Below are 144,179 nucleotides of genomic sequence, written 5' to 3'. Positions count from 1 at the left end.
AGTAATATCCTATTACCATTTCTTCTTTATCAATCTATCAGTCGATGGACATTTGGTTTATTTCCATAATTTGGATATTGTTGATAATGTTGCTATAAACATTGGGGTGTGTGTATCCCTTTGGATCAGTATTTTTGTATCCTTTGGGTAAATAGTAGTGCAATTATTGGTTTATAGTGTAGTTCTATTTTTAACTTTTTGAGGAACCTCTATACTGTTTTCCAGAGTGGCTGCACCAGTTTTCATTCCCACCAAGTTGATAAGAGGGTTCCCCTTTCTCTGCAACCTTGCCAACATTTATTGTTTTCTATGTTGTCAATTTAAGCCATTCTGACAGGTATGAGGTGATATCTCATTGTAGTTTTGATTTGTATTTCCTGGATGATGAGTAATGTTGAGCATCTTTTCATGTCTCAGTTAGCCATCTGTATGTCATCTTTGGAAAAATGTCTGTGCATGTCTTTTCATTTTTTAACTGGATTATTTGGTTTTTGGGTTTTGAGTTTGGTAAATTCTATATAGATTTTGAATACTAACCTTTTATCAGATATTTCATTTGCAAATATCTTCTCCTATTTGGAAGATTGCCTTTTAGTTTTATTGGTTGTTTCCTTTCCTGTTTAGAAGCTGTTTATCTTGATGAAGTCCTAGTCATTCATTTTTGCTTTTGTTTCCCTTGCCTCCAGAGAAGTGTCTAGTAAGAAGTTGCTACAGCAGATGTCAAAGAGTTTGTTGTCTGTGTTCTCCTCTAGGGTTTTCATAGTTTCCTGTCTCACATTTAGGTCTTTCATCCATTTTGAATTTATTTTTGTATATGGTGTAAGAGAATAGTCCAATTTCATTCTTCTCCCTGTTGATGTTCTGCTTTCCCAGCATTATTTGTTGAAGAGATGGTCTTTTTTTTTTTTTTTTCATTGAATATTCTTTCCTGCTTTGTTGAAGCTTAGTTGGCTGTATAGCTGTGGGTCCAGTTCTGGGTTTTCTATATTCTGTCCCATTGATCTATGCATGTATTTTTGTACCAGTACCATACTGTTGTGATTGCTACAGGTTTGTATTATAACTTGAAGTCCAGAATTATGATGCCTCTAACTTTTCTTTTCTTTTTCTTTTTTTTTAAGATTTTATTTTTTTATTCATGGGAGACACCGAGAGAAAGGCAGAGATATATGCAGAGGGAGAAGCAGGCTCCCTGCAGGCAGCACTATGCAGGACTCAATCCCAGGACTCTGGGATCAAGCCCTGAGCTGAAGGCAGGCACTGAACCACTGAACCACCCAGGTGTCCCTGCTTTTCTTTTCCAAGATTGTTTTAGTAGTCAGTATCTTTTGTGGTTATATACAAATTTTTAGATTATTTGTTCTAGCTCTGTGAAAAATGCTGATGGTAATTTGATAGAGATTGCATTAAATATGTAGATTACTTTGAGTAGTATAAACATTTTAACAATATTTGTTCTTCAAATCCATGAGCATGGGATGTACTCCATTTATTCATATCATCTTCAATTTCTTTGATAAGTGTTCTATAGTTTTTACAGTATAGATCTTTTACCTCTTTGTTTAGGTTTATTCCTAGGTATCTTATGGTTTTTGGTGCAGTTGTAAATGGGACTGATTCCTTGTTTTTTTTTTTTTTTCTCTCTGATGCTTTATTATTAGTGTACAAAATTCCACAGATTTTTGTACATTGATTTTATATCCTATGGCTTTGTTGAATTCATGAATCAGGTTTAGCAATTTTTTGATGGAGTCTTTCAGGTGTTCTACATAGAGTATCATGTCATCTGCAAATAGTGGAAGTTTGATTTCTTTAGTACCTATTTGTATTCTTTTTATTTTTTTGTTGTCTGATTGTTGAGGCTAGTACTTACAGTACTATAGTAAATAACAGTGGTGAGAGTGGTCATTCTTGTCTTGTTCCTGACTGTAAAGGAAAAGTTCTCAGTTCCCCATTGAGGGTGGTTTCAGCTGTGGATGTTTGTATATGGCCTTTATGATGTTGAGGTATATACCCCTCTATCCCAATTTTTTGACGGTTTTCATCAATAATGAATGCTATGCTTTGTCAGATGGTTTTTGCATTGATTGAGAGGATCACATGGTTCGTATGTTATTTTATTAATGTAGTATATCAGATTGACTTCCAAATATTGAACAACACTTGCAGCCCAGGAATAAATCCCATTTGACTGTGTTGAATGATTCTTTTAATGTACTGTTCAACTCAATATGCTAATATTTTGTTAAGAATTTTTGCCCTCTAATGTCATACTGTTGCATTCAAATTCTGATTCTTAGGATCTATTATTCTTAACCTCACTCTTCCTCAGTTTCCTCAGCTATATGAAAAAATAATGATATATATACCAAATTCAGGGACATTAATAGGCTACTATGTGCAAATATATGAAAAATTATACTCAAAATAGTATCTTACATATAGTAATCTCAGTAAACTTTAGGTTTTATCCTTCTTTAATTCACCTAATACTGATATTTTACTTTGTGGTTTTCAAATAATTTCCCTATGATATGATAAAATATTACTCTGTGAAAGACGTATATTTCTTTTTCACAGAGTAGGAGGTATCAGAATCATAGGATATGAAGATAGAGATTGAAGAATGGTGCACAGGAAAGGTATTTACATTTCATATTGATGAAAAAACAGATTGCCAACACTGTATAAAGAAAGCATATATTCTTCTAAAAAGTAATAATACAATAAAGAAAATCTCCTGAAAATCCACATCTAGCAAGTTGAACAGAAACCTGTACATCAAATATGTAGAGTTGCAAGTAATAAAATAGCATATTGGAGGGGAAAGTGTGAAGGGGCTGAGAAGCTACTTCACTTGTGTATATACTGGTTATACTGGCTCCTTTTTGGGCAAGTTGCTTGTTTGTGTGTGTGTATACTTTACATAGTGAAAACTATGTAGTGAATATATATATATATATATATATATATATATATATAGTGAATAGTTTTTTTGTTTTGTTTTTTTTTTTAAAGATTTTATTTATGAGACACACATACACATGGGGGTGGGGGGTGGCAGAGACACAGGCAGAGGGAGAAGCAGGCTCCATGCAGGGAGCCCGATGTGGGACTCGATCCCGGGACTCCAGGATGACACCCCGGGCTGAAGGCGGCGCTAAACGCTGAGCTACCCAGGGATCCCCTCTTCTGCTTTTTTTGTAAGTGGTTCAGAGAAGAGAATATTGAAAAAAAGATCTTATCTCACGTTTTTTGTTTTAGTACTAAAACATATATTCCAATCCACGTGCAGAAAAACTATATCCATACTACAGATATATATATATGTGTGTGTGTGTGTGTGTGTGTGTGTGTGGTTTATATATATTATTTCTATAGTCTCCTCTCCTGCACAGCAATATATATATATATATGTATGTATAGATTATATATATATGTATATATATTATTTCTATAGTCTCCTCCCCTGCACAAATATATATATATATTTGTAAAATATATATGTAAAAATAGCGAGCTATTTCAACTACGGTGAAATAATGAGACTTCCATGACAGTTGACACTTGTAAAGTATCTGGAGTAATGGCTAGCATATCATAAATGTTATTTATATTTTTGTTAAATAAAATGAATAGGAAACTGGTAAAAAAAATTGGGGATTAGTTTTCAATTTATTTTACAATCTGAGCCAAGGAATTTGTACCTCTAGATGAAAAGTTTTTGAACAAATTTTTTTCAATAATTTGTGTAAACCCAAATTATGAATAGTATTAAATAATACAGGTGCCCACACTCTCCTCCACAGATGTTGTAATTCAAAGGATGGTCATTTGATTCAGGGATCTGCATATTAGCAAACACTAAATAGTTCTGGTCTGGGATAAATCTGCTGTGGGATAATGTGAACCAAGTTATATAGACTTCAGTCACTGTTATTATTTCTATAGTCTCCTCTCCTGTACAGCAACTAGGATTTATTTTTCTAACAGTGAAATGTTAGTGAAAACTGGAACATTCTGTTTGCTACAGAAAACATCTTCTCTTCGTTCTCTCTCAACATGATGAAGTGGTTTTCAGCTCTGTGGATTTTTGCCAGCTGTTTTTAGCAGAGGGGTTATCTGACCATGAATGAAATGAGAAATACTTAGGAGGGTGGAATCTCTCTTCCACCCAAACTGAGAAACATAAATGTGACCTCTTCCAAGTTATGATTGAAGTGGAAAGTGGCTTTATGGATTCACAACTGATAAAGAGCAAAAGGTAGTACAACTGGACATGCTCCTGCAGACACTGCAGCCCCTAATCATGAGGAGTACAGGCTACCCTAAGCTAGGCTAAGCCACAAACAGTGGGCATTTTTCCAAAAAAGAATTGATTCTGAGTAGTGAAAACCTACCTCTATGTCTCTAATACCTCCATCTAAGCACATTTTGTAAAATCTCATAGAAATATATTTGCTTTTTGAATAGCATTTCTGGAATTATTTGAAACAGAGGACAAACTTTTGTCACAAAAATATTTTAATGTCCCCAAAATATATTCACCTTCTCCATATGCTGAACCTGAAATTGCTTTTCATGATTGAATTCTCATAGATTTGTTGTTCCGAGACCCCTACTAAATATAACCATTTGTCTCTTCTCCAGGAAAGGTATCATTTTCCACAATGGCCAGTGTCCTAGGGACTTGCTTTGCAATCTAATGAGTTCATAATCAACACAGTTTATCAAAAGCAAGTTATCAAGTCCCTGTGTATTTGCATATAAACCATGATTCTTCTTAAATTCTTCCCCATTCCAAAGAAAGGAATTGAGAGGAATTTAATCCATTTTTTCCTCAAGATATATCTCTGCTCTTTCTCCTTTGCTTCAAAGGCTTTGATTGATTTCAACACACATTAAGGACGCCATTGCTGTGCCATATGTCAAAGTAGATAACAGAACTTAGATTTACAAGTTTACTTTCAAGGATCACTTGCTTCCCAGGTTAATTAGATCATCCTTTGCTGTCTTAGCTTCTTGGGTATCTAGCCCTTCCCCATGTCAATTCCCTGTCCTAGGTATTACAGTGTCAAAAACAAAACTGATTTCTGTTTATTTCTGCCAGTCAAAACCCTAACCATCCTTTAATACCATGCCAGTTACCATATATTTATTCTTGAATACTTGGATCATTGAGCCAATTCTGTTCTTTTCCACAAAATGTGGCAACTATTGCCATTTATCATCATTTGCTGGAAATATATAATCATCTGTATGTTTTATCTGTGTTTTTCCTTTGTATAATTATTATTACCTCCTTTTCATCCCCAGTTTTGTCCATGTGTGCACATAAAGAGTAAGTATTCACTTATTAAATAAAATATGTATAAAAACTTAGTTTTATTTATATATATATGTATCTTGTTATTATTTTATTCATAGTAACTTCAGTTGTGTTCTCTAAAATCCAAAGGTATTTGTGTACTTGAACATAAACCATGAATGCATATAGAAGTTTAAGATATGTAATTAATCATATGGAAAGGTAAATGAGAACAAATATTCATTATTAAAAATACATATCCAGTCATCCTAGACCTTGATTAACAAATTTTGTTTCACTTATGTGATAAACAAAAAAGATTGTTCAGTTAACAGTAATATGGGTTTGTAATTTCACATTACATATTTTCTACTCGGATGTGTGAATCAACAGTGATCTGTGAATTATGAAAGAAAAAGATTCCCAATGTGTTTATCATACTAGTAGTGATACTTGTTCATGAATCTTTGTGTTACCACATACATGATGTGCAATCTTGGGGAAGTTATTTAACCCCGTAGTGCCTAAACATTCTTCTTGGTATAAAGAGGATAGCAGAGTATCTAGTTCATAAGAGTATTTTGAGTCTTAAGTACTTTGATTCATGTAAAACACTTAAAACACCACATGATATAGTTACAACCTAGTAAGTGTTAGCTAAGTACTAAAGACTAGCTATATACCAGTCATTGGCCAGGATGCAAACATGAATGTCCCAACAGTCCTAAAAGAGAGGTACTGCTTATTTGATAAAATGGGTTTTTTTTTCCTCATTTATTCAACAAATATTTCTTGAGTAGCTACCATGTGCCTAGTGGTGTCATAGGTATAAAGTTGATAGGTTAATTCCCTGCCATTGTGCAACTCATATTCTGCGGGTAGGGAGATAAGTAAATAACTACCAATAAACTAATGACATAACATTGGGTATAGAAAGACTGTGAACCCAGTCAAAGGAATAAAAAGTGACCATAGATATCCTATATATTGGGTGTCACTCACCCTGATTAGAAGTAATGAGGAGGAGATAGTCATGAGGATATTTAGGATTTTTTTTTTTTTAGAAGGAGGAAACAATAACAGATGCAGAGACCACACACACACAAAAAAAAGGGGGAAATAAAAACCTTAGTATATGTGAGTGTCAGAAGGAGGCCCACAGGCTGAAGGTTGGTTGTGGGGACCAGGGGTCAGAAGTAAAAGGTGAGATGACAGAAGCAGGCAATGGCCCTGTCTGTATTGCCATCTAACTCCAGGAAGAAGTTTGGATTTTATTTCAAGGCAATAGAATAACGCTCGAGGGTTTTTACGAAAGAAAATAACATAATCTGATTTGTGTAGTAAAATTTCACGCTGACTACTGTGTGGAGAATGGATTATGGGAGTGGAAATGAGAAGGCACAGACAAGCATTAAGAAGCAGTTCCAGTTATCCACATGTAAGGGAGTGGTAGCTTGGCTAGGAAGTCAGAGAATATATTTAGGAACATTGATTTATGTAGAAACATCACTCCAGAACAAAATCTCACCTCTCGTAATTTAATAAGTGCATAATGCTAATTAATTAATTAAAATGTGGTCCCCTGCACAAATGAGGGGTTGGAAGGATAAACAGAGTTAAAGATAGAATTTGACAGCTGATATCAATAGATCAGACTATGGCTGTATGACACCATATGAAATACCTAAGATTTGAATGGCATAATGTACAATAATATATATTTTTCTCATCCACCACAGCCTCTTCAGAATGATTTTTCTTCACTGTTTAAACATATGAATGGCATCTGCAACCAGTTTGAAAGTTTCAACATTCCTGGGAGGAATGGGGAAGCAGAAATTTTAGAAAACAATGTTTTGAGTACTGTCACAAAGGTAGAAAAGGTTGTAAGGGAAAAAAATAGGCATTTCCTATAGGAACACTGGTTTGGTTACTGCTGTTTAAATTATAAGTCTCTAAGTGATGTGCATTAAAATCCTGTTGGTTATATTAATTTGAACATGACATGAGTGACAACTGATATTATTGTAAGTGAAAAAATATTCACTTACCTATACGTTACCTAGGAAAAATCAGAATTCATAGCTCTGTTTACACATTCATTTATTGAGCACTTATTAAATACCAGCTCTAGACTGTGCTCTCAAGAGATTTTCAGTGATTTGAGAAGACCCAGACATACAACCTGATCTTTTGAATAGAAAATGGAGAGTAGAACAAAAAAGAGGAAGACACAGATGACCACCTACAGCACAACAGTTAGGCAGTTTGCTCCATCCTCCACCCTCAGGGTGGACTTGGTAGAAGAGATAGAGCCTGAGGTGATTCTTGAAGAAATTAGAGTATAGTAGGTGAATAAAAGTGGTCAAGGGATTTCCTGGAAAGGGGATAGCATGAGTAAAAGAGAGATGACCTGGAAAGTATGGTAAGTGAAACAAAATGACAAATACTTGCATATTGTAAGAACATAGTGGGGAGCTGTGAGATTTGATGCTATAGTTGTATCTAAGGAAAATTTCATTGTGTTTGTTGACTTTATTGACTTTATCTGTGGTAGGAATTGGCTGAAGAGTTTTAAACCAATGAGATCTCAAGGAAAATTTAAAATCTACCCATAAAAAAAAGCAATAAATATATCAAACTATCATTCAGTACTTTTACATTAATATAAATTATACTTAACTCTACACAAAACTTGAAATATGTGCATTTAATAGTAATGACTGAAATATATATATGTGTGTGTATAAATAAACTTATATACATATATGTTCATATATAAACATGTAGATACATATATGCATACACACATATGACTAACGTTTATTGAAATTATAAATAGATGCTAAACTCTGCCCTAAATACTTTATCTTATCTAATTTGTGTTTCCATATAACATTGTAGTCGATGGTCTTTTTATACTGTTTTTAGCTGCCAGTACTGTTTCTTAGGTATGTATAAACCATAGCTAAGAGTAATTTTAACTGTAAAATTCTAGAGATTGGACTCTGTTCTTTCTAAGTCCATTCTTTCTAAATCTAGTATTTGAAGCTCTTTGCCTTATTAATTTACCAGACATTCAATAGATACTAGCTATCATAGTAGTTTACTATGGTTGCTGTAACAAAGTACCACAAATTGAGTGGCTTTGTCAGTGAAAAATAGAATTGGACAGAGTTAAACAGCCAAATGAGACTTTATTCAAGACTAATGCAATAAGGGTGGGAGAGTGAGGTCAACTTTGTTCAAACAGAAGGCAGGAGAGTTTTTCAGTACTGGGGTGAGCTAGTGGAAAAGTACAAGACAGTGGAGAGGTGGATTGGTCAATGTCTTTAGGTCATCCAGGTTTCCCAGACACTGCTTAAAGAAGTCTGGCTCCCACTCCACCACAGAGTCTGAGGATACTGGAACCCAATTTTTTTGATGTCTGCATTTCAAAGGAATGTCTCCCAGGTCTTTGAGAAAGATTTTCCTGGTTTATAAAACTGGCAAGAGGAGGGGAGAAGATTTACATGTCCAAGGGATAGAGAAAAAAAATAATTGCAATTTTTCTAATGTAAATGATTAAGATAAGGAAGTTTAGGGACAAAACCTCAGGAAGAGACCTGCCTAAAGTTTAGTCAAGCAGAGGGGAATGTTAAGGCCTTTCTAGTCAGCTTAAACAGAAATTGTCTTATAGTTGTGGTGGCTAGAATTCTGAGCTCAAGGTGTCAGTAAGATTGGTTCCTTCCGAAGGCTGTAAAGGAGCATCTGTGTCAGCCTCTCTTAGATTCTTGTGGTTTGCTGGCAATCTTTGGCATTCTCTTGGCTTATGCTGCATCACCTTGATCTCTGCCTTCATCTTTGTATAGTGTTCTTCCTGTGTGCCTGACAGTGTTCAAATATCCCCTTTTAATAAGGACACGGGTCTTATTGGATTAAGAGCCTATCCTGCTCCAGTATGACCTCATCCTAACTAATGACATCTTCAACAATCCTATTTTCAAATAATGTCACATTCTGAGATCATGGGGTTTAGGACTTTCAGTATATGAAACCCAACCCAACCCATAATGTGTAGTATTTATGAGTTAAAAGGCACATTCAATAACTCAAATGGCTCCTGCACATTGGGAATTCACACTTAAATGGATTCCAACAGCATCATAAGACTCTGAGTCATTTGGTTTCATTTATAATGAAATATAGCATATATTATAATTAATGTTTTTAACATATGTATTTACTCTCTGATTAATAACCCTTTAGTTTATTTTAGAGAGACTGACTACAAATATTTAATATTAACTGCGATAGTAAAATTTTCTAGTAATATCTAAGAATGAAGAGCTCTTAATTTCCCCTGACATATATTTAATATCTGTGTTAATAATATATATATGTCATATTTATTATACAGATATTAAATATGTGTTATTAGGTGCTCCAAAATTGGAATGTAGAACTCCATGACTGGATTTTTGGGATTTTTACAGGATTTTGACTTATGCAGTAAAATTTCAATGAATGCATGTGATGTACATTTCTAATTAAAAATGTAAAGTCAAAAAAAAAGTAAAGTCAAGAAATAAAAACATTATGTCTAACTTTCTTAAACATATACGTTCCCTAGTTTAATCAAAATAGTATTGATTAGAAACATACCTGTTATTTCAGTGTAAATAATTGTATATCTGTGAAATATATTTGTGTTGTCCTTATTGTTTGAGTTCACACTGATTTTTATAAAAGGTATGAGTTGTTCTATCATATTTAACCACAATGAAAAGTTGATGCCTAAACCTATTTCATTTTTTTCTCTGTCTCTAAGGGATACTCAGGTTCAAAAGGAGATGTCAGAAGAACAAGATGATGGAGCAGTGGCAGGCATGACCAGAGGCTGTGATTATGTCAACAACAAAAGCAAACTTGAAGAAGAAGAACAAAGCTTAGCAGTTAAAGATGTCTCAGTACACGGTAGGTGAAAATGGTGTTATAGAGGGTCAAACTTAGTGGGAAGAAAGCAAGTTTATATATATATATATATATATATATATATGACAAAGAAGATCGTTTTCTCAAGTTTCTTAGAAACAAGAAAGAAAAGTGAAATATCCTTTGGAAGGATTTCATGATATAATGGTAATTGCAAACTCTAAAATAGAAAGCAGCAGTGATGTGGTAACCATTTCTTTGCTTAGGATCATGTGGCTATACCTAAATAATGTTTCCTATAAATAATTTAATTTAAAATGACTGAAATGAGATTTATAATTTTGGCTGAAAAACAGTTGGTATTGAAAGGAAAGGGTGTTTAATCTTGGATCACTGCAAGTGGTGAGTAGAAAGTGAATGGAAGACTCTTCTAGAAGGAGGAAATGTTGAGGCCAAAATGAAGGCCAGGGGATTTTTTTCACTCTTGTATTGAAGTTTCAAGTTTTTCAAGGTTTGTAACTAAAGTCCTTTGCTGAGAAGAAATTAAAATGTAGAGGAAATAAAATTCAAAAAGGTGATTACCAGTAATGCCTAACACTAACTTTCCTTAGACTGTGTCTTCTTTTTTAGCAATGTGGTCTTATGGTTTTCTTAAATTGTGGTGTATTGGTAATCCTTATACTTCACTACTTCTTATATTTAAAGAACTACATGGATTATTTTATACCACATTAGATTCTTTGCTTTTGGTGTCAAGTATCTCGATATTTTTGAATTTTGTAAAATTAATTTAGTGTCTTGATATTTCTGAATTTTGTAAAATTAATTTAGAAAAAAATGTCATATCATTTATAATGGGTTTTGTGGATTAATGTTTTGCATCACTATGGGATTTTCTGCTCTGGATATATATGTGGAAATTGCTTAGCCAAGCAAGTATTTGTGGTTAAAATTCAAGTAAGTGTTAATTAGTGAATGATGTGATATGTCTGAGACTTTGAATAATTGTGATTGGAGCAGCATATGGAACTACTTAGGATTTACTGTGACTAATAAGTTACGTCATCCTTAGTAAATTGAAGATCTACAGAAGCTGTTTCCTATTTATTTGTGATAATGTGAACTCTGAATAAAGGAGGAATTAGATGGCAATTGTTAGGTGTTGACATGCGTCATTTTCTCATCTAGGCTAAGATGCTATATGTTAAATGTGTGACATTTGTGGAAATCCATATGTATTCTCAGTAGCACATTTTAAATAATGTTTGGTAGTTTGGATTCAAAATCCAGATTATGTAAGTATCAGGAAACAGTTGAAAAAGTATGGAATGGAACAGTGTATCGTAAATATATATGTGATAAATTCATGTTGCAGGGGTCAATATCTTACTGATTTCTAGTTAATAATGATTTATTTTTTTAAATTTTTATTTATTTATTTATTTTTTAATAATGATTTCTTCTCATCCCTGAAGCACATTTTGGACCACATTTGAGAAAGAAAAGGGAAAGGAATTTCAAGTCTTACATTATGGGAGATAACAGGAAATGTATATTTTAGAGACTGATTAAACTCTATAAAGTCAGATACAAACTTTCCAAAGGTAGAATAAATCTATATACATGAGCCATATTTTACAGAGTAAGACATTAGGATTCTTCATAAGAATAAAGTATTCAAGGGCCTATAAAATTTTGATAACAAAGATTTCTGTTTTAATATATGTCATATGAAGCCCCCTTTTCATCTCTCCAATGCTCTTATTTTTATGTCACTTCCCTTTAGTTGTATTCTTTGCAGAATGAATATATAACTTTATGTCTGCTCACCTTTTGAGCATTATGCATAATTCCAAATATTATTTAAAATGAGCATTTAAAAATTTCAGAGATCATGGTAATTTTATTTGTATGTTGAAAAATCTTAATACTTAAGGTCATCAAACGTCCTGATTTCAAGCTATATTATAAAATTATGGCAGTTGAAATAGTATGTTACTAACATAAAAATAGATGTAGAACAATGGAACAGAGGAGGAGCCCAGAAATAAACCTATGCATATGTAGTCAACTAGTATTTGACTTGGAGCTGATAATATTCAATGGAGAAAAGACAATCTCTTCAATAAATTGTGATGAGAATAGTGTATATTGATAGGCAGAAGAATGAAACTATACTCTTATCTTACACCACTCATAAAAAATAGCTAGAAAAAAGGGGCACCTGAGTGGCTCGGTCATTTAAGCATCCATCTCTCTATTTCAGCTTAGGTTATGATTTCAGGGTTATGTTGGGCTGTGCACTGGGTATAGAGCATGCTCAGTATTCTAGTTCTCTCTCCCTCTCTCTAAAAAAACAAACAAACAAACAAAAAAAAACAAAGACCAAACAAACAGAACTAGAAATAAATTAAAGACTTAAATGTAACACCAGAAACCATAAAACTCCTAGAAGAAAACATAGGAAAAACTGCCTGACATAGGTCTTGGCAATGATTTTTCAGATGAAACACCTAAAACACAAGCAGTAAAATAAACAATATTGTGAGGTAGCAGCAACAAACTAAAGATTTCTGCACAGCCAAAGAAATGATCACCAAAAGGAAAAGACAAGCTACGGAATTGTAAAGAATTCTTGTAAACCACGTATCTAATAACGGGTTAATACCCAAAATATAAAAAGAACTCATACATCTAAATAGCAGCACACATACACACACACACACACACACACACACACACACACAACCAAGTAATGCAACTTAAAAATGGACAAAGGACCTGGATACACATTTTTTCCAAAGAAGATATAAAGATGGTCCACAAATATATGGGAAGATACTTAATATTATTAACCATCAGGGAGATGCAAATCAAAACCACAGTGAGGTGTCACCTCATGCCTATTAGAATGGCTAGTGTCAAAAAGACAAGAAATAACAAATGCTGGTGAGGATATAGAGAGAAAGAAACCCTTTTGTACTGTTGGTGGGATTATACATTGGAGTAGCCACCATGGAAACCAGAATGGAAGCTCATCAGAAATTAGGAATAGAACAACCATATGAGTCAAAAACTCACTTACAGAAAATTTACCTGAAGAAAAGAAAATAACTATGTTGAAGAATAAATATCTGTGTCCCTATGTTCTTAGTGGCATTATTTAGAAAAGCTAAGACAGGGGGTGTCTGGGTGGCTCAGCGGTTGAGCTCCTGCCTTCCACCCAGAGTGTAATCCTGGAGTCCTGGGATTGAGTTCCACATCGGGCTCCCAGCAGGGAGCCTGCTTCTTCCTATGCCTATGTCTCTGCCTCTCTCTCTGTGTCTCTCGTGAATAAATACATAAAATCTTAAAAAAAAAAAAAAAGAAAAGAAAAAGAAAAGGAAAGGAAAGAAAGAAAAACCAAGACAGGGAAATGATCTAAGTGCCCACTGGCAGGTGAATAGATTAAGATATGGTATAGTATGTGTGTGCAATGAGCTGTTATCTGGGTATAAACAAAGAAATCCTGTCATTTGAGACAATATGGGTAGATCTTGAAAGTATAATGCTAAGTCAGACAGGGAAAGAGAAATAATGTATGATCTTACTTATATGTGGAATCTCAAAAAGCAAGCAAACAAAAACAACCCTCAGAAAAAGATATCAGATTCCTGAGGCAGGGGTGGGAATAGAGGGAATTGGAGGAAGGTAATCAAAGGTACAAACTTCCAGTTATAATTATTAGGGTATAATATCTAACAAAATGTTTATAGTTAACCATGCTGTATCATACATATTTATATATGCTAAATATGTATATATAATATATTTGCTATATATATACACATACACACACATATATGTCATTTATGTATGACAGTTTAGAGAGTAAATTCTAGGACTTCACATAACAAGGTAATTTGTTTTGTAAACATATTTTTTAAAGATTTTTTTTATTTTTTAAAGATTTTATTTATTTATTCATGAGAGACAGAGAGAGACAGAGAGAGAGAGGCAGAGACACAGGCAGAGGGAGAAGCAGGCTCCATGCAGGGAGCCCAATGTGGGACTCGATCCTGGATCTCCAGGATCACACCCTGGGCGGAAGGCAGGCGCTAAACCACTGAGCCACCCAGGGATCCCCTATAATTTGTTTTGTATCTGTGTGAGGTGATGGATGACAATATATGCAATTCAGATCATTATGTTGTACATCTTAAACTTATACACTGCTGTATATCATTATATCTTAATAAAACTGGAAAAATGAGTCATAAATGGGCAGATATGAAATTTAAAAAATGAAATATTTCCTTGATGAAATATGATGTAATAACTTTCTATCCTCTCAAATGTTTGAAGTCCTATCTCTATTAAAATCATTCTGTACTGTGTAAACTTTATTTTTAAAATAAATGTAAACAGAATAAAAGAACTTGAAAAACAGAGTAATCTTATTTTGATGTGAAAGATGATGAAGGTATAATTGCTTTGCACTGTGCTTTATTTTACCTTTAATTAACTTCAATTGTGTTTTTAAAAAATGTTGACCTCATATTCACCTTCAGCCTATGACATTATTTTGCATTCAAAAAGAGATACCTGATAGTACTATTTTGGAATCAGACATTAAGGAGAAAATGAATGCAAATTTGACAGACGACATAACATTTCCAGCTAGAAATGTTTGATATTACAATTATTACTAAAAACATTAAAAATGACTTTATTCTGCTTCTGAAATTGTCACAGCACAGTAATGAAAACTTTTCTCAGAGAAAGTGCACTTTCAAATTATTAAAAGCTTATTTAATAGAATGTTCTTCATAGGGTTTCTAGTCTAACTTCACATCTCCATTTGTACCCTTCTTTTCATCCAAATACCTATTTCATGTGCAATCTTTTGACCACTACTCAGCCACATAAGAACGGGCCTTGGGCCTGGAACACTTCCTTACCAAGAGATAAAGAGCCCAGACAGCCTGTGCTGGGATTATCACCTTGATGGGGGATATCTTTCTTTCTTGTTTCATGTTCAATGAGTACTCTTTTGTCTTTTTCTTAAAGTATATATGTTATATGATACCTGGCCAACTGCACTGTTACATCTGTCTTCCCTAAGGAGAGGAAAGTGTTTCTTCCACTGTGGGATGAAAGGGGTGTGCATTCCTAAGGAAATTCACTAAGAGAAATCTCCTGGCCTTGGGCAGTGGACACTCACATCCAGCCCCACATTGGGCTCCCTGCTGAGTAGGGAGCCTGCTTCTCCCTCTCCTCTGGCCCTCCCCTCAACTTGTGCTTTCTCTCTCTCTCTAATAAATAAAATCTTAGAAAAAAGGAACGATATGATCATTTTCATGGAGTATTTGCTTTCACAGATATTTTGGGGTTAGACCTTAATCATGTCTCTTGCCATCTATGCATTTTTTACAATAGGATGTAATTCAATCAGATAAGAATCTCTTGAGATGCCTTGTTGAAGGCAAGAAATCTCTGTTGTGTGTATTTTTATAATTGATCTGGTCGTAGGCTTTGCTGCCATGTAAATGCTCTTAGGTTTACATCTGGGGACACAGCTTCTAATCATCCTGTTATGATGGTCAAATCACCTTTTGGGTTCTTGCTTCTCTTCCTTTGCTCCAGTTATTCCTTCTACTTTGATAGAACTATTTTCCCTCTCTACCATACTCCATTAGATAGACCGATTAAAATTCTCTAAGGAGTGTATCATTTGTTAAATGAACAAATGTAAAAAAAAAAATTCCTTCTTTCTTGCTCTAATACAAATGAATATGACTTTGATACTGTGAGTGATAGAATTATATATATTTAATTTAAAACTGCCATAATAGAATGGGAGAGAAATATTCTTCACTTTTAACTACATTCATTGTTACTCTCCACTTTAGTACACATGCAAACAGGTACCCTCTGTGAATTCAATTTGTGTGTGTGAGAGAGAGCAGAAGTATTACATCAAATACTCTGCTACAGAGCTGAAGTCACACAAATTTGCTGCAGCTTTCCAATAATTTTAATGAAAGGAATAGCTTGCATCAGTAACAACTAAACTAACATTTTGTTCCTTACAAAGATACTCATATATATGTGTGTGTATATAATATACATATCTACATAATTAAAATGATGTAATTGAATGATCATTCCCTTAATTTGTGAAATATTTTACAACTAAAAGCAAAAACAAAGAACCATTTCATATCTGTACTACAGGTATCAGAGATGTCCTATTACAACTGTATCTTTTCTAGTTATTTACAACAAAATAAACAACTGAAAATGAAATCATTTTGAATATAAACTATTAGTACAGGTTTCATTTTAAGGAGTTATCATGACTAATCCTATCTTCAGTGATATGGTGTACCATGATTCCTGTAACATTGCTATATTGTATTGATATATTACATCGTTTGTGCCTTAGGCATTGCTTTTATTTTCATGACAGTTTATTACTTACGCCATTTTGTTTTTGAAAAACAGATTTACCTCTGTATTTTACAATACAGTGTAATTTCTTTCACTTTGTACAAGTTTATATTTTCTAGGAAATTAAATCAGTTTACTATTCATATTATAATGTTATTAAAATATTATTAAAGATGAATATATTAACTTTTTCAATTACACAAATGGGTTATTTTAGAGTGGATATAATGGAGTGCATTTCCCAGAAGTCTTGAAATAGAAACTTAATTTTTTTAAACCAAGTTTCAACTTGATATCATGTTGGCAATTGTAAATTATATTAGACTCAAGTAAACTGGTTGTTCAGTTTTTTATAGAGCTAAGTTTAGATTATTTCTTCCATGTTTCTGACTACAAATAGAAGGACTTTTCAGATTTTTTTATTATGAGAATATGTAAATATGTCTAAGCCATTCATTCTCAACTAAGTACAGTATTTTTGCCAGAGCTTGGCATTTATCATATGTACTTTATCCATAGTTAATATTTAGTCATCTAATTTGGTTAATATACTAATCAGTAGGGACTGCCATAGTTAACTTTGTAACTTCAAAATTAGCTCAATTTTTATCATGTAAAAGATTCTCAATACATGCAGGCTGTGTGGAACTAAATTTGCTGAATGAGCTCAGCATCAAATAAACCTAATATAGCTGTATCAAAATGTATATAGCATGGGTGAAGCACTACAAAAAAGACAAAGTATCAAGATATATTGCAAATAATTTGAGACTGGTCTAAAAGAAGCAAAGTAAGAATGTTTGAAAGTATAATATCGATGACAGAAAGGAAGTTGTTAAATCACCTAGGTTCCAGAAGTATATATAAATAATCAATAAGTATTTCTGGAACCAAAGGAATGAGTTGTTAAACAAAAAATAGCAAATATTAGAATTTAAATGTAACACGTCTTAATAAAATATTTACATACATTATTAACTTCCTTGGTATTTTCAAGATATTAAAATTTAAAGAATAATCACATTTCATAATACTGTCACTCAACTAAGGGTAGTAGATGTCCTAAACCCTCTGAAAAAGCTGGAGAAAATGACAGCAAGAAGAATATCAAGAGTGTACAATGAAGGTTTTCTTTTTATCATAAATAATTTTACACTTATAAATTTAATGTATCACTGAAAGTTTATCATTTCAAAATGCTTTGTGCACTAACATTTTAGGTGATATTTTAGATATTAATAAGATATAGTCCAAACACAAAAAGTAACTTACCTTGGAATAGAAAAATCACTCTATTCTGTATATATTATTCTGTTTACATAAACCTTCATGATTTATGTATTTGTCCACCAGTGACTATGAAACTATATTTTTAGTGTGCTCCCAGGATTTCAGGGTTCCAACCAAGATTTAAAACCTTGTTATTCCTAAGTTAATCTTGTTCTTTATGGAAACTCCCTGTAGTGTGTAATTCATAGTACTTTGAAAGATAACTTTACAATTCTGGGTGAAATAATGGCCAAAGGAGAACTTTTTATATCAGCGCCCTAATATGTGTAGTTAATTCATGATTATCCATAAGTGGATGATACAGATTGAAGATTTTCTTAGACTTTACATGGTTTCATTTTCTGTGGTTGTTATCATTAACAATGTCACAAGTAAGTCATAGCTGACAATGTCTAATAATTTTTCTGAACCTCAAAATAAGTTTACATAGAAGAGAAGTAAATATGTTATAAAACAAACTACAATGTGTTCAGTGTGTTTCAAATTCATATCAAATAATTAAACCCATTGCAAGTCATTTGTTTTATATAATATATAACATAAAACAATAACAAATATAAAATGCTTTTAAAACCCATGATTTTTTTTGTAGTCTTATAAATTAATGGGGAAAAAGGCAAATCTATAGAACCCTGAACAGAAACGTCAGATAACATATAACAAGAGGATAAATTAAATATATAATGGAAATGAGAAGAAATGATAAATAGGAAGAGGTGAGAAAGATAAAATTACTAAATGCTATATACAGTGAAGATTATCTGTGTCATACAAATTAAAACAAGGTAATGCCTTAAAGCTATCAATTTGTGAAACTTTGTATATTGGATAATACACCCATATGTGATGATGTTGGGAGATTGATCCTGATGTCCATCTCTGGTAAGCATTTGTCCTGGTACATATATCATGGAAAAATAATCTGATATTATTCAAGTAAACACATATGCATATGCTTCAAGGCTGAAATTCCATTACTTTATTTAGAACAAGATTTTTATAATAGTGGTTGTTTGTGGTGGAAGATATTTGTATGCAATCTAAATGATCATTACTAGGAAAATGGATACATAACTAAATGTCTTAAAGAAAGAAAAAAAGAGAAGCATGTGTGTTGAGAAAATGTGAGGAGAAAATAAGTGGTAATTTGAATACCATAATTTATGAAAATTAAAAACAGATACATCAAATTACTGTTTCAGGGCACACAATATTAATGGATGCATTAAAATGTAGGATGAAGTAGGAGATCTGAAGAGAAAGATTAAAATTAAATGAAGAGGGGCACTTGGGTGGCTCAGTTGGTTGAGTGTCTAACTCCTGATTTTAGCTCAGGTCATTATCTCAGGATCATGGGATCAAGCCCATGTCTTGCTCCACACTCCTTGGGAAGTGTGCTTCTCTCCCTCTCCTATCCCTCTGCCCCTTTCTCCACTCAGTCTCTCTCTTTCTCACTAAAATAAATAAATCTTTAAAAAATAAAATGAAAAAGCTATTACAGAAACACAATAACAATGAACTCTGATGTGGGAAACCTGATTTTTCCTTTCCTCTGTAGATCTGAAATAAAATTGGAAAACCAGAGGTATTATTATAAGGATTATAAGTGGAAATATTATAAATCATTATAACACATAACAATGTATGGGATTTAGTCAAAGGAAAACTGAAAATGAGTTGATCTTGAGGAAACTTCATAGAATACAGAGGAACAAGAAAAATTTATATAAATGCAATAAAATAAAGGTTATAAAAAAGACAGTCAATAAAAAATATGGGTAACATATCTTTAGAGAGCAAAGAAGGCACAGGAAAATATTCAATATTGCAAAGAGTGAAGGCTTGACTCTGTAGATTGATAAGTATCACCATGTTTTAGGAAAATTTAATAAAGTCAAAATATATTCTGGCAATATATGAAACCACAGATATAAAGAAAAAAATCTATTTGGAAAGGAAAGAAGATTACATAGAATAAAATTAACAGAATTTTCATAGGTCTTTATAGCCATTTTAAATATCACAAAATCACAACAACAAAAAATCTTTCTGGGAGATATTTCCAAGGGAGTAGTACAAAACACCAAAAGAATATTCAATAATTAAAAAAATTTTTCCACTTCTTAAGTCCTCTGAAAGTCTTGCCTGTCTTTGCCATGAGGATATTTGGAGCTTAGGGTAAGGCAAGTCATATTTATTTGGTTCCGCTATGGATACCACCAATTCTGTTATGGGAAACGCATTTTAGGTAAATATGTTTAATACCGCAAAGTAGGTGGAAGTATTCTGAAAAAGGAATCATACTACCTATTGATTTAATTCCAAAAGTGATGCAAAATCTTTCTTCATCAGTGTGATGTTCCATTTCCTGAGAGATCAAGCATATTTATCAATTTTATTCATTTACTATTTACTTATTTTAATAAAGGTCCTTAATCTGAAACAATTCAGATTCTGCATTTCAGGTCAGAATATTTAAAAAATAATGTATGTCCCTTTCAAATTCCATGTGTTTTTCATTTGTGATTTTAAGTATGATCACCTGGTCAAGGTATTCATTCTCTGGCTTCTCCAGAGAGAAGAACGTATATTCTCTTTGCAAATGAATAGAGACTTTTAAGACAACAGAAACATTCTACTCCTTACACCTTCTGTCCACCCTCCCCATTATTTATCATTCATTGATTATTCACACCTAGAGCAGTCATTCTATGATGCTTACAAAGTTATGATTTTCCAAATTAATTTTTCTGTAAAGTGCTCACTCACCATTTTCCTATAAGAAAGATTCCTACCTTTTCCATCAAGAATTTATGAATACTTGGTTCTCCCATTCGTTCATTCCTTCCTTCCTTCCTATTCTTCATTCAGAATTTATTACTGTTTTTAATTGTGTAGTGTTCAAATTGTCAGAGATTTAGCTTGGAGAAAGCCCTTCAGCTTGGTTCCTGGCCCCTATTAATATGCCCCATTAACATTTTATTTTGTAGGAGAAGGACTTTTTTACTTTCTGAAGTAGATACTGAAGGCTCAGTCAATAATAGCACTTAAGTTAGGCACTTCTTATGAAGTTCAGATTCTTTCATGGGGAATGAAGGTACAACCCACAATTGCATGCAAACTGTCTTTATGCTATCATGGTGAGTTTGCTTCTAGGCTTTTTCATAGAACTATATATATAGAAAATATTCATATTTTGGGGGGCCCGTGGGTGGGTGAGTTGATTAAGCATCGGACTCGATTTCAGCTCAGGTCATGATCCCAGGGTCATAGCATCAGGCCCCATGTGGACTCCATGCTCAGCAGAGAGTCTGCTTGAGATTCTATCTCTCTCCTGCTCATTCATGCACATGCTCTCTCTCTCAAATCTTAAAAAAATGTATTCATATTTGTATTTCTAATTTCATTCTGTGCCACTGGTTTCTTTGCCTTTAGACATTTCCACATTTGTATCTCCCTCACTCCACAGTGGTAACACAGTATCTCAAGGATATCATCACATTTACTTATTTGTTTATTGTTCTTTCCCATTATCCCTACACAGTAGTGGTGATTATTAAAACACCTACTGTAGTTCTTGAAATTATCTTTGCCTGAAAGGAGGCATTAAAGGATCCACAAAGATAAATGTACACAATGGCTGTATTTTTCTCCATGTTTTATTTGTGTATGTGCTATGTTTTATAATAAAGTTCAATAAAATCAGGGGACATTTTAGTTGACATTTCTTATTCTGAAATAATCACTGTGCATACTTTAAGAAATTCTTTTAAAATATTTAACAAATAGGTCATAGTATTTTAGAATTAATCTTAAATTATGGACTTTATGAAATATCTTTATCTTGCAATGTTTTCTTGTTGATTTTGAGAGTGTTTCTTTGTCTTGTCTCTTAATATTTTGATTATAATGTGTTATGATGTGAGTTTCCTTGGATTTATCTGGTTCATATTTCTTGAGCTGCTTGAATTTTTATACCCAATTATTTCCTCAGATTTGGGAAACTTTCTGTCATTATTTCTTCAAATTTCTGTCCTTTTTTAAATCTTTCTTCTTCTTTTGAGATTCCCATTAAGTATATATTAGTCTTCTTGATAATGTCTCATAACTCCCTTAGACTCTCTTCACTTTTATTTTTTTTTACTCTTGCTTCACTTGATGATTTCAGAAGAACTGTGTTCAAATTAGCTGATTCTGTCTTCTACCCAATCAAATCTGCTATTCAACCCATCAAATGAATTTCTGCATTCATTGTATTTTTCACCTTCAGAATTTCTGTTTGGTTCTTTCAGATAGCTTCTCTGTGTTGATAATATAAATTTGTCTATGCATCTGTTTTTTTCTGATTTCATTTGTTATCTTTGTTCTCTTTTAGCTCAATGAGCATGTTTAAGATACTTATTTTTAATCTTTTGTAAGGCAGCTCATAAATTTGCATTTCTCTAGGATTGGTTTCTGGAACATCATTTTATTTCTCTGATTGTGTCATGTTTTCCTGTTTCTTTTTGTGCCTTGTGATTTGTATTAAGACTTCAGCATTTGAAAAACACTATCTCTCCCAGTATTTATGGGTTGTCTTAGTGTAGAGGGGATGACCTTCACTGATCAGCACAACTGATATAGGACATTTCAAACCTCTTCTGTTGATGTATCTTTGAGTGTGTGCGTATACTTTTAGTTCTCTCAAATTACCCAAATAACTTATCAGTGCTTCTTTTCAGAAGCCCACCATCTCTTATTCTACCTGATGTAGAACTGCACCTGTAACATGTTGCAGTGATAGAATCTGTTTTCAAGGGCTTCCAAAAAATGCCACAGATCCTATCAGTGCTTTGAGTCAGGTGAGATGGATTCCAATCACTCAGGATAGCCCCAGACTAGTCAGGACATTAAATTTTTAATGTACTTTTTAGTTTCTGTCTTAGAGGAGGATCCCCAGTGTGACATGTTTCCTCTTAGATTCACCACTTAAGTCAGATGAGGGAAGGGTATGGAAGGGTATACAAAATGTCGCAAATTGTCCTACTGCTTTTTTTCTGAAATAATTTCTTGGGTTTATTTTGGTTTGTGTGCTTCTCATCTAGTCTCTAGAGATCTCACGAATGTATTCTGGTCATTATATTGTTGCCAACTTGATCTGTATGTGACAGAAGGAGGACTTGAAGCTTCCTAGTCCACATTCTTGCTGACATCACTCTCCAAAGTTTAAATTTTACATGACTTGATTTCTTTGTTGCCATGATTTAATATCATTCACATAACATAGACCCTATTCCATTTTCACAGATCACTATCCTAATGGGAATAGTTTAAGTGGTTCTGCCTCACAAACCAGGGATATTATCCTTCTGTTTTAATTTAATCTTTGAGATGTACTTGATATACATACTAGAAAATACTACCAACAACTTACATTCACCTTAAAAATAAATCAAAACCAGACAAAACATATTTGTCAGTCTGACACTGGAAAATCATCCTATACCTTTATTTTAATAATTTGTACTGAAATATATAAAATGCTGTGCTATCTCTCCTTGACAAATAGGAGAAAGGTGAAAATTTAAATAAAAATATTCATGTTAAATGAGTCAGATAGTGATTAAGCCAAAGACAAATAGGCAGAGTTGTTTTCTTTTAAAAAAATATGAACAGATTTGAACAAATGAAGGAGAAAACTCAAACTCTAAAGATCCTTCAACATTTTTCACATTATATATGGGAGAAAATTCAGGTGGGACAATGAATTAAATCATTTTGTTCAGGTTTTCATTTTCTTAGAAAAATGCATATTAACTTATAAGATAAAGGTGGTTAATTTTTACATAGTGCTATGTAAAGATTTTTTAAACTTTACTATTATGGAAAATGCACATGGGATAAAATTAACTAAACATTTAAAATGTACAATTCACTAGCAATTAATACATTCACTATTACTTAGTTCCAGGATTTTTCTTTTCCCTAAGGAAAGCCAATACCCATAAAGTATGACTACTTTTTTTCTCCTCCCAAATTCTGAGAATGACTAATCTACTCTCTGTCTCTGTAAATTGCCTATTGTGGCTATGTCATATAAATGGAGTAAACCCAGACTTTTTGTAATACATACATAAACATAGCGTAATGTTTTCAGTGATTATCTGTGTTATGCATATACTAGTACTTAATTTACTTGTGGGTGAATAATATTCTAGTCTATAGATATACCGTGTTTTGTCCATCAGGTAACAGACATTTGAGCTATTTCTAACATTTGACTATTAATAGAATAATGCTGTTATGAACATTTGTGTGCAAGTTTCTGTTCCAAAATCTGTCTTCAATTATTATGGGCATCTAGAACTGGAATAGCTGGGTTAATGGTAGTTATATATTTACCTTATTGAAGAACTGCTGAAATGTTTTTCATAGCAACTAAGCAATTTCACATTTCCACCATCAATATATAAGGGTACTAATTTCTACATATTCTTGTCAACACTAACTTTAACTTTTAACTTTTTTGACTTGTGCTATCTTCGTTGGTATGAAGTCGTTTCTCATTGTATTTTGACTTACATTTCCATGGGAATGAACAATGTTTAACACTTTTTTATGTGCTTGTAAACTATTTATATTTTACCTTTGGAAAAATGTTCATTGAAGTCCTTTTGCCCCTTAGTAAAGTTTTTGAATCTTTATTGATATATAATTAACATATTATCTGACTCACCTATTTAAGGTATATAGTTCAATGTCTTATAGTATATTTATAGATTTATAACAACCACCACAATTTTAAAACGTTTTTATTACTTCATATCTAAACTACTGTACCTTATTTTTTAATATTTTATTTATTTGAAAGAGTGTGCATGAACAGAGGAGAGGGTGAACAGGGAGCCTGACATGGGGCTCGGTCCCAGGACCCTGAGATCATGACCTGAGTGAGCCTAAGATAAACACTTAACTGACTAAGCCACCCAGGCAGCCTTAGACTATGGTGCCTTTTAACTCTTTTCTCTCCATTCTCATAGCCCCACCACCCCACAGCCCTGGGCAGCCACTACTTTACTTTCAATGAAATTTTGTAATATATGTTCTTTAATGACTGGCTTCTTTCACTTAGCATGATGTTTTCAAAGCTCATTGATATTGTCCTATGCTTTAACACTACCTTTTCTTTTATGGCTGAATAATATTCTATATATAGATATGTCATATTTTGTATGACGTTTGTCTATTGATAAATTTTTTAGTTGTTTTAATCTTTTGGCTATCATGAGTAATACTGCTGTAAATATTCATGTGTGTTTGCATGTGAACATGTTTCCCACTCTTGGATATATACCTAGGAGTAGCAATTGCCCGATACATGGTTACTCTGTGTTTAATCATTTTAGGGATTGTGAGAATATATATGTACCATTTTACAGATCCATCAGCAGTGTATGAGAGTTCCAATTTATCCACATGTCAGCAATACTTGTTATCTGGCTTTTTTATTTTGCTATGCTAGTGGTGTGAAGTAGTATCTCATTGTGGTTTTGTTTTGCATTTCTTAGGTGACTAAGAATGTTGAACATCTTTTCATTTGCTTTTTGGGCATTTGTATGATCTTACCAAGAGAAATGTCTACTCAGTTCCTTGGCCCACATTTTATTTTATTGTTTTTGATTTTTTAAAATTATTTATTTATTCAAGAGAGACAGAGAGCAGCAGAGACATAGCCAGAGGAAGAAGAAGCAGGCTCCATGCAGGGAGCCCAATGTGGGACTCAATCCCGAGACTCGAGGATCACCCCCCTGAACCAAAGGCAGATGCTCAGTCACTGAGCCACTCAAGCGTCCCACTTGGCCCACATTTTAATTGGGTTGTTTATTACAGTGTTTTAAGAGTTCTTGATGTATTCTAGATATGATTCCTTAACATACATCTGAATTTGCAAATATTTTATCCCATCCTAATAAACAGGGAAACTTGACCCAATGAAACAAAATTAAACTCCAGAAATCAATCCTAAAGAAATACAAATTGGGGGACACCTGAGAGGCTCAGTAGTTGAACATCTGCCTTTGGCTAAGGTCATGATCCTGGGGTCCTCAGATCCAGTCTTGCACTGGGCTCCCTGTAGGGAGCCTACTTCTCCCTCTGCCTATGTCTCTGCCTCTCTCTCTATGTCTCTCATGAATAAATAAATAAAATCTAAGAAAAAAAGAAATGCAAACTGGGGCACCTAGGTGGCTCAGTCAGTTAAAGGTCTGCTTTAGGCTCAGGTCATGATCCCAGGGTCCTGAGATTGATCCACACATCTGGCTCCCTGCTCAGTGGGGAATCTGCTTCTGCCTCTGTCTCTCCCCTTGCTCATGCTCACTCTCTCTCTTTCTCAAATTAATGAATAGAATCTTAAAAAAAAAAAGAAGTGCAAATTTATGAGCTGCCTTAAAAAGGATTTATAGTAGCAATGTCCACAATAGCCAAACTGTGGAAGGAGCCTCGGTGTCCATCGAAAGATGAATGGATAAAGAAGATGTCGTTTATGTATACGATGTATACGATGGAATATTACTCAGCCATTAGAAATGACAAATACCCACCATTTGCTTCAACGTGGATAGAACTGGAAGGTATTATGCTGAGTGAAATGTGTCAATAGGAGAAGGACAAACATTATATGTTCTCATTCATTTGGGGAATATAAATAATAGTGAGAGGGAATAGAAGGGAAGGGAGAAGAAATGGGTAGGAAATATCAGAAAGGGAGACAGAACATAAAGACTACTAACTATGGGAAATGAACTAGGGGTGGTGGAAGGGGAGGGGCGCAGGGGGTGGGGGTAAATGGGTGACGGGCACTGAGGGGGGCACTTGATGGAATGAGCACTGGGTGTTATTTTGTATGTTGGCAAATTGAACACCAATAAAAAATAAATTTATTATTTAAACAATGATTTAAAATATCTTAAGCATGCTTATTGAGTTAAAAGAGATAGCAGCCAAACAAAATTAGAAAAAAAATGATTCATGGACAAAATGGTAATATCAAAAAATAGAAGATGTTAAGAAGGAAACAAACAGTAATTTTGAAGCTGAAAAATACAATAAGTGGATAAATTCACTAGATGGGTTGAATAGCAGTCTTGAATAGTCAAAAGAATCAGTTAATTTGAAAACAGTTCTTTTGAATTCATCAAGTCACAAAATTAAAATGGAGAAAGAAAAAAAAAAGTAAAAAAGCCTAAGGGAGTTATGGGATGTTATCAACTAAATCAATATATGCTTAATAGGAATTGCAGAAGGAAAAGAGAGAGAAAGGGGGACTGGGAGTTTATTTGAAGAAATAGTGGTTGAAAACCTCCCCCAAATGAGGAAGGAATGGGCATATAAATTCAAGAAGCTGAAAGAATTCCAACCAGATAAATGAAAGACTCATGTTCAGACATGTTATAATCAAATTATCCAAAGGCAAAGACCTTGGAAGCAGCAAGAGAAAGGTAGCTTCAGATAGAAGAGAGCTTCCATATGATTATCAGGTTTCTCAGCAAAAATTTGTTAGAGCAGAAAGGAATGGGAAGGTGTATTCAAAGTGCTGAAAGAGGAAAAAAAAAATCAATCAAGAATATTCTATCCAGAGAAATGTCCTTCCAAAATGGACAAATGAAAAGTTTCCAAGATATTCATTACCACTAGACCTGCTCTGAAAGAAATGTAAAAGGCAATCCTTCAAGGTAAAAACAAAGGATAACAGTGATATGAAGTCAATGAGAATACGAAGTTCTCTGGTAAAAGTAAATTCATAGACAAATATAATTACCTGTATTAAGGCAAATTTGGTGCATAAAGTCACTTTTGATTCTTGTAGTTAGTCACTTAATGACTGAATCATAAAAATAACCTATTTAATTAGTATACAATATACAAAGATATAATCTGTGACAGCAGTAACAAAGTAGGGGGAGCAGTTATACAATAGTACAGTTCTTATTGCAATTGAAATTTGTTATCAGTTTAAAATAGAATTTAAATAATTTAGAAAATTTTATTTTTATGCAACTGCAATGGTAATCACAAAGAAAATATTTATATAACATACACAAAAGGAAATGAGAAGGAGCACAGCAAAGGAGCAATAAACAAAACTAAAAGACTATATACTGAATGGGAGAAAATATCTGTAAATGATATATGTGATTAGTGTTCAAGGTATATAAAGAACTTACACAACTCAACACCAAAAACCCACAAATAATCCAATAAAAATGAGAAGAAAACATGAATAGACATTTCTCCAAAGAAGACATACAGATGGCCAACAAATACATGAAAAGATGCTTGCCATCACTCATCATCAGAAAATGCAAATCAAACTAAAAATGCAAATCAAACTACAATGAGATCAAAGCCTGGGTTGCTTAGTGGTTAAGAGCCTTCCTGGAGTCCTGGGATGAAGTCTCACCTCAGGCTCACTGCATGAAGCCTGCTTCTCCCTCTGCCTATGTCTCTGCCTCTCTCTCTCTCATGAATAAATAAATAAAATCTTAAAAAAAAAAAACAGTGAGATATCACCCATACCTGTCATAATGGCTAAATTCAAAAACATAAGAAACAATAAGTGTTAGCAAAGATGTGGAGAAAAAGAAACCCTCATGCACTGTTGGTAAGGATGTAAACTAATGCAGCCACTGTGGAAGACAGTATGGGAGGTTCCTAAAAAATTAAAAATAGAATTAAAATATGATGCTGTAATTGAACTACTGGGTATTTACCCAGAGAATATGAAAATATAATTCAAAAAGATGTATGCACCCCCATGTCATTGTAGCATATTTACAATAGCCAAATTATGGGAGAATTCCAGGTGGCCATCAATAGATAAGTGATTAAAGATTATCGTGTGTCTCTGTGTGTGTGTGTGTGTGTGTGTGTAATGGAAGTAATTACTCAGACATAAAAATAATGAAATTGGGCCATGGATCTAGAGAGTGCAATGATGTTAAGTGAAATGTCAATCAGAGAAAGAGAAATACCATATGATTTTCATTCATATATGGAATTTAAGAATAAATGAACAAAGAAAAAGAGACCAAAAAATGTACTCTTAACTATAAAGAAGAAACCTGTGGTTACTAGAGGAGACATAGGTGAGGGGATGGGTGAAATAGGTAAAGGGGCTTAAGAGTACTCTTATCTTGATAAGCATTGAGTGATGTATACAGTTGTTGAACTACTCAGTATATTTTATACCTGAAACTAATATAACACTGTATAGTAACTACATTGGAATTAAAAATGTTTTAAACTGCAATAAAATCACACTTTTGTTTGTGATTTCTTTTCATATTCCTATGAATATGAAAGCCTGCCACTGGGCCTAAGGAGAGACTGAATGCTTAACCATGAGCCACAAAGTTGTCATGTTACCTGAGCTTCCTATCTTGTTCTGGGTGTTATCTAACCCATTACGACATAAACTTGGTTATGTACAGAAGCACTCCCTCATCAAATGGGAGTGATATGTCCTGAGCAGACCCTGAAGTTTTAAGTTACATGAGGAATAAAGCCAAATGTTCATAGTCAACATTTCTATTACATACACTTCCTTCTCTCCCCCAGTCTGCACCTGGGACCTCATGGAGAATTTTCTATGATCAGTTGACTAAGAAAGAGAAGACTCAGGCCTGGTTCATAGATGGTTCTGCATAACGTGCAGACATCCAAAACTATAGTGCTTATTGCTATAGCCCCTTTCTGGAAGATCCCTGAAGACAATGGTGAAGAGATATCTTCCCAGTGGGCAGAACATTGAGTAGTGCAGTTGGTCGGTTACTTTACATATAAGGAGAAGTGGCCAGAAGCATGATTATATACCTACCTGTTCATGGGCTGTGGCTAATGTTCCATCAACAGATAAATGGAGAAACAAAATATGATATATATATATGACGTGATGTGGTATGTGTGTGTACACATATCACACAATGAAATACTATTCAGCCTTTAAAAAAAAAAGAAATTGTTACCTGCTACAACATAGGTGAAACTTGAGGACTTTATGGTGGGTAAAATAAACTAGTCACAAAAAGACAAAGACTGTATGATTTTTCTTAAATGAGGCATCTAAAGAAATCAAAACATAGATGTGGAAAGGAAAATGGTGGTTACAAGAGGCTGGTAGAAGGGGGAAGATAAGAGTTGTTGCTTAATTGGTTTGGAGATTCATTTCTGCAAGATGAAAAAGTTCTGGGATCTGTTTCACAATGAAAATGAAAAAATATTGAATCTTACACTTAAAAATGGTTCAGAAGGTTCATTTTGTAATATATTTTTACTAAAAATAAAAATAGTACAATTTTAAAAGTCCAGCTTTAGAAGAAATATGTAACTATAGTTCATTTCACTAGAGCAAGAGAAATGCCTGGCAGGTGGGGAACAGAGGGCATGAGGTCCACAGTGGAAATGAGAAAGAAAGGTGAGGATATCACCCTGAGGACCAGGGTATGCTTCTTTCAGCAGGGGAAATGCACTAAGAAGCCAAGGGTCCTAAGGTGGGACGTGTGTGTGTGTGTGTGTGTGTGTGTATTTATATACATGACCTCTTTGAATAGTTTTCTCTTTCTGTTATTCCTATGAAACCATTGAGGTCAAGAAGTGTTTACAAGTTACACAGGAATAGTAGCTGGAGCTGAGAGCTTATATCCATAAAGTAAAGTAATGATTTCTACTCCAGTAAGCCAAGCACTTATATAAAAGCACCTTCAGGAGATATGTGTGTGTGTTTGTGTATGTATGTATATGTATATATATGGATATATATACATGTATATATATATATATATATACACACACACATCCCTATATTAAGCTATATACTGAAGAACCAGCAGGAATTGATACTGTACTATCTGGAACACTAAAAGAATAAAAGACACAGCTATTTGTGAGCACAACTAGAAAGACTCCTAAGCAGATTCTACCTAGAAAAAGTAAGATGGCTAGACAACTAGAAAAATGTGTTGAGATTTGTTTGTCCAGATTACTAGGAGATTGGAGATTTGTTAAAGCAGAAGCACTGGTGGGTCTTCACAGTGAAATGTGCTTTCTGCCAGAACAACAGAGAACTCTTAGGGAACTGTGGGCTCTGGGACCTCAGTAAAGATTTTTTACCCAAGGTTAGGAATGAGTTGTAATAAAAAAGAGGATCTGTGGTAGAGAATGCAGAATCCATTACATGCACCTAATAAGTAAAATTGAAATGTGAGAGAGCTGGGAGTTAGGGAGGGCAGCCTAAGGTCAAAATGTGCACATTGAACAAGAATTAAGGAAAATGAAGCCAGGCTCTGAAATCAGATTAATCAGAAAATAACATGTAAATATTATATGGTAAGAAAGAAATCTATAAAGAGAATATGGATTCAGTAGCCAAGATTAGCCTGCTCAGTCTAATAAAATCTTATTTCACATACCAGAAGGGAACGAAAATTAAACGGATCCTGACACTTACTTTTTCTTGAAGAGAGAACTAAGTTTTGGAAGTCAGAACTTATTTACAAAGGGATTATTAACTATTACATTATTAATACTTACATATCCAGCAAGTTTCCTATGAATTTTGGTTCAAATAGAATTTTCTGTATTACCGTATTAGATGATCTAAATTAAATTAATATCCATAGTCAATCATAGTTTAAAAGAGCCTAGTGTTTGGTTACTTCTGAAATACCAAACAAGTACTATTTTTACTTAATTCCACTTGTTATTGACTGGTTAATTACAAGTATATTTTAATGATCTCTCTTATTACCTGTGATACAAGATGGCATTATTTTATGTGACACTCATTAATAAAAAAGGGGGAAAAAAGCACTACAGATATAATTATAGAAGAAATTTCTGACCACTTTGCATTTTGTTTTGTACTTACAGAAATAACCCATTCAAGTTTATTAACATCTATGGGATGCCTGGGTGGCTCAGTGGTTGGGCAGCTGCCTTTGGCTCAGGTTGTGATCCCAGGATTCGGGATCGAGTCCCACGTCCAGCTCCTGCGAAGAGCCTGCTTCTCCCTCTGCCTATGTCTCTGCCTCTCTCTCTCTCATAAATAACTAAATAAATCTTTTTTAAAAAAGTTTATTTAGATCTAGATATTTATTATGTATCATTCATATGTATACATAGGATAATAAAATATAAATTAAATAAATGAATGAAGGTATATCCAAAATTTATTTTTACTCAGAGTTATCAGTGTTCATATTTCTCATAAAATATGATCTTCTGGGACATCAAGAGAGTTGATATGACACATTTCCTTTTTAAAAATTTTCAACACGTTTCTTAAGATAGCACTTTACTATTGTTTCAGTAATTTTCTTCCCAGCTGCCAACATCTATCTTAAAAGTTTCTTATGCATTCACAATGATGACAATTTCCACCTGCTGCCTGGCCTTCAGTAACTCTACGATAAGCTTGGTTTTTCACATATTTGGCTGAGAAATTGGAGGAAGTATGAATTAGAAATTCTTGGCTCAATTACTTTCTCTTTTTTTCAGCTATCGTCTTGCAGATAACATAGATACATCTTCATTCCACCTTTGAAACTTTTATAGGGTAAGGAACCCCAAAGAAGGACTCCTACAGTGGAATTAACATTTTATGAAGCCCACTTGCGGACAGATAATGCCATCTTCTTTAATAGATCTTTATATGCATGTTTATTTTCTAAGTAAGTTTAAAATCTGTTCAGAGAGAATATTATCCTTTAATATGGATGAGAATAAATGATAATGTACACACTGTTTTATTTTTTTAAGATTTTATTCATTTATTCATGAGAAACACAGAGGGAGACAGAGACACAAGGCAGAAGCAGGCTCCTCCAAGGAGCCCTATGCGAGACTCCATCCCAGACCCCAGGGTCATGCCCTGAGCCAAAGGCAGATGTTCAACCGCTAAGCCACCAAGGCATTCATCACACTGTTTTACAAGGCTATTGCCATGAGGGTGTGTGGCTGTAGTTTTAGCAAGTGGGATCAGCTATCGAGAATGGAGAGATTATGTGTGATGGCTCACATAAAACTCTGAGTTAGATGGTTTTTGAAATTTCTGGTAACAATATAATTTGAATAGAAATCTTTTCAGGTGGTCAACCTTTTAATTTGTAGTCTCTCATCCAATTCTTTAAACATAAGATCTTGAATTGCCTTTTAATGTTAGACATTTTAGAGTGAAAGGCAAAGCAACATAACCTTGAGAACAGTCTCTTTTCAAGGGGCAAACACAAGATTAAGCAATAGACATAAAGTGCAGCACATTCTATTACAGTAGTGATAGATCGCTATGGGACAGTATGCTACTACAGCCATACTGCTGTATCTCCAAATGCACATGTATAAGAAATGTCACTTTATTTTCTATAATTAATATAAGTTTTCCTGCAAGTTTCTCATTGAGTTTCCTTCAGTGCCTCCAGGCTCTTAGTAAATGCTGTTTCATTAATTCTAGAGGTATTATGCTCCGGGTTTATACTCTGGTACAGTCATTTAGTCAAACAATATGACTTAAGTATCTATAATGAGCACCATTATGGTTCTTGCAGCTTCTATAGCCCAGAGACATGCAAGGCATAAACTGTCTCAAGGATTGGTCTTCTTGGCAATGTCCGAGAACAAAGTCCAGGTGCTGAGAACTAGCGATCCAGCACAGATCCTCCAGTGCTTATCCCTTCCTGGTGTCATCTTTTCACATAATTATTGGCAGGGCCCACTCCCTTCCTTTTTCCTCTTTCTAATATACCCCTTGTTGTTAAAATCTCATCCATCCTCAGTGATTTTAAGATTTTGAAGACAAAAGCCCAGAAGTTCTGCCAAATTGTTCTACTTATATTTTCCCCTGGCAGACAACTCCCCTGAGGCAGAAAGGCATGAGAACTGCTATTCCAAGAATTTTGAAGAAAGACAAAGACGAAAATGTGGTTAGGCAGAAAGAAAAAAGCTTCCCAAATTATATCTAGAAATATTACCTAGCCATACCAGTCAAGTTATGGTCAGGAAAGATTATATTTAATCTGATAACTAAAGTAGAATGGCCAGAATTGTTTGAGACAGAGTAAAAAAAATTTTTTTTTGAATTCACGAGCTAGAGAAGACATTTTATGCTATGTAACTGAGAGATTCTCAATAAAACTACATCTTAGAATAAGAGAGGAGGTAAAGGTTAAAGATGGAGAAAAATAAGACAGGAAAGATAAACAAACTAGACTTCTATGTGACCATATAAAGTAATTTTATTTTAAGGGCAATGGGAAGTTTTGAAAATGTTTAAAGCAAGGAAAAGACATGGTTGATTTGCATTTTAGAAGTACTCTGGTTTCAAGCCAGAGGGAAAATCCTCACACCTCTCATTTCTAAATGCTGCTTTTTCTCCCAGAGCTTTTATTGGACTAGTAATCTTTCCACCTGCTATTTATTTTATAATATATATTGCAATTCAACCATAAAAATTAAATATCTTAGCATAATATTTTTGGGATATTAAACTTTTTTCTTTTTTTTTAAAGATCTTATTTATTCATGAGAGACAGAGAGAGAGAGAGAGAGAGAGAGAGAAAGGGAGAGGCAGAGACACAGGCAGAGGGAGAACCAGGCTCTATGCAAGGAGCCTGACGTGGGACCCCAGGATCAGGCCCTGGGCTGAAGGCGGTGCTAAACCACTGAGCCACCCGGGCTGTCCAACTATTTTTTTTTCTAACCTCATTAATTCCTAGTTGATACTTGTTCTGGAGTTTTCATATCAAAGTCTTTGCCTGATAAAATGTGATCAGAGTTTATTCCATACTGGAGAAAAGATATCCTATTCACTATTATTTCATTAGAAGAATTTCAAAGCATGAAAATATATTTTTAAATAAAATTAATTATGAAATCTTAGAATCTTTGAGTTTAATTTAACCAAATTTAAAAAGGTATTATTTTTTTTAATAGACCTAAAGAGCGACATTTAAAATTTTTAAGTCCTTTATTATGATTTAGTCTAACCAGTGCACAGCACATACACACATTTTATTTTGAGTATCAACCATTCATTAACATTATGAAATTAAAAGATCAAATAATTCCTAAAGTAATGAACAGTAAAACAAATGTTTTCATTTTTTAAATTTTTGTTATATTTTATTATTAAACCCTACAAATATGCACTTTTATATACACCCAACAAAGATTTAGCTGCATTTCACAAATTTTTATATGTTGCATTTTGATTTTCCTTCAGCTTAAATATTTTTTTAAATGTCACTTGAGAATCCGTCTTTGATCTAATGGTTGTTTAGGTGTAGGTTGATAACTTTAGATATTTAGATAAATTTCCAGATATGTGTTTGCTATTTATTTCTAGCTTGAATTCTGTTATGTGTCAAACATACTTGGCTTGATTTGTTTTATTTTAAATTCGTTGAGTGTTTTCTTTTTGTTTGTTTGTTTTTGTTTTGGTGTCCTAGAATATGAACTTTCTCTAATGAATATTGTTTTATGTTCACTTTAAAAGAAAGTGTATTATGCTGTTAGAAAAAGGAGTATTTTGTAACAGCCAATTAGTACTTGTTACTTGATGGTCTTTTTTTTTTTTAAGATTTTATTTATTTATTCATGAGAGACACAGAGAGAGGCAGAGACATAGGTAAAGGGAGAAGCAGGCTCCTCACAGGGAGCCCACTTGATGGTCTTGTTCAGATGTTTTTGTTTATTTATCATTTCTGATTTTTTGCCTATTCTGTTGATTACTTAAAAGGATAATGCTGAAGTCTCCAAGTATAATTGTGGATTTATCTATTTCTCCTTTAGTTTTTAACAGCTTTTGCTTCACAAATTGTGATACTCTATTTTCAGATGCATACACATTTAGGATTTACATGTCTTCTTAGAAATGTAGTGCCCTTTATCATTATTTAATATCTCTCTTTAACCCTGACAGTATTTCTTGTTATAAATTCTAATTCTCTGTATATTAATATTGCTATTACAGTTTTTTATATGTGTGTCTTTGCATGGTATATCTTTCCCCATCTTTTAAATATTACATTTAAAGTGAGTTTCTTTTAGTCGACTCTGTTTTGTTAATAAAATCTGAAAATCTTTTACATGAAATATTAGACTCTTTTGTTTTGCATTTAATTTTGTGATAAGACTACTTAACATGAGATCTACTCCTTAATAAAATGTTAAGGATGCATTACTATTGACTGTAAATGCAGTGTTGTAAATCTCCAGAGCTCATTCATCTTGTTTAACTGAAACTTTCTGCCTGATGATTAGCTACTCATTATTTCTTCCTCCCTCCAGAGCATGGCAAACCACCATCTCACTATTTGATTCTATGGATTTGACTATTTTTTAGATATTTACCATTAGGATCTAAATGAGGATCTCAAAGAGATACTGCACACGCATATTCATTTCAGCATTATTCACAATACCAAGAAGTGCAAATAACGTAAATGTTCACCAACCTATGAATGGATAAGGAAAGTGCAATTTATATACACGATCGAATACTCCTCAGCCTTAATGAAGGAGATTCTGCAATATGTATTAACATGGATGGACCTTAAGAACATTCTACTAAGTGAAATGCAAAATGAAATTCAAATCCATTTGAATATAATATGCTTAAGATATTTGTTTGTCCTGCCTTAATGTTCTCTGTCTGCCCAGCACATATCTCTGGATATGTGCTATGCTGTCTGTTAATTCTGGAATGTTCTCTGTGATTATTTTTAAAAGTATTCTTTCTCTAGTCTCTTCTCCTTTTGAGATATCAATCACACTTAAGTTAAAACACTTAATGTTATTCCACAGCTCTTGAATTTTGTTTTTTTTTTCTCTTTGCATTTCAACTAATATAATTTTTATTGACCTTTCTTTAAATTAACTGATTCTTTCCTTGGCTGCATCAAATTTTCGACGAGCCTATCAAAGGCATTCTTCATTTCCATTGCTGTTTTATTATTTCTACCATTCCTGTTTGATTCTTTCATATAGTTTCTATCCCTCTGCTGAAATTCTGTTTTTGATCTTACAGGGTGCTCAACTTTTTACTTAGAAACTTTTTTTTATTGTTTATTAAAAGACAAAGCAATGTTTGTTGTTTTTTGTCTGTTTTGTTTTGTTTTACTTTTTGGTGGGAGCAGGGTAGGGCATGAAAGGGTAGTTAGATGGAGACAGCCCAGAAGAAAAGACAGCTCTATCCATCCCTGCTTCTTTCTTGGGCCAGTCACGTTCAAAACCCTTAATTACATCCTCCTGTGCCACTGTAAATGTGTGTATGACTCCATGCAGAGTTGATTTGACATTCACAGGGAGAGGATGGGAACCTAGAGTAGAAGCTACCAGGGACTACTAAGAACTTGACACTATTCTACAGTACTTGTAAAATAGAGTAGCCAGGCCCAATCTGAAAGGACAGGGTTGGATTCCTGACAAGCCAGGTGAGGCTGATAATGATTGAAGAGGTTACCCTGAACTCAGAAGGGGCAACTGGTCCTGCCTTGGAAGAAGAATTTGGAGGAAGGAAAATCTAAGGCTTGAACTAATCCAGGGTGAAATTTCTTTTCGTTCCCTGGATTGTAACACATCAGGAGGAGTCCAGAATGACTCCTCCACAAGGAGGGGTCAAGAATGCCTTATTTCTGGTTTTTCTATAACATTTCTGCCTCCAATTCTCCCCTCCCACCTGCCATATTAATTAACATTTATTATAGTGATTTAAAATTCCCTGTCAGACATTTCCAACATCTGTGTCATGTCTAAGTCTGGTTCAGATTATTGATTTGCCTATTCTTAGTTTATTCTTGTATTTATATATATATCATATTTCATGTCTATGCTGACATTATGTATAGGGAGGAAAAACTGAGGTGAGTAATATGAATGCCTGGAAATGGGTACACCTCTCAACTAGACCTTTAATGCAAAAATGGAGTCATATATAGATCGTTTAGAGATGGGCTGGATTTGTAGAATGATTGCTGTGGTCATCCCCAGTGTACTATAACCTTCAATTCCTATAGAAATGCTTTATATATAGAATGAGGCTGGTTTTCTAAAGCAGTATGTCTAGTATAGAGTTCTACCCCTTGTGGCATGTCTTGGAGTCTCTGTATGCTCTTTTTCTTCTCTTACCCCTCTTCAAACAATATTCTGCAGTTACTTGTTAATTGAAGCTTCTTCACTTACTAGTGTGGTGTGGTCTTAGAGGTACATTCTCTAATGTTCTAATTAAGCCTCACTGTTAACCCTGAATAATATCCCTTGGTGTGAAGTTATAGTGTCTTTGGTGTTGCTATTCCCTCCCTGACTATAATTGGAGGGCCATGGCATAATCCTTCTGTTTTCAAAAGGGTGTTTGCTTGCTTTTATTGAAGTGTAATTAATAAACAGTATTATATTAGTTTTAAGTGTATAATATAATGATTAAACAATTCTATACATTTCTAAATGCTCATCGAGATAAGTGTACTCTTAGTCCCCTTTATTTCACCCAGCTCACCTCTGGGAACCACCAGTTGTTGGTAGTTTTTTGTTTTTAAGATTTATTTATTTTGGAGAGAGACAGAGCATGAATGGGAAAGATAGAGGAAGAGGGAGAGAGAATCTCAAGCAGACTCTGTACTAAGCACAGAGACCTATGTGGGGTTCAATCTCACAATCCTGAGATCATGACCTGAGCTGAAACCAGGATTTGGGTGGGTACTTGACTGTGTCACCCAGGCGCTCTTGTTTTAAGAGTCTGATTTTTTTTGTTTGTTCTTTTTTTTCTTTTGTTTTTAGCCCTGAATATGATAAATTTTCACCAGTACAGTTTTTAGTTGCCATTCATTCCCAAAGAGTGTGGGTTTTGCTCAGTGGTAGGTAGAGAAGAGGGTCTGAGTGGAGTTTCTTACTTCTCCTACACAGCCACTTTTTCCTAGCCCAGATCTGCACCTTGTGGGTGCTACTTAGGTTTTTTCCATTCTTTTCAGTGAGCACCCAGTGGGGTTCATGGTGAAATTATGTAAGAGGATATAGACTCAGATATCTTTGGCTCCCAGCGGTTTTACAAGGTCATTCCAGCATGCACACAGTTTTTGTCAATTTGTATTTATAACTAAACTCACCTTTGCATGTGCCCCAGGTGAATGAGTCCCTACATTTCTTCACTGTAGGCATTGTCTCTAGAAAACTTCAGACTTGTTGGTTGTTCTGTGACTTCTTACCTTCAATATATTCAAAGCAGTTGTAATTTTGAACTTAATTCATCCAACGTTATTTATTTATGTATTTCCCCTGTAAGATTTGCAGAGGTGCTCCTTCCAGGACTCCACAATCTGGGTTAGAATTGAGTTAGAAGCTACTAGAATGATGGACATTTGAAGGCATATATATCCTTAGAATGACTTCAGAATAAAGTGAAAGTCTAAGCCCATGCTTTCATAATATTCTTATTTCCAATCTTATCAAATCAATTAGTGTGATATCATACCATTTAAAGGAGTATCTTAACATATGAAAACCTTTAACCAATTTCTGCAATTTGAAAAATGGATAGTAGATTAAGTATTAATGAAGCAACGTAGAGAAAGTCACAGCTTATATACATATGGAGAGTGCTGAGAACAAAGAAACTGAGATGCTTTGGGAACCAAAGGGACTCTGGACTTGGAGACAGCAGGTATTTCTGGGGGAACGAGTGAGAGGTGGAGGCAGGAATCAGAAGTACTAACTGAAGACTTGAATGTCATTTATATAACAGTATATTATGCATTCACACTTCCCACCCCTGCCTTTATTTAGAGATTGCAGGGCAGCCAGGAATTTGCCTACCACAAGGAAAAAAGTAGGATTCTTTTCTGATGTATTATATAATCTCTTAGAAGAGTGAACAGTTAGTAAAGATGTAGCTTATTTAAGAATAGCCTTTCTTATTGTGACACTTGAATAGCCCTTAATATATGGGTCAGTTCCTCTTATACTTACTCTAAAGGAAAATCCTGTGTAGCCAGGATTTTCTTATTATTACAAAGAAAATAATAATTTTAAAGGACTTGTTTACCACTTGCCATGTGCCAGTACTTCTCTAAGGTAAGAGCCATGGAAACAAAAAACATTTATGAAGTATTTGAGAAGGCTTAAAATTGAAGATGAAATATCAATATTAAAAATGCAGGAAAGTTGACTTAAAAATAGATATGTGATGAGTAAAAGGCATTTTTTTTAATTTTAGAACTCCAAATATTAGAAAAATTTAAAGATCTTGAATCCATAGTGAAAAGAATTATATGAAAGTGTAGTAACATAAGAAGAGATGTCTTCTTATAAAACATGATTTCCAAAAATAAAATATAAGAATAGACTTTTTGGGAAATAGATTTGGTTAAAATATGCCAAATATTTAAAAATGTTAAAATCATGGGGTTCCTGAGTGGCAAACTGTCCAACTCTTAGTTTAGGCTCAGATCCTGATCTCAGGGTGATGACATCAAGCCCCACATGGGCTTCTGTGCTCAACCTGGAGTCTGCTTGAGATTCTCTCTCCCTCTCCCTCTGCCCCTCCCACTCATGCTTGCACACACTGGCTTGCTCTCTCTCTCTCTCTCTCTCTCACAAATAAATAATCTTTAAGAAATGATAAAATTACTTAAAATATGTATAAAAAGTAAGAGATATAGGGAATCCAGGAGATCTGAAATAAAAATATCGTTCCAATTTTAGTATATGTGCTGCTGAAGTGAGCACTGAAATAAAAGTAAAACATGTAAATAATATTTTAATATTTTCAAGTCACTTGTTTCCTAATCTATAGTTACCATTCAAATGTATTTGTGTTTCATTAGAGGTTCTGGCATACTGCAAACACACATATATGTGTATACACACACGCACGCACTATACACATGCAAATACATAAATATATTTAAAAATGTTAATGTAACTAGCAGCTTTGCAGGAGATAAACCAATGTACCCAGTTGCCCCTAGAGAGTTCTATGTGTGCAAAGGTGTGGACATAACTGTTATACTAATGTATAGTATACCAATACATGCTATGCTATACTAATTTTTGTCTTAATATACTACTTTGACCAATATATTAAAGCAAACAAAAAATTCTAGTATGTTTATTTACATTCTGGTATGAACTCCTTATCTCTTCACTACTCAGTGACATTTTGTGGATCATAATATGATAAACACTGTTTCACTATCATCTTGAGCAGATTTCACAAGCTTCTGATTATATTTGATTATCTTATTTCAGTATGTATCATCTAGTGTCTCGTTCACCATGTCAGTCATATTCAGATTTTTTTAAGATATTTACTTTTTAAAATTTATTTATGAGAGACAGGGGGGTGGGGCAGAGACACAGGCAGAGGGAGAAGCAGGCTTCATGCAGGGAGCCCAAGGTGGGACTCGATCCCGGGTCTTCAGGATCAGGCTCTGGGCTGAAGGCGGCACTAAACCACTGAGCCACCCAGGGATCCCAAGCATAGGTATCTTAAGAAAAAAACTCGGGAGGGATGGGAGAGAAAAGCTAAGATACTTCTTACTAGGTCCATCACACACACATACACACATAATCCTAAACACCTCATTTCCCCTCTATAGGTATTGCTTATATGATTGCTAGATAAAACATATAATTATCCCTAGACTAAATGCCTGCATTTCAAGTATTTATGGTTCTTTTTATAGGATGGGCACCTTGAATTCTCTGCATCTCAACTTGAAATCCTAGTGACTGACAGGACAATTGCACTGATCACATTACTCATATGACATGCCCATTTTGAGAATGTTTCCCTACTGCTAGGGTATGTCTCAGCTATTTACTACAATGAATAATTGTTGAAAAGTTATTTCATCTCCCAGTGCCTTTTTTCTCATCTCTGAAACAAAAATATTAAAGTATTTAATGTTTTGGGTTTTTTTTAAGTTTTACTTATTTAATCTCTACATCCATTGTGGGGCTCAAAATCATGACCCCAAGATCAAAAGTCACATATTCCTCTGCCTGAGCCATCCAGGTGCCCCAATACGTTTTATTAAAGAAATAATATTAAACATGGAGTTAGGAGGACAAAGCCTGACACATAGTGGTTGATAAATACTATGATCAGTGTTATTATAATTCCATTCTTCCCATACTAGGATAGAGGTGAGTTCTTTCCCAGAGCTCCAAAAGAACAAAATAACAGTTTGCTAGAAAAGTCACTTTATAAAAAGTCAGAAAAATTTAGATGAAATTCTACTTGTCTAACAATGTGGCCTGCAGAAAGTAATTTACCAATTTAGGTTTCATTTATTTTATTTGAAACTGATAGGTAGGAGATAGGCTGTGATATCTAGTGTATTTAATGATTTATATAATATTTAATTGTATATCAGTATTTTTTCACTTTATTAATTCTTCACATTAAAGAATACAATTTTCCCTCCAAATGAGTCTAGTAATAGTGAGATTTGACCAGCAAGCTATCTCAGTTAGTTCATTGCATAACCTGACAGCAGTGACAGGTTGTTTCCAAAGAACTGATAATCATTTAACCCAGGAAGGTAAGCCAAGATAGGAGACCTGGAAGCCAAAAGGGAAAATTGCCTTAACTGGCAGTTTCAATAAAAGTATATGCCTCCTAGTGAATAGATTAATTGAACCTAACCTCCTTTCCTCTCTCTCAATGTCTACTAACAGTGAGTAATTCCAAAAGTCAAGTGGTGAAATGTCCTTTATTCTGCACAATAGAGAACTGTGTGTTTGAAGGAAGGGGTGCTTTTTTATCCCCTTATCAGAATGATGTTAAACCCACTTAGCTCTAGCACTGAACATGCTTTTGATTTTCCGTTGAAAATTATGTTACTCTGGTATAAAATGCCCACTGTGATTCCAGGACATTAGTGGTTTATAAACTTTGGACTAAATATGTAAAATTACTCACTTCATCCAATCAGGAAGATACCAGATTTCAGATTTGATAAGATCCTTTGACATGTCTTTGTGGGACCAAGTGACTCTTTAGTAAACATATGGACATAGATGTCTGGGGCCCAGAAAGCAGGTCTGTCCTGCAGATATACTTTTGGTGGTTAGCATATAGAAGTTATTATTAAAATGTGAATCAATGAGATTAGCCAAGATTAGAATGTATACAAAGAGATGGGGGCCTAGGTTGGGGCCTTAAGGACATTTTCCTTGAAGATTTTTAGTAAAGAAAGCAAAGAACTCCAGGAAAATGTGGTGTCATTGAAGATGATGAAAAAATGTTTTGATAACTTAAACATGGTTCCCTAGTGTGAAATTTTACTTCTAGGTAGTCAAGAAAGATAAAGATATAAAAATACCCATTGAATTTCCACCATGGGGATACCAGAGCTAGAGTAGTTTTACTTTAGACAATGAAAACCTGATTGGATTTACTGATTTGTTAGGTATTTCAAGCAATATTAGTCCAGGAACTCCTGTGCACTAACCACTCTTCAAGATTATTAGGATAGAGCTAAAAATTAAGCAAACAAAAAACCAACACAGGAATTCCTGCCTTATTTAACATATAATCTAGCAGTAAAGCTAATAAATGAGTAAGTAAAAATAGTGCCAGATAAGCATAAGGGATATGAAAAACAATAAAGCAGAAAAAACATACAAGGTTTTAAGGGCTGTAATTTTAGATAGCATGACTGTAACAGTTTTCTATTGTTACCCTAACAAACTACCAAAACTTAGTGACTTAAAATTGAATCATGTTGTATACGTGAAACTAATGTAAATCAATTATATCTTTAAACAAATTAGTGACTTAAAAAACAAATTTATTATCTTACAGTTCTTCACATCAGAATTCTGATGTCTCATTGGGATAAAATCAGCGTTAATAGGGCTGCATTACTTGGTGAGTGTTCTAAGACAAAATCCATTTCCTTGCCCATTCCATCTTCCTTTTGCCTTTTCCATCTCAATTAATGGTTTCACCAGTTAGTTGCTGAGGACTGAAAACTCTGAGTCAGCCTTCATGAACAGTCTTCCTCTGCTTATACTCCCTACAGCTTCTTCTCCTCAGAACAATTTTATATACCAATCAGATCATATCACTTACATGCTTAAAATACACCAGTGGATTTCCACTGCAATTAGAATAAAGTGCCAATGTCTTTCTGTGACATATGAGGTCTTATCGCCTCCTCTGCCTTCATATAGCAGTGGTGTCAACTGGTTCCCAATCTGCAACAGCATTACTTTTTTTGTTTGATCCTCAAACACTCCAAACTTATCCTGACCTTTGCACTGGCAATTAATTATGCTCAGAATGTCCTTCCCTAAATCTCCCTATTGCTAGGTTTTCTCAAATGAGCTGAGCTGGCTCTCTGCTGATCTCTCTAGGTAAAACACACCTCTTTCCATATACTCACTAGTCAGTCCATTTCCTTTTTCATATTATGTTTCATCCTCTAAAGTCATTTATTCATTGTCTGTTTGAAACACTACAAGATTTAATATCCAAGATGTAGTAGTTGTTGCATATCTCTGCATAAGATATTTCCATGTTATTTATATGTGAATTATGTGTCTTGGCACACACAATGCTTGTGACTTCCAAAATGGAAATAATAATGTTTCTCTTATACTCCACTGTAATACCAAGGCCTTGGACAGTGCTGGTACATGGTAGGTCAGATGTTCACTAATGTGAATGAATAAAAGGAGAATTTCTAAAGAGACATTGCTCTTTTTGCTTAGATACAGTGTGACAATTAGGATAGACTTACTTGCTCTAGGTTGAAAGTCATAAAGTAATATTCTGATGTAAACTACGTGTTCATTGACTTATCACATTCACCTGTAGACTTAAGTGATTTATTTGCCTTAGGCTTCCCTTTTATCAGTAATACCTCTACTATAAAAATAATTGTGACCATAGTTAAAAAGCTTCCAAAAATTTTACTGCAGAAAAGGATTGACTGCAAAAGTCTGAATAAGCTGAGTGGTTGGTGAAAGACAATCCAGGAATTGTTAATGTACTCCACAAGAAACCAAAAATCAAATTTGTGAACTATGTTTTAGGTTCTATTCCCTAGAGAACAAACATGTACTTCTTGGCTTTGTTTCAGAACCTTAAGACATGCCACATGGAGATCTTGCACAGATTCTTAGACTACCATCATTACTGCCCTATGACCAGAGCCATATGGCAGCTGGAACCTTAGCCCTCTTACTTCCCATCCCATTCCCCATGCTGCACTCTCAGGTCCCTTTTTTGCCTGCCATTATTTATTAACTAGTTTCTGAAACTTCTTGGTTTGTATGCTTTTTCCTCTCCTCTTCCTTTTGTTTTGTTTTATTTTTAATCAGAGCTTGCATTTCATCCCTCAATCTGTGCTGAGACTGACCCTTTTAAGCCTACAGTGGTGGTAAATATTGCACAGAATCAAATGCCTATAAGGAACTTGTTATAGACCAGGTCATTGAATGAAGCCATCCTTAGCTTAAAAAGAGAGCACTGCTTCTCTCGTGCAGCAGGATTCAAGAAAATAGGTTTGCCCACTACTTTTAATCCCATTCACACAAATATCCTGATCAGTCTCAAGGTCCTATTCTTTCTTTTGGTAGTCAAGATATATTAAGTCTGCTTATTTAGTCTCTATTGCATTCACAACCTTATAACCATTCATTGGCCTGATTGTAGGCTCAATCTTCCTTGTAGCTAAAATAAGAATTTCTTCTAATATTGCCAAAGAATTCTTGAGCTTAGGAACAATCTTCCTGGGCCTGTATATGTGTGCATGCATGTGTTTGTGCTTCCATTTTTGTGCATACACTTGCAAGGTCTCCAAACCTGGCAAAAGTAGACACCTCACATAACATTTCTTATAATTATCATTGCCTCTACACTAATCAAATTTAGTCTCTTTCTAACTCCTTATCTTGCATTGGAGCTTCATCTGAATTAAGCACTGCTAAAAGCCTGAGTAAATATGATTCCAGAGAATGCCAGGGATTATTACTCAACCTAATTATCCACATGCACACACAAAAGTATTTCTGTTAACTTCATATCCATGAGAATGAAAGCCTGACATCTCATTATGAGGGTTTATTTATAGGATCACTGTTGCAACCTCTTGTTTTAGCCCAACCACAAGTGTATAGCTTATGTGTTGTTGTTGTTTTTTGGGGGGAGTGTAGTTACTTGGTGGAATGATCACTGCATTACCAGAACAACAAGACTGAGAGAACAAGTATGAGGGATACTCTAAGGAAGGAGAGAAAGAAATATTAAGTTTGTAAATAATTATACTGGCCACATATTTACAAGGTGGTAACTGGCACAGGCACACAGAACATCTCTAGAGAGGATGCATGGAATTACTTTATCTGGAACTGTTCTTTAGAATGGGAGAGGAGGATCAAGCTCTTTGTATGGCCACTACTTCATGTTAGCTTTCTTGCATTGTTCAGAGTTTGCCCCATAAGGTTTATATTCCCACATTTCTGTACTGTGTTTTTGGCTGTCCCTGGCAGCCACTGGGGAAGCCAAAGCCTTCATGGTTCTAACTGAGTTAGACCTAGGTTCTAGAACTGCTGCAGGTGCTGCCTCACTGGGTGCGATGGTGACCTGGATAAAGCTCAGCTCTTGTCCCTGGGAGAGACTGATGAAACAGCCTTTTGAGACTGGGAGATGGAAATTCTGGGCTTGAACAGATAAAAGGATTATCACCTAGATATTGAATCTGTTATATTTTATGACTGCTTCATTTAAAAAGGTATACTTTTATTAGATGCTCTGTGATTGTGGGAATAGACCTATGATATGTGCAACATTTAAAATACATTTTTTTCTTTCCCCTTAACTGTTATTCTCCTCCTCCTCCTCCTTCTTCTTCTTTTTAACTATCATTCCTTAAAAAAAAAAAAAAAAAAAATTCTTTGTAAGTTTAATCTGTGTTAGCCTAACAGACTTGGGATGTTTTTGCACTTTATTTTTTGCATGCAGAATTCTCCCAGAGCTGATTAGACAATTGTACTAATGTGATCACATTGAAAAGAAGTAACTGAAATCCCTGAGACCATGTTTCCAACTGTGTAATTCAGGAGTTGTAGCCCTGCTCAAAAGTCTTATTCAGTTGTTGGGAGGTTATCCATCTAATATGACCTCACAAAAAGTCTTTCTTTATCCTGTGGATCTCTCATGTACAGATGTCCAATGCATAACTTATAGTTCCCTTGAAGCCATTAAGCAAACTCTGCCTCTAAAATTAAGGAAAGATACGTGTCTGTCAAGGTTACAAACTGTGGCTTATATCTAGTAGTCCAAATTGTGATGGAGCCCTCATTTTAACCACTGTGCTGAGTTTCAAACAGAAGTGGAGAAAATATCTCGCCACCTGTCCTTACTTTTCTAGTTAAGATATTTTATTCTTCCTTTGTTTTGGAAATTGCACTATAGAAGGAGTCCTTAAGCTTAGGTCAACAAATGCCTAGCGCTGATTTTAGTCAAGAAATCAGATTCTGAAAACACTCCTGCCATATGAATCATATTGTGCTTCTTTCAGAAGACATTTTCAAATTCCCCCTCTTTTTAAAAGCAAAAACAGCTGTATGGACTGAACCTGTTTTCCCCCAAAGCCATATATGGAAGCTCTAAGCCCCAATGCATGATGTTTAGAAATGGAGCCTTTCAGATTTAATTAAGGTTAGATGAGATCATGAGGGTGGTCCCTCATGATGGGATTAGTAGCTTTGTAAGAAAAGGAAGAAAAAGATCACTCTTTCTGCCTTGTAAGGACACAGAGAAAAGGCTCTCATCTGTGAGCAAGAGAGTTCTTTCACCAGAACCCAGCTCTGTCTCAGATTTCCAGTCTCCAGAGCTATGAGGAAATAAAATTCTGTTGTTTAAGCCACTCAGTATATGGTACTTTATTATGGCAGCCGAACCTGACAAATACAATGCATTTAAATTAACATTTAAAAAAGTATCGCTTATGGGATGAACCTGCACTCCCATCATTCAAGCCCAGATATACTCGATTCCTGTTTAGGCATACATTCATATTTCTGCTTCCTATAGTTCCTTAAACTTGTTTTTGAAACGATTTTTACCTCTTCTCCTGGAAGAGCCTTGTGGCCCAGTTACATCACAATAGATTGGCAACCTTAATGGAAGATCAATTCTGTTGGGCATGTATAAATCCAGGCAATTAGTAACATAAATCCCCAAAATAAAAAATGTCAGAATTAGATTGCCATCTATTTATATGCTTCAAAAGAGCTTTGGTTAAAAAAAAAAAAAAAAAAAGTACTCTAGTGTAATATTTTTATTTTTTTTAACTTTTTATTATGAAAAGTTCAAATGCACTTAACAGTATGTAGAAGGTGTGGAGGCCAAGAAAATTAAGGCCATTCCACTTTAAGTTCAGCGTTAGCACAAGTACAGCCATCCCAGGCCCCTGTGAACAAGAGCTGAACTTTACCTTACTTCAGTTACAGGAAGAAAACAGCTTACAGCTAAACATCCTAGAAAGCCCCATATTAGAATAAAAACAGCCCAAGCCAAGGGCAGGAAGCCCTCTATTAGAATAAGAACAGAGCTCAATGCCCTTGAAGGCCCCATATCAAAATGTAAACAGAACTTGAGGAATTGCTCCACCCCTTCTGGAGGTCCCCTAGACCAGTCCTTAAAACTAAGCTGAAACCCACCTCGGGGTCCAAGTCCCTGCTCTGCTGTGTCGGGTACACTTGGACCCAAGCTCGAGCTTGCTAATAAACCCTTGTGTGTTTGCATCGGGGCTCCTTGGCGGTTTCTCGGATTCGCGATCTTGGGCACAACAGTAGAAGGATTTAATAAAACCTCATATTTGAATTCCCTTCCTTCAAAAAACTATCAGCTAATAGCTAATCTTATTTCAACTATACCCCTTTTTTAGCCACTAAGATATCAACCATACATTTCATTCTTGAAGAGGACATGATTATATCATTCAGAAATGGAATTTAAGAAAATCAGTCTCTCTCAGTCTCTTTCTCTGTTGCACCTCCCAACACATGCCTTCTTTTGCTGAGTTTCTTCTATTGTTGTTGTCTAATGCATTTTTTCTTCTATAGCTGAGGATGAGAATTAACTCTATATGGTGCTTAATAAATACATAGATCTGTATTAAAAGTGACAAGATACCATTTCATCTCTTAGTATTCACTATTTTTGAAAGGGATCTTAGAAATTATTCACAACTTCAATATATAAAAACTTAAATGTTGACAGAGCAAAGTAAATTATTATTAAGGAATAATGTTAACAATTTAAAAATAACTGAAAGGTATAATTTCCCCAACTGTTGTTCTTGAACTTTGGAATCACTGAGTAGAAATTCCACATGGAGATATAATTTATTTACAATATTTTCATCTTTAGAAAATCACATAATAATTCTGCCTATGAAAATAAATGTTATCTGTAGTTACAGGCACATGCATGATGAACAATGGATTTGTTATCAATAAACTGCAGTTGAAATAATGGAAAAGAGATATCTTAGAGATGAAATAAATAACTAAATAATTAAAATTACATAGGTATGAAGTACTCTGAAAAAAAAAAAAAATGATGTCTTCTCATCACTGTCATCTTTCAAAAGCAGTGACTAAGTACAATTAGAAGTTGCCTCAATGAGTAATAAAAAATCTTACATATTGCCCGAGGTGAAACCTGGATTGGAAAAGATGTACTTTTGGGATGCCTGGTTGGCTCAGCAGTGGGGCATCTGCCTTTAGCTCAGGGAGTGATTCCAGAATGCCTGGATCCAGTGCTGCATAGGGCTCCCTGCCTGAAGCCTGCTTCTCCCTCTGCCTATGTCTCTGCCTCTCACTCTCTCTGTGTCTCTCATGAATAAATAAATAAAACCTTAAAAAAAAAATGAAGGAAAAGATGTACTTTTCAAAGTGTCTTTGATCTTTTGAGGCACCTGGATGGCTCAGTCTGACTTTGTTTTTGGCTCAGGTCATAATCTCAGTGTCGTGGGATCCAGCAGCCATGAGCCTCACAGTGGGCTCCATGCTCAGCAAGTCTCCTTGACGTTCTTTTCCCCTTCTTTTCCCTCTGCTCCTCCCCCTGCTCTCTCTCTGAAATTAATTAATTAATTAATTAATTAAAAAATGAATTTTCTTCCATCTCTGAGTAGATGTGGAATTAGGTATATATTCATACATGTATGTATGTATTTAAATATAGTACTAATAAGCACATTAAAATTAACTCTTATCAGAGATAATTGGGTTGCAGACTCATATACCCTTTTGAAAATGGTTGGGATTCCAGAGACATTTTTTTTCTTTGTATCTCCCGTTAGTATTTTTTTTTTATTACTGAGAAATAAAATCCATTTTATTTAACAAATATTTTTTATCATCCTCTTAAAAGAAAAAATATTTACATATACACATATACAATACAGAAAGTTTCCTTATGCATCAGGATTTTATCAGTCTTAGAGTAAATATGAGTATGCTCTTTGGTAACTCATGACAAATGGATTTTATATTTGAGTGTTGTGTTATGTACATTCTTAGATACACCACAGAGAAATACATGTTTATACCACACATATTTATAACCTGTGTTAAGTACTTAGAATCTGAATTGCTGTCTTTAAAGAAAAAAAAAAAAACAACAACTTGGAATCATTCTGCTTTTTGAGAAACTTCGGAAAAACATTTCTGTAAGTGTCAAATTTAATTGCCTATGATTCATTTTTGACAGATCATGTACTTAAACCAATGAGCCTTAGTTTTTTCCTTTTAAATTGTTGGCAGCCAAAAACATTGTATTACTCATCGTATTGTAGATAGAATCTGCACAATATTACTGACAGATTTTTGTATTAATTAAAGATTCTGTGTTGTGCGGACTGCATGATGAAGATGTGCCATTAATCTATATACAAAGGTGAGAAAATGAAGGTGCTGGTAACTCTACTAAAAAGATAACCTTTGGATGGATTTTGAGAAAATATGAAAATGTATTTAAAATGATGAATGATTATCATTCAAAACAATGTCATACATGAAAAAATGGCTCAAAAACTGTTCTTTCATTAGAGAAATAAAGAGTATGATACAAATCAATCATTAGCTAATTTAGTATTTTACAAATATTATACAAGTTTGACCTGAATAAATGCAAAAACATTTTTTTAGGTATCTATTGTGTTCACTAATAAAGAGGACACTTTATGACAGTAAATTTAACTTCCATGTACACATAAAGGAACACAGTTTACTGAAATTGTAAATTTTGAAAGTAACAGGGTGTTAAATCACCTTCCAAACATAATTGATTCATACCCTGTGAGAACTACTTACATTTTTGATATTCAGATATATCATATACATAGTCATCACACTGGAGTACTTGGATGATATATTTTATTTTCTTTCTCAAATATATGTATTTGAGGTGTATATACACACACATGCACGCACATATACATACACACATTGCTATAAAAGGTCATTTATACTCTGTGGATGACTTTCAGATATATTTCAAAGCAAAGAGAAATGTATAGAAGAGCCCATATTTGCTACATTTGACAGTGCTTTCATTTAATAACACAAACACAACAAAATCAAAAGCAGCTGATTATATTTTTATTTCTTATTATCTGCCAGGCAGTATTCTAACATAACATAAACAACAGCACTGATTCAGTCCTTGTAATAGTGAATAGTGTCATGGATTAGGTATATTAGTGTTTCCAGCTTAGGTAAGAAACAACTAAAGCACTCAGATGTTCAGTAGCTCTGGAGATTAGAGAGGATCCATGCTTGGATAGTTTGAATACATAGATGATACTATTAATACTATGCTAGGTTCCCTTCCCGAAATAACATGAGGACATTTTTGTTGAAAGTGAACCTGACGTTCACAAACTACAGAATCATTTTAACTATTTTCAAAAAGAAATACTGTTTACTCCTAAAACCTTAGGGCTACCAAAATTTTGGAGGCAGGGCAAAATGATACAAAGATTTTAAAAGCAAACAAAAACAACTGCAAATATTATTTTTAGGACTAAGTGAAATGTTGAGACATAGCAATTCTTAGGTAATAACCTTAATGAGTATTTTAAGAATGTTGTCTAAGATTATCCATGGATGCAAATTATGCATGAGTCTATAAAAGATGTATTTTAGTTCAAAGTTTTAAGCTTAGGTGTAGAGGCTGACATACTATCAGTGTTAATATTTCATTCAATAAAGGAAATAAGTCTATAAAAATTTTAATTTAAATTAGTTTGTGCATTTATCCCAAGCTTAGAATACAGACGTAAGTCATAACACCCAATTTTGCATCTTTTTGAAGTACCTATAACTTACAGGTAGAAGTTTGTTGACTACAAGTATCAACATATTTACTAATAATTTTGGGAAATCAGCTGCACTGCTATTTCCTGCCACAATTCTAAGATCAAGACAACGTACCAGATAATGTACTGGAACCAGATAACATACTAGAAATTAGTTCACAACTAAAACTCTCCAAAGGATAATTTTGGTTAAAATATACTAAGATGACTTGTCTAACTAAAATAAATTATAATACTTACCTGACAAGGGAGATACCATGATCCTGAAGTTGGTTTTCTTAGGGCAAGGCTCATCCATTGCACTCTGGTTGTGCTGACCCTTGAGATTTCCTTAAACGTGGGAAACTTGACTGAATAATTTGTGGTAGTGAGACTGCGTTTGCAGTCTCCCCAATTTTATAAAAACAGGGAAAAAAATTATATCAGGGCTAGAGCTGAGAAACATATAAGGCAAGTAAGTATGTGTATGTGAAAATTATACTAACACACATGTACTGACAGTGAACTACTGAAGGCAAATATATTATTTTTTAGGTTTATTAACACATCATTTAATTTATTTTTCCTTTGAATCTCAGTGAATTCAGTGGACACAAGTTATTTTTAACACCCTCCATAATATACATAGTCACAATTACTTGTATCTGTTTCCTTGAGAAGAGCAAAACCAGGAATGCAAATAAATAAAAATGTGAATTTAAAATGTTTCATTCTGGGGCAGCCCACGTGGCTCAGTGGTTTAGCGCCGCCTCCAGCCCAGGGTCTGATCCTGGAGACCCGGGATGGAGTCCCACGTCAGGCTCCCTGCATGGAACCGACTTCTCCCTCTGCCTATGTCTCTGCCTTCCTCTCTCTCTCTCTCTCTCTCATATATGAATAAATAAATAAAATCTTTAAAAACATATTTCATTCTAAAGTTAAACAAACAAACGAAAAACTCCATGAGCTTTCAATTATTTTGGTGTTCATTTTTTAAAGTTAGCATGTTAAGTAAACAATACAATAGAAAAAATATATATGTAGTATCTACACTTACATTTTATCACTTATTTTTTAAATTAACTTACAAAATTATTATTAGTGTCACTTTCAAATAGTGATTGAAGCTTATAGCACTTAAGTACTTTCTCAAAGTTGTATTGCTTACAATAATAAATATTTGTGATAATATTAACAGCCAACATAGAATAGTTTTATACAAAGAATTGTTTTAGGACTTTACATTTATCATCACAGCACTTTGAATCAATCACTATTATTATTACCTATTTAATGCAATAATAAGAATATTCATTACTACTATATTCTGATTAATGGAAAAGACTAGAAAAACAATCAGGTGTATATAGACTTAAATTCAAGTATATATGGACTTTAAATATACATCTTGAGAAATAAAAGATGTACTTGATAAATAGTGATAGTACATTTGGTTATTTATCTAGAATATTGTAAGTAAGTATATGGAACTATTACATAGGCAGCTAAAAGAAAAACTTAAATAGTACCAGGCAAAAATCTCTACCAGTCTACTGTGAGAAATGCATAATAGAATATAGGGTAATAGGATCCCGTTAATACAGAAAATACAGTGACAATCCTACAGGTAAGTATGTATGCATGTATGAATATATAACTCATATATTGCTTTAATGACCCAAATTATTTGCTACTTCCCATGTTCACTTTCTTTGCAATGAAGTTTTGCAGCTCCTCCAGTCAAGAGGATGGATTATGACCCTTTTCAGCACATCCACATGACTCATTGTAGCCAGTAATTGCAAAGGACTGAGCTTACACTAGTACATTTCAGCTATTTCTTGCTATTATTCTTTCTTTGCCTTGAAAGTATTCCTGAGCAAGTCTGTTGGAGGAAGAGACACAGACAGACCAGAGTTGTCTCACCCCAGTGTCTCCTCCCAGGCCACAATAGACCAGCTGACAACTGAACCTCAGATATGCCAGAGAACCCAGCCAAGATCACCAGCATTGCCTCATCAACCTGAAATTACTACAGATGCATAAGAGAGCCAAACCAAGCCCACAAGAAAATCTTTGCTTAAACTGTGGACTTGTGCATTCAATAATTACTTGATTTTTTTACATTGAATTTTGGTGTGTTTTGTTATACAGCATCATTGTGGCAACAGATAAGCAATATAGGGTGTTATGAACATATGTGATGGAAAAAATATGAAAGTATAGGTATCATGTTGCTATGTTGCCATTATTGAATACCTGGGGGAAAGGTCATGGCTACCATTGGGTATAATTTTAGAGGATAAGTGAATTTAAAAAAAAAAAAAAAAAGGACAAATGCTGTTCCTAAATTGAATCATTACTTATTTGGCCATTGCAAAATTTGTTGAATAGGACTAACCAGCATTATGTAGAACACTTAAAATCATTCATCTCTGATAATTAAGTGCAAAGAGGGCCTCCTAATATGGTGGCAATAAAAAATGATCTTATATATTCCCAGTACTAATACTGGGAATTAAGTGTTCAATGTCAAAACTGCTCTTATATACTCTTAGTAAATATATGTGTTAAGGTAAATTTAAAAAGCTTCATGTGTAATACATAAGCTATGGAATTTACGACAAAATCATACATGTATTATTTTAATCTTAGGGTGGTAAGTGTTAAGGACTGAATATTTATATTCCTTCCTCCCCGATACCCCCAAATTCATATATTGAAGCTCTAACCTCCAGTGTGGCTATATTTGAAATAGGGAAATAACTATGGTTAAATGAGTTCATAAGGATTGGGTCCTGATCTGATAGGGTTAGTGTCTGTGGAAGAAGAGACACCAGAGAACCCCAGAGTCCAGCCCCACCCTGTGTCCATTCACCTAGGAAAGCCCACTTGAGAGTATAGCAAGAAAGGGATGTCTGCAAGCCAGGAAGATCCTTTATCAAAAATAAACCTGACAGATCAGTCCTTAATCTAGGAATTCTACCTCCAGAACTGTGAGAAAATAAATTCCTGTTGTTTAAGACATCTAGTCTATGATATTTTGTCATGGCAGCCCAGACTGACTAACTCAGTAAGTTTGAGCTGATTTTAATTTATATTTTGTGATATCACTTGTGTATTTTAAAGAATCAATAACCTATAGGAGAATATTTTGAGATCTCTAACAAAGACTTGCTATTATTTTTTTTGAAATAATTCATCTATATATGTTTATCTTTGTGCCCCATACTAATGCCATACTCATACAATAATCAAATGTATTATATCAAAGTATATTTTTTAACATTTAAGTTTTTTCATTACAGTATTTAGTGTTCAGATACCTAAATTTACACATACAGCAGCTAAAAATCATAAATATACATATGGAAGAAATATTATTTCCTGTTTTATAAATGAATCTGAATTCTAATTAGAATCTCCTCTTCCTGGATCTTAGAAAATTAATCTCAATGAATTTAAAATCTTCCTCATCTCATTCTTTTTTTTTTCATCTCATTCTTAAAAGAGTTTAAAAATCTATGGGTTCCTTAAGAAGAATCAAGCTGTAAGTTTTGTTTGATTCTTTCTTTCGTTTTTTTTTTTTTGTGTGTGTGTGTGTGTTTGGGGGTGGGGTGGGGTGGGGGAGGTGCAGATTTTCGTCCTTGTTTGTCATCTAATAATACTGGTAGCAAATCCTTTCTATAGATAGTCTTTATTGCTTTTGCAGATGACTGTACATCTTTTTCACCATATATCCTCCTAAAGGCATTCACTCCCCTCTGAGAGATAGGCTGGAAATACCTACTCTCATAGGAGGACAACTTTACCATTTCAAAGCTATTCCATTCCCAGTCATAATTTATAAATGCATAGCTCTGCTGCTTCCCCAGAATCAACCCAGAGGGGCAGCACTGCTCTATTTAAATATACCTTCCTTAGCCTCAAATTTCTTGTTTGATTCTGACACATACTTTCCCAAACAAGTCTCTGCAAGCTATAAGCATTACTTTTGGAGCAAGTGGAAGAGGAGGAATGAAGAGAGGTTTCTGTTCTCTTGATCAGAAACATACATTAGTTTCCTACCAAGGCATTTCTTTCATTTTCCTCCAGTCTGAGATGTATGGGATGAAAATTATTTACTTTTAGTTCAGTGTTTTGATTTTTATATCAAAGAAACTTGTTTTTTTCCCAAAGTATTCTCTTAGTAAAAAAAAAAAAAAAAAAGAAAAATCAAGAATAAACACTTTTGTATATCATCATGCTATCCATTCAGTGATCTACTAAAGAGAGAAAAAAAAAAGAGAAAAAAAAAAAAAACAAACCACCAGCTAACTGAATAAGGAAGAGGAAATGAAAAGGATACTCAAAAGAAAATCATCAGTTAATATAGCAAATATTATTTTGATGAAAAATCAGCGCTTTATTATCAGCCAATGAGGTAAATCGAAGAAGATAGGGATTAAGTTTGAGCAGTGGAATTGTGGTGACAGTAAAATAAAGAGTGATGCCAAACTAACTGATTATTTTAAACCTTGTCTAGAGGATTAATTTCAAATCCAAAGTGAATCAAACTCATCCTGGAGAGAAAGTGTAACTTCAACAGAAACAATTAATCAGATACAGGTGTTGGCCTATGCTTTGAATTTGCTGACTGAAATTTGGAAATAGAGTGCGATTGAGATTTTTTTTTCTGCCTTTTTACACCCTTGCTCTGGACAGATGTGCCTGGTTTATTGTAAAGAATCTTCTTGGAGACAGGATAGAGGTGTGTAGCACAAAGCTAAAATTAAGAGAAAATGTGTGATAGGACAAAGATTTGATGTTTGTACGAATGTGTGAAATCATAGGAAAAGGAGAATATAGCCATGTGATTTCAAATGATGTTTCTGCTTTACCTCAATTGTGAGAATATTAAGTGCTGATTTTATAGATTTCAATTTTTTTTTTCTTTCAGTAGTTAAAAATGATGGAAGACCTCTTTTGTATTTAATGTTTTTTTTATTTGTTTGTTTTGGGCTATTATATTTGAGTATGTGACTATGGTGGTGACATACAATAGAGTAGAAAGGAAATATAAAAATCTGACTGAAGGTTTGGATATGCACCTGCCACATAATGATTCTTTCTGCTATATGTGCATATATATTTTTATACACTAATATCTGTTTATTTATTCACCAATTTATTTTTTAGTTTTTAAAAACATAACAATGTCCACTGAATAGTTTAAACCTACTTGAGAGTTAAACTTAATAATTTAAAGGCATTAAAATAGAGGGTTTTGTGAGTTTTTTTTTCCTGAATAAAAAACATTTTTTAAAATTTCCCATTTTTTTTAAAGGATTTTATTTGTTCACGGAAAACACAGAGAAAGAGGCAGAGACACAGGCAGAGGGAGAAGCAGGCTCCATGCAAGGAGCCCGATGCGGGCCGCAATCACGGGTCTCAAAGATCACGCCCTGAGCTGAAGTCAGATGCTTAACCGCTGAGCCACCCAGGCATCCCTAAAAAAACATTTTAAAAACTTACTTATATTGAAAAGGCTGAAATGTTTGTTAATATCAAAGTATAATATCACAAGTGAAAAATATAAAAAATAAAACTGAAAATATTCTTTATGTTTTGTCTGTTTCCATATTTAACTATCTCAAATGTTTCCTAATACAAATATTTAAGTGATATACTGCTATAAAAATGTATCAGATTTTAGAAATAATTTACAAGATCTCTTAGTAAGTGAATCTGAGTAAACTATCATCTACTTAAGAATATAACTTCATGTATAGTTCCCTTTCATATATGATTCCTGTATGTGTGATCTGGCTTAGAGCCTTTCTTTCTGCTCACATTATTACTTCTATGACAAAGGTAAGTGAAGGACTTAAAGTGTAATTGGTTCCTTCAATTAACTTTATCTTTTCACAATCTATGGACTTTCTCTTTATAACACTTATAAATTTATAACATGTATAACTCTTAACACACATTTCAGTATTTTGTAAATTAAAGAATAAGTCTGCCAAAGTTTCTTTCCCATAAATGTAAAACATCTAAGATATCAGTCTTTGATGATATCTTGTTCTTGTTGACACATATCTGAATAAAAAACTAAAGTACAACAAAAAATACTGTACCTTTGGAATGCTTCATAACTTTCTTTTGAAATAAGTAGTCTTAATAAAATATCAACTAACTAGGAACAAATTATCAGACGTGCATTTGCTTTTATTCTTATTTTTGCTTGATTTTCCTTTTGTGTGTGTGTGTGGGATGGGGTTAGGAGAGAGATCACTTTTGAATAAGAGTAAATTCAAAAAGTATACAAAGATAAATTAGAAACTTTCCTTGCTTACAAGGAGTTCATATACAGTGTATTTAAAATTGAGTGACATAAACACAGAATTTTAGGCATCTGGGTAAATACAGACAGTTGAACATATTCCCACACATAATATTTCTCTATATACATATTTCTATATCTGCCTGTCTATCTCTGCCTACCTACGTATCTACCTATCACTTTTTCTTCTAGCACGACATTGGGATATTAGTAACAGTTAAAAATTGCAATCTACAAAACTAAAAGAATAAGCAGATAATCACACAGATGAGTTGTCAACAGAACATTGGAGAATGATAAAATCAAGATTATCCTTGGTTTTCCACAAAGCAGAATCTGAGACGAAAGTTTGTGTACATTTAGTTTACATGGGGATGTGATCTGAGGAAGTGGATATAAAGTGCAAGGGAGTAGAACATGGGGGGAGGAAAGCCAAAAGAAGGATGCATTGCAGATTTAGCCACTGCTCACTCAGGTGACTGGTACTTGATCCCACCAGAATAGCGTAAATAGCATTTTGAAATTCATGTCAGAGTTCTTAGCCTAGAAGATTAAGAAAGCAGTATTTACATATCATAAAATCTATGGGTGGTAACACTTGTACATTCTAGAGTTGACCATGCATAGGTGGCATCCTATATTATAATAGAAAATCTCCAGAACAGAAAGTATGAGGTATACAGCAATGATATAAAGTAAAACAGGGCCATTTTCCATGCACATAAAACCAGCGCAATGCTGCATGATATAATGGCTGAGCTAGAAGAAGGGGAGGGACCAAGAGAATTCTAAATTTGTACATAAGAAGAATCAGTACAGTCCATTCACTGGACAACATAAATCAACTCTTGCCCACCATTAAGCTGAATTTTTCATAGAGCCTTTTCTAGTGAATTCTTTTTTTTTTTCTAGTGAATTCTTAATAGCAATTTCTTTAAGGTTCTTAATAGCAATTTCTTTAAGGTCTAATAGCATATACAGCAATTCCTCTTACTTACTGCAACTGTTTCTAGGGCTGTAATTGATATATATCCTCTGCCTCCTTAAGTGAACATTTTGATTTCTTTAAAGAATCTGGCATGTCTAGGTTCTTGGCTGATGGAGTCACTTGCATCTTTCTCTATAAAGTGTCCAATTACTGATGATGCACCATAATCACTGATACCAGTCCTTCACTATTGTCACACATCTGGAAGAACATTGGGACACCCTAATGAATTTCTTGGCTTCCACACCTACCGTTCCTACTACAGTTAGGTACAAGTACCTTAGCCCTTTGTGGTTATAAGGATCTGGGTCTGTATGGAATTTACAATAAAGTAACATTTTCCCCCCGCTAATCTTCTTTAATGAGGGCCCCAAATGACCACGTGTTATTCATAGCTTTAAGTCTATTGTAATCCTTACAATTCTATTTAATAAGGTGTGAATTCACCAACCCTAATTCAAACAAACAAACAAACAATATTTCAAACATGCAGAGCTGTAAGTTATAGGGAATCACAGGGAGTGATTAAGAGAGGGGGCCGATACCACTTCCACTCCTTATTTCCTGGATTCACATATTTTAGCTATTTGGGGCACAATACTGTGTATAAGCTAATGCATTGCATCCTGGAGCAACTCAAAGGTTGTTTTCCTAAGCTGGCAAATTAACTCAGTCTTTATAAGGACATTTTACCATTCTATTAGGTTGGCAAGTTTTGAATGGTAAGATATATATTAAAATCAGTAAGTCCTAAGATAAAGTATCCACGTTCATACATTCTCTTCCAGGGAGCTGAAATCATCTACATCTTTTTCCCGCTGGTGTGTGGTGGTTGTTGCTGGTTTGTTTGAAGTAGGCTTGTAGTTTTTCTCCACTTGGGCTTCTCCATGTTTCTCTCCCTGTAAACTAATCTAGGCTTCCTCAGAGTACATTAGTTGGGTTCCAAGAGTGTGTATTCTGAGATAGATTAAGTCAGGCAAAAGCTGTAGTATTTTGGAGGACCTTGCTTTGGATACTGCTGCCTTTACTCTAGTCTATTCATTAGAAATGGAAACTAAGTCTAGACTCTATAATTGAGGAGAGAGAAATTATATCCAAAATTTGTAGAAGAATTGATAAATGTGTCGTTTTAAAACCATCACTCTCCGACCTCTGGTTACACAATGTTTACATTATTTTTATATGAAAAATGCATTTACCATTTCCTAAGATGCATCTCTCAAGAATCATCTATGTAACAGTAAATACTGTAATGTTGTATGACATATAGTCTCTGTCAAGACTACCCAGCTCTGCCATTATAGATTGAAAACATGCATAGATTATATGTAAATAAGCATATAAGGCTGTGTTCTATTTTATTTATAGAAACAGGTAGATCATATTGCCCTCCTGCCCATAGTTTCCTGACTAATGTACTGCATAATGCTCATGCTTGAGGTCTAGGATCTCAGGTCTTTGTATGTGATTTCTTTTATAAAACGGTGAGTTTAGTTTTCAATCTTGAGACCCAAAAACTAAAAAGACAAGTTCTCTGACATTTATAAATCAAATATAATGCTGAAACAGGAATAAAATAATCACTATAGCCATTCAGAAAGGGAGAAAATGGGAGGCATCTCAGAGGTGCACAGATTGCTAGTGATTCTGAAGCACAGCTGGGCAGAGGTTGCCAGCTAAGAAGTGTTGGGAGCCTGGTGCTGTCATTCAGACATGTGAGGATCCAAAGTTCCCTTTCCATTTTGCACTCTCTCTGTCCCTTTTAATTCAAGTCAAAATAGCTCTTTATAAAAATTTTGTGGATTCTTATGAATCAATTGGTAATCTGCTCAATTAGACAAAAGCCAAATTAAAGATTTTCTTCCAACATAGGAACTTTTCTGCCTTGGGCTTCCAGCAAGGCTGCTGAAGAATGCTTTCTTAAGATTTTTCAGAAACTCTAAAGTTAAATGAAAACTATGAAGCACATCTACAAGATCACTCGTGAGACTTTTCACCTAATTGAACACTTTTCTGAGGCATTTCTTTAAATATTTCCCAGGTCTTTACCAATGATCTTATATTTACATGCTGAGTTTCATTTTTGCTGTGAAACTCTTTCTTTATTTGAAAATCTTGAGTAGGTGGGAATGAGAAATAATTTAAATTTCAAACCCAGAAATCCCTGCTGCCTTTCTATTTTCTTGACTTTTGTTTGAATACTGAAAAATTCTTTATTTTAAACTCCTGTCTTTCCTTTTTAATTTTACTGTGGGCAGTTAGATGAAGCAAGACAGCAACTCCACTGCTCTGCCTGGATACATATGAAACACTATGTTATCAAAATCTTACATTAGTATGGTACATTTGTCATAATTAATGAACCAATATTGATATGTTATTGTTAAAGTTAAACTGATTTGCAACCTAACTCTGTTAGTATGAGTCTCTTTATAACTTTCTGAGATGTTTCTATGTGTTGAGCATAATTTTTTAGATGATGCACACCTGAATACGTCTTTATTTTGCCACATTTGATTTGTGGTTTTTCTGGATATAGAGTTTTAGGTTGATTTAATTTTTCTCAGAAATTTGAATACATTTGCATATTATCTTTTGGACTCTGGATAAATTTTATTCCATTCAGATTCTTAAACCTTGTAAGTGACCTATTCAGATCCCTAATCTTTTGTGAGTGACCAAAATTCCTCTTTATATATTTATATACATATATATTTTTAAAAATATTTTCATGCCCAGTTTTCTAAATTTTTAGAATAATGTGCCTTGATTTAGAACTTCAGAACTATGATGTGTGTGTGTGTATGTGTGTGTGTATATTTTACCTCTAATTATTTATTTCATTTAGCTTTAAGTAAACTTTCTAAGGACAAAGACAGGAGATCATCCCTAGTATCAACATAATTATTACTGATGAAGCAAAAAAAATGTTCTGAAAAAAGAGGAGGTGTTTTTGGAAAGATAGCATTCAGATAACCTTTAGGCCATCAGGTACCATTGAAGTTTTATAAAGCAACACACACACACACACACACACATATATTAAGGTGTTATTAAGGTTTTATAAAGTGACATATATTATATATATATATGTATATTAAGGTATTATTTCTAATATAATCTCTTTTATATAAGTAACATAGAAAACTACAGTATTAGATACCGAGATAGATGCCATTATCACAATTTTTGGATTAAAAAAATTACTTCTCTCAAAAATAGGCATGAAGATCATGCTGTATGTCCCAGAGATCCTTATTGACAATTTTGATCATGCAATTAAATTTTTACTGGTGGCATGCACAAATAGTTCTGATAAATATTCTTGAAGAGAAGGGACCAATATCTCTTTTCTCTTATTCCCTCCCTCTGCCTGAAATGCAGGCATAATGAATAAATCTTCAGCCATTATCCTGTACTGTGTGGTGACCTTGGAACATAAATCAGAGAGGGTAGAGTATCATGATGGAAAGTAATTTATCCATGTCAACATCAAGTGGACTGAAGGCCTGGATTCACTACTTCTATACTTGTTAACCATGAGTAATAGATACTCTTCTATCATCTTTACAACAGTGTTATCCTGAGTATTTCTTTTTTTTTTTTTAGATTTAATAAAATATTAAATATTTATTCATGAGAGACACAGAGAAAGAGGCAGAGACATAGGCAGAGGGAGAAGCAGGCTCCCTGCAGGGAGCTTGTTGTGGGATTTGACCCCAAGACCCTGGATCACTACCTGAGCCAAAGGCAGACGCTCAACCACTGAGCCACTGAGGTGCCCCCCTGAGTATTTCTTTAATTCACATCTAAACATAAGACTTGCTAGTACATAATGTTTTAGAGTGAATACAACCAGAGGAATTTTGTGGGTTCAGTAGGTGAATATAGTACAGTATGATATAGATGTTTTCTTCAGTTCTATGTTTAAGTTCAAAGTGATAATTATATTTCTTAGAGAATTTTTTTCATAAGTGTATGTCTTCCACTACAATCATTATACACTAAATATATACACACATTTGTGTGTCATATATAGATTTTCTGATTTCCCTCTTTGGTGACACTGGAAATAAAAGTCAAACTATTTGAATTTATGATTTGTGAAAAATCTACTTTTTCAACATTGAACTATTGTTTATTATTTCAGGGCTAGCCAAATAAATTATATACTATTTTCTTTACCTTAAAAAAAATAGAGTGAAGTAACAGTGAACTTACCATCAACTATTTAGGGAGTACTTTTTTGCATATTTGGAGTAGAAGCCTTTATACTTCATAATATTCTCTGGGATCCAACACAGAAACACCTTAACTAAAAACTCCTTGTTTGTATAGCTTCTGACTTTGACAGTTGTCAAGATAATTTTTTATGCATCAACTCTTAATATGGCAAATTCACCTCCTGTGTAGACCTAAGGAATGTACAAATAAGGTCATTAGATATGCAGATATGCTCTCCTTCAGCAAGATGGAAAATGATATTAACAGGACACTCTCATTCCCCTTTCCAGGTCCATGAAAATTCACCAACACTTTTTATTGGCTTGCTATTGAATTCATTGTTCATACACCTAAGAGGATTAAAATACAATTCAAAGATATATAGTTCTGTAATCTTATTCTATTATCTTCTCTCTACTGTGGGTCATTGAGAAGAAACTTATGTTCCCTACAGTTCCTATTTAGTTATATGCTAAAAATACCAGAAACTACATTCAGGTTACCAGATAATTCTTATTCCTATTCTCATTCCAAGCATTATGTAGTGGCTTTCTGTTCTTTTTTTTTTTTTTTTTTTTTTTTTTACATATATCCTGATTGTGATGTTTAAGGTGCTTGACATTTTCTGTATTCTGCACTACATCTATTTAATGTTTCATCTAGCTTTATCTCAAAAAATTTTCCATGTTGAAGATCTGTCATTTTCCAATGAATAGGAGTTAAATTCCTCCTTTTATTCTCTCAACCTCTGTTGATAAATTACACTTTTGTGATAAACTTATCTCTTCTCCATTTTAGGCTGTAAGCACTCACTGATTCAAAGAATATCTGTAGCATTTTAAACCAAATAAAATAATTAGTATGTTCCAAAAGGAAGGCAAGATAGGGAAATGATAAATGTCTTAGGCTTTATGGTTTTCCAGTAATGGCTAATGAAGACTGACCCAGAGTAACATAATTAGATCAGAAACGTTTGTTTTTTGATGTGATCTCGCTTTTGGCCTCACCTCCCTACTCCTCTTGAGAGCCTTTGGCCCTCTCACTGTGTTTAACAGTAGCCAGTGCTATTTACCTCCCTGTGCTCATCTGCTCGTAACTGCTTTTAGCTAATGTAACTAGAAAGATGAGATTAAAGAATAAGTTATAGTGGCCAATACCCATTACACACATGCTGTATACCGACCAATCATTTATTTTTTGACAGGAAAAATGACTTAAGTAAGTGAAACTGCAATTATGAAATTTAAGACTGTTATCAGATCCATGCTGAAAAGATTTTTTTTTTTTTTAAACCTGTTTTCTAAAAAATAAAGAAGGGAGCTTTTTTTCCATATTCTTCACCAATGTGTATCTATTTCTCCTGAAGGTGTAGTCCTAGGGAAGAAAGTTCACAATCTCATTCTCCTAAGTAAGCAACCATGATCTACCTCAGAAAACATCAAACACTGTCATTTTTAGTAACATTTATGCAAGCACTCTACCTAGGCTCCTGCTTATCTGTATAAAACGAGAACGATGTCTATGAAACATGGGGAAGAACTGGTCATTACAAAGGAATTTTAAAAACCCAAAAAAGAGTTATCAGTTTGTTCAATAGCAATTGATTTGCGGTTTTATCAGAATAAATTTCACCGTATATTTCCTCCTTTTTATTTTGAAAAGGCATAAAATCTTTTTATTTATTTTTATTTATTTATTCATGAGAGACACAGAGAGAGAGAGAGGGGCAGAGACACAGGCAAAGAGAGAGGGAGAAGCAGGCTCCATGCAGGGAGCCTGATGCAGGACTCGACCCCAGTACTCCAGGATCACGCCTGCAGGCGCTAAACCCCTGAGCCACCCAGGGATCCCGAAAAGGCATAAAATCTATATGCAGTATGTGCTAATGCAAATGATAACATAAGGTGAAATTGATAAGAAAAAATGTTACATAGTTTAGATTCTAAGTATAATTATCTCATTATTCTACAATTTTGTCAGATTCTGAAAATACAGAATTATTTTCATTTCTGAAAATCATTCCAAAGAGCAAACTTTTCTGTTTTTCCTAATGTATTGTGTATAAACTAAAGATGCATTATTTTAATTATCTCTGTAATATAATTAATTAGTATATTACATAGTAGAGAGGCAACTCAGGCAAAATTGTTTGCTTAAAAAACAATTTGATTCTTAATAAGGAAATAGATAACAATGTGGTTTATCAATATTCAACATATAAATAAGATTTTTCAAAAGTGGAATATAACAGAGTACTAGATTAGAGGAACATTTGACACAAATAGAAGTTACAGAGCTGGGTAGCCACAGCCCCCCAAGTCTCAGGCAACTACCTTTTTAATTCTCAGTCCATTGTTACTTTTTCATCACTATTTTTATGATTAAAATTAAAATAGCATTTTATATTATAAATTCAAACTTACTGTTAATTTCCCAATATTCTAATACAACAGTCATTTGTCAAAGAAAATATTAATTTGTAATTGTTAAACTGTAAATCTTAATGTCTTTGAAAATACGATGAAGTTTTGATGAAACCTATCAGGGCTGTCTAGTATAAAGAAAATTAAGAAAATGTAAAAAGGAAACATAAAATGTTTAATATTACATTTTATTTTCACTTGTACTGTTTTGCAATATATACCTGTAATGCTTTTTGATTTTTCCCTTTAGGCATGGGAAAATTCTATTACTATTCCTTGAAAATTGCTTCTATTGCCATTCTTGAATATACTATTGATGTACAAACACACACACATATATATATATATGTATGTATGTGTATGAATGGACATAATATTTTAACCTTGGGTTCTCTGCACTGTTTGCATTATCTCTGTAAATGTACATGAACATGTATAAGTCTGAAAATTTAGTACTGAATTTCATTGCAACTAACTTCACAAACTTATTTTTACACCAAACATATGCTAGTATGTTTTTATGATATAGTTTTACTGAGATATAATTAAAATACCACACAATTCAAGTGTCTAAACTACACAGTTCAATGGGGTTTGGCTTATTTACAGGAATATACAATATCACCACCCCTGATTTCACAACATTTTGACCACCTCAAGAAGAAACGGAGTGCTCTCACTCCACTATTCTCCAAACTATCCAGCCCTCAGTAACTACTCATCTACTTTCTGTTTCTATACGTTTGCCTTCTCTGGACGTTTAATATAAATTGAATCATATCACACATAGTCTTTTGTGACTGGTATCCTTCACTTAGCATAATGTTTTCAACAATCATTTATATTATAGTATGTATCATTACTTAATGTTTGTGTGTGGTCAAATAATATTTCATTGTGTCCATATACATATTTGGTTTATTCATCAGTTGATGGGTATTTGAGTTGTTTTCAAGCCTTTGGCTATTATGAATAATGCTGCTGTTCATATTCACGTACAGATGTTTGTGAGGGTATGTATTTTTATTTCTTTGTGTATACATCTATGAGTGTAATTGCTGAATCATGTGTTAACTCAATGTTTAATATATTTAGCCATATTTTTAGGAACTTCCAGATTATTTTTCCAAAGTGGCTCCACCATTTTTCTTCTTCAACAGGAGTGTATAAAAGGGTCTAATTTCTCCACATCCTCATTAACATTTGTTATTATCTAAGGTTTTATTACAGTAATTTTAGTGTGAATGCTATCTCGTGGTTTTGATTTAAATTTTCCTAATAAATGGAGATACTGATCATCTCTTCATGTGCTAGTTGGCCACTTATATATGTTTAGAGAAATGTTTATTCAGATACTGTGTCATTTTCAATTGAGTCATTTGTCTTTTCATTATTGAGTTGTAGCATATATAATATATTAATATGGAGTTGTAAACATATATTCTAGATATAAATCTCTTTTCAAATATGTAATCTGCAAATATTTTCTCCCATTGTTTGGACTGTCTTTCCATTTTATTGATGCTATACTTGTAAGCACAAAAGTTCTTAATTTTGATGAAGTTCACTCCGTTTTTACTTTTGTTGCTTATGCTTTCGGTATTATATATATAATGATCCATTGTCAAATCCGAAGTGATGAAAACTTACCTCTATGTTTTCTCCTAAGAATGTTAAAGTGTTTTATTCTTACATTTAGGCCTTTGAGTTGATTTTTGTATATGTTGTGAGGTGGGGGTCCAACTTCATTCTTCTTCATATGGCTATCCAGATGCCCTAATTTATTTGTTAAGAGACTGTTTATTCCTTTAATGATCCTGTCTCTTGCCATAGTCAGTAGCCTATAGACATATGTTTATTTCAGCATTCTCAATTCTATTCCAATGATCTTCAGTTTATGTTTATGCCAATACCATAATAGCTTTATGTAGGTTTTCAAGTCAGAAAGTGTGAGTCTTTCACCTTTGTTCATTTTTTTTTTTTTTGAATTTGTATGGCTAGTTGAGGTCCCTTGTAATTCTATGTGAATTTTTGAATCAAACTATGGATTTTATAAAGAAGAAAGTTGAATTCTAATAGGGATATCTTCAGTTTGAAGATAAATTTTGGGAATATGAAATCTTTGCAATGTCAGGTTTGTAAATCTATGAACATGATATCCTCTTTCATTTATTTAGATCTTAATTACTTTCAGTGAGGTTTTATAGTTTACAGTAAGTATACATTTTGTACTTTTTGGTTACACTTATTTTTAAATATTTTGTTCTTAGCATCTGTTAATGATTTTAAAATTAGGGGAACATGTGATCTCTTTCACAAATGATTGTGATATCATGGTCCTTTATTACAATTTGTCACGCTTTGTTTCTTGTTGGTCTGGTTTGAAATCTTGGACACAAATTATTTCTTTGTCAGAGCTGATTGCCACACAACCTTCAAGCACCTGATTGCTTTCCTCTGCCAGAGAAACCTCTTATGGAATCCTGTGAGTTAGGTACCTGCCTATATTCACTGTTTTGTTTTAGAGTATTTGGGAACTTCTAGTTCTTTGGGTGCTATATCGGAACCAAGGAAACTTCAGAAATACTTGTTCAAGCTTTTTCTTGCCTCTAAACACAGCTGACCCAATGCTATTTTTCTTCAATTCCAAAAAATACCTAATATGCATCTTTCCTTTAGTTTTAGGCCTGCACAGGATAATTTAAATATCTCTATTTTCCTCCTTTATCAGCTGTCTACAAACAACTTACCTTGTGATGATAACCCTCATGACTCAGATTAGTTGGTGAAAGGAAACATAAAAGCTTGATTTAAGAGAAAAATAGTATGCAATGGGTTAATATTTTAAAATGATATTTCTATTATAAAGTTAATGATTACAATAGCCTGTTGTTTGGGGAACAGGGGAAACTTCCCCAACCTTTGGGGAAGAAATAGTACAAAGGGAAAACTATGATTCAACACAGTCACAAAATCATGACAGAAATGAAGTAGAAGAGTTAGAATTCAAAAATGTTTTCTTCATTGTATTTGAAAAGATATTTTCAATGTTTAGGACAAAAACAAATAGCTCCTTAAGCAAAGATTCATATGTTTTTTAAATGAATAGCATTCTATTATTTTTCTTTGTGGAACAAAAACATAACATTCTATCTCACAAATATTAGAAAATAATATTAAAAATAGGGCATGGGACTATTAGGGAATTTCTTACAACCCCTAGAGCTAAAAGAGAAAATTCCTCAAACCTTTCCATTTTCTCTAGGGCCTCTCAATGGCCAAACCCAAATGGAAGCAAGCAGTCAGAGATCTGTATTAGTCAGGGTTCTCCAGGGGAACAAAATCAATTGGATACAGATATAGATATAGATAAAAATTATCTATCTATCACCTATCTATTTATCTATCATCTATCTAGATACATATATAGAGGAAAGAGAAAGGGAGGGATGGAGAGAGAGAAGTTCATTATAAGGGAACTAGGCTGTGATTATGGAAGCTGACAAATCCCAAAATACACAGTCAGAAAGCCAGAGACCCAGGAGAGCCAATGGTGTAGGAGTTTAAGTTAAAAAGCTAGAATGTTTGCAGTTCAAGTAGAACTATTTGAGTTCAAGTATGAAAGTGTGAAAGCCAGTGTGCAAAAGGGAGGAATTCCTAGAACTCATTGGGAGGGCCAAACTTCCCCTGCACCCCTGTTCAGGCCTTTGGGTAATATGATGAGGGCTATCACTTTAGGCATTGCAATCTGCTTTATTTAATCTACTGATTGAAAAGTTTTGCACAATATAAGTTTTACATGTTTGTTTATGACTAAACCAGAAAAATCTTGGCCAGTAGTTACTAACATTATGTTATTTATTTACTTTTTTAAAGATTTTATGTATTTATTCATGAGAGACACAGAGAGAGAGAGAGAGGCAGAGACAGGCAGAGGGAGAAGCAGGCTCCATGCAGGGAGCCCGACGCGGGACTTGATCCCCGGTGTCCAGGATCAGGCCCTGGGCTGAAGGCTGCGATAAACCGCTGAGCCACCGGGGCTGCCCCACATTATGTTATTTAATAGTAGTTTTGGAAGACCCCTTAAAAAGCAAAACTAATAAAATAATCCATTTGTATGATGGCTGATTAAAAGGGTAGAAGAGAGGGTAATGGGTTATAGATACAGTTCATTTATGATTAACAATTCCTGCATGGAATATTTTGCTTCTAAAAAATACCGATAGACTTACTCATGTAAACATTATACTTTCTTTTAGTCTATAGCTGAAATGTGCTATCCATTCACAATTTTTTGTATTCTTTTAAAGATTTTATATATTTATTTGAGAGAGAGATAGAGGGAGAGAGTGAGCATACGAGCGGGGCAGGGGGCAGAGGGAGAGGAAGAAGCAGGCTTCCCACTGAGCAGGGAACTCAAAGCAGGGATCCATTCCAGGAACCTAAGATCATGATTGAGCCAAAGGCAGCTGCCTAACTGACGAGCCACCTAGGCACTCCATCTATTCACAATTTTATAACCACAGTTTGGAAGTGCAGGGTACAAGATAATCCACCAGATGTGCCATTAACTTAGATCTTAGATTGAAGTATAATTGTTTCTTCCCTACCTGAAAGTTTGTGAAATGGTCAAGAAAGAGAACATTGAAGTTAGTTAAAATATAAAAACTAACTATAAAACTGCTTTCTGCACGTGGAAATAAAAACACGGGATATTAGAATAAACCTTACAGCTAATGATCTATTTCCTTTTATATTTCTTTATCATTTATATATTTATATCTGCTTTTGCTTTAATTTGAAAAAAATAAACTATTAATGCATAACATTTTAGGTTTCAAATTAATTCATAATATTACCACTTATTATTTGTTTATGTTCAAAAGAATGTAATGAACATATTGTGATTAGCGATCAATCATAAACAACCACAGGGGGAAATGAGAAGGTGAAAAGTGTTATATTGTAATTTTTTTTTTCTTTTTAAAAAAATATTTTTTTTTATTCATTAGAGACAGAGAGGCATAGACATAGACAGAGGGAGAAGTTCCTCCGTGTATGAGGAGCCTGATGCAGGACTCAATCCCAAGATCCTGGGATCATGACCTGAGCCAAAAGCAGATGCTCAACAACTGAGCCACCCAGGTACTCCTGTTTCTTTTAATTTCTATCATAGGTCTTCTCAGTAGCCCTCGTAAAATGTATCTGGCTCATGTAATTTTGGGTTGATGTTTCTAGAAATGATACGCTAGCAGGTTTTAGAAAATGTTCCCGTTAAAGAGGTGTCATATTTCCCATTGAAAAATAAAACATATTTAAATGTAAAAAAATACAGTGGAGTTTATGAAATGAGATTTATAAGAACTAAAATACAGAAGTTATTTGGAACATTAACCAGGCATCCAGTGCCTTAGCTCAACTAGAAGATTAACCGGGATTTTATTACCTTAAATATTTTTTTTTTGTTTAGTGTTATTTTCTCTTCTATTTTAACTAATTAAAAATATTTTGAATAAAAATTTAATTAAAAATATCAATTAAAAATATCAATTAAATGAAAAGAGTATTATCCTATTTTCATAGCACTGCTCTATTCAATTTTTGTTATATTTTATTTCTATTCATAGGCAATATTGTCATTGCTCCCTTAGTATATCTTCACATTTCTTTTGGTTCAGTTCTTTATTATATATGTATACATATGTTTGTGTGTGTATAATGAGAAAGAGAGAGACACAGAGGGTCACAGAAACAGTTTTCACATGAGTATCATTTTGTTGTTTGTCATGTTTCCAGCCTTACATGGCACGAGTTTTTAATTTGATTTATATCACTGTTAAGTAGAATCATGGATATATTTCAATATTTTAATAGTTTGTTTTTCATCTCAAAAATGTATTTTCTTCTACTTAACCAGTAATTTTTTATATTGTGACTGTAGAAAGCAAATTTTGAATTTTCTACAATGCAGGGTTATATTCATTAGAGTTAGAAATTAGTTTTTCTTTGGCTATATATACATTGTTTCTACATGGTAAATAAAGATTTTATATACCACATGAGAAGTTTTGAAAACTGCATTCTAGAATAAATTTAAATTTATTAACATAGCTTTTGGAATCATCATTAAAACCATCAATATCACAAGATCAAAGTCACACTGTACACCTACTACCAGTATAGGCATGTACTTTCTAAATCCAGTAATCAGTCACTTTATTCATATACTATGTATAAAGTGCTAAATTATGTTTCATAGATACTTTACATTATGAATGGACTAGTGGATTAAATAAGACCTACGTATGACATAAGGAGATATTTATTTAATACAAAAATAGCAAATAAAAGTGTTCCAATATAAGAGAGAATTGTCAGGAATAAGTATAAGCAATTTTACATGTTTTGACTCATTTAATTTTCCCTACAATTTTTTTGTGTGTATATGTGTGTGCGCGCACATGTGCACTTGTGTGAAATCTGGTCATCTTTTAACAAATTGAGGATATTGGTAGAGAGAATTAAAATAACTTCCCAACAGTTCACTAGTAAGAAGTATTAATTTAATCTGGCCATGGTAGAAAGCCAAATGTACAAAGAACCATAGGACAATGGATCTAGGGTGGTAGGTTGGCACAACATCATAAAATACTTTAAATGAAAATTTAAGATATTTTGAATCAAATAATAAAAAGAGTAATGAGTAATTGTAGGTAATAATCCTTCAGATATGAATTTATTATCCTGGATGGTAGGTCATAGATTTATATTTACCTTATAAACCTTGATTTTCTAGTTACCAGTGGCTCATTTTTTTCCATAACATTTTTTTGGTAGCACTGACATCTTCTCCCAAACTATATCATTCTTAACTCCAAAAACTTCCTAATAAAAGTCTTACCTGCTTCCTGCCTGCTTTTACAAGTGATTATTCACTACCTATTGAAAAAAATCAATAAATCTTATGGGATAGATAAGGTGGTAGAGGGTGATATGATAAGAAAAAAGATATATCCAGGAAAGATGAGATATAAAAATGATGGAAGTTCAGAATCCCATTGCAGTATGTGATAATGTACTCAACAAAATGTATTATATACAGTGTATGTATATGTATACATATGTTCCAGCACTGTCCTTAACATATAATATTAAGTAGATTTTTACCTTTGAAAAATGTTACTTTGCTTTTGTAATTTGATCTTTTATATTTGAATTAGGTCTTAAAACTCAATTTTAATATCCACAAATGAATTAAGAAAAAAAATACTATTTGTACTCTCTATTCTAGTGTTCTTTATGTATATAAGGAATATCCTAGCAGGATTTCCACTGGAAAAGAGCCCAACACTTCAGGGTGTTCATTACCATGGTGTCCTTTGGGCAGAAATTCTTATCCTAGACCTCTGGATCCATATGAGGCCATAAGAAAACTTCAGATTGTGTTTTAATCCTTTAAAACCTTATGCAAGAATGAAAGATTGGATGCTTTTTCATTGCTTTTCTTAGGAATTCTTCAAACTTATATTAAAAAAAAAAATGTCAAATCAGGATACTCCTAGAAGGGAAATCTGACCTGAAACACATTGATTTATTTTTAATTCACATAGAGACAGAAGGATTTTGCTTTCCAATCACAGGAATACAACTGGCTTATTGAAGCTTTTTTTGCTTCCAAACGAGTTAATGAAGGTGTCGACCACTGCAAACTAGATTTTGAATCAATACAACTTAAATTTTATGCCTCTAGGTCTATCAGTCCTTGACAATTCTCTGACATAGTTAACCTTATTGAGACCTGGTTCCCTAAATGCACTTGTTAGTGATTTGCTTGCTGCCTCTTCCTCAGTACTCAGTGGAATGTTTACAAAGGACTTGTTCTTCATTAAATCTTATTCATCTTTAGAAACACTTATTAAAACAAAATCAGGAACTAAATAAATAGATAACAAAACACATTATTTTTTATTTTGAGTATTAACTGAATGAAAAATGGTAAATGTAGTCACCCCATAGGTTATTGTTCTCTTTGGCACCAAAAATCCAGTGCTTTGACACAACTGAATGTTGTTCTTCATAATACTGCTCAGGAAACTTCCTGCCTAGATATGTTCAACAGCCCAAGAGCATAGAATAATATTGTTTATAATTAGCTGGCTGATTTGCATCTTGTGAACAGTCTATTTGAAAACAACAGGTCCTAATTTTATAAAACTCACTTTTATAATTATCTGATTGAACCTTTTTTTTTTTTTTGGTTAAATATAAAACCTAAAAATTGCCTAGCCCTCCTGAATTGTACTGAAATATAATCCTAAAACTAAATCCGCTTCAGTTCTTATATAATGAAGCTCCACTATAACCAGGATGCTAATCCAACACAGAATGTTATATGCACCTTAACTTCTGGACGATCAAACAAATAGGAATGCACAAAAGGTTTTTCAAAGTTTTCTGAACAGAGATTAGAATATGTGTGTGTATCTCTTGTTAAATTCCCCAAACCCAGCATTTACCATCATTTAATATTAAAAAGCAAAATATCAGAAATGAGAGTCAACTAAGAGTCTAATGGTATGTGTAATTGCACACACTATAAAGGGGACAAAATAGAAAATGATAGCAAGGAGATTTAGCTGTCTCTATCATGACAAAAGATGGAACAAGGGGGTAAAAATCTCCATTGAATTATTGAACTATAGGGTACTTATTCAAATTTAAGGTTTAAATTTATGCTACAAATATGGTGCTCCCCAAAACCTCATAGAGAGAATTTAAGTGTTCTCATGGTGGTCATGCTACTTCACATTTTACAGAAACAAACTCAAATCATGTCTTAAAGATACCAACTTCAGTCCATCCAAGCAAAGGCAATTTTAAAATACATCTCGGTCTCAAAAAGTCAGAGTGTTAGTTAGTTCCATATAGGGCCACATAGGGAGCCACTTTAGGGTTTAGGACAGAATAACACATTCTGAACTATAATTCACTCTAAATTCATTTGGATTAAATCTCAAGAGTGGATTATAGATACAATTATTGAAACACCAAATAGAAGGTCATTTCACAAATGAAGGAGATGGTGATGGTAACTGAGACCAGGGTGTTATCATTATAAGTGGTGAGAAGTGATTAGAATGTGTGTGTTCTTGAGATCTGTCCAGCAGAATTTGCTGATGAGCAGAATGTGGAGTGTAGAAAAAAATAGGAATCAAGGATACCTTCAAATACATTGTGAGCCATGGGAGGAATAGAATGAAGAAGATTGAAGATAGTGTAGGTCTGAAGGGAAAGGACAGGGCTTCTGTTTCAGTTTAGTTTGATCTGTGTAGTAGATACCTAAGCAAATATGTCAGATAGGCAGTTGGAGGTAGGAGGCAGGAATTCTGAAAAGAACTGTTCCAAAGATATGATTTGGCTTTTCTTGGCTTTTATGTAAAACTGTAATATAAGAAGAGACCACTAATGGAGTGAGATTAGACCAAGTAGAGAACCAGAGACTGGAACCGAGACGCTCTGCATAATTTGAAAAAAAAAGATAGAGGAAAAACAAAAATAAGTGTCTTAGAGAAAGAATGACATGTTTTATTGGGTTGAATATAATAATAGTTTAAGCATAAGAATAGGTTAGGTAGAGTGGTAAGTGAAAAACTGTTAGAACAGATGTCTAGAAAGCCTTCTTTGTTAAAACTGCTGCTGAAATGCATATAAGAATAAAATGTGTTCTGGAAATCTGTGACCTAATAACACTGAAAATTTTTTTTTCAATTGTTTCTTTACAATATAGAATTATAGATAACAATTTCTTTCCTATGGGAAATACATAGTTATTGTTGGTTGCTAGAGAAAGAGAGCAAGATTGTTTGTCAGTTACTTGTTTTCAGTAAGTAGCAATTTAGATAGTCTTATAAAAGTGTAAAAAATGCAGTCAAGACAGTGGATGAGGACTGACTATTAAGCAATTTGAAATGTTGAATATTTCCCTCAAGTCCTCTGGCTGCAGATAAACATTATTCTTTCAACTAAGATTAAAACAATAGCATGCTTAAACAAAAGATGTGGCAATTATAAGGCCTAGACAGCAATGAAATTAGGAAAAAATGATAGAAATTTTAAAAAATAATTAAAGGAAAACCGTGGACATGCCCAACCAAATCTCATCTAGGAAAACAGGTGTTCTGCCTTTCCATGAAGAGTTTTCAAGGCTGTATCAGGTACTTCACTATTGGTAAATCTGATAAGAAATTCATATGGCAAAGTACATTTTCCTAATCTGATTCATAGCAATCAAATTCTTGATAATTTTCTCCTCATGTAGATACCCTAAAATGACATAATTTGCTATCAGAACAACATGGGCATGTGGTTCATATATCATTCTCTTAAGAAACACTTTTATTTTACTTTCATATATATAACAAATAGGATAACATAAGGATCTCTCTCTCTCTCTCTCTCTCACTCAGGAAGAAATAAAAAACTAGACTTCCTGCAGAGTAATGGTCTAATAAGTAAGAGTAAAGGTAAGGGTACCTGGGTGGATCAGCTGGTTAAGCATATGACTGTTGATTTCAGCTCAGATCATGACCTCAGGGTCATGATCTCAGGGATCTGAGATGGAGCCCAGCATTAGACTCCATGCTCAGTGGGGTTTCATCCTGAGATTCACTTTCTCTCTCTGCCCTTCCCCCTTAATGTCTGAGGATATTTTTATTATGAAAATAATTATAATATTCCCTCAAGAGATGGAGGTGGGGTACTGGTGTGTAGTACCAGTACTGGTACTGGTGTGTAGGTGGGGTATCTGGTGTGTAGAGGCCATGGATGCTTCAAAACATTCTATAATGCACAAGACAGCTCCCTACAAACACAAACTATCCAATCCAAAATGCCAATAATAAGATTAAGAAACTCTGCTATTCTAGGTAAACCTACACCTAGTTTAGGTTCAACCTGTACCCAATTATCTCAATAAAACCAGAATTGGTAAAATCTCTTCATACTGTATGATATAATATGAGATATGATACATATGATGTGCTGGGTTAATAATGTCCCCCCAAAATCCATATCCACTGGAAACTATTTGTAAATAGTCTTTTCAAATGTAATCAAGTTAAGATTAGGTCATGCTGAATTACTGTGGGTCCTAAAGTCAATGATTGGTATCCTTTTAAAGAGAGAGAATTTTAGAGAGAGACAGAGGAAAGACATACACAGATGGAAGAAGCCATGTGATGACACAGGCAGAAATTGGAGTGATGCAGATGCAAGCTAGAACACCAATATTTACTGGTGACCACCACAGGCTCGGAAGAGAGAAGAAAGAGTTCTTCCCTGGAGACTTCAGAAGAAAGATAACCCTGCTGCCATCTTGATATCAGAATCTAGCATCCGGAACTTTGAGAGAGTAACTTCCCATTTTTTTAAACAGAAACCCAGTTTGTGATACACTTATGGCAGCTCTGGAAAATTAATATATATGGTATGATATATAATATGATATATGACATAATTGCATTGCATATATCGTGGTTAGAATTTCTTGATGCTGAGTTTAGGGGAAACAAGGCTCCATGATTCTTTCTCATCACCACTGTAGCCGAACATTCCGATTGAAATATGTATTTTGTTAGACCCACAACACATATAAATCATTATAAAACTTCTTAAAATGTGGCTGGCATTACTATTTTGCATTAAGAAGGAGCAATACTTAAAGAAGAAAGTATCCTCAGTAAATAGACTATTACAGAAACCAATTAGAATTTATTGTCTTTTAGAAATCAACATGTAGAATGGCTTAGACCTTTGTAAGATTTCTACAGATATTTTTTAATGTTTTTTTTTAACGATTTTATTTATTTATTCATGAGAGACACACAGAGAGAGAGAGAGGCAGAGACACAGGCAGAGGGAGAAGCAGGCTCCATGCAGGAAGCCCGATGTGGGACTCGATCTCGGGTCTCCAGGATCATGCCTTGGGCTGCAGGCGGCGCTAAATCGCTGTGCCACCAGGGCTGCCCTCTACAGATATTTTAACAGAAGAAGAGATTATCTATGCTATCTGCTTTTTAAAGGTATACTTTCTGTCTAAATTAATATAATTTTATGCAAATTATTTTAAATTATGATTTTTTTGCATTTTTTTGTTTTTGTTTGTTTTTAATAAATTTATTTTTATTGGTGTTCAATTTGTCAACTTACAGAAAAACACCCAGTGCTCATCCCATCAATTATGATTTGAAAGATCAATTTTTCCCGTCAATTTTTTGAATGTGAAAAGAAGAACTGATATTTTCTTTAGTTCTAAACTTTATTTAAATGTACAACAGAGCCACTTGAATGGTACAGTTGGTTGAGTGTCTGACTCGTGGTTTCGGCTTAGGTCATGATCTCATGGTTGTGGGATCGAGCCTGACATCTGGCTTCATGCTCAGCATGGAGTCTACTTGAGATTCTCTCTCCCTCTCCCCCACCCTCTTGTGCTCTCTCTCTGAAATAAATAAATCATAAATAATAATAATAATTGACAAAAAGCCAGTAAATTATAGTTACCTACTATGCTTCAAAAGATTTGCATGGAAAATACTGCAATACAATTGGTTTTATACAGTTTGATAATCACTGATAATCCAATATAAATAAATTTAAAGTACTATTAAATAGAAACAAGACTAGGAACATCTTTAGTCTATACCTACATGATATCAAAGAAATGCATTGACAAATGAAATATTTATTGAAACAGTTTTTCGAGTCATGAAATTTTAGACTCCCCAAAATGGTTATTTCATTTGTATTACACAAATTGGATGTTACTTATACTATACGAGGTTGTAGATAGGATTTGAAATTTCAGAATATTCTAGTGGTTATTGATTGGATATTTAAATATCACTAAAGTGACTGTATGTTATTGTTAATATTGATCATTTAGATAATCTTATATCAAAACTATACTGCAGTGAAAATCTATAATGATTATTCATCTAGATAAAGAGATGTAGGCATAAATATATTGGTTTATTAATTACTTTTTTTGCTTTTTTATTATTCTATTTTAATCCTAAGTATTTAATAAAAACTCTTCAGTTTATAAATACATTACTCTACGGAACATTACTTAATTCTAGTCTGAATAAAACCATAATAGAACATTCATATTTAGGCATTTAAAATACTATTACTGATCTGCAGATGACTCCTAATTAAAGTAAATCAATATTAATAAATTGAGAGAGTGAGAGAGAGCACAAGCAGGAGCAGAGGAAGAGGAAGAAGCAGACTCCCCACTGAGCATGGAGCCCAATGTGGGGTCCAATCCTGGGACCCTGAAATCATGACCTGAGCTGAGGGCAGATGCTTAATGGACTAAGCCACCCAGGCACCCTTAAAACAAAATATTTTATACATCTTTGTAAATATTGCCTATTGGTTTGTATATAGGAAGTTTCTTGATAATTTAAAAGTGAAATTTCTTCCCTTTCTACATTCTAGTGCTAGTTTTTCCATGGGTATCAAATTGGAAACTTTCATGAGTTTGATACCTCTGGTATGCTTGGCAGGAAATAATGCCTACATTTTCACTCTTCAACCATATAGAACCACAATGACTATCTCATCTTTTAGAAACCATGAAGGAGGACTGGAGTTATTGATAATTAACTCTAAAATGTTAAGGACTATTTTATGGAATGATGTAAGAAACATTGCAAATGGCTTTTATAAATTATCAAAACTAAGGAACAATGTTTTTGGCACTTCAATCAACCTAATCAAATTAATAAAACTGTTTCTACATCAGTTTATTTAATTCATGTCATTTTCATTGGAGAAAAATTGGCTGCTAGAGTGAAATAACTAGGAACCATAACCAAAGGAAAATATGCTTATTAATTAATAAAGTTTCTTAAGTTTGTATCTATACTTCTAAACCACTTGATTTTTATTTTTGATATCCCTGCAACTGTATCCCCATGATGCTCAAGCCCATGTCTACATTATTCTTCATCATAATCTCAGGGCTTTTAACAGGGCCTGGTACATGGTCAGTCAGTAAAAGTATGCTGAGTGGATAGACTCAGGCTTAGAGTTGTGATGATTTTATAATGCCTTATATGTATAATATGCCAAGAAAAGCTTGGAGTAATAACTATTGCTATACCTTTTGCAACAAACATGAAGTGAGAACATACCCAAGAGTATATTAAACGATTTTTGTAAGCTTCACTAGTCATTAAAAAAAAAAAAAAAAAGTTGGGGGATCCCTGGGTGGCTCAGCGGTTTAACACCTGCCTTTGGCCCAGGGTGTGATCCTGGAGTCCCAGGATAGAGTCCCACATCGGGCTCCCTGCATGGAGCCTGCTTCTCCCTCTGCCTGTGCCTCTGTCTCTCTCTTTGTGTCTTTCATGAATAAATAAATAAAATCCTTAATAAAAAAAAAAGCTATCCATATTTTGTTAAATCTAAAGTCAAAATCTCCTTATTAAGTAATATTAAAGGGAGGCAAAAAAATTGACAATAACATTTTGAGGAGATAATATCATCAGGCATTACGTGAAATAATGGAGAAAAAGTACAAAATAAAGTTGCGATTCAGAGGAAAAGTGATAGAGAAATGAATAGAATATATTTGTCTGTTTGAAAATAGAAAATGCTTCTCAAAATTAATCTCAAGATGAAAATATTCATTATTATCCAATTGTTAGATACTACAGATAATTTCCAAGTATAAAATAATTATTTAAGAAAACAAATGCAAAATACATTTAAAAATTTAACTGAGGGGATCCCTGGGTGGCTCAGCGGTTTAGCGCCTGCCTTCGGCCCAGGGCGTGATCTTGGAGTCCTGGGATCGAGTCCCACGTCGGGCTCCTGGCATGGAGCCTGCTTCTCCCTCTGCCTCTCTCTCTCTCTCTCTGTCTCTCATGCATAAATAAATAAAATCTTTAAAAATTTTAAAAAATTTAAAAAAATAAAAAATTTAACTGAAATCATTATGAGATTATTTAGAGAAGAAAAGAACTATTTTGGCTTTTCAAAAATCATTCAATCTATGCATCTTTTGATATACCAACAACTTTTTCTTAGTTTCTAAATGGTGTCTTACCTATTCTCAGTTTAAGTTGATTATTTCAGGGGTGCCTGGGTGGCTCGGTGGTTAAGCCTCTGCCTTCAGCTCAGGTCATGATCTCAGAGTTCTAAGATCAAGTGCTGAGTCAAGCTCCCTGATCAGCTAGGAGTCTGCTTCTCCCTCTGCTCTCTCTCTCTCAAATAAATAAATAAAATCTTTAAAAATAAATAAATATTAATATAAACTTGCTGGTAATTTAATTTCTTCAGAAATAATAGGAGGACAATAGACAATGTCATAACATTGTTCACACTTTGAGACAGTTGCTTACTGAAGTTCTATTAAGAAAGAAAAAGATGATACCTTTGGTAAAGAAATGCAGAATAATAAATTTTAAGAATTACATGTGCTTTAAAGACATGTGGAATCACAGAGTTGTATTGCATATTTCTATACCTACAATTGACCTATTTTAGAATATGATGCAAATCCTAAGGTAATTATACTAGCAATAAATGTGGGTTTCAAAGAGATTTATATTAGCCATACATCAAGTAACTATTTACAGAAATAATCATCACACAGTGAATATGAGACTCATGCACAAACATATCTTATAAGAACTATTGTTGATGGGATCCCTGGGTGGCGTAGCGGTTTAGCAGCGCCTGCCTTTGGCCCAGGGCGCGATCCTGGAGACCCAGGATCGAATCCCACGTCGGGCTCCTGGTGCATGGAGCCTGCTTCTCCCTCTGCCTGTGTCTCTGCCTCTCTCTCTCTCACTGTGTGCCTATCATAAGTAAATAAAAATAAAAAAAAAATAAAATCTTTAAAAAAAAAAAAAAAAAAAAAAAAAGAACTATTGTTGATCAACTGGCCAGATCAAAACATATTTCTAATGATGTGCCATAGAGCTATATTATTTTCTAAATTTGATTCACTAGCCACCATAATTCATCTACAATATATAAAATACTTTGCTGTATGAATAACATTTCAAAATATAGAATTGAGCCTTTTACAAATTATTGAATTAGTGATAGTCATGATAACATATAATACATAATATATTTTAATAAATGTTTATTGAATTGCATTGACCTTTGCCTATAGTAATACAAGAGACATCTTGGCAATCTTCTGCTATTTTGCATACAAGAATGCTAAATGTAATAATACTCATGCTTGTTTATATTATTAGAAACCCAGAAAGACAATTATCCAATTGTGGATGGGAACAAAGTTCACAGGTCCAGGCAGTGACACAAATGCTGAGGCTGCCAGCTACCAAGGGGCTTATAAACCAATGGTAATTGCCTAGAAATTTAGTGTTTTGTCCTGAGTAGAGTGGGAATTTGGATCCAGGACCACCTCATATATGTCAAGTTCCAATGAAAGCTTATCTCTCAAAAAACAAGTGAATTAAAAAAAAAAAAAATCCTACCACAGAGGCAGAAGAGCAAGAGAAATTTTCTGTTTCATTCCTGGCTCTGAGTGTAGATTTAAACAAACAAAAGACTCCCTTGAAAATTGGTTAATAGTAGCTAGTTTTCAAATAATTTGGTTGTTGATTCTCAAGGAATCTCAAAAACTACATGCTTTTTGAAACTTAAAATAAAAATGAGACTATAATATTCTTAGGTAATTGATATAAGCAAACATAAATCCCTCTAAAATAAATGCTCCCTCAACATGGCTCTCAAACATTTCCATAAGAATTCCAGGAAATGTGAAGTTGTAGTAATAATTAATTTAAAAAAAAATCTACACAAAATGCAGAAGTAAGTAAACAAATGTAGGAGAATTTAAGGAAAACCAGAAGCAGATAAATGAACATATCATCTAATGAAATTACCAAATACAGAACAATTAAGGAAGTTTATCATGGATATAGAAATTAAAGAGGCAGTGAAAGACTGAAGAAAGGTGCAAGATTTTGAGATTAAGAAGGTTAGAGAGGGGGCATATTCTGGGTGGTTCAGTGGTAGAGTATCTGCCTTTGGTTCAGTGCTTCAGTGGCAGAGTATCTGCCTTTGGCAAGAGTAACAAATCCTAATTGACAGAGTTTAGAAAAGCAAGAGTAAAGTAAGGAATATACATAAAACATTTTGTATGAACTAGAACTAGGATAGGTCTGCTTGTATGCTAGATTCCTTTTATTTATTTATTTATTTATTTATTTATTTATTTATTTATTTATTTATTGGTTTAGAAGAGTCAACCACTGATTCGTTTTAGAATATGCTAAATTAACTACACTTATTAAGGTGTGGAGGGTAAACACTAAAATAACAGAAACTTGTATATCTTTTAAATTAGAGGCTGTAGGGGCACCTGGGTGGTTCAGTAAGTTAAGTGTCTGACTCTTGAATTTGGCTTAGTTCATTATCTCAGGGCCATGGGATTGAGCTCCATGTCAGGTTTCCCAGTCAGTGCGAGTCTGCTTGAGATTCTCTCTCTCCCTCTCTCTCTGCCTCTCCTCCTTCTCTCTCTCCCTCTCTTTCTCTCTCTCAAATAAATAAATAAATCTTTAAACATAAGTTAATGGCTGTAGAAAAAGGAAATGAAGAAAATTATAAAATAATTAAAAGGAGGAAGAAACTTGTGTTGGAAGAAATAAAAGAGGAGATAAATAGAAAGCAGAGAACCAGGTGATAGGAAAATATTCAAATATGTCATATTCACAAGATAATTAAATGAATTCAATGAGATTTAGGTTGGATTAAAAATACGAGATACAGGGCAGCCTGGGTGGCTCAGCGGTTTAGTGCTGCCTTCAGCCCAGGGTGTGATCCTGGAGACCAGGATCAAGTCCCACATCATGCTCCATGCATGGAGCCTGCTTCTCCCTTTGCCTGTGTCTCTGCCTCTATCTCTCTCTCTCTCTCTCTCTGTCTCTCATGAGTAAATAAATAAAATCTTAAAAAAAAAAGAAACTAAATACAGTGTAAAAGAGGAACACCAATGAATAGGTAGAAAGAAAAGGAATAGCATATGAGCTTGCTGGGACTTCCATAATAAAGTCCCAAAGACTAGCTGTCTTAAACAACAAAACTTTATATTCTCACATTTATAGAGGCTAGAAGTTCAAAATTAAGGTGTTGGAATGGTCGTTTTTTTTTTGTTGTTGTTGTTGTTTTGTTTTGCTTTGTTTTGTTTTGTTTTGTTTTCTGAGGACCACAGGGAAGGATGTGTTCCAGGCCTCTCTCCTTACATTAATAGATGGCCATCATCTTCCTGTATCTTCATATCAGCTTTTCTCTGTACATATCTCTGTAATAAAGACACTAGTCTCATTGGGTTAAGGCCCACTCTAATGACCTCATTTTATTTAAATTAAATTAATTTAATTACTTCTTTAAGTAATTAAAAAAACAACACAGTCACATTCTGAGGTACTTAGGGTTAAAACTTTAACATTAAATTTAAGGGACATGAGTTAGCCAAGAACATATTATAGACTATATACATTGATATACTGCAGAAATACTAATAAAAATGAGTTCTATAGTTACATTGTAGGAAAAGAAGATAACACTTTAGACAAACTATATTTCAAATGATAAAGGGGTTAACTATATTATGATTTAAGACTCACTTCAGAATAAGATATAATAATGTTTCAATTGTATGCACCTACTAAAATTCTTTCAAATTACGAGAACACAAAAAGAAATCAGTAAATTTACCATAATACCCTGAGTTTTTAAAATACCCCTTCCAATCATTCATTAATCAAGCAGACAAAATATCAGTAAGACTATAGAAAAATTTAATCTCACAATTAACAAAATTTAATGGACTGAGCTCCTAACAGTTAATGACAATATATATTTTCTCAAATACATCTGAAACAGTTCTATCCACTAACAAATCTTTATACTATAAATCAATGTTCGACAAATTTTTGATGAGTTGGATCATATGAAACACATATTTTGGCCATGAAACAATGATACTATACATATCAAGAGATAAGAGACTATTATAAATTAATAAAATGTTAATTAACCCATAGATGAATAAAGAAATCAAAAGGGAAACTAGAAACTGGTTTTATAGCATTGAAATAAATACAACAAAAATACTACATATCAAAACTTTTATATAAAATATATGTATATATGCAAAATATGTCTTTATATTAATTATATAGATAGAGCCACAATCATTGGTATTCTAAAATCTAAAATGCTCTGTTTTTATTGATTTTGACACCAAAAATGTCATAAAAAACTGGTCTTTTTTTTTTTTTAAACTGGTCTTTAATTTTATTTGAATTCTATGTTTCAATTCATCTTCAAAAATTTCTTTACCAAATTATGTCTTACAGTTTTTCAATTTGTAATTCTGAATACTATGTACTTCCTACATTTAAAAGACCTATATATGCTCTGTGTTTCTAACAGCTAGTTTAACTAATAAAGAAAATAGCTTAATAACTTACAATGAGCTTTGGCTCTAACTCAATACCCAGTTTCATTCCTTGTTTCAGAAGTCATTGTATCTGTCCATGCCCATGGCATGTCCATATTCTCTTGTGTATTTTATTTTTATCTCGCTGTCTTTATTTACAATCTAATGTCTCTGCCACCTTGAGACAGTTATTTTAATGTGCTTAGGATTATTATTTCCTCATTCTGTTTTCACTTAATTTGTTCAATTTCCCTCTTCTAACTTCTTAAATTAAATGTACATTTTTTTTAGTCAGTTATTGTCCTCTTTGGATAAAGGTAATAACAAACACACTATATTTTGAGTATTTCCTAAATGATGTATCACCAGACATTTTATTATTGCCATTTTTATTACTGACATTATTTTATTATTATAAATTGTTAAAATAGATTTATTATGGCTTCATTTTAAGTATTAGCTTTTTTGCCTGAGATTTTTATAGAGTATATAATTTAGGTCTCAAGTATAAGGATTGTTATTAGCTATGCTTCCAATTATGATTTATAAATTCATTTGTGGTCAAAAGAACACAATCTATATAATGTTGATTCCTGAAATGTATTTAGAATATCATTATAAACTTGTAAGTAGTTAACTTTATACATTTTTGATGTGAGGCTAAATAAATTTACATTATTTGTAGCATGTAAAGGCAAAACACATAGACACACATTTAAAATTAATATAAAAATTGAGATTAATATGTTTGTGTATAAATTCCATTTCATTACTTTGTTCTTCAAATTCTCTGTGTCTGTGTCTCTCTCACTTATGTCCAGATATTTTTTTGTCTCCCTTGGAAATGTATGTTAAAATATCTTACTACAAATTTGATTTATGTACCTCTACCCCTTGTTCTTCTTGCTGTTGCTTTATGTACTTTGAAATCAAGTTGTTAGATACATATGTCTGTATTTTTAAAAAAATTTACCAGTGTTTTTATTTTTATTTATTTATTTTTATTTTTATTTATTTATGATAGTCACACAGAGAGAGAGAGAGAGAGAGAGAGAGGCAGAGACATAGGCAGAGGGAGAAGCAGGCTCCATGCACCGGGAGCCTGACGTGGGATTCGATCCCGGGTCTCCAGGATCGCGCCCTGGGCCAAAGGCAGGCGCCAAACCGCTGCGCCACCCAGGAATCCCTACCAGTGTTTTTATACTTGAATTTATAGCATTTCTCTTTATCAAAGTATGATTTTTCAGTGTGTGTGTAGGTGTGTGTGTGTGTGTGTATTTAAAAACTTGTTTTCATGGCATTTTTTCTTTGTTTATATTTTTCTACTGTGAAATTTCCATTCCTGTATTTTTTATGATTTCTTTTTTGAGGTGAAATTCCCATAACTAAAATTAAGTTTTAAAGTGACCAATTCAGTTATATTCAGTATATTCACAAAGTTGAACAGCAACTAAAGCTTTCTACTTCGAAAAAAAATTTCGTCAACACAAAGGAAATCCCATATTCATTTAAAGCAATTACTCTCCATTATCTCTTTCTAAGCGCCTGGCAACCACCAATTTGCTTTCTGCCTCTATGGATTTACCTATTGTAGATACTTCATGTAAGTGGATGATATAATATGTAGCTCATTGTTTCTTTTACTTTTTTAATATTTTGTTTATTTATTTGAAAGAGAGAGAGAGAGAGCACTGGGAAGTGGCAGAGGGTGAGGGAGAAGCAGGCTCCCTGCAGGGCAAGGACTCTGACACGGAGCTCATACCAGGACCCTGGGATCACCAGCTGAAGAGAAGGCAGATGCTTAACCAACTGAGCTACTCAGGCACCCTGTAGTTCATTGTTTCTGACTCCTTTCACCAAACACAATGTTTCAAGGTTCGTGCATGTGGTATATCATGTCTTAGTATTTTTTTTTAAATTTTTTTTTATTTATGATAGTCACAGAGAGAGAGAGAGAGACAGAGACAGACAGAGACACAGGCAGAGGGAGAAGCAGGCTCCATGCACCGGGACCCCGATGTGGGATTCCAGGATCGCGCCCTGGGCCAAAGGCAGGCGCCAAACCGCTGCGCCACCCAGGGATCCCCTTGTCTTAGTATTTAATTTCATTTTATGGCTGAATAATATTCCAATGTATGTATATTCCATAATTTATTATTCATTCATCTGTTGATAAACATTTTGGTTGATTCCATCTTTTTATTACAGTGAGCAATGATGCTCTGATCATGCATGTACATAAGCTGGTTTGCCTATTCCCTTTCTTTTTGTATTTGTATGTACACCTAGGAGTGAAATGGCTGGATCATTTGATAATTCTATGTTTAACTATTTCAGGTACTGCCAAATAATTTTCTATAACCATTGAACCATTTTACATTTCCATCAGCAATATAAAAGGTTTCTAATTTCATGTTTTCACCAATGTTTACTGTTTTCCATTCCAACTGTTGCCATACTACTGGATGTGAATGAAATATTCTTGTCCTTTTGATTTGTATTTTCCTAATGACTAATGATGTTAAGCATTTTTTTAAAGATTCTATTTGTTTATTTTTGAGACACACACACACACACACACACACACACACACACACAGAAGGGAGAGAGAAAGAGAAGGGAACCCAATGTGGGACTCGAACCCTGGACTCCAGAATCACTCCTTGAGCCAAAGGCAGATGCTCAACTGCTGAGCCACCAAGGTGTCCCAAGATCCAAGTTTGGTATACATTCCTTCTAATATTCTTTTTCAGTCATTTAATATTTTTTGTACCTGTAGGGCTTATTTTTATTTAATGTTTTTTTTTTTAGTTTCAGGTGTACATTACAGTGATTCAACAATTCTGTACATTACTCAGTGCTCATCACAATGTGTACTCTTAATTCCCTTCACCTATTTCACCCATCTCCCCAACTAATTTCCTTGTTATAACCACCAATTTGTTCTCTGTACTTGAGTGTGTTGTTTTTTTTCTGTTTTCTTTTTTTCTGTGTTTGCTGTTTCTTAAATTCCACATATGAGTGAAATCATGTGATATTTGTCTTTCTCTGACTGACTTATTTCATTTAGCATTATATCCTCTAGATCCATCCAAGTTTTTTCAAATGGCAAGTTCTCATTTCTTTTTATGGGTGAGCAATATTCCAGTATGTGTGTGTGTGTGTGTGTATGCATATGTATTCTGTGTGTATATAAAAATATATATGTATAGGTTTATGTATGTATATATATATATATATACATATAATTGGGTGGCTTACATATTTTAGCTATTGTAAATAATGTTGCAGTAAACATATATATATATATATTCTTTTAAATTGGTGTTTTTGTATTCTTTGGGTAAATATCCAGTAGTGGTGTTATAGAGTCTTATGGTAGTGCTATTTTTAACCCACTGAATCTGTTTCTATGTGTTCGGAAAGTCAGTTATGTCTCTGCTTTTGAAAATAGCAACCTTATTGAGAAGTGACCCTATAATGCTCTGCAATGCAGTGTCCTCTATTAACCAGAACCTGGAGCTTCAGGGGTGTCTCCTGTGATACGTGAACCCCCTTATTGTAGCTAACCCATGTTTGCCTTTAGTTCAGTCATCTGTAATGGCTCTCTTTGCCTATTGGGGGCATTTTTTTTCTTTGGTTCCTGTGTTGTTAGTGGGCTAGTCTGGGGCTACTTCTGCTTGAGTGGGGTTGGGCCAGGCATTTACCAGAACTCTAGTAGCACTGAATTGCATGGTGTTCTCCCTTTGTTGTCTCCTGAGAAGCTTTCATTGGTGGTCAGTCCTGCAGTCAGACTGGATCTAGGCTCCCTGCCCACTGCTGGGACTGCAGTGAACTGGTAGGTGGGGTTTTCTTTCCCTCTCCCTGGGGCAGGAGCCCCTTTGGGGTATGCTCAGCTGTCAGGGCTGCTTGCACACTTCCATGCCTGTGTCACTGCTTTGGATGAATTCCTGTCCTTTTCCTAAATTAATTTTTTTTCTATTCTGTTTTGTTTATTTGATTCTTGTTCCATTATTACTTGACTGGTATCGAACAAGGTTTAGCTAACATCTATTTCTTCTCTTTATTAAATATTTACTTGTCTTTGTTTCCTATTTAAATTTTTAATTCTTTCTTCAAAAAATCTTTTTATGTCTATACCTCTCTCTGTCTCTTGTTTTTTAAAATTATTTCTACTAAGGGTTTTCAGTATTGGTAAGTATCGGTAAACTTTTAAAACTTTACATTTATTGAAAGAATAGTCATATAATATGCTCATGTTTTATTAATATATTAATTAGATAGAAAATCAGTAGTTCAATTTTTTTTCTATGAAAATTTAGAAAAGATCACTGTTTTCTTATCCCCTTGTCACTACTATGACACTGGTCAAAATCTGATTTTCTTTTTTCCTTTGAGATTCTATTAGCTTTAACAACTTTTGAAAATAACTCTTTCTTTGATGACCTTCTTATCATTCTATGTGCGGATTTTTAAATATTCTATTTGAAATTGTCATATTCCTTTCAATCAGAGGTGTTCTATGTTCTTATAATTCTTTAAAAGTCTGTATAATAATTTTTTTCTTTTTTTCTTTCTCATACATCTGGACTACCTCAATAGTAATCCTACACATCTAATATTTTTTGTTATATGTCACCTGTTCCTTTATTTTTCATGTGAATTTTATAAGAGTTCCTTTATTGAATTTCCAGTTTAGCTTATATATTTAAATTTAAATTTATTTAAATATAAATAAAAATTTTAAATATTTTTATATTTTTAGTTCTGTTATTTCTCCTTCTAGTGAATTATTTCAACTCATTATTTTTATCTAATATTTATGCTCAATCTTCTTTATAACCAGTTCTTACTTTCTCATTATGTTATTTCGAATATCATCTCTTTGAGGTATCATTCTTAATGTAATATTTTCTTGTGTTTCATCAAATCTAGTTTATTTAGTGTGTGTGTGTGTTTTTAATTCTGATGTCTTTTTCTTATTATAGTTTGATTCTTAAGTACCTATGATTTTGGATTTTGAACTTGTTTATCCTTGGAGGTACCACATACTTGGCTTGTAGTGTGTATAAGGTAGAAGGAGCAAGGCCAAGGCCTTACTCCTTCTGATAGTTTTAAAGTGTGAAGAAGGGGAGGCATTCTCCATGGCAGAGACTATAGTATTATGGTTGAGCTTGGCCATTCAGATCAAGAATTTTCTCTTCAGAAAATTCTGAATGTCAGAGAAATTGTCTTCACCTGTTTCATTAGCTTTTCTCCCTGTTTGTTTATAGTGTAACAGGGAGGAAGCTGTCAATCCCTGTTCTTTACCCCCACCCTAGATGTGACAACCCTGTTATATATCTGGCTCATGGTGATGTAATAATTACCTTAGAGGCATGTAACAGAGAACAGAAAGGCCGATCACAGCTGTCTTCCTGTGTGGACCTCACATACACATCACCAAGACCATTACACTAAGTTACAGTTGACTTCATTACACCAGAAATGCTCCCCAACATGTTAGTTCTTCAAATCTGTAAAAATTGCACCAACAATATCAGTATCATGTTGATGTGATTTCCAAAGGATATTTTCAAAAACCTTGACAGTCAAGGTTTTTGACTGAATAATTGCTTCCCTCCCCCCGACTTTGGCTCCAAAAATGGCATTCTTTTTTGTTTGTTTTTAATCCCTTAGACTTGCTTTGGGATTTTCTTTGTATACTTCTCTTCCTACCAAGTGTTGAATTTATTGATATGTTACCTAAAATATCCTCTCTTATAAAATCTTTATAGTCACATAGTGTTGCCAAACTCCATTTATTAAAAAAAAAAAAAAAAAAAAAGGCCTGTGTTTTTCCCTTTGATTTGTAGTGGAACATCTGTTATGCATCAAATTATCATATGTCCACAGGCATATTATTTAGAGGCTCTCTTTTCTCTTTTAGGCATTTATTTATCTATGCCTGAGACTAAATGAGAGAGTATTACTCATTTTTTTGTAGTAAATCTCTGTATTTGGTAGAGTAACTTCTCCTTTCATAATTGTTCTTCAGCTTTCAAGGGTGTCTTGGCTCTTCCCTGGGTTTTCTTATGAATCTTAGCTTATCCATTTCCATTTTAAAAAAATATTGAATTTTTTTAATGTTGCAGTTTTTTTACTTAATATTGCATTGAATCTATTAAGACTTTTGTGCAAAACTATAGCTTTATGTAACTGAGTCTTCCAATTGATGAGCATGGTATATATAATTTACTTAAATCTTTTTTTAAGATATTTATTTATTTATTTATTTATTTATTTATTTATTATTTATTTATTTATTCACTCATTCATGAGAGACCCACAGAGATAGGCAGAGACATAGAGGGAGAAGCAGGCTCCTCACAACGAGCCTGATGCGTGGGACTCGATCTTCAGACCCGGGATTATGCTCTGAGCCAAAGAGACATTCAATTGCTGAACTACCGAGGCATCCCTAAATCTTCTTTAAATAAAGCCTCATAATGTTTCTTATAGTAAACTTGCCCAAACTTTGTCTTATATTGATCTTTTTAGGCTACCATATAATTTGATAATGTATATATATGCAAAATGTGTGTGGATCTGTTGTCATGTATGCTTGACAGTTTGCTTGGCCTCTTGTGCACCTGACTTCTTGTGTGCTGTTCATTGTCTAAGAAAGAAGCGTTTTGGAAATGCTTTGTGTTTGCTTTCTGGGGGCATAACCAGATCTAAACTAGTAAAATACAGATTCCTTGCTTCAGGTTCTTTGATCAGCACAGACTGTGTATGTGTATCTAGGCTAGGAATTTTTATATTGTTCATCTGCTGCCACGGCTTTTTAGGGATTTCTCCATTTCTCAACTTTATTGTTGTTGTTACTGTAGTTGTTCTTTCCTGCTTAGCACCAACTCAGTTTTATCGTGTGTAGGGCAGGATGGTTGAATTTCTTCTTTGCTACTATCCTGAAGGTACATAGAGATTTGTGCTATCACCATAATGCAGAGCAGAGACTTTTAGAAACTTCCTACCTGGAGGTAATTTTTTGGCTTTGACTTTTCCCTCCTTAACACTGGAAGATTTTCAAACTAAGTCTAAGTTTGTGGTATTCACAAATGCCATTCGAATAAGAAAACTTTTTTTTTTTCTTCAATACTCTTTTTGCCATTATAATTTCAGGCTTTTCTCCATAATTTGCATGGACATTTCAAACTGTTGTCTTTTTTTTTTATTTATTCTAAGTTTTAGGGCATGTATTTTAAAATTTAGGTAGAGTTTTCCTCGCTTTAGATTTCCTTTAAATAATTTGGCCTATCCTTATCAGAACTGGACTTTCTGCAATTTGTTTTTTGCATTGAAGGTAGAATGATCTTTCTGCATACCTTCCTACAAACCTTATCATATTTTTGTCTTAAAATTTTTACTACCTTCTTACCACCCTCATTCCTTTCTTAAAATTTTCTCTAAATTTAAAATGTAGTGCTATGACACTTGAGACCTAGACCAGAGTTATATCTCACTCTACTCTTTATTCAGTTGATCCTGAAAAATTTTTATTCCAAAAATTCATTTTGCTTTCCTTGCCTCTGGCTTTTGAACATATTTCTGTATGAAATCTATCCTCCTCTCTCTATATTTTTTCTTTCTCTCTTAGACTTTTCGTTCAGACCTCAGTTTAAAGATACTCTTACTCTGACAGGATGCAGTCTAACTATTAGTTAAGTATACTTGGCACCAGTGCAATTTTCTGAAATTTTCCTTCATGATCCTTTTAGAATGTCAATGTACCCGAAATTTTGTTGTGTCATTAAACTGAATGTTATGCGCTGTGTTTTTTAAGATTTTATTGATTTATTCATGAGAAACAGAGAGAGAGAGAGAGAGAGAGAGAGAGGCAGAGACATAGGCAGAGGGAGAAGCAGGCTCCATACAGTTAGTCCGATGTGGGACTTGATCCCGGGACTCCAGGATCATGCCCTGAGCTGAAGGCAGACTCTCAACCGCTGAGCCACCCAGGCATCCCTATACTCTGTGTTTTATATAATAAACAACAAATGATAATTTCCATTATTACTAGCTTCATTATATTTACACCCTCCCCCATGTGATAAGACTGAATAGTTGCCAAAGTCCACATTTTCATATATCCTTTTCTTGTTGCCTATAAATAAACATCAGAAATTGAGATTTTTATTGTTTAGCCATTGGCTTTAATTAGCACTTAAAGACCTTGAAGGTGAGAACTCTACCTTACCCATTCTTTTATTCACTGTGCTTGATATATTAGTGCATCTAGTAAATATTTATTAAATTAACAAGTGAATAATTGAACAATTGTTAAATCACTTTTTGTATATAGGATAAAAGTATAAAGATGTAGGCTATCTCTTAAAATGCTACAGCCAGTAAAAGAGATTTGGAACTCTTCTAGTGGTATACTAACTCAAGACAGGATGCCAGCCTTCAAAACATAATCTGTTTTGTTGAAATAAGACATGAACACATAATACATATATTACATTATGCTGAAGAAAGTAATAGATTGAGAACATAAAGTTTTAAAATCAAAATATTATGACATTGTATTGGGAAGTCAAAGTAATTTTAATGAATGAAGTAAGCTTATAGATGTGACCTAATATGATATTGATAGAACTTCCAGCACACTGTTTGAAAAATCATGCTTCATTGATGTTCCATCATATTCAGAATAGAGATAAAAGCAACCTGGCTGAGGACAATGCATTATTTTCAGTCCTACATGGTAAATTAAAAAAAAAAACAACAAAACTGCAACAGTTTAAGACACAGTACGCAATTGTATACATCCTTTAATTAGTAAGTTAATAGATGTTAGAATATTTATGACCAGAACAACCTCAGACTTTTGTGGGTAGGTGGAATCAGAAAAAGGTAAATATCTATTCTGAAATTCCCATGCAAATATAGAGAAGATTGTGACTTATGAAGAAGTACGTCTTCAATGTTATTTCAGGAAGTGTTAGAAAATCAGGAAGATACAGTATGAAAGCTTTTAGTCAAACACTTCAATTAGCATGGAAAACATTGATATTATAATATTAATATATAATGTTAGAAAGGCAGTTTGGAAACTGAAAAAATGTAGAAAGGAAATTATTCCTATTCTTTGAGACAATGGATTTTGACAACTATAGCATTTTGGCCAATATTATGACATGATGAAAGTGATATTTTGGAAGATTATATAGCAGCAGTTAAAATGATTGATTTTGGTAGGGAATAAACTAGAAGCAAAGGGATTGATAACGGGATTATTGCATTTGCCTTATGCTGCTAATACTACTGCTACTTGCTTAGAGGCTGCTTAACATCAACTTCCAAATGGAAATTTAGTTGTCATAGCATATGCCAGAGGAATATTGAATAAAAGTGAACATGTATATCTGAGTCCCAATTCAAGGTGTCTGTCTTTGAAATAAACAGCCTGAGATAAATTTCCTGAGTTTTTACACGAAATAGATTCAGAGTAATGACAGGCTCTTTTATGGAATTGGTAACTACTGCGAAATTGAATATAGCGGAACAGACAAGGGTGTCAACCTTATCTCTATTACGTTCTAAATGCTGAATGAGGCAGGTGAAAAAAGTATAGGCACTGATGTACTTTGAAGGAACAGAATAGTGTTTCTAGGGTAGGTGAAAAAAAAATATGAGCATGAGGTGGCTATTGAAGTGGGATTCAAAATAGATATACAATTTACTATTTTATACCCATAGATGTTTAGGTATGAGTAAGGGATTGAAAAGTTTATGTGAGATTTCTAAAATTTTAGAATTCTTGAAATAAGTGTTCTAAATAAGTATTTGACTTAGCTATTTCAGGCTTTCCATTAAATCATAGGTCAAACATATCCTATGAAAAAACATATCAACCCTCAGAGCTGAATAATCAAATTTTTAATTGACCACTTCACCAGTGTCTAATGATTAAAATCTATATGAGTAAGTATCTGTACTCTGAACCTAATTCAGACAATTGGTTGTCTTTTGATAATTTTTAAATGAGATATATACTCCAGTTAAGTTAGAAACCAGTCAGATTATGGAATTTTTACCAGAGGAAGCTTTTCTGCAGACAAGAAGTTAGGGGAAAAATGCCAAGAGAAGCACAGATGAGAGATTGGAGGAGAAGAGGGAGAAAAAATGGGGGAGTAAGGGAGCAACAACTGGACAACAAATGTGAACATGAGATACTATGAAAAATGAGCTGCCTGATAACTTATTCCTTCCAATGGAGATAAGGTATATTTACAGTAAATCAGATTCTATGGCATGCTTCTTTTCCATGGTGATCATAAGCACATAGAAACCTCTGCCAACTCATTTTTGGCTGTTATAACATAAACAAATGGCTAAAATGACTGCGTCTCAGTTATCACAACTGTACAATGAGCACAGAAATATGTTTTTTGTGAGAACTGAGAGAGATAATCCTTGTTACATTATCAGCTCAGCAGCTAGTCCTTGGTTAATGCTAAAAATAATACATTTTCACTGTATTGATATTTTATTATGTTTACATACATACATTGTATATATTTACATACATACCTACAGACATTTATAAAAACAATCACCTTTTGATCTGATTTGGAATGAATTTCTCTTTTAAAAGCAGTCCTCCTAGGATATATATTAATGCTCTTGAACGTATTTACTAGCAACAGCCTGTTACTGACTGCGGAGTCTTGGCATGGTGGCTACTAATTAGGATTCTTGCACTGTGGCCTAAGACAGCGTACCATAACATTACAAATTATCACAACTGATGTGACTACTGCTTGTAATACTTTCATAATTAGTCCACAGGCTCACTAAGGCATGGCTTTGGATGATTTCTAACCAAATGTGCATACATGAGAGAATGGTCATTAGATTTCAAGAAAGCTGAACAAATGTACAGATGTCATTTCTAACTATCCTCCCTGAAAAGAGACAAAGCAAGCATAGTGACTACATTCCTCAGATGTGAATGCCCTGAATTTTGTTACTTAATTTTTTTAAGATTTGCAAAATCCAGGTTGGGATTAAAACATCCATGTTGCCAAAATCAGCCACTTATTTTTAGCAGTGCCTACGGTTTTACAAATAAGCCAATGTTCTTACTGCCAAATATTAGGACTCTCACATCTATAATGGGGTATTTGTAGAATTGGGGAATCAAATTACAGATAATTGTGAATTACGGAAGAGTTGGTTAGCAGGCATGTAAAATGGCAGATTGGGGATAGGGCTTCTTACTCACTAGTCATTTCCAGTTTTGGTTTTCCATTTACAGTCTACACTGGGTGTAGATGAGACTGTGGGTGAGTCTGAGGTAATTGGATGCCTCATAGTCTTCCACAGCCAGTGGAAATAAAAGGCAAACAATATCTAGTAAATGCATTAATGAGAATGTTAACGGGTCTAATATAAATCTGTGTGTCGAGAGCCAAAACAAAAGTAGAAATAAGCCCCTCCGATTCTTCTGGAATTTTTATCACTAAAAAAACATTTTGTTGAGTAGTAAGCAGTTCATGCCTGACTGGAAGGAATCTTGTTTCTTTAGCAAAATTCACACTGAAGTTAAAAAAACAAAAAAGCATACTGGCACCTGCTCAGTATCCACAAGCCTAGTCTATCTTGAAGTAAGTAGATTTCATGAAACAAAAGAATTGAAAATATTGCCAGACCAAAGAAAAATAATTGTATTTAGAGAATTTGAAAAAAAATCTATTACAGACAAAGATTGAGAGAATATTCATACAGATCAAATTTTTTTTTTAAGATTTTATTTATTTATTCATGAGAGACACAGAGAGAGAGGGGGAGAGACATAGTCAGAGGGAGAAGCAGGCACCATGCAGGGAGCCTGATGTGGGACTCGATCCCGGAACCATGGGATAACGCCCTGAGCCAGAGGCAGACACTCAATCACAGAGCCACCCAGGAATCCCACATACAGATCATATCTAAAAGGAATTTGCTTACTTGGTTTTGGGCAGGTGGGTGGCTCAGCGGTTTAGTGCTGCCTTCAGCCCAGGGCATGATCCTAGAGACCCAGGATTAAGTCCCACGTCAAGGCTTCCTGCATGGGGCCTGCTTCTCCCTCTTCCTGTGTCTCTGCTTCTCTCTCTCTCTCTCTCTCTCTCTCTCTGTCTCTCATGAATAAATAAATAAGATCTTTAAAAAAAAAGAAAAAAAATAATTTCTCTGCTTACTTGGTTTTACCTACTTTGGGATGAAAATTTGGTTCAAAGAGCTAATATATCAATATTCTTAATATATTTACCAATACAAGTTGAGTTTATTACCAGAAATTATGTCCCTCTTAAAATAATAATAATAATAATAATAATAATAATTCCAAGTATATATTAACTGTTTTTCTAAAGACATTATATTGAATATGCAGTGCGTCATTAAACCAGTATATAGTTTTATATCTCTAGAGAAGTTATTGTATTTCCATCCACTGATTAGAAAGAATAACTGGTGTTGTTACTGTGTTTTTCTGAATCTCTGTTCTTTTTTCTTTCTTTTGTATGTTCTAGTTTAGCCTTAACCTACAAACTAATTCTTTATCTTTGTTTTATTTCAATGCTTGTAAAGCAATGGTTTATGCAAACACTGATAAGTTGGAACAATCTTTGAATTTCATTTTTGGTTTTTTGTTTTTGTTGTTTTGTTTTGTTTTAAACTGAGCTCAGCATATCTGTATTCCCTTTGTGGGAATCTGAGTTCTCCTGTTCCACTGGCAAAATAGTCTATTGAGATTACAGGAGAGAATGTTCATCTATTTTCCAGTTAAATTCAAATTTTATACAATCTATGTGAAATGACTGTGTAAAGCTTTAACTTGTCAGCAGTGGGTGAAAACAATTAATTTGCATGGATTTTGTTGCAAAATGGATTATGGAATGGTTTGTATAAATCATTGATGGCACAACACATTTTTCAGCAAATTAAACACTCCTTTTGTTTGATTTAAAGGAAAGAAAATCAAAGGAAATGAGATAAGGAACAGAAAAGAGAGGAAAGGACAAAGGGGGAGGAGAAGAAGAGAGGAAGACAGGAAGGTGAAATATTTATTTGAGTGCAAAAGGAAAAGGCAGTATTTATTTGCTGCAACCAACAAAATACTCAAGTTACATAGCCTTTTTTATACTGTTGATTCTACTCAGGATGCTTTTGTAGTCCAGAAACTCTTCTTCAGATTAAGGATGGTAAATAAAGTAAATGCTCATCCTATTCCTATAATTTGAGTACAATTTGGAGCTGGGCCATTGTGTTTTCTGCTGTTTATTATTTCTTTCTTTTTTTTTTTTTTTCCTTTCTGCTGAGTTGTTTGCAAAATCTAATGTCAGCAAACATGTTGTCCAGCACCACATTTCATTTTAAACCAGAGTCAGGCATTTGAGTGTGTCATTACCTCCCTCTCCCATCTGCTAACATGTTCTTTTTCAGATTAGCACGGCTATTCCTAATTATCCTCCTCCCCACAGTTTTACATAAGAGAAGGGAGCCTACTCATTCCTTGAATCATTTTATTCCCTCTAAGATCCTGTTAGAGTGTTGTGGTCTGTTTTACAGTAGATCAAATGTTTTATCTTATGACAGGAGACAGAGTTTGCTAAAGTTAGGATTTAATATATTTTTGGTTAGATCTTGAAGATGACTGGAGAATCATCACTTACTCTCTAAGTGTTCTTAATTAGTTCTCTGTTATATTTTGTTCATGAGATCAGGCATGTCAGTCACTCAGTTTTCTATTTGGCCCTATTCACTATTTATTAGAAAACTGAACATCTCAGATTTCAGTTATTTTCCAGATCTTATGTTGTTTTTCTTCAAATTTTATCTAGTGAATCTATTACAATTGTCATGAAAATAGTGAGGAAATAGCCATTATTAATGCAAAGAAGAGTGAACTTCATAGAGTAAGATTCTATTTGAAAAAACGGACATTGCTTTTTCTATTATTTCAGTTGGTGTCAGTGTGAGGCTTAAAATATATAGAAGGGATAATTAATTAATGACATGAGTCAAAGACCATAGGCTACATAAACTGAGTCCAAACACATTTTTTAAGTTCAAAAGGCCATGACATAGTGAATATTGTATACAGGCTCACAATGGTCATGGAAATGAGAAGCATCTTTGAATTTTTGTAGCTTCATTACTAACAATCAAATAAAATCTCCCAGTAAATCAATTAATCAAGGAAGTAATTTTCTCTTCTTTAGCAGCAGTGCATCTTTTATCACCAGGTAGATTTTACATTAAGTACAAAAAGCTTAAGAAAATAGAAAGCATGGTACTAAACTTTCCTAATAGTAAAGAATATCTGGATGTTAGGTTTTTATATATTAAAACATATATGAAAAATTTATCTATTAGAAAAACAGTCTTACAATTCCAGGGTAAAATATATTGAATAATTTATTAAGACTTGCAAATTTTTTAGATTCAAACAGATTCCTCAGAGTCATCATTTTAATCTCTTGAAATTAAAATAATTATGTGATCCTTAAAATTATTTTGCCTATAAAAATCAAGTAATGGAACTGTTTTCAAAAAATAGTGTTTGCCTATTAAATTAATTTAAATGGTTTGAAGTTGCTAAACCATTTAAAGTTGTTTACATTTGTACATCAGACTATAGAATATTATATGGACTTTAAAAATTGTGGCTAAGATTTTCAAGCCTGTCAATAAAATTATTATCAAGACCAACTAGTTAGATAAAGCTGGATACAGTGAAAGTCCATAGCTTTTCTTGGACTCTTCAGAGAAAATATTTGAAAACAGTCACCCCCACAAATCTGAAGAGACATATGAATTTAGAAAGTCACAGTTGGAATTCTGCTCAACTGGTACACAAGTCATTAGAGACCTAAACTCCAATGTGTAAGGGAAGGGGCAGGGACACTTACATTGTACATCTGACAAATTACTGGAAGCTAACTACAGTAATAGTGAGAATCTCCCAAAGGAGCCTCATACATTTGGCTGCTTACCTTCCAGGATCCCACCAGTTTCTTACAATGAAGATCCTAAAAAGATCCCTTTCTGGCTCTGACTGTGGGAAAGGTAGTATAATCCTGGTGAAATATAACAAAAGCCTTTTCTGTAATAAAGTTATAATCTTCAGAGTAAAAGTCATTACCTGAATCTTGTGCCAAACACAGTGAAAGGGATTTTTTTTTTTAACTCCAGTCCCATTTAGACTTCCTTTCTCAACTAATGGTGGGGGTGCTGTAGAAGAAGAAACATCCCTGAAAGTCACTGTCCAGAATTACAGGACCACTAACAGGCTGATGATTAATTGGAAGAATATAGAATGGATCCCCACCTTGACACTCTACCACCATATCCAGAAAACTCCAGAATAATAGTGGATTGAAGCTGGAAGAGTTTTAGTATAAAGAATCTAAGTTGTTTATTCAGATATGATGTGGGGTCGTTGAGTGTCAGGGTCAAGAAAGAATTCTGAGACATTTTACCTCACAAAGAAAGGTACTTTTATTATTGCACAGGGACAGGGACCATGGGCAGAAAGAGCTGCACTTGTGTTTGTGAAGAGTGACTGATTATATAGGGTTTTCTATCCTATAGGGGTGAAGGTGACATTAGGGTTCCAGGAAATTGAGTCTATAGGTTCCTGGAGATTGCGCTATTGTTAAGATTGTGTTTTTGTAGTAAATTGCTAAAACAATTACAAACTATGATGTAGTTTCATGTCCTGCATGACTGTGATCTTTATCAGTTCACCATTTGTTTCTCCCTTGTGTTTGTTCTCAGACAGTCTCAAGTATCTGAGGAATGTCAAATGTATCCACCTTGAAAGGGCTGGCGGGCAGTCAGCTCACCTTTTGCACTCAGTTGGCCTTTTGCTCTCTCATCATTTAGGATGCACCAAAGTCAAGAGGAGAGAAGGAACAAATACTAGAATTTTGAAGGTTCTGATGTCTATAACAACAGCAAATATGAAATAAAGTCCAATTACTTGCTAGATTAACATAAATCCTTACACTGCAGATCTATTTCCATGTTAATGGATCAGACGATACATTGTTGTTAAGATGTCAGTTATTTCCAACTTGATATATAGATTCAACATAATCCCAATGAAAACCACAGCAAGCTATTTTATAGATGTATCTATTTTATCTATCTATCTATAGATCTATCTATCTTTATTTATCTATCTATATCTGTTTTATAGATATCAACAGTTTCAGATGATTAACTGGAAAGGTGATACAACTAGTACATGTAAGACAACAATGATGAAGAACAAAGTTGGGCTTATACTACCTGATATCAAGTCTTGCTGTAAAGTCACAGTGTTCAAAACAGAGTAATATGGCAAGGAAACAGACAGGTAGATACATGGGATAGCATAAGTAGCCTGGGAATAGATACCAAAAGTGTACTTAACTGATCTTTGACAAAAGAACAAAAAAAGATAATATTATGGCGAAGGTCTTTTTAAACAAATGGTGTTGAAACAATTATATACATTATATGTAAAATAATGTGTATAGACAGTGCTGGTTAGGAGCTCTGACTCTGAGACAACTTTAACTTGAGCACAGATCTTCTACCGATTACAAAATTACACCTAGGGCAGCCCCGGTGGCCCAGTGGTTTAGCACTGCCTTCAGCCCGGGGCATGATCCTGGAGACCCAGAATCAAGTCCCACATCAGGCTTCCTTCATTGGAGCCTGCTTCTCCCTCTGCCTGTGTCTCTGCCTCTCTCTGTGTGTCTCTCATGAATAAATAAATACAATATTTTTTTTAAAAATTACACCTATTACAAAAATTAATGCAAAATTTATTTATATAAATATAAAATGCTAAACTCTTAAATTTATTAAACTATAGGAGAAAAATCTAGATGAACATGTATTTTATGATGAGTTTTTAAGTACAACTATAAACTATGATCAATGTAAGCAATACATAATAAGTTTAATCTTATTAACATTAAAAACTTTTAACTCTGTGATAGACATTGTTGAGAGAATCAAAAGAAAATACCACAAATGAAGAGAAATTATTTGCAAAGCACATATCTGTAAAAGCACTTGTATTTAAAATTCACAAAAAAATTCAGTAAGAAAATTAACAACCAAGTTAACAAATGAGCCAAAGATCTAAACAGACATCTTGCAAAAGAAGATATACAGAAGGCAAATAAGTTGTGAAAATATGCTCAAACCCTGTCATCTGGGAATTTTGAATTAAAACAACAATGCTAATACTTAACAGAATCTGTAAAACCCAGAAAATAGATACTACAAATTGTTAGAAAGATTTTGGAATACTAGACACTCTCATTTATTGCTAGTGATAGTGAAAATGGTAGACCCAGTATGGAAGAAAGCTTAGCAGTTTTTTGTAAGGCAAAAGGCTGGCATTTGCATTCCTAAGTACTTACCCAAATAATTTGAAAATTGTGTTCAAAACCGGCGTGTGTATGTTAATAACAGCTTTACTCAGATTCTTTCAAACTTGGAAACAATTGATACACTTTAATAGGTGAATGGACAGATGAACTCATATATTCCTTAATGGAATTTTATTGAATCATAAAAAAATGAGCAATCAAGACTTGGAAAGATATAGATGAATCTTAAAAGTGTATTTCTAAGTGAAAGAACCAGTGTGAAAAAGCTACTCAGAGTATGATTCCATTTATATGACATTATAGAAAAAGCAGAATTACAAAGATGTTAAACAGATCAGAGATAGTTGCTATGTGTTTGACAGGACTCCACTGAGAAATGACTAATTTTAGGACTGGGCAGGAGATATACAAGAAGCATCTAAAGCATCTTGCAGTGCCAGAAAATAAGAAAGTGTTCAAAAAACCAGGAAAAGCAATATAATGATGAGGGCATATCAGAAGGATACAGGACCCAATTGTGAAGCTCTCAAATAACCAAAACTGGAGTGTGAATAAAATAAAATAAAGTGAAATGAAATCAGAATGGATTTATAGCCAAAAGTAAGAAATGAATATTTCTGGATCCATACTGAAATAAAGAAATGAATGAATGAAAAAGTAATTAAAGCCTGTAAAGAATTTCTGGTAGTCTAGGTAGGAAAATGAAATTAGTTCCTACAGAGAAATTGGGTTGCTTGATTTCCCTAGATCTTGAATTGCAGAATAACTGAGTCAGAGAGAAATCGACTGATTCACCATTAGTCCCCATTCTAAGGAGGAAATTGAGCAGAATTAATTTTGTCCCATCAGTTATAGGAAACACACCCATCATTCTTCTTGGAATTTCCTGATTTGGGCAGTGGAAGAGCTTTATGCTGTCATTGAGGTGTGATACCCAGGATACTGGCAGCAAGACTGATCAGTGAATTCCTTATTCCAGGTTTTAGCGAGACACAAGTTAAAGTTGTCTCAGAGTCAGAGCTCCTAACCATCCCTGTCTATAAGAATCTAAAACTGCTGGTCAAGGTTCTTTTCTCTATGAGAAAATTGAAGGACTAAATGAGAAAATGTGCTCTTTAAAGCTGAAAACAATAAAGTGGTATTAAAATTAAATGCATAAGGAGTTTGAATGAAGTCAAAAGATAATTTGCAGATGTCTGAGTGAAGAGTATGGGTGTTTCCTACATTTACAAAAGTCTAAATGTTTCTGTCAAAGACTAAAAGAGGATCTTCAAAGTTCAGATCTCAAAAAAGACTCACATTTGCATGCTTTAACATAGCAGGATTATTATACCAAAGTCTGTGTGATATCCGAATAAGGAAAAATAAAAGATTAAGAAGTTTTCTGTATCTCTTTATCACTGTTAAGTGTGCTTAAATTTTTGACCCTTAAAGAAATGTTTGCACAATGATATAGAACTACTTATAAACCTGCTATGAAAATAGCTCCAAAGAATAGGCAGGATCCTATTTTAAATTTATCAAACAACCAATCTGCAGGTTGTTCTTCTTCTTCAGACACATTTTACAAATTGAACAGTCAGGTTATCATCCTCAGTATTAATGAATAAATTGCAATTTCTAGACCTCTAAATGTGAATATCAGCTTGGCCTTCATTAAAGTTAAAATGGCCTGCAAAGTCTCACCTAAAGTCAAAAAACATTAAAATGGAATTTTTTCCAAAGAAGTTTTAAACAAAGGACTGTCTCCATAAACACTGAAATTTTTAAAAGAAAATGCAGGTTTTCCAAATCAAAGGATGTTTGATGCATATGACCACTTACTAAAATTTATTCATGTTTATGTACTCACATACAAACTACTATAGAGTATATTTATGCATCTCTTTACTTATTTCTCCCCCATCCAGAAAGTAGACTGGAGGAAGGCAGATATTTTTCCTATTTTAATTTGTTTTGTTTTCCATTGCCAGATACTTAGCACCTAGGACAGTGTTACATATGTGGAAAGTGTTCAGAAAATATTTGTTGTAGGGATGATTTAATGAGGGATGCCTGGGTAGCTCAGCCGTTGAGTGCCTGCCTTTGGCCCAGGGCATGATCCAGACTTTTTGCATGGGGCCTGCTTCTCCCTCTGCCTGTGTCTCTGCCTCTCTCTCTCTGTGTCTTTCATGTATAAACAAATAAAATCTAAAAAAAAAAAAAAGGAATTCTTTAATGAGTGAGTGAGTCATAAACTTGTTAACCTATTAACACATTCTTATATCATTAGGTTAATTAATATTTTTAAAGTGTAATTCTAACTTAATTTGAGGATCCAGAGTCTTCTATACAGGAAAATATTTAATAAGCATTCACTTTATTATTATTTATGAATTAAGAAAGAAACATTTGGAAATGCTGAAATGGGATTTTTCATGAGTAATTTATTATGTCTTGATTTGTATTTGATTTACTTTGTTTCACTATGTTTCTAAACTGTCAAAAATGTAAATCTGGATTGATTACCCATTATCAAAACCATATTAAGGTAACAAATGCATGTCAATGCTTCAAACTCTCACTGATGGTGCAAAACTATGAAACAATATTCTTTGAATAATTTTCTTACAATTTCTGCATCCAAAACAACTGAAAATGAACTGAAAAGAGTGAGATGTTTTATTTCACTTGGCATTAATATTATAGTTGACTTATTATTAGCTTTATTATATGATAGTGCTTCTCTCAGGAAGCTTCCCTTGAACTTCAAAGTGTGCTAGAATTTTCCATGTCTGTGTTTCCGTAGCATTTTCTATGTAAAGCTACCATTGGCCTTCAGTATAATAATCCTATTATATTACAAATGTTCACCTTTTCAAAAGTTTACTATTTGTCCAAAATCCAATGTGAAGACTAAGACTGTAGTTATCTGTGATTATCTTCAATCTGTGAGAACAGTAGTCACTCAGCAATGGTGGTCAAATTGAAGTATGGAAGAGAATAAAAAGCATTAAGATTTTCTGTCTCTAACATATGCAAGATTGATAGAAATTCTGAGAAGTAAAACTCACAACTGGTTAATATAGATGGAAGAATTTAAAATATTCCTTGTTTAAAAAATAAGATAAGGTCAGAAGCAGCAGCATGTAGATAAACAAAGTTGATTCTTCCTTTAACAGTGGATTCAAAAGTAAAATTTACTATTACAATATAGCTTTGACTTGATTTTAACTGGAAATATCTATCATTATGCAAAATATAAGGGTAGAGAAGTTGATGCTTAGCATTTGTCAATAATAGGAGAATATATATTCCATTAAGAATTTGTTAGGGTTGAACAGAAGTATAAAATATTAGCTTCATAGAATGTGTATTGAGATATAACAACTTTAAGATCCTTATTTCAGAAATGATGCATTTACATTTTCATTTTATGTATCTGATTACCATTTTTTGTATGCTGAATGCTATATAGGAAGAAAGACAATCTAAATCTCACCACCTAAAATATGGTGTATCATAAAATGCATATGGGATTAAAGAGGAAATTAGTGTTTGATTTCAATGAAAAATTACACACATTAAGTGTAATGTCTTTGGCTCATTTGATTTTCAAGAACTGATAGCACCAAGTAATATCAACTAATGGGGTATAGAAATAAGATTATCAGAATTGTCATATAAACCCAATGACAACTCTTCCTATGGAGACTGCTGCACAGTTGGGATGTAGAAAGATCTTCAGCAACTCACGTATCTCTTTGATCCTTCTCAACAACTGGAATTCTTAAATTTTCAGTATTATAGTGAATCAGCTTTCTTCTCTCTTACCGTTGTTACTAACACTTCTAGTATTCTCCTATTCTATTCTATTCTATTCTATTCTATTCTATTCTATTCTTCTATTCCATTCAATTCTATTCTATTCTACTTATAACTATTGTAAATCTATTTTATGTGCAAAACACTAACATGTATATGAAATATAGAACATGCACACATAGAGAGAATATATAATATAAACGCATATATATATCGCATATATATATACACATATATATATATGATGTAACACAAGTATGCTTCATTCTAGTCTCTTCTACTCTCTTCCATTTGTTTTCTAAGTGTTTTGTTTGTTTGTTTTTTTTTCCCCTTTCTAAATGACTTAGGTTTACAAACGATGTTTTATTTCCTGGAATGAATATTTATGTTTCCAAAATTGATATATTGAGGCCTGATTTCCAGTGATGGTATTTGACTGTGGGGCCTTTGGGAAATAATTAGGTCATGAGGGTGGATCCCTCACAAATGGGATTAGTGCCCTTACAGGAAGAGACATGAGAGAAATGATTTTTCTCTTCCATGTAAAAACATAGAAAGAAAACCGCTGAGACCAGTAAGAGGGCTCTTACCAGAACCTGACTATGCTGGCAACTTGATCTTGGACTTCTCAGACTCCAGAACAATGAAGAATATTTTTTTCTTTTTTTATGCCACATAGTTATGATTTTTAGTTAATGCAGCCTGAACTAAGACATTTCCCTCAAAACTCCTGTTTTCAGAGACCCTGTATTAGAGCTGTATTCTTTCATACAGAAGCCATGAACCACATTTAGCTATTTGAATACATACTTAAACTAATTAAACTTAAAAATTCAGTTCTTCAGTCACAGTAGCCACATTTCAAGTGCTCAATAGCCACATGTGGTCATGAGTTATGTTATTGTACAGCATAGTTTATTAATATTTGTTCATCACAGAAAGTTCTACAGTTAGCATCACTCTACAAATTAGGAATGATATTAGAGCACTCAAAGCACATCATCACCATTTCTTAGCTGAGTGATCTTAAACCATTTCTTAATTCATGTAGGTTTTAATTTCCTCATATTTATAATAAGGACATTAGTGGCAGCTGTATTGTAGGATTTCACCATGATAAACTGAACATATAAAACTGAATATAGAAATGGATTATAGGCATAAAATATATAAAGATGAAACTCTGACCCACAATCTATAGTAACCAATCCAGGAAGCCGATTTACTATCTGAAGTAGCCAGTTCAAAAAGCCAACCTATTATTATTACTTCCTATTATTTCAAGAAGCCAGGCAATAACCCCTGTAGCAATTGTTCCCAAATGACCAGGACTTGTTAATAACCAATAGCTTCCCCCCCTCTTCCAATTTAGGGCCAAATAAAGAAAGCTAAATATTCACCCCTAACCAATCACATGAGGTGCCCTGCTTTCCTATAACTGAGTCAACTCACTTATAGCTTTCCCATGCTAACAGCCTTTAAATGAGGCATATCTGAATCTTTCCCATTTTCACTGTACAGTTTTACCACTCCTCTATCTTTCTTTGGATCTCTGCCAAATGCAAATTGTAAACCTGCCTTTATTTAGCATTTAATGGCGTCCCTGTATTATTGTACTCTGTGAAAGATAGTATCCTTTTGAAAGGATTCAGTGTATCTAGTTATCTTATTGCCTGTACTGAAAATCCAGTCTTTACAAAGGACCATGCCACTTTGTTCCTGCACGTGACTTACTGATTGAAGAAAGAATGTACAGTGATTTACAATGGCACGTATGTCATTTGTGGACTTATCTATGTTTGAATTGACTTTTGATATGTATGCTATTTTGTTCCTATCTTGTGTCAACCTCCAACTTTCTCTAAGGAAAAGTCTAACAACACCTATGACTTCCATAAAACATCAAATTTGGGAAAGAAAAACTCTCCTTTTATGGCATTTCAGAGTCTATTTGAGAGATCAAATACTTAGCAAATATTTTAGAACAATGATACAGGATCCCTGTTCTACATGGTTTAAAACTACCTACAGTTGTGATGATTTCCATTAGAACTATGGACTTACAGAATTACATATCTTTGTTTGTTCACCTTTCAGAGCAAGGGAAAGGGTTAGTTCTCTTATTAACCAGGAATACTGCTTCTACTTTCCTTCTTTTTTTAAGTTCCTTTTTTTAAAATTTAAATTCACACACACACACACACACACACACACACATATCTCCACATCTTTATCCATTCATATGTTGATGGACATCTGGGATTTGGGCTCTTTCCAAATTTGGCTATTGGGGACATTGCTGCTATAAACATTGGGTTGCATGTGCCCTTTAAATCACTGTGTTTGTATCCTGGTAGTGCAATTGCGGGGTTGTATGGTGGTTCTATTTTTAATTTTTTGAGGAGCCTATATACTCTTTTCTAGAGTGGCTGTACCAGTTTGCACTCCTGTTGCCTCTATTTTCAAATGACTACAAATATGTTCATGAATTTTCAAACCACATCCAAAAAGAAGATTCCACATTTTATAAGATGGATATCCAGGATATGTTCACATTAACATGTCACCTTCATAGGAACTTAGGGATAAAATTATATAATGTACAAGGGTGTGCTAGAAGAAATGATCCATATAAAGCAGTAATTCTTCTGAAATGTGCTATAAATTGAAGCCTTAAAAATACCTCACGATATAACTCATCTGAATATTAAACTAATAAGGTACACTAAAAATATACTTTAAGTTATCAGAAAAGCAAGAGATGAAGGGTCTTTAAAAGATAGACATTTAAGGAAAATATTCCTTAATAAACAAGAGAGAACAAAAGTAGAGACAAATGTTACAGGTCTCATAATCCATTTGTTAAAATTTTTCCCTCATTTTCTCCTCCATTTTGAATTTAGAAGACCTTAGACTTTTTATTTGTACTTTGGGACCTAAGTGAAGGAATACCATTATTGAAGGAATTTCCAACCTTGAAATTCTATTCTAATCACTAGTAAAGATATTTCAGCAAGATTAAGACAAGATTAGGAGGAAAATGCTTTTTCCTCATAGCACCAAAAAAAGCAAGTATTATTCTGAATTAAAAAAAAAAAATGATGGGGATCCCTGGGTGGCGCAGCGGTTTGGTGCCTGCCTTTGGCCCAGGGTGCGATCCTGGAGACCCGGGATCGAATCCCACGTCGGGCTCCCGGTGCATGGAGCCTGCTTCTCCCTCTGCCTGTGTCTCTGCCTCTCTCTCTCTCTCTCTCTCTCTCTCTGTGTGTCTCTCATGAATGAATAAATAAAATCTTAAATAAAATAAAATAAAATAAAATAAAATAAAAATAAAAATAAAAAAATGATGTAGTAAAATTTATTTCTAACAAGGCTCTTTCTGGAAAAGTAAAATTATTATATACTGTTAGAGAATTTACATTGATTTGCTTGGTTATAATTTGCAAGACTGATAATAATTACACTGGCGTCCCTGTTTTCTTAAAGATATCTATAAACTTTTCCCTGCACAACCAAAAGGCAATGACTCTACTTCATTCAGCCTTGTAGGCACTTAGAAGAGAGAAAAAAAAAAAGCATCCATTTTTCTTTTGACATTTACATTACCCCTTTTTATAACATTTATTAATGGCTATAATTATTTTACTGTAAGAATAGACAAGCAATGATTTCAAATCTCTGATTTGGCGCACTTCCATGCATTCATTTATATAATTACCATATAAACAGAGGTGTTGTCAAAAGATTTTCAATCTGTCTTTAGATTGCCCTCTGACTAGTGGATGTGATGTTTAGGGCGTGTGTGTGTATGTGTGTGAAAAACCATAAGCAGTTTATTTCCTGTGTTTCTACTCATATGAAAATGTATTTCTGCTACTTTCCTAGATAAATTAAATTTTTAAATCAATTAAAATCCTTTGGATTTCACTGAGTTTTCTGGAACTCAATGCTTAAGTTTTTGTTTGATCAGTTTTATAGTTGAAATTTAAATGAGCATAAACTAATTTTGTATTTGCAGCTAACTTGTTTCCATTGTAATGATACTTACAGAAATTATTTATGCTTTCTCTTGCTTATTTTATAATTTTAAACATTCTCTGAGATAGATTGATCTCTTCATTAATTTGCAGACTCATTTCTCTAATTCATTAAAGTTTCTTTTCATAGTTTTAAAAAAATTCCCCATTCCAATTATTTTATATCTTTCATTCTTATTTATATGAACTTTTGCTTCTCTTCTATACTCTTGTTTCTTCTCCATCCCTTTCTTATATGTTTTATACAACTTCAGGAGCCTCTGCTTTGATTTTTGAATTGGCTTCTGAATCCAGTCTGTTCTGTATTAACCATAATACTTGATTAAACATAGTTTTTAACTTCAAGTTATTTATCCTAATTCTCAAATTTCCTCTTATTTGTCAACTAGCTTCATAGTTATATAATCTTTGGAGTTTTTCACACACAAAAATACATACCTTCCTTTAAATTTATTTTTTTTATTTTTTTTATTTTTTTAAATTTGGTTTCCTTCCTTTAAAAATTATCATGAGTTTTCTTATAGTGATTCTACTTTAAAAAGAGATTTATAAGACTCTGAAGTTGTTAAACTGTTTTGTACTATTACATTTTATGCTCAGTGCTTGTTACTTTTACCTTTGTTTATCTTTATGGGGATACATATTTTTTTAATCTACAATTGAAAGTGGAACTTTGATTTAGAAAACCATGTAGGCTTCTCTATGTAAATGTTTTAAGAACTGACACAGGCTTAAATTCACCATTTCAAAAAATCTCCTATGGAGAAATGGGAGAAAGCCAGATCTGAAAGATTTTTTTGGCATGAAGTTTTAACTTTTTGATTATTAGAGCTTCTTCCCAGTTTGCTCTGGCATAGAAGAGAGAACTTTGCATGGTGGCTCTGCTCTTTGTTCTCATTATGGATTAGCTAAATCAGTGCTTCTTAATCTGGTAAATGATTCTCTGATGATGTGCCTGGAATTTTTTGTGTTTTTCAAATTTGTTCCAGCATTATTTTTTTCTGGCAAAATTCCTTAAAATCTCTGACATTTACCTGCCTCTCTCTCTCCCCATTTTCAAAAAGGTTGAAAATTAGGCCTCTATTTTACCTTCCTGTGATTCATTAAGTAGGAATTCTCATGAAATTTAACATTTGGGGCATGTATTTTTTGTCAAACCTAATTGTAATTGTTTTTAATCCAAAGCCTATTTTTGTTCAGCTTTTCTCATACACATAGTTCCAAAAGCCAAAATTTTGAATACTCTTTTATCTAACTCCATTGGCAAATTTTGTTGTTATTACTTCATGTTTAAAATTTGTCAAATTTTCTTTTCTATTTCTTCCTTAGACCTTCTATCAGATAGGCTCTTAAGCCAATATCTATTGGCTTCACTTCTGATTCAAGTCACAGTTAGAGAAAACAGTTCTGCACCAGCTTTGACATACTTCATACTGAAAGGGTCTCACTTTAGCAGCTGACACATTTCTCTGGCTTATCAGGAACATATCTGATGATGTGACTTGGGGTGTCTTCAGGAGCCCGCTTGACACTTATACATGTGCATCCCCAAGTGCAGCAGAGCCAGTGGCCTAGGTGAAACCTTCAGCCTATCAGAATAGAAACAGAATGATTATGACTTCTCCATGCCTTCCCTCAGTAGTCTGTTGAGACACATTAATAGGATTCCTCAGAGGTTTATAGAGGATAAGAACACCTATCCCCAACAGGGATTCTTAACTCAAAAATGCATCCTTGTATGGACCCTTCTTCCTACCTTCTCTCATTTTATTCTCACTCCTCTATGAAATCACATTCTAAACAAATAGCCTGTAATCTAGACATTAACCCTAACTGAGCTTTAGGAAGGGAACCCAGTCTGACTGTTGGTACAAAGAGCAGATGCACTGTGCCTTACATTCCATTCTGTAAATGGGCCATATACCTACTTTATACAGAAAGGACCACATTGTGGGGGTAAGTGAGGTGGTGATTAGACCAGGCATACAAAGTGATCACACTTTTCTAGAATATCATGAGTGGAGGATTCTGATAAAGTATATGTGGAAGTTGAAGTGGTGGGTCACCCAGGAATTAATTCCATTAAGACTAAAAACTTGAGGCATGTTGGGCAAGTAAGAAGCTTCCATGGCTGAGATAAAGAGACCCATAATTCTTGCAACTACAAGGATTTCATGGATAAAAACAGGCCCTGATTTTAATTTTAAGAGTGATTGAGAGGCAAAAAATATTGAATGCATAATTTTTGCGGACATCTTATGCCAGCTACTCAGACTCTGAAAAAAAAGTAAGTATGTGATTGGCGTATTTCAGGAGATGATTGTGAGAATTTTGAACCTCCAGATCTCATTAATCCCCTAGAGAGAGTAGAGGACTTCTCTTATTTTTGTTGGAGAAGTACAAGATGATACTTGTCTTTGTTGAGGTCCATGTCTGCTTCTGTTTATTTCCTCCCAGACCAATAGTTAGTTAGGTCTCAGCACACACCAACAGGGCAATAGAACTTTTGCTCTAAGGAAGGGTCTTACATGGGGAAGGATTGGAGGTCTGAAGTTAAGACAAACCAGAAGGAAAACAAAGGAATGTGAAGGAATGGATCTTGTTGAAATTGGAAGGGTGGGTAGAATTTAAAACTGGCAAGGAGGAACTTACTGACATGAGAGCACATATTCATGTCTTGTGTTTAACTGCTTACTCAGAGCAATTGGAACTAGTGATATGACTTTGTTGGGATGGTTCCTCAATTGTGTACGTAATCATGGCCTGCTGTAAATGAGATGATATGCTAAAATTGACACAGTAAACATTGAAGAAAGATTCAGAAGCCTAAATAAATTATGGGGATGTTTGAATATCTGTTATATTAAAGTGAAGAATGCATCCTACCTCCACTAAGGCAATAAGAGATGCACTGGTGAGAGTGCCTTGATTTTAGATCATGTCAATGTTTGATATAATATGTAGGGTGGAATTGACTTTAAAAAATGCCACCATGGATCTAGATTCCTTGGTATTAATGGACATGATATATTTTTTTAAGTTGGCAGAGGCCATATTATGGCACTTCAGGATTATACTTATAATATCGGATAACAGATCTGGAGTGGCAAACAGAGTACCTTAATCCTTAGAATTTCCATGGGCAAAATAGTATGGTAGATTAAAAATAGATCCAGATTCTTTGACACCCCTCCCACAGAGAGGTAGAATCCAAACCTTCTTCCCTTCTATCTGAGGGGCCTTTGTGACTTCTTTGACCAATAGAATATGGTAGATGTCTCCCTGTGACAGTTTCCAGGTCCAGGCATTAAGAGACTAAGAACTTCTATATTCTCCTATCTCTTGAAAGATTACTGTAGAAATGTGGGTTTGGAGAAAACTCTGATATGAGAAGTTCAAATCACGTAGGAGGTTAAGAATGAGATGGCTACGTGAAGAGAGACAGACACAAAGACAGATAGAGAAGCCAGTGATCCATAATTACTAGAAATGTGAGTTAAAAAACATCATGGCTATAAATTTATTAGGCTGAGGTGATACGTGAATCAGAGACAGATCAACACGCTGAGACTTTCGGACTTTCCGATCCACAATATTGTGAGCAAACGTAAAACATTTGTTTTAAGCCAATATGTTTTAGACTTATTTGTTAAACAGAAATAGAGAATTAGAACATATGAGTGAACAAGTCTAGTTTAATTTAATGGAACTTTATGGTTGTGTTTTACCATAATTATATTTATTTTCCTGAAAATACTAACAAGTAAGAAGAAGAAGCAAAAGATGTCAGATGCTGCAATGGAAAATTCTGGTCCTTTGCTTAATTTCTAGGTCTAAGACAGTTCACAGACTAAAGAGGAAATTTTATCTTTTAAGGAATCTCTCTACAGTATCACCTCAATTATATGAAATAAGTATATCTCCAATATTTTCTTTTTTTATTCAATATTTTCTTAAATTGCATGTAAGCATTTACATTTACCAATGAACTATGCATTAAAGAAAGAAAAATTCTAAAACCTTGTGTATGCTACTGAGTATAGGACCTGAAGAACCAGTTTTATTTATTAGATTATGCAGTAATTTGTTAGTTTACAGAGCTATAGAGGACTCTGTAGTGGTCCCAAGCTTCAGTGAACCTTTTCTGCCTCTGAAAATACATGGCCCAGCATATCTGCTGGTGGTGGAAACATCCATGGTGAGAATGGATGCTGTGTGAAGTCTCTGGGAAGATTCAAGAGGTGATTTTAAGATTAGACTTTTAGGATTCTCAAGCAACTGTGCATTCTATGGCAGGGAACTACTCATTGTCTGAAAAGCAGCTTCTAGAATGCTATTGGAAGCTAATAGACAATGAGCATCTGACCATGAAACATCAAATGATTACGCAGTGGCATCTGCTCATTATGAATTGAGTGTTTCAGATCTACTAAATAATAAATGTTGAAAGGACACAAAGTTTAAATGATACATTTAATATCAATTCAGCAAACATCATATGATAGAAATGGAACATTCAGGGTAAGGCCGAACAATGTCCAGAAGGCACAATTTATAAGTACAGGTATTTAGACTTCATGTTACATGTGTTTCTTATAACACCTTTCCTTCAACACATACCTACTCTCTTGTAGATACTCCTTATGATTTGCTTATAGAGGAAGAGATAATCTTCCTTGGTTCATAAATGTAGCAAAATATAATATGTTTATGGAAGCTTACATGAACTATTGATACTGTACAGACCTGGTCACAGGTGCCTTGGGAAATGATGATAAAAGAATAATCCTTTTCTGGTAAATGTGAGAGGAGTTAACCTAGCTATTAACTTCACACAAGGGCAATTGACTTCAAATGAACATACACACTTCTAGACAATAGCTAAAGATTTAACTGATTGGACAGGGGCTAGACATAATTGAGAATTAAATATTGAAAACAAATCAATCTGGAAAAGGAGCAAGTGAATTTGCTTACAGGAGTGAGCACGAAGCATATGAATTTTGGTTTGTCATATTATTGCCCACAAAAGAGCATCAATAAATTGCAAAGAAGACATTTAATAAAGAGTGGGCAGAAAGGGTCATTTTCAGCTGACTTCTCTCCTAAGAGCTCAGTGTTTAACAAAAGATTGCAAGATGGAATGGAAGTAGTAGCAAAAAGAGAGGATATACATGGGGAATAAGAACTTGCTTATTTCTCACCTGCTAGGACCTTGGTGCCAAGTTCAAGATGCAGATGTCTTTTATTTAGAGATCCAACAATTTGCCTTTATAGGAATTTACATATACTCCAGACCAAAATGAGTTTTCCCTGCTACCATTGCCTCCACCAACACTACAATGTGAGTATTTACAACATGCCTGATTCATCAGCAAGAGACCCTGTTACATATCACATCACATTCAGAAGCCACATTTAAAGCAATTTAAATATGGGATGGTGATGTAGTCTGTTAAAGATTAAATTAAATCTCCAGCTTTGGGAAACACCCTGCAAAGTTAGGGAGCTTTTATTTGGGTTTAAATATATGTCCTATAACAATAGCCAATATGAGATCCTATGCTCTTCTTTCCCCCAAATCTAGAGGACTTAGAATTAGTCCTCTAGACTATGGAGTGAAGGTAGTATTGGCTCCTCTTGTGTCCTTTTCACAAGCCACCCACTTGTGAAGTATGTGTTCCTTGTCACTAGTAATATAGGCTCTGCCAAGTCTGAGTCCCTGGCTCCCTTTAGAGGAACACCAACTGGCTCATGTGGGCTTTTTCTGCCAATAGATTAAAGGTAAATAGAAAATTTATCATACTGGCTGGAGTTACTGATTCTAGTATCCTTGGAAAGCTAGAAATATGTCATGAACTCAAGAGATTCTCCAGAGTGTCTCTTAATGTTCTGTGCCTGGTGGTAACTGTGAATAGAGCATGCAGTAATGTTAGCCCAGCAAAGGCATGGCCATGAAGGGCTCAGACTTTCTAGGGAAGGAAAATCTTCTGCATTACAGCATGCAAGAATCTCACTCCACTGTAAGGATAGGCTGGGAGTCAGGAAATCTAAAATTAGAGATGTAAAAGGGAGCTGATAAATATTCATTATGACAACCTTTATTTTTTCCTGTCAAAGAAATACCTGAACACCACAAATAATATCTTACATTTTCCGTAGGTTAATAATCCATTTCATTTTCCCTGCTTACATGATACGATGGAAAGTAAGCATGCACTACAATTGTTTCATCTATAATGGACTATTCTGAAAAATCTGGAAAACTAATTTAATTGGAATTTTGAGTTATATTCATTTTTGCTAATGTTCTATAGAAATTACATGTAACACCAGAAGGCATAGATTATAATTGCTGTGTAGTTTTAGCATAGTGTATTTAGAAGAATGAACTTCAACATATGTTAAAAATGATCAGTAAAAAAAAATTTAAAAAAATGATCAGTAAGTTCTTATATTAAAATATGCTTTGAGCTAATTTACTTTGTTTTACAATTAATAGATTATTCACTTGTAATATATTTTCTTCTAGCATTTGCACTTTACATCAAATAGCATTTTTTGGTGTTTTTATAATGAACAAGGCACTTTATGCTATAATTTTCATATTTTAAATAAATAGTCCCTATACTTAATATATATAATTTTAAATATATCTCATATTATCATGTACTATTCTAAAAACTACCACTATCTTCAAACCGTATTGAATTACTGAATTATTGCAATATTGTTTAATATTTTCCACAGATATGCTGTCATTTTACTTTGAATTTTACTAGAACAAGTTGCTCATAAAAATCTTTTCTAGGAAATACTGTTGGATATACAATGAGCTTTCTGATTTTCCAGTTCACTGGCTTAATCCTTACTCCCTCCCTGTGGTTAAAAACATCAAAATCTTACTTTAGTAATACAAAGATACAGTGTCATAAATTATTAGTAAAATGATTCACTGCATTGTAGGTAAATTCTAATTGCATACTGGCAAACACTTGAAATTCTTTGGGTGTATATTGTTCTTTTGTTTCTCAAGGTGCATATGATTATCTTGTGGAAGAAATCTGTATGAGATTTTTTATAAATACACCAAGATTCTAGTTGAAATTAAGCCTATCTGTGACCTTAGATAAATTAACAAACATGCTATAATAAGAGTATCTGTTAGGCGCTGTCAGAAATATGTTGGAAAATCAAGACAATAATGTATAAAAATATTTTTATCATTATGTAAGAATATGTTTGAAAAAATAAATAACCCAGGTCTGCAAAACTCAGCAAATTCATCTGTCTGTTTTCATAGTATAAATAGGGAAACATTTTATATGTGGGAGAGTACAGGACTTGGAATAGGAAGAGCCTCAATTCACTTCAATGATCCTAGAGGATAAATGTCTTTAAATATCTGAACCTTGATTTCTTACTCAGATGCAAAATGTGTATGCAAAATCCACATTTGAAAGAGCACTAGTTGAGAAACTGTTTGAAAGATGCTATATAAATAGTTCTCTCATCTATGGGTAGACTTTTCTGTGGGCCTTGAATCTTATATAATATGAAATAAGAATACACATTATAAATAATATTGGACATACACATTAATATTTGCTTAGGATGAGGAGAAATCACAGTAAATTTTAAAGCAAATATATTGGAATTTTCCACAAATATCACAAAATCTAAAAAAAAGTACCGTTATGTTCTATAATTTACTACCTGACACCTCTATAATATTATTCCCTATGCATTATTTGGGTGAATACTTCTTGATCACCTCTTCCTATGAAAATAACTTGAAATATTTTCTATAGAGATAACATAAAGAAAATTCAGTCTTTTGAAAGATCTTTTCTCCTTTACTACAAACTTCTATCACTACCTACTTTAAACAACACTCAGAAAGTGAGCACAGTATCTGTGCTTAGACTTAGAATGCCAGGAAAGTTGTCACAGTGCCCCTAGAATAAGAACAGAAAGGAAGGTTCATAGATGTAGAACATAGTGAACAAAAGATATTGTAAGAAAAAAATTAAGTCGGAAACATCAGTGTGGGGTTATGTCTCTTATGTTTATCATTATATTCCTGGTTTGTAGCACAGTTCTCGACCCATAAAAGGTACTCAATAAATGATAGTTGAATAAATTAAAAAGTTCATGAATAAATATATCTGGAACTATTCCATTCTCATTCCTGGAAGCAATTTCTAAACGGTGAGTTCTAGCAATAAATTAACTGTAAGTAGACAGGACTGTAACTGTTTAAACATATCTCATGAAAATGAAGTCACAAGAACCTCCTCTCCTCTTGACCATATTATTATTCTTACAATACCTGCATCCACACTTATGCTAATGGATCACAGACTAAGTCTGATGGAGTTGGAGAGGCAGAGGAAGAAGAAATACCATCTTAATTCTAAAATTCTACAAAAACATTATAAAAAGCAAAGTAACCCTATGGGCTGAAGCCCTTTGAGGGATCTATTCAATGAGGACCTGTGAAACTTTAACTTCATTTACTTCGTGGTAGATTCACCTCCGAATGTATGTTCTTATTTAAAAAATGTTGTTCTTCTCAAGTACAATGCCAAAAATATTTTTTATGTAGCTAAACAAGTAATAATATTTGGGAAATCCTGACCTTCTTTATTCACTTTTAGTAGATACTACTACCCTCATGTGTAGGCAATGACTGATGGCTTTCAGAATTAGTAACACGAGTCTAATAGACTGAGCACTGTGTTTACCCTATTGAAAATTCTTCATGAATTCACCCAGTCGCAGCCAGCTCAGTTCTCCTTTCTTTCTTGTGTACTTTAGACCTGGATACATACTTATATATATTGGACTTATCTTGTGATGTTAGATGCCCTTCATCACCTGCAAAGCTTGTGTCCAGTTCATTTTTATAATTTCAATTCTAGCACATTCTTTGATCAAGTATATTAACAAATATTTGCGTAATTAATTAATGAAAGAATACACATGTAGGTGTGTAGATTTTCTCGCAGCATTAAAAACAGTGAGCCAGAATACTGCAGTAGCTTTATAACTGAACTTACTGCTCCCTTGTATCTACTTTTTCCACAGACTATTCATTTTCCATGCTGCATTTATTATATATGTAAGCCATATAATGTCACCACTTAATCTTTGCATTGGATGCTGTTCCATATCTACTCCATCTTGTAATAAGAGCCATATCCCTTTCTCTTAACTAGAGAAAGGTCCTGCAGAACTCCTGCCTCTCACTTTGAGATCATTTCTTTCCATCTTTACCTTGGTCAGTCCTTTCAAACTCCACTGACTGTCTGACTTTCCTATAAACATAGCATGTGCGTTCCCTCATTAACTTGCTCTACCTTTTTTCAGGTTTATATGAATACTATATGAGCCTCACTGCTTTTTTATCTTCAGGATTTAGCAAGTATAACATTTTTTTTTCCCATGAAGGCATTTCCTGATCATTGTATCAAAAGTATTTTCTCCTCAGAGTCATTTCACCTTATTCTCTTTTTGTTATGGTGTTTGTCTCTCTCTGAAACCACCTTGTCCATTTAATATTGTCAGATATCTTTCAACTTTGGAAATCAGCCCCTCAAATGCAGGGACCATTTCATGTTCACTTTGTGCATACTATGTTCCCATTGTTTAGAAGAGTTCCTCACACAGAATGCTTTCCAGTGAATATTTATCAAATGAATAAGTAAATGATTCACTAGCTAAATAGCCATGACATGCATAATTTATTTTCAGGTAGGATGTTATTCTGAGACAGATTGCACTTTAAATTCTAAATTTAATTTCTGCACTTGGATCTTATTATCTAAGATATGTTGCTAAAGAGTATAGAACTGAAAATCCTGTATTCTAAAATTGTACTGTGATATCATTTTAAATTTATCCAACTATTGTTTTTATAAAAACCATTGGATTTTTTCATCCTTTTATGTTATACAATTTATTTAAAGAGAACGGGGATATGAATGAGTTTAGGATTAAACGAGGCCAGAGTGCCATTTAATTGTTCCCACAGAAGGAATAACAGACCTTTTTTGTAGTAATATGAAGTCCCAAATTATTTTGCTGTCGCACAATTTAAAAAAAAATAAAAATAAAAATAATTGCTGAATCTATTACCCTATTTCATTCATCAGGTGTTACTAAAATTAAAGAATAAATTAAATAAATAATAAATAATTAACCTTAGAGTTATAACTAAATTACTTAAAAATATTAGGTGCATGCATACAGTAAAAATAATAAGATGCATTTGCCTTAAAAAAAACCTCATCAAGCATTAATGTGAATAATAAATTTTCCCCAATGTGAATAATAAATTTTCCCCACTTTTAAAGACACTTCTGTTGAGAACACATTTTTCAAAGACCAAGATCTATTTATATAAGAAGCAACATTTACAAAAGTATTCAGAGACTTAAATCAGTAAATATATCTCTAACATCCTCTTAAATCTTTTGTCATAGATCGAGGGCACTTAAATGCAAATTTTATATTTTTTTTTTCTAAATTGTCAGTGAGCAGAGACACACTATAGGAATAAAAAAAAAGATGAGGGCTGTGAAGACCCACAAGATATTAGACATAGAATAATAATAATGATAAACTTCTACACAGAAATGTTATTTAAGTCTCTCCTCCTGTATTTTCATTAGTTTTCTAAAGAATAACATAAATTTGAATATATAGTAGTTTAAAATTCATTTTATTTTGTACTGCTTTTCTCTTTTCTTTAAAATGCTTATATTTAACTCATGTGTATTGAATACTACCCTTGTCTTGCTCAAAACACTGTTTTCTATTTAGTTTAGCACAAATTTATTAGGCTAGTCACTTACTTAGGTTTATAAATATGAATAAATTGTCCTTCCTGGCCTCAAAGATTTACAAAAACCATGAAGAGCCAGACATATTAAAATATCATACATGAGGCTTGGATTAGGACTTCAGAAGAATAACACATAATCCAACTATTCATGTTTTGGGTGGAGAGTGATTGGTGTTAGGTTGTTTTATCAGGGGTTGTTTACTAAAGGCATGAAAGCCATGGTCTCTTAAAGGATTGGGATAAGTGGATCACTGATAACTAGGGATAGAAACACCTCTCATTCATATGCACATATACCAGAGAGTGAGGAACACAAAGATGCTGTTGTAAGTGGAAAGACACAGATGCAAAATAAGTGTCTACTTAGAAAGACAGACAATTTGATATCTTATAACCAAAACATAATTTTAGGAAGTGGGCAAGGGCCATTTTAGGCTTTTTTTTTTTGTATGCCATTCTTGAGATGTTAAGATGGATTGTGGCTAATCACATTTACATTTTTTATAGATTGTTCTAGTAACACTAAGGAAGGTGAGCAATATATAAACTTAAAGAAAAGGACTGGTTAGGAAAGTCTTAAAGGGCATGGGAGCATATAAGAAGCTGGAGACTCAAACATTATCATTTAATCCTCATAATACCCCACTTGAAATTTAAAAAAAAAGTTCCCCCCTTTTACATTTAGATACAGAGAGATTTCATTGTTTTATCTGATTCAGTTATCCTAGGAATACACGCAAAATTGCCAATCCAATATATTTTTCCAGGGAGTTATAATAGTACTTTTTCAGCAACGAATACACATGCTCAACAATGACTGATTCCAGATTTTCTATTTGGGACAATACTAATTTCCTGTGGTCGAGAATTGCTAAACTGTCTTTGAGAACCCACTGCTTCAGGAGACTCAAATCATAGGTTGCAAATGGTCTGCTAGAGATTGTTCCAGATCACCCATCTTAAGAAATGACAGTACCCTGCTTCTTAGTGTTTACTGTATATTGAATTAATAATGGAATGCTTATTGGGCCTTTCATTCTTACGCTTACTCCCTTTGAAATAATTCTTTGCAAGGACACTTTTTTTCTAAACATGGAAGTGTTCTTGTCTTAACTCCATGCAAGTAGAGAACACTAAGTCACAACTTTAAGGACAAGGGAAAAAAATAAACTTAACTTTCAAGCTTTCCAGAGTAAAATGTTCTGATCTTTCTCTTCTCTCAACAAACCACTTCTGCCTCCATCACAAACTTTTCAAATCACTATTTTGATCACACCAACAGAAAGCTCCATGCTTACATATGCTCATGCTCTCCTTATCTGACTATATAGTGATAAGTTTAGGAACCATGTCAGGGGTGAAAGTTTAGAAGACCACATAACAATCTAGTATTTCTTTTTAGTTGAGAAAAATCAATAATTCTGTGTATTTATCCATTTTTGGCAGAGAAAAGATTTAAAAACTCAAAAGGGCATTAAGATACTTAATTATTTTAATTTAAATGCATTTTGCCACATCCTGATGACTCATGAAAAAAATGTACATGTAAAACTAGTTATACATATGTATTGTGGCTGCTGTTTATTTATGTACTATGATCTATTTGTTTTAGGCTTTGCTTAGTTTTGGAGACTTTCCTTGTTCAACTGTTATATAATTCATTTCAAATCACACTCAAGGAGAGTGATGATTAAATCTATGCCAGGAGTCGGAAAAGATTTAGAATCTCTGTGAAGATTAGAAATTAGAAATAGAACATATAGATCCTGTTTGGAACATTAACTTTATCTAATTATACTTCTCTTAGAATATGGTTCAATTTCAACTTTCACTTTTTTTTTCTACTCTAGAGAAATCAATTCATGATTTCTTCTAGCAATTCTATGAATAAAGATAAGCTACAAGATTATTTCTCCTTTCATACTTTAAAAAATAAAGGTATGTATTTGTTCCATTTAATCACTTTACCTTTTGCATTTATAGAGCAAATCTAGCCAGTCTTATATGTAATTTAAAGACCCACTAATGAAATAAAGGACCATTAATTAAAAAAAAAAAAAAAGGAAAGGGAGAGGGTATTACAGGACTAAAAATATGAAGAGATAGGAAAATCAAGAGCATATTGACCTTCATGGAATACTATTTAGGTTCTTGGATATGTTTCCATACAAATTTCCACATAGTTTTATTCCCCATGCTATCTTTAGAAGCTTTCTCTTGGATTAAAAGAGCTTTTAAAAAAATATCTGAACATATTTTATAATTACATATTTTTCAAATTTTGAAAGATAGTAGGTTTTAAATTTTTAAAAAAAATTTGGTCATCATTCACTTGTTTTTGATGGATTTCTCCCCCATGAAGTTACCATTAAAAGTCATTTACTTTTTAGTAAATGAGAGCTAAATCAGGATTTGGTAAACTTTTGCATAAAAAGCAAGATAATAAATAATCTAGGATTTGTGGACCATATATTTTCTGTTACAATTACTTAACTCTCTCTTTGTGCATTAAAGCAGCTGTAGACAATAAATAAATGGATTTTGTGTTTCAGTAAAATTTGATTTACATAAAGAGATGGCAGGCCAGATTTGGCTTGTAGGCCATAGACTGCCAAGCCCTTCCTTAAATTACTTCATTGTATATGCAGCAAAAACATACAAAACAGAAACAAAATATTGCTAATAAATTTAGTTGTAAGGATAACTATCATTTGCTTGAGTCAAAGTACATTTGAGTTGGATTGATAAACTCTATACTTACGCTCATTTTGTTCTTAATAGAAAAAGATAAATAGCACAAAAATAGTATGAAGGGTACAAGAACCTGAAATTGTTTTATCAGCTTTGTGAATTTGAAACCTTCTATTTACTATATAGCAAAACATCTTTAATTCTAGAAGCCATAAGTTTTTAAATTTCTTTTGAGTACACTTTTCACTTATGCCTAATAATATTTATCATTCTTATTTTTAAATTTCTAAAAAAATATAAAATTAAAATTCTAATTTTTGAGCTGACATAAAGTACATAAGAAAAATTAAGGTTTGGGTGCCTGGGTGGCTCTGCCTTTGGCTCAGGATGTGATCCCAGGGTCCTTCCTTCATTGAGCTCCCCATAGGGAGTCTGCCTCTCCCTTTGCCTATGTCTCTGCCTCTCTGTCTCTGTGTCTTTCATGAATAAATAAACAAAATCTTAAAAAAAAAGAAGAAAAATTAAGGTTTTAGAAGTTTCACTTTTGGTAAACTTTTTTGTGATATAAAACAGTGACAGGGTGCCTGGGTGGCTCAGTTGGTTAAGACATCTGACTAGATTTTGGCTCAGATCATGATCTCAGGGTTGTGAGATGGAGCCCTCATGTTGGGCTCTGACCTGGGCGTGGAGTCTGCCTAAGATTCTCTCTCCCTCTCCCTCCACCCCTCCACTACTCCCTCTCTTAAAAACAAAAACAGAAACAAAAACAAAACAAAACAAAAAAACATTGTCTTCATACAATAATTGTTTAAATGTATCTGTAGCATAAGAATAGTAGTGTATCTGTTTTTTTTTTTTTTTTTGCTGCCTTAATAAATTACTGTGCATATTGTAGCTTAAATAAACACTCCTAATACTATCTCATGCTTCTGTAGGTCAGAAGTATAATTACAGCATAGCTCAAATACGTCCTCTGCCTGAACTCTCACAAGGTCAGAATCATGGTATTGACAGAACTGTGTTCCTTTCTGGAGACTCTGGGGAAGAATCTGCCACCAATGTCACTGAGTTGGCGGACTACATTTAAATTTAGATTTAGGCCCCTAGAAGCTGCTTGCATCCCTTCTCCTGCTTCCCTGGGTCCCCTTAGGCAGCAGCAGGAGGGATCCCCCTCACACTTTGAATATCTTCCTTCCCTGGCCCATTGATGTAATCCAGGATAAACTCCCTTTTTTGAAGCCCTTAACTTCAGTTATATCTGCAAACCCCGTTTTATCATGTAACATAAAGTGTGAACAGTTTCCAGGGATTAGAGGGTGGGTATCTTTGGCAAAGGATTCCGCCTTCTGCAGTTAGTGATCGGTTGAACACCAGTGTGTCTATGAATCAGTTTATGAAACAGATCATTTCTCTTAACTTCAAAGTGTCATTTACCATGTTCCTTTTCTCCAGCTTCAGAAATAACCATTATTCTGGATTTTGTGCTTACTATTTTTAACAAAAACGAATTTTATGTTTAATGAGTAGTGCACATTTTCAACTGTAGTAGATGATAGGGAGGGTGATTGTATAAATTTATACAACAGCAAAGCAGTATGTGTGTGTTTTCATTCATTATAGTGAATACTCACCAAAAATCAATATTTTGCTTAAAATGTTTAACAATCTATAAAGATGATGGATAGGACATGTGATTTATCTAAACATCATGGGAATTATGAACCCCTTTTTATATTGTTATTGTATTCACATTTTTTCTTCAGATAAATACCAAATTTTTATTAGCTTACTGACTCTTTTCTTCTTTCTCTCTAAAAATACTTTAGAATTCCTATCACATACATTCTTGATGTTCTTTCTCAGTTTACCATATGCTTTAACTTCCTTTAATGTCCATGCAGAACAAAAAAGTGAGCAGGATAGGAGAGATGGGAATGGAGTGGAAGAGCTGCACAGAGAAACATTCTCTGAGGATATTTCTTGAATAGATGTGATTTTAGAATTGTGTTAACATTTCACATGGTCAAACAGTAAATGAAAGGGAAGAGGGAAAACAAAAAAAATAGATTTAAAAAATAATTATTTCACTTCACATTCACAGAAATATTTTTATACTTTTTTTTATACTTTTCTATATTAAGTTTATAGTTTTGTTTCAAATACTAAAAATTCAGCCTATTTCATCTTTTTTGTATCAGGAGGTATACAATTGCATGTTTTCCCATGAAGAGAGCTAGTTAGTTGCCTAACTTCATCTATGAAAGAAATGCTTCTTGCCCAATTGATTTGCCTACGGCTGATTTTGAGCACTCTGTTCTTTCTACATTGCTCTATTGGTCTGTTGTTGTGACAATAATATGCCATTTTATTACTTTGCCTTTGAAGTACAGGCAATCCTTTGGTTCTGATTTGCATGGTTCTGATCTGCATGAATTTCAGTGAACTGTAAATTAAATAACACCAGTTCTCCAACCACACCATTCAAAATTTAGTTACCTGGGTTGGGTAAATTAATTGTGAATAATTGCATAAGTACAGACTTCACTGCTAGCTTTTCACTTCACTTACCACTAAGCACATTAAAGGTGCACATCATGATCAGAGACCAATCATCTCACTTCTTCAAAGTCTGTTGGTGATCAGTCACAGTAAATCTGTTTTTCAGGTTACACACAGCAAAGCATGTTTATTAATTGTGCTTCTCACTGTCTCATTGATATATGACATTTCATAAAAAATGTTTAAAGAAGCAGTTGTTTAATAAAAATGAAAGTGCAAAAAAAATGAAAGTGCAGTAAAGAAATGAAAATAGATAATGCTGGAAATGAACCAAATGTAGATGGAGTTATAGAAGAAATAACTGCCCATAAGAATATGGACACTGTTGCTGTTGGAGACACTGTAGATATACAACCAGAGGAACTTAGTGAATGTGAAATTATTAGCATCAGTGAGAAAAGTCATTTGATGAATAGGATGAAGATATTCCAGAGGAGGTGTCACCAGCCAGAATGTTCATATGAAAGAAACTCACAGAGTATTTCAAGGCCTTGGAAGTGAAAAGGATAAAATATAGGAAGCTGATCCAAACTTAAAAAGAAGTATAACAATCTTCAAAGCATAGAAAAGATGTTCACTCCATACCATGAGTTATATGACAGAAGAGGAAGTCAAACAATATTCAAACTATTCTTGATATTTTTTTACACCTATGCAAAACACTTTAACTCAATATATCTAATGCTTTATGTTACAGTGCAGTGAATATTAATTTCATCATTTTTATTCCTGTATATATTTTAACCAACACTTGAATTTAATATTTTAAGAAAAAGAAAAGTCTTAGAAAAATAGTAATTCTTCCTATTGATTGTTTAGACTGTTTTCATGATTATGGCCTGTTGCTAATGTATATGTGTGTGTGTGTGTGTGTGCATGTGTGTGTATGGTCTTGCAGCACTGTGAAAAATGAGGGCTACCTGAATATTCTAATATTTGGTAGGACAAGTTCCTCACTTTCTAAAATAAGAATAACTAGTTTTTGTGATCTTTTATTTTTCCATTTGAATTTTAATTAGAGTTTTCAACTTTTTGAAAAACCCCACGGGATTCAAATTAGGATTGCATTAACTCTGTAGCTTAATTTAGGTAAAACAAACATCTTTATGATATTAAGTCATCTCATCCAAAAGAATTTAATATGTATCAAGTAATTCAGACCATCATCTGTATCCTTTACCATGAATCATTGAATCTAAGTTTCTATTGGTTGGAAGATATGCTCTTATTGGCAATTAAGAAAAAAAAAACACTGTTAATTAAATTATGACATAATGTTTTCATACCTCATTGATGATAAGACATTCCAGATTTGAGGATGTTATAAAATGGGAAAGTTTAGAACACATAGCATAATTTTTAGAGTTTTAAAGTTTTGTCCTTGGAGATATCGTAAGTTTTTAGTTCAACTAATTCTGTGATACTTTATAACATAGAATCTTGTGAATGGTATTTTGTGTTTGATAAGTTTTGTAGTTATTTATTGTTGATGTTGAAAAATAATATTATATTTTGGGTCTGATTTTGAATTTGGCAAATATGTGAAAGTCTCTTACTCTAATAGTTTGTATTTTGATTATATTGAGATTTTGTATATAGATTATATAGTCCCTAATTAACAACACCTTTATTTATTTTATCTAATTCTTATCTTCTTATCTCTTCATTATTCTCCTCTTCATAATGCTGACCAGAAGTGCCATGATTTATTAAACGTAATTTTGATATGAGTGATCTTTGCAATAACATTAGTGAGAGCTTTAGGCAGCCTGTTTAGAGAAGGAAAGTTGTCCAGATTTCTACTTGGTCCTAAGAGTATGTATTAGTAACAAATAGGAGCCAGTAAGACTAGAAAGCTATGAAAAAGTTTCCTTATAATTTTTAAAGAGTTTTTAATTTTTGTGTAGGATTTCTTCAGTAGGACCTTATTTCTTTATTAACTTGAATTAAGTGGCCCAGAAATTGTGATCTTAATTATAATTGTGATTTGTGCATTTTTTATTGTTCTGTATATTATCTTTTATTAATGTCCTTTGATTAAATATTAAATATTGAAAAGCAAAAATAAATAAATATTGAAAAGATGTAAAATTTGTTAAATGTTATTATATATTTAAATAGGATTTAATCCCAATTACAGAAGATTTGGGCTATGTGATATATCATATATACGATTGTTTTCTAGGGAAAAAAAATAGAAAAATAAGCCAAAGGTGTATTAACAGTATTGTTAGATAATAAAAAGGTCATTATTCTAATTAAGGTCAATAGTACCTTAGATGATGATTTAGAATTTCATCACATAGCCTATAATAATAATAATAAAAATACAGATGAAGTGGAAGCTAATGTATTAATATAAAATATTATAAGTAATGTATTATGGAAAACATCCAAAACTTAAAAGGAAAAATAGAAATACTAGATTTCAGAAATTGCAAGAATTCTTTATATGTTAAATAATACACATGTAAACAATATGTAATTTCCCTTTGTATTAATATTTATAGTTCTAAAGAATGTGGGTAAAAATCTCTTAAATATCCACTCTTGTAAAGAGGTTATGTATATCATCATATATCTGCTTAGCAATGAAGCCACTAAGAATTATGATTACATTAAAATTAACTACATAGAAAATGTTGGTGAAAATACATATACCAAGATATCTGTACTCTGTGATCTGAATTATATAAAAATATGTATTAGCAAATCAGGTAATTATATTATTCAACATTTTTACTCTTTGGCAAATATATATTTTCTAATTTTTGCATTTTATTTAATGTATTTTCTATATTATATATTCTTGTATACTAAGAAAATCAATAAAGAGAAATATAAAAGAAAGATCTTTTTGGTCTCCCAATGTGCCCTTTACAATGCTCTTTAATTTATTAAATATAAGTTCTGAATGTTTTTCACTCTTCATTATCCGTATTATTCTCATTAATTCAGTCATCTCAGTTATTTTTTCTATTATTTTTATCATTGTTATTTTTGTTGTTGTTTTAAGTATACTGTTAAGAATACATGTTCCAAAGCCAGAAAAACAGTCTAGCTTTTTTAACCATCTAGACTTTCTAAAATGAGGGCATCCAAGATTAGTTAAAAAATGAAATTCACTGAATATTCATTAAACTACATATTTTTGAGATATAAACTACCTGAATAATTCAGTGGTACATTTCTACAATGCTGAGACAGTATTTCTCAATTAAAAGAACCAAGACATATTAATATCTATCATAATCCCAACTGCTCTCATAAGCAATGGTGACCTGTTACATCTTAGTATAATCTGTATAATATAAATGAAAAATATGGTTATGATTAAAAAATACCTAACTTACTAAGTTTATTATTTCTTTAGATTTTGTTAATTTGTAAAGGTTGTTCTGGTCACATTTTTGTTTTTGTTGTTAAGATTTCATTTATTTATTTGTTTGAGAGAGGCAGGGGAGGAACAGAGGGAGAGGAACAAGCTGACTTCCTGCTGAGTGCAGACCCTGTAGCAAGTATTGATGCCACAACCCTAAGACCATGTCCTGACCCAAAAGCAAAAGTCAGATGCTTAACCAACTGAGCCACTCAGGTGCCCCTGGTCACATTTTCATACTGTGATAAGATAGTGCTAGCAATTAGGGTAACTATCAACTAAAAGGAAATCATGAATTTACATTGTTATTCAAGTAAAAAAAAAATTAAAAAACAAATTTATTTTCACATTTTGAGTGGGCAATAAAATTGTTATTAAAATGATGGTTTTCAAAACAGACAAAAATAGACAAATATTGAGAGGAAAATATTTTTTAATTTAATTGATAGATTCACAAACATAGATTGTGACTATTTCAATCATTCAGTACAGATTAAAAACTATTTTTGCCAAAACTGTTTATTGGAGGCATAGTTTAATTTTCTAATTGTTGAATTTTCAAACTGGGAAATGAAAACTTTTGTTATAATCTCACATTTTTGCTTCATTTCTCTAACACCTACGGGTAAATTGCACTCTACTGTACATTCAATTATTTCTTTCACTTTCCCACCGAAGTATCCATTTTCCCTTCTTGTAATATTTGTTATTAAAGTGGGAAAAATCAAAGCTCTACTTAATCTTCTTTATTAGTATCAAGATATCTTTTTCAGTCTGGATAAATGATCTTCATACAAAACTATGATCTCCCCAAAAAACATTTACTGTGATTTTTATTTGGAGCATAATCAAAATTTAAAACAAGAGTAATCAAAGAAATCTAAACCCTTGATAAGATGATTTATTTTTGTATATTTTTATACATAATAATAATTTCATAAAGTGCTCAATTTAACTCAATACATAGGCCCAGGTATTGTTAACTATATCTATTTTGTTGTATAAACTGAAATGCATTAAAATACAACTACTGAATGTATGAAATTACAGAAGCAAAACATAAATAATGTCCCATTTTTGGCATTAAACATATTATCATTTTACCCTTTTTGTTATCTGAATCACAGAATACCTCTGAATTCTTTATTGTTAAATGTCTTCTAAATATACATTCCATTTTGAGCATATTTATTATATCTCTACTTGGTTTTAGATTAATAAAACAATGGATTCACATAAAGCCTTCAAAAATGTATTAGTGACAATTATATAGGATGTTTTTCTTATCATATCTTTGTCATTTTTATGAAGATGTAGGTGGATGGGGATTTTGATTATACTCACATATTTACTTAGGAATTAGTTGTTCAAGTACTCAATTTTTTTCATATAAATTCCACAAAATGAAAATGTGGAACAATTACTAAAAATTAATGGCATCCCAGTATCGTAACTGATTAGTGATGAGATTATGTTGCTTAAAATCTGTCAAATTTACATTCTCTTTATTATTAGTTAATAATCATTGATTACTGTTCACAGTTATGGTCAGTTCTTAAAGTGCAACTCAGATGCCAAAAGACATATCTACCTTGACATTTATTAGTTTAATATCTTGAATATTATAAGTCATGTTCAAGTATCCTGAACAATTAAATATTTTTGACCTATTGAGTTTAAACAGAAAATATAGCCAATACAATGAATTTAAAAATGAATGTTTTGGAAGACTGACTTAGGACATAACATAAATTATCTCTGCATATTTTGAATAACTTCCAAAAATGATTTCATATCACTACTAGCTTAATTGAGAAGGTTTCCATTTGCCTACAGAAACACTGAGTATACTAATAAAGTCTCATCTCATTCCATTCAGAATGATGAATAAGTCTAAAGACATAAAAAAAAAATAATATATTAATCAGAGTCACAAGGTTTGTGATATTTCTAAATGGCTGAATCATTTATATATCTACCAAAGTTTTATGCCCTTCCAAGTATGGGTACACTAAGCATTTTTTTCATAAGTGTTTAACTATCTTCTCACATACTTCTCAAAATCTGGAACTGATGGATGGCATTCCTGTCACTTTAAATTACACATATATCTTACAATTTGCTATAAAACTTTATCTTTAATAATTCAATAAGTAATTGATAAAACTTCCAAATAGTATTTAAGCCTTTCAATAATATTCCATTTTATTCAGTAAATATTTTATCATATTCTTAGTTTGTAATTATAGCTATATATATAATTATATAATTATGGCTATATATAACTATTGTTATAGTTACAACTACATATAATATATACTATATATGGTTATTCTTTAATATATAGTTATATATACATATACTTTACATGTGTCTCATAATCCAACCACTATGCCAACAAAGTCTCATAAAAACAGCAATATAAGGGGATCCCTTGGTGGCTTAGCCATCCTGCCTTCGGCCCAGGGCGTGATCCTGGAGTCCCGGGATGGAGTCCCACATCGGGCTCCCTGCATGGAGCTTGCTTCTCCCCCTGCCTGTGTCTCTCCCTCTCTCTCTCTGTATGTTCTCATGAATAAATAAAATTAAAAAAAAAAAACCCAGCAATATAAGAAAACACTATACAGTATTAAAATATTATGGCTTAGGAATGTCTATCTAAAGAAAACGACTTACAGTTGAATGTTAACTTTATCACAATGTTCATAGCATTGCATTGTAAGACAAAATACAATTAATTAAGCTAAAAGACATGCAATACTCTAGGAGAAGATGTTTTTATTTGTATATACTAAGTAAGACTAAGAGTGACAGAATATAAAATTAATAGATGTGTTAACGAGATAGGAGTTTATTTCTCCTTCACATACATTAAGTCCAAAAGTAATCAGTCCAGGACTGGCTTGGCTGATCATACCTCTATTTGGGACCGAACTCCTTCTACATTCCTTGTTGCTCTGACTTCCGTACTCACATGTGTCTCATAGTCCAGCCACCCTGCCAACATTTAAGTAGCAGGAAAGAAGATATGACAAAGAAGGGCCTACCTCTTCCCTTCGGCGACTATATCAAATACCCCAGTCTACATTTCCTTTTACAACCCATTAGGCAGAATTTAGTTTCATGGGCACAACTAGCTGACAGAATTACCATGGTTTTATCTACAGCTGGAAAGACCTATTGAGGGAAAGGCAGAAAAAAACATCAAATTTATTAGAAGAATTTGGTTTTTTAGCACATTGCTGGTCATTTGTCTTTCATACTTTATATATTATTTGCATGTGTGATATATTTTTCAAAAGATTTGCTATGAAGAAATTTGGTGTCTCTATAACTATTTTTTTTTTTTAATTTATAATAGTCACATAGAGAGAGAGAGAGAGGCAGAGACATAGGCAGAGGGAGAAGCAGGCTCCATGCACCGGCAGCCTGACGTGGTATTTGATCCCGGGTCTCCAGGATCGCGCCCTGGGCCAAAGGCAGGCGCCAAACCGCTGCGCCACCCAAGGATCCCCCTCTATAACTATTTTAAGCCCATGTTTTCATAAAAGAAATATTTTCTTGTGATTTCTTTTTTTTTCCTTTCTAGAAGATATTTACTTATAAATTCATTATAATCCATAGAAATAATGTAAATAATACAATATCTTTAAGTCAAATATTTGCTTTTACTAGAAACAAGTAGGACATTAACATGTAGATGATAATAAGCCAAAGTAATCTTTTTGTCGCTGTTGTTAATTTTTATTTATTTAAGTAATCTCTACACCCAACATGGTGTTTGAACTCAGGACCTGGAGATCAGGAGTCCCATGTTCTTCCAACTGAGCCAACCAGGTATCTCAGTAATTTTTTTTCTTAAGTGGCATAATTTGAATAACCAATATATTAAGAGGTTGTTTGGTTATATCTAATGCCCAAATCACTTTAGTTTGTGGTTTAGGTCCCTCATTTATGTGGGAGACCTTCCTTGTCCATTTTTTTTTTTATGACAATGTTTTTTATTTTTTTAATTTCCAGAAAATGCTTATATATTTTCTAATGCTGGTGGCTGTATTTTTTTATCTGCCAATTGATCAATTCAATGAAACTATTGTTCTACAAATCATATTTTCTGCTATTGAAATCTACTACTCTTGCTCTTGTTTTGTTTCATCCAAAGTTGACAAACTTATTTAAATCAATCCTCATCCCTGCCCCAGGAAGCATTCACATCAGGCTGGGAAATTTAGCAATAATTTACTGAACATTCAACAGTACCAAAAATAATTTTTATATTGTATACCTTAAAATTGAGATGAAATATAATTTATTCTAATAACATAATAAAGAGATACTAAATGGACCCCCTCATTGGGAAATTCAATGCCTTACCCCATTTTTGACACCAAGTAAAACTCAAGTACCCTCAGAACCAAGAAGTGCCTATGTACTTATGCAAGTTTTGAGTCCTATCCATGTACAACATTCAAGCAGAGAATACATTTATGGTTTCAAAGAGTCCTGTATTCTCTTGCCAACTATACAACTACAGTCTAAGACTATTTGTGGATGTCCACAGACTCCAAGGAAAGGAGCTACATCAGAACTACAAGATTGGCTTTTAGAGTTGTCTGGACTTGAAAAAGATTACCCAATAAATAAAATTATTGGTAGGTTGTTATTTAAAACTTTAAAACTTAATTAAAAGACTTGATTGCAATTAGAAGCTTTCTTCAGCTGATGTCTGTCAGGGCACACCAAAGATTGGATGACTCACTGATTAATACTGACTTGAGGGCTTTAATGGGATAGAAGAATGTTGGGTAAATGCCCTTGTAGCTTTCAGGCAGCAGTTTTGTCTCTGACTGAAACTTGGGACTGAAGGTTCAGCCTGTGTTGTTCCTCTCACTTTCAGGGTGGTTGTGATCTCAATAACCATCAAAACGGTATTTCCTGTTTCTGAGAGACCTGCATTGATTAGTCAGGGTTCACAAGGAAGGAGAAATAGAAAAGGAGACAACGTAGAAGACAAAGAGGTAACTGGGGGGCCCTCTCTTATCTTTGCTTTAGGCTTTTATACCTATAAAGATACAACGTATTTAATGGTGGAATTTTCAATTCAAAAGTAAATTTTTTGCTGAAATTCATTATAGATGTATGTTTTTGAGGAAAAAAAAAAGAAACTTTCCATAATATAAGAGACTATGCTTTGACATCTGTGTGTTTATATTTTTCTACCTTAAAGATAAGTGATCCAAAGGACAACACAAAATTTATCAATGATCCTGACTCTATTCTTACGCAATAAATATCAATAAAATTAATGTGAATATGAAAGAATTTACCTAGAATGTTTATGAAAGAAGAAGAGGGACAAATAGAATCATCTGGAATGTTTTAGATTACCTGTTGAAATATTCACAGTTGCAAGGTTTTTAATAAGCCTTAGAATTGAAAATGGGTAGTTACTGAGGATCAATTTTGCGAACCTGATTTAATGCTTTTAATTTAGAATAGTGTAGCATTGGGAAATATTTTAAATGGTATTGACTTAAAGCAAGCTAAGTAGAGAATAGAAATGTAATCAGGAAAAAGAAATAATACTTTTTTTTTTTAAGATTTTATTTATTTATTCATGAGAGACACAGTGAGAGAGAGAGAGAGGTGGAGACACAGGCAGAAGGAGAAGCAGGCTCCATGCAGGATACCAGGTCTCTAGGATCATGCCCCAGGCTGAAGGTGGCACTAAACCACTGAGCCACCTGTGATGCCCCAAGCTAGAACTTCTTTATACAGGTATAATATAAATATCCCAGTACCTCAGATATGTTAATACATTTTAGTCTACCATAGTTAAATCTTAATTAAGGAAAAAAATACAGATTAATATGTTTTCTTCTTTTCTTATATGACAATTGTACTGTGATTATGACAAAATATTCTCCACAATGGAGGAGAAGCTCAGAGAATATATTCTATCTTTTAAATTTATTTTCATTTTTATCATCAGTACTTTCTACCTTCTATATATTTTATAATTTAATTCTCTTCTAGAGAATGGGAGAATTCATGGAGTATCCTGATAATGCATGAACTCTTTTACTTAGCTTTTCTAGAGAAGCTCAGGATTAATCACTAGGAATGAATATGGAGGTATTAACTCAGTCATTTTAACAGAACTTTATTAAATGCCTACTCCATGACAGTAAATGGCTATTAGCCACATGCATTGTGAAATCAAATATAAATAATCATGTAGAGATAAGCAGTTTAAAAGAAAGTATACAGGTGGATTTATCTTTATAACTTTTGACATTCTTCCAACGATAAGAAGCAGGGTAACATAAGAGGAACAATAATGCGATTTATCTTAGAATCATGAATAGGAGAGTCACATAACATGTATTTTTAATTTTTAGAAATAAAATTTTTATTTTTATGGAATTTATTGCATAGTGTAGGAAAACTAGAAGCAAGAAATCAGGAGAAAAGATGAGAATACTAACTCTGGACATCATCACTGAATGGAAGGTAGAGATACAGATATGGATATTAAGTCATTTTAAAATCTTACCTAAAACTGCGTTTTCATCACACAAATCTTATGCCCATTTTCCAACTGATTCCACTCCTCTTCAACTATAGTATATGTATTGGTTTTATTATTATATAACAAATAATCTCAACAATTAGAAACTTAAAAAATAATATTTATTATCTCACATTTTCTATGAATCAGAAATCTAGATATGGCTTACCTCAGTAGCTGTAGCTCAGCTTTTCTCACAAGTTTGCAATCAAGGTATTGTCCAAGGATAAGGTCTCAACTGAAGCATGAACTGAGGAAGGAGCCACTCCAAACTTTTGAGGTTGTTCAAAGTCTTCAATTCTTTGCGGGCTCTTGGTTGGAGACTGACCTCAGTTACACCCTTGCTTTGTTGGTCACTCAGTAAAGCAGCTTACAGTACAGTGGCTGGCTTCCCTCAGAGTGAAAGAAAAAGAAGGCAAGTAAGAAAGAAACCAGATATTATTGTAACCTAATCTCAGAAGTAACATTTCATAGCTTTACTATCTTCTATTTGTTAGTGACAAATTACTAGGTCCAACCCACACTCAAGAGTCATAATTACATAAGGTTGAATAACAGGAGATGGGAATAATTGGGGGTCAGAGTTAGAGGCTGCCCTACCATACTATGATACACTTTTTATTTCCCCTAAATCTATAACTCAATTTTTGTATGAGCAGTTGTCTCAGGTTGACTGTGACTCTCCAGATATAGCCGTAAAAATCACACATCCTACCCATTTCTACCCATCCTACCCATTTCTACCAAACTACCCATTTTCAATTCTAAGGCTTATTAAAAACCTTGCAACCTTAAATCCTGAGCCATTTAGGACAGTTGGGTGGCTTACTTACACTTTCAAACCTGGAATTCTATGTAGAGACTTCTACCTATACTATATTAATAGCTTTTTTTTTTTCTTACTAACATAAAACTACTCAAACTCCAGGACTCTACCTATTGTTCTAACAGCTGAGTACATCCTAACTGAATAAAATAATTCTACATTAAAGTTATTATTGACTTCTGTAACAAAAACCTTTGAATAAAATTGGAAGTGAGTTTACTTATATGACTATATTTGCAAAGATCGACTTAAAAAGAGTTCGGACTCACTCATAATTTAGCATTTAAAATATAAACAAGTATATATTTAATGACAAAAACAAAGTCAAAATAGGTCAATCCTGAGAAGAGAAATCTCCTTTAATCCTGAATAAATTAATATTCCATACACACACACATATATATACTCTCTTTTATGCATGTGTTTCTACTATATTTTAATGTAGTTAAAAGTATAACATAAATATTTAACAAATAACAGAAGCTTATGAGCCTCTGACTTTAGGTAAAGAACATTAGCAGATGCTGTTTTACACTGATGATTTTAGGTGATAATGGAGTAAGATTAGAGTAATTTTCTCTTTGTCATCTCATCAACAAAAAGAATGACACTTATCAAACTATATTAATGTACATTTTCTTCCTAAATAGTCTCACTTTATCATGAGCAAGATCAACAGAATAGGAAATCAAGACAGCACATTCACTCACTAATTTTCACTGTGGTTAATCGTTGAAACCTTTAATGAGACCTCTTGTGCTTTTCAGGCTATCTCTAACTTGAACTTGTTCAGCAAATTTTATCTGCATTAGTAGCCATGGCAACTTCAGGATAAATATTGAGTGTTGGCCTTCCAACTGTTAAAAACCTGTAAGTTTCCTATAAGTCCATAGTGTATCTCCATAGAGACACAAGGTGCAAAACAATAGAAACTTTTCATCTGGTTCCAAGGAAAAAGTTTAAAATAAAATTAAATAGAAGATAGTGCAAATATTAAGAAAAGTTTTTCCCCCCGAAGTAGTAGAACAAATGGCAAATTTCATGGCAATTATATAAAGCTTTTATGTAAATGGATCATTATCAGAGTTCATGCTTAGCTGCTTTTGAGGGACTATTGAAGAAAGGGTAGAAAAACAGGGTAGCTTAAGACCAGTACAATTTCAAAAACGTTATTGCCCTGTTAGGTGCATATTTGTGATATATCGTTTTATGAAATATCCTCCTAATTGAAACTAAAATATAGTATATACAAACCTTTTAAAATTATGTAGTTGTTGCTGGAAACATATTGACTATTTTTCAGACCATGCTGATACTCAGCAGACCACCTTGTGTTGACTCAGTTGCACATCTATGAAATCTAATTGTAGGTTGTAGATACTTCAGGTGGGCAGGGTGCTGTGCCCATCTTGCAAATATAAATAGAACCCTTTGATTTTTTAGAATACTCTACTCTGTATCAGTAAAGATTATTAAATATAAGCCCTATGGCATATTGCCTTTTTCACAGATGACCACAATAATATCTCCTATCCTACATGCTCTTCTAACAATGTAACATTGACAGTCCTGCCAAGTGTCTCCTTCCTTGGACTACATGTAGTATCACAACTGTCCTCAGTGAAAGAATATATCTGAAGTAATTTCTGACACTAGATCATCAAAGTAGCATATATTTCCTTGATCTTTTGAGACATTTGCTTTTGTTCTTTTTAATTTAATTTAAAAAAATTTTTTTTGTATTTTTTTTATTGGAGTTTCATTTGCCAACATATGGTATAACACCCAGTGCTCATCCTGTCAAGTGCCCCCCTCAGTGCCCATCTCACAGAAGCTTAGAAATTCAAGAAAGCAAGTGTCTTGCTTTTGGAACTCAGTTGTGGCCATCTTGTAAGGAAGCCCAAATGAGCATACATGAAGAAATCACATGGAGATGACTCATCTAAGATGACAGTCCAGTCAAAATTCTGCCTGCAATCGATTGCCAGATGTATGAATTAAGATGTTTTCAGATGATTCCAGCCCTTATCTGTTAAGTTCAGTCAGACTTACTGTTTTTTCCAGGAGGCCCAAATATATCAGTGAGTGAGTGACCTTGCTCTGTTCTTGAATTTCTAAGCCTCAGATCCCCAAGCCCAGTGAAATGACTGTTTTATGCTTAAAACTTTGGGTAGATTCTTATGCAACTTCAGTAATACCACCTACTTCTGTCCTTATTTGTACCAATTAAGTCTTCAGGTCATAAATTACGTTTTCTAAATTTGGTGAACAATATTTTCATAATCTCCAGCTCATCTTTATTCAAGAGAAGATCATTAGAATGTTACTTTCACTTAAAAGTAATGCCAATTGAATTTCAAAAAGAAGCACCAAATAAACATGGAAGTTTTTGGTAAATGCATAATTTGCCTCTCTCAAAAGTTGAAAAGAATTTGAGGTGTCTGGGTGGTGCAGTCTGTTAAGTGACTGGCTCTTAGTTTGGTTCAGGTCATGATATCAGGGTTATGATCAAGCCTGTGGGGCTCTACACTTCTCATAGGATTCTCTTTCCTTCTCACTCAGCCTTTCGCCCTCCCCCCTTACTCTCTCTTTCTCTTTAAAACTAATAAATGTCTTAAAAAAAAGTTTAAGAGAATTTATCAGTTGGATATGTATAGGAGAGAAACTGACTTCAACATTGTCAGTAGTCATTTTCTTTCCTTCACAGAAAATCTTAAGAAAAACTTCCCTTTGCACAAGGCAAACATAATTCAGAAAATGTCAGTAATTTATTGGGAATTTGAAATTTAAAACCAGGCCTTTATCAGGCTTTTTTTATGTGTTCAAATCAAAGGTAACATAATGTGGCAAATATCTGGAGAAGGAGAAAGAAAAACCTGGGAAGGGTGAAAGATAAGGTGAGAGAGAGGAGACACATTGTAATGCAATTCTTTTTTAATGGATTTTGTTTCTGGTTCTAGTCTCCTAGGAGGTGCAACTGCATGTCCTGATACCTCTATATCTTTGTAAAATCCAGCTGTCTTCTGAGGTTACCTGAAAATAATGTATCAGTCATAATGCCTTTGACCACAAGGTACAGTATCAGCCCTGCTTAAACAAACAGGAAATGTGTAATCTTTCATAAAAAGGCATCTAGAGACAGAGTCTTCCAGCAGCTTAGCTATAGAGAAACCAGAATCTTTCCATACTCTGATATGCTAGTCACAGTTTAAGTTTTATTTTATGGTTGGTCCCTCTTGTGGTTATAGGATGACAACAAAGTGTGTGTTAAGTCTACATATTTCTTCATTCAGTACAAATAGCACCATCTTTTTCCTTGTTTTTTCCTCAATTATTTTTTCCTTTCAACCTGACCTTCAGAGCCCTTTAATTCTTAATTTTCCCAACATTTGAATTTTAATGAGATCTGCTAGAAAAAGAACATTTTCTCTGGCTCATCTTTTAACAGCACAGAATCAGTGACTGGATTTTATCATTTCTTTTTCTCACAAGCTTCTCACACAGGTGTAAGAATAATTTGAATTTTATAAGATTTTCAGAAGATGTAGATACAGCCAGTTTTTATTTTAAATACTATTTATTTTCCTCAGTTCCACTTTACTTTGTTTTCCTTTTAGCTAGTTCCAGATCTCTAGTTTATCAATAGGAAATGAACACATAAATAAAAGTATTAGTAGGTAATATTCTATAAAAATCATTTTTTAAATAAAAATACTCCTTTATTCTAAAGCACACACTATTTTTAACTGAATAGACAAATGGCTTATGTCAAACAGAAATGACTGACTCATAGGGAAATTACATAGAAAAAGAAAACAAATCACTCCAAATACATTACCAAAAGTTAAATACAATGTGTGTTGCTTTTCAGAATTTGTTTAAAATGTCTGTTCTAACCTTGCTCACACACAAATTGTAATATATTTAGTGCTAGTTTTGTCTTATATTTGTGTTCCTCATGGCCTTATGCACTAAAATTTTTTTCCATGCCATTGAATATTTGAAAAATACTACTATAATACATGTAAAATATTAAAAGAATAAATGCAGTACTAGCACTTTCTAGGCTTTATTTTTTAGTATTATCATTTTAGTATTAAAATATTGTTATTATATAGTGGTTAACTTCCTTGCATAAATTAATATCCACATTTTTAATTAAAATGATACCTTTAATTTATTTTTATAAATAAAGTTATTGTGTAGGATTTTTTTAAAGTCTTGCCACGTAGATGAACATAATTATTCAAATATAATTTAAATTTTTTCCTCAGCCATTGGTAATATGTGTGAAATGATTGCATACTAGTTTTCACATATTTATCCTTTTTTTTCTATCAGTTTACATAATCAGCCCTAACAAATATTTTGTGACATCAGCTACTGGAAATTGCATAGCACTTTGTAGCCTACAGAATACAATGTAGCTTTCAGAACTTCACTATTTTTTTACTCTTCATCTGTAACATGGATGCATAATTTTTCAGAGCCCAAAAAGTTTGTTTTGTTTTTTTTGTAAGTAGAGGCTATTTACATAAAACCAGTAATCATAAGATCTCTTTACTATTACAAAAAAAGAAAACCAACTCTAATTAAGCAGCAAGTGTTAAAATGAAAGGTAAATCCCATGAAATCTACTTTGTTGTGATAAATGCAATCTTGACGATTACAGAGGTATCCTTTAATATATGAAATTCAGATAGAGAAACCAAGCTGAATTTTTGGACATCATTGAAAGAAATTTCTAATTAATGGTGAATTCTCTAAAATAAAACTAAAATTTTTAAATAGTTTTTAAATATTTTTAAAATATTTTTTTAAATATTTTTTTTATTGTTTAGATAAAGTTTATTTTGGAAAAAAACAATGGCAACTAATAGGAACAAACAGTTCACTCACCAATTTCTCATGGCATATTAGATATGTATTCCTCAAAAGAGTTCATTAAATCAGTGTGAATGCCACAATATGATTTTTAAAGAACTTTTGTTTGATGTGTGTTTGTCATTTTAATTTAAAAAATAGTGATTTAAGGCCAATCTGAAAAGAAAGTTAAATTCAAGTCATTCAGTATTTTTCTTCTCTTCACCACAATAGTAAAATATATTCCCTTCAGTACTTTCCCACATGAAACAAAACAAAACAAAATACCTTATAATAATGAAGTTTCAAGGAACCAATTTACTGATTTTAGTTGAGTCAGCACAAAATTCTTTATAAATAAAACAGCCGGGTGTTTACAAACACTTCTAATATATGCTTTTACTTTCAAAGTTTTTATATGTGTGGGGTAAAAATTTTCTCTGGAGTAAACTTGGCACCACATATTACAGCCATAGAGAGAATTTTTTATTCCTTCCTATCTAAAATCATTGATTAGAAGCTTGGGTTACAGAACCTCACTCTTCAAAAGTACTCAGGACTTTTTAAAGTTTCTGTTTCAGTGTATATTTTAGAAAGGACCTACAAATCTATGTGTATTGTTGAAAATACTGCATTTGCTTGGTGTTAAAGTACACTGCCTATCTCTCCTCATTGTTGGGGGCCAATCGTAAATAAGATTTTTAAAAATATTTATTTATTTATTCATGAGTGACACAGAGAGAGAGAGAGACAAAGACATAGGCAGAGGGAAAAGCAGGTTCCCTGCAGGAACCCAATGTGGGACTCCATCCAGGACCCTGGGATCATGATCTGAGCCGAAGGCAGACATGCAACCACTGAGCCACCCAAGTGCCCCTAAATAAGATTTTCTTGATCACATTTCATCCATGCCAGCAACACCTCATCTGCAACCTTATCTTTTCTTTAAACTCCATTTATAAATGTCTTCAAGAAACTTTGGAAATTTCCCCCATATCAAAAGTATAGATTTAATTTTAGAAATATAGGCTATTATTGGTTAATCGTGGCCAGTGTAGAAAGCACCCTTCCAAAGAAAATAAATTCTGTTTACGAAAAAAGAAAAATGAGGTGTTTTTTTTTGTTGTTGTTGTTTGTTTGTTTGTTTGTTTGTTCTGCCTCTCTGCAGTTAGGGAGGATGCCATACAATTCTGTGGAAAAGTGGGCACAAGGACTTAACTGTACAGGTGGGACTGGAGGTACTTATGGTAGGATATCTGAGTTGAGTCTTTGTATTGGCTTTTGTTCATGGAAGGAGAGATTCTGAGTGAAGAAAGCATACATGAGTCACCAGACATTCTTCACTCATTATGACATAACTGATGAGGGTAATTGTTCAGGTCCTTGGGCACTATCTTGGGAAATAATTGAGAAAAAAAGTAATGTGGTTTTATAA

At 33.4% G+C, this 144,179-nt stretch overlaps 1 long non-coding RNA gene and 1 other non-coding gene across 3 annotated transcripts; one reads left to right on the top strand and one right to left on the bottom strand.

Annotated features, from left to right (window-relative positions):
* Positions 1-52,543: 52,543 nt before the first annotated feature.
* On the top strand, positions 52,544-52,701 carry LOC140608461 (U1 spliceosomal RNA). Its single transcript, XR_012010497.1, has one exon. It is a non-coding gene; the product is annotated as a U1 spliceosomal RNA (small nuclear RNA).
* Positions 52,702-57,607: 4,906 nt separating this feature from the next.
* On the bottom strand, positions 57,608-107,036 carry LOC140607953 (uncharacterized). Of its 2 annotated transcripts, XR_012009876.1 has the most exons (5): positions 106,901-107,036; positions 63,825-64,018; positions 59,614-59,804; positions 59,087-59,158; positions 57,608-57,779 (listed from the first exon to the last, which is right to left on the bottom strand). It is a non-coding gene; the product is annotated as an uncharacterized lncRNA (long non-coding RNA). The 2 variants fall into 2 exon arrangements; XR_012009875.1 differs by lacking the exon at positions 59,087-59,158 and having other exon boundaries at positions 57,611-57,779.
* Positions 107,037-144,179: the final 37,143 nt, after the last annotated feature.

Source organism: Canis lupus, chromosome 17, assembly GCF_048164855.1.
Source record: "Canis lupus baileyi chromosome 17, mCanLup2.hap1, whole genome shotgun sequence".
Taxonomy (NCBI): domain Eukaryota; kingdom Metazoa; phylum Chordata; class Mammalia; order Carnivora; family Canidae; genus Canis; species Canis lupus.
This window is presented reverse-complemented; position numbering and strand designations above follow the sequence as displayed.